This window comes from Mobula birostris, chromosome 22 (genome assembly GCF_030028105.1).
Source record: "Mobula birostris isolate sMobBir1 chromosome 22, sMobBir1.hap1, whole genome shotgun sequence".
NCBI classification, from domain to species: Eukaryota; Metazoa; Chordata; class Chondrichthyes; order Myliobatiformes; family Myliobatidae; genus Mobula; species Mobula birostris.
Genome location: NC_092391.1, coordinates 28,742,003 through 28,886,181, shown reverse-complemented (window position 1 = coordinate 28,886,181; position 144,179 = coordinate 28,742,003). Strand labels below are relative to the sequence as shown.

At 47.1% G+C, this 144,179-nt stretch overlaps 3 protein-coding genes across 11 annotated transcripts in view; 1 reads left to right on the top strand and 2 right to left on the bottom strand.

The window, feature by feature from the left end:
• dbh (dopamine beta-hydroxylase (dopamine beta-monooxygenase)) overlaps window positions 1-9,680 on the top strand; it is an 18,872-nt gene extending 9,192 nt beyond the window's left edge. The window contains exons 5-12 of the mRNA XM_072240695.1: window positions 346-448; window positions 1,193-1,359; window positions 1,914-2,057; window positions 3,183-3,221; window positions 3,508-3,567; window positions 4,669-4,796; window positions 8,940-9,099; window positions 9,543-9,680. Coding sequence (XP_072096796.1) covers window positions 346-448; window positions 1,193-1,359; window positions 1,914-2,057; window positions 3,183-3,221; window positions 3,508-3,567; window positions 4,669-4,796; window positions 8,940-9,099; window positions 9,543-9,680 — 939 coding nt within the window. The remainder of the gene's footprint in view (window positions 1-345; window positions 449-1,192; window positions 1,360-1,913; window positions 2,058-3,182; window positions 3,222-3,507; window positions 3,568-4,668; window positions 4,797-8,939; window positions 9,100-9,542) is intronic.
• Window positions 9,681-43,789: 34,109 nt separating this feature from the next.
• Window positions 43,790-103,654, bottom strand: sardh (sarcosine dehydrogenase). Of its 8 annotated transcripts, none has more exons than XM_072240486.1 (22): window positions 103,012-103,255; window positions 98,367-98,459; window positions 86,157-86,490; window positions 83,475-83,653; window positions 74,948-75,127; window positions 69,583-69,706; window positions 67,090-67,190; window positions 66,453-66,557; window positions 64,470-64,599; window positions 62,900-62,986; window positions 60,958-61,048; window positions 59,705-59,846; window positions 54,192-54,275; window positions 52,514-52,627; window positions 51,795-51,933; window positions 51,198-51,311; window positions 49,710-49,857; window positions 49,040-49,133; window positions 48,069-48,231; window positions 47,020-47,188; window positions 45,977-46,112; window positions 43,790-44,941 (listed from the first exon to the last, which is right to left on the bottom strand). In XM_072240486.1, exons 3-22 carry the CDS (start codon window positions 86,482-86,484, stop codon window positions 44,816-44,818), a joined length of 2,754 nt encoding a protein of 917 aa, XP_072096587.1. In that variant the 5' UTR covers window positions 86,485-86,490; window positions 98,367-98,459; window positions 103,012-103,255; the 3' UTR covers window positions 43,790-44,815. The 8 variants fall into 8 exon arrangements, with proteins under 8 accessions (XP_072096587.1, XP_072096588.1, XP_072096585.1 ...); XM_072240487.1 differs by lacking the exon at window positions 103,012-103,255 and adding an exon at window positions 102,547-102,721; XM_072240484.1 differs by lacking the exon at window positions 103,012-103,255 and adding an exon at window positions 99,684-99,715 and having other exon boundaries at window positions 98,367-98,453.
• Window positions 103,655-109,819: 6,165 nt separating this feature from the next.
• Window positions 109,820-144,179, bottom strand: part of vav2 (vav 2 guanine nucleotide exchange factor) — a 213,427-nt gene continuing 179,067 nt past the window's right edge. The window contains exons 15-28 of one of the 2 annotated variants that reach the window (XM_072240493.1): window positions 137,771-137,880; window positions 132,842-132,943; window positions 129,504-129,592; window positions 127,258-127,277; window positions 123,257-123,281; window positions 122,108-122,238; window positions 119,928-120,002; window positions 118,824-118,873; window positions 118,427-118,546; window positions 118,157-118,244; window positions 116,508-116,631; window positions 114,147-114,236; window positions 113,121-113,275; window positions 109,820-110,613 (exon numbers count right to left, since the gene is read on the bottom strand). In XM_072240493.1, the coding sequence (XP_072096594.1) occupies window positions 110,566-110,613; window positions 113,121-113,275; window positions 114,147-114,236; window positions 116,508-116,631; window positions 118,157-118,244; window positions 118,427-118,546; window positions 118,824-118,873; window positions 119,928-120,002; window positions 122,108-122,238; window positions 123,257-123,281; window positions 127,258-127,277; window positions 129,504-129,592; window positions 132,842-132,943; window positions 137,771-137,880 (1,227 nt within the window). In that variant the 3' untranslated portion in view covers window positions 109,820-110,565. The remainder of the gene's footprint in view (window positions 110,614-113,120; window positions 113,276-114,146; window positions 114,237-116,507; window positions 116,632-118,156; window positions 118,245-118,426; window positions 118,547-118,823; window positions 118,874-119,927; window positions 120,003-122,107; window positions 122,239-123,256; window positions 123,282-127,257; window positions 127,278-129,503; window positions 129,593-132,841; window positions 132,944-137,770; window positions 137,881-144,179) is intronic. The other variant, XM_072240492.1, reaches the window with a different exon arrangement.

The following is a 144,179-nucleotide window of genomic DNA, read 5'->3' as shown; positions in this document are numbered from 1 at the left end:
GAGCAGGAAAATGGTGTTAAGGTAGAATGATGGAGCTAGGTCAAAGGGCTGAATTACCTCCTCCTGGTCTACCTTCTATCTTCTTATAACCCCTTATTCAGAGAATATGCCCCTAGTCTAAACCACATTATGAAAGGAAACCGCCCCTCAAATCTTGTATGCCTGAATTTCCCCCAAAGAATGCCTACTGTACTTCTCTGAATCTCCTATGCAGAATTTTTTAAAGTGTTAAAATGTGTTGCTCAGGATCTCAGCGCAATAGCTGTTTGTTAAATTTCCTTTTTGTAATTTTAGATGAAAGGTCATCTTCCAAGCTGTAAAATCCAGGTCTCTGTGTCATTGCAGGCATTCTATTACCCAAAAGATGCTGGACTTCTCATTGGTGGAGAAAACTCCTCAAAGTATTTGCGACTGGAAGTGCATTACCATAATCCTCTGAAACTCTCTGGTGTGTTTGGAGTTAACTCACTACTCTCTGCCTCACAATTCACACTAGTGAATCTGAGCATGAATGTTATCACAGATATGAGTGTAATTGTGTATGTCTAATGCTCACATAATACGCATATGTGTTGTGTGTAATTGTGAATCTGCACTTCAGGGATACGGCAGGGTAAATTGATTAACATTAACTTAAGTCATAATATTTTAAGAACCTCTGAAAGTTGAGTGGATTCACCATGTTAATGGAGATAATTGTGAACTAACGATTCATTGGGGATTAGAATATACGAAGTTTGAAGTTTGATCTGGTCTGCATGGGTGACACAGTAGCATGGCGGTTAGCACAATCATTTTACAGCACTAGCTATCACCGATCTGGAATCCCTACCACTCTCTGTAAGGAGTTTGTTATGTTCTCCCAGTGACCACATAGGTTTCCTCCAGGAGCTCTGGTTTCCTCCCACATTCCAAAGACCTGCAGGTAGGGATGGTGAGTTGTGAGTACGCTATGATGGTGCCGGAAGTGTGGTGACACTTGCAAACTGTTCTACACAATTCTCACTAATTTTATTTGATGCATACAATGCATTTCACTGTATGTTTCAATGTACATGTGACAAATAAAGGTAATCGTTATTTTTTATGGTTTAAGCCCAAATTTACCTAGTATAGCCTAGTCAGCAAAAACATGTAACTGATATCTTCCATTTGTAAAAGCATTGTTAACTTAAACTTTTCCCATCTAAAGGGCGATTGGACCGGTCTGGGATTCGTCTGTTCTATACACCCACCTTGAGGAAGTTCAATGCAGGAATCATGGAACTGGGTCTGGTGTACACCCCCATCATGGCAATCCCTCCAGGCGAGACGAGCTTTGTGCTCAGTGGATATTGTACGGCAAAGTGTACTGAACATGTGAGCAACTTCATTGCTAAATGGGCCAGTCAAACAGCAACAAGGCCTTGGAATGACCAGAGATGAGGACAGGGAAGCAGGGCTGGAGGTGCGGTAAGGGCATTGGGGTGGGAACTGCTAAAATTGGCTTGATACAAGGACAGAGATGAGCTTGGGCTGAGGCAGAGTCAGGACAGGTGAGTGCTGGGCAGCGGGAGCGTTAAGCCTGAGGACCAGGACTAGAAATGGATGTGAAGATCAGTGGGGCAAGAAGTTAGGAACAAGGATACATCTGTCCTCCCCTTGCTTTATCAGTGAGCAGTTTCCATTGTTGAAGTGTCAGTCAGGAATCAGTGTGGTGTCACCATCTTCTTCAATACAGGGCACTCTCTTACAGCTCAGAGGTTGGTCCCTGATGTCACCCCATTGTAGGTCAGCATGATGTCACTATTGCATGGCACGTCAAGTACGGTGTGGTAAGGATCCATGGTATTGTGGTCAAACATTGGTAGGGTGCTGGAATATTGTATATAGATCAAAAATTAATACTGAGTTCAATGCTTTTCTGATCCTAGACACTGCCTAAGTCTGGCATCCGGATCTTTGCCTCACAACTCCACACTCACCTTACTGGCACAAAGGTGAGAACTGTCCTTGTCCAGGATGGGGTTGAGGTGAACATTGTGAATGCTGATGGACATTACAGCACTCACTTTCAGGTATGGCTCCTTGTGAAGTTCAAGCATACTCTCACTAATAACCTCACATAAGTGCTTTATATATTTACCAACTACACACAAAACCAGTTGGAGGCCATTCATCCCATTGAATCTATTATGCTCTTTAAATGAACAGTTTCTGATTCGTTTACTTCTTGGTGCCATAACTTTTACCTGCCTTATCTAAGAAAATATATATCAGCCTCTGTCTTGAAAGCTTCAATTAACCAACTATTCAATCACTAGGAAAGGCACTCCCTGATATCCTCTAACATTCATGTGAAGAAATGTTTCCCCTAATAGCACTCTTGCTTCTACCTCTGAATTTTAAGGTTATGTCCAATTATCCTGCTCTTGCACTCCATTTGAAATAGGTTTTCCCATTCTCCCCATCAACTTACTTAACCAATTCATGCCCTTCTTTAAGAACACCCTGTCATACTCTATCATTAATCTTGATCCATCCTTCTTGGGTCCAAAGTGGATGATGTTCCCCACTTTAACAGGTTAACTGAGTGAGAAAAAATCTGAGACAAATTTAAGTTAGTGTTCCTCTGCAATATGCTGATTCCACAATGCCTGCTTACTGTGCCTCCAATCTGAGTATTAACAGGATTGTTGGATTTACAGCAACTAATTCCTTTGTCTAGGTAGGGAATAACTGCCTTACAGATCCATAAAAAGTACCAAATGTTAACTTCTACCAAAGAATATTCCCTGTATCCCAAATCTCCATCTTCTACCTCCCAGCCTACATCCAATGGTTACCTCACATTATATGCACTTTTTTTTGCCAATAATCTCTTGCACAGGACCATACTGAAAATGTCCTGCAAGCTGGTCAATGTTTAGGAAAGGTTATCCCACAGTTATTCACTGCCTTTGCTTAAACACATCTACATCAATGGAAATTGGAGAAAGACTCAGCTTACTACAGTATAAATGAAACAATTAAATAAACTCAGACCCATTTTGACAGGCACTGTAAATTGTAGCAACAAATGGTAGGTAGAGTGAGTCACCCTTAAGTACTCACCCCTCTTAACACTTCATTTTTGTGATTTTAATGCAATATTTCTCATAGAAAAGAATAAATACTGAGGTGGCTTTTTTTGGTCTTTATAGGAAATTCGTATGTTGCAGAAAGAGGTCACAGTGTTACCCGTAAGTATCCCATTCATCATGTGGATTAATTACACTGCAGCAACTAATGTGTTCCAAAAATACAAGCCTGATCTTTACTTTATCCAACTGCTAACGTGGTGCTTTACGCAAGCATCAAACCAGCTTACCAAATTCCAAACATGTACTCTGCAGAGTAACATAGTGATTGCACAAACACCAGTCGTTCTTGGTACTTTTAACAAACAATAATCTAACGCTTTGAAGAATTATTTTGACTTTGTCATTTGTTTACAAGATGGGCTCATTGATATGATTTTCTGAATAGGGGGATGTTCTGATAACTTCCTGCACGTACAATACGGAGGACAGGAATCATGTGACCGTGGTAGGTATTTGAATCCCACAACATGAGCTGGTTGCTTTTACTGAATTGCCCCTCCTCTCAGTGCAGTAAAAAAAACAGTACAGAAATGACTAACTCAATCAAGGGAGTGCAGTTATGTAAGAACAGCAGGGAATGTTGGAGATTTAATTTGTTCAAAATATCATTGGTTTTGACAGTATAAATAAAGAGAAACTATAGACCTGAGGAAAGAAAATGCTTTAAGAAAAACCATGTGGCCACAAAAGGTTGAATAACCTCCTTCTGTGCCCCATTCCATGAAGCCAGGCTACGTATGAATTCTAAGAACAATCCGTTCACACACCAATGTTGAAGGTCGCTTTGGAAATTACATTTGTACATCGTTATCACCTCCGGATCCAGGTTCTGTTTCTGATCTGCCTTGGATATTAGACTTCCTCTGTCTGATTTCCCTTTCTCACTCTTATCACTCCATAATAAATATCTGGCACAGATCAATCCCACTCCTCAGCCAGTCCTGGTTTACATCTATTTGGTCCATGTTGCCAGCAATCTCCTTCCCACACTCAGTTTTACCAAACAATATATGTTTGGGTACAATCAGTCCTCTGACTCTATCACTGCATCCCACGTAGCAAGTCTTCTTCATAGCATGCCCCAACTAGGCACCGATTCCCCACTTTTTCTGCTTATTTTCTATAGGCCAAGAGGCTGATGTTGTGGGTATCAAGAGAGCAATGTAAACCCAAGACTACTGACAACCCACCCCACCCCTCCAAAACAGTGACTAGTTACGGACTAGGAGAAGGATCTCTGCCTCTGGACCTGCCAGTCTTCTTGGTTGCTCTGAAGAGTGAGGTGGGGTAAAAATCACTTGGATAGAATATCTCTCACTTCTGAGTAAACCCTGATCCAGAATTTCGATATATGGTAGGAAGTCAGAGTCCATGAGGATCCCAAGATTTTCAGGTCTGTGTAGCATGCACGGGACAATAAGGCAGCATGCTGGATCCTGTTAGAGGGGAAACAGGTGGAGAGGTCAGAGAATGGAGAATTGATTGTGCAGTGAGTTGGAATTCTGACATTCTCCAATGTGATCGTTATCGGATTCTGTGTGTACAGGGAGGATTTGGAATCAACGAAGAAATGTGTGTGAACTACGTGCACTATTACCCCCAGACACAACTGGAGCTGTGTAAGAGTGCTGTGGACCTGAGTTACCTGCAGAAGTATTTCAACTTCATCAACAGGTAATGGTAATCCACAGTTATTTAAGCAAATCTTCAAGACACATAACCAGGATCAGAACCAGACCAGAAGTGATACCCAACCAAGAAGAATATGCTACAAAAGGTCATCTATACTTGATCAGAAGGCTGGGTCTTAAGTACTTTGTTGAATGTGAAAGAGATTATTAAAAAATGGTACAACTTTCAAAAGCATAGGTTAGGACATACAGTAGTTAGAATATTGTGCACAGTTCTGGACATGGCATTGTCTGTAATGGAGAGGGTACAGGAAGGATTCAGCAGCTATTGCCTGGATTGGAAGATTTTGGTTGTACGGAGACAGGAGTGGCTGGGTTTGTATTCCATGAAGGAGAAGGAGCTGAAAAGGGGTAACCTAATAGAATTGTACAAATTGTAAGAAACTTTACCTCATGGCTGTTTAACAAGAGGCCATAGTCAGAAAGTGATGAGAAAGATTTCAAAATAAATCTGAGGAAGAATTTTTCCACCCAACAGTGATTGCCTGAGTGAGTGGTGGAGAGAGACTCTCACATTTTGGAAGCATCTGGACAAATACTTGCGTTACCAAAGCATAGAAGGCTGTGGACCAAGCGCTAGTGAATAGGATTAGACTATATAGGCATTGATACTGCCCTCACCTGCATCTCCTCCATTTCCTACATATCTGCCGTCTTCCCATCCTCCCACTGTCTTAGCAGGGATATGGTTCCCCTTGTCCTTACCTACCACCCCACAAGTGTATCCAGCACATCATTCTCCAAAGTTCCACCATCTCCAACAGGATACTACCACTAATCATAGCTATCCCTCCATCACACACCTGCGCCCATCCCTACCTCCTGCTTTTCACGGTGACTGGTTTCCGCACTGAAAACCAGTGGTCCCTCCCCACTGAACTCTCTCCTGGCATTTAGCTCTACAAGTGCTGCAGTCACCCCTATGCACCTTCCCTTAGCACAATTCAGGGGCCCAAACAATCATTCCAGGTGAGGTGACACTTCAGCTGCCAGTGTACTGTATCTGCTGCTCCCTCCTCTACATAGGTGAGACCCAAAACAGATTGAGAAACCACACTGAGCATATTTGCTCTGACCTCCTCAAAAGGCAGGATCTCCTGGTGGCCACCCAATTCAACTTCCCATTCCTATTTTGACATGTCTATCTATAGCCTCCTCTGCTACCACGATGAGGTTAAACTCAGGTTGGAGGAGCAACATCTCATATTCCATCCAGGTAGAATCCAACCTGGTGGCATGAATGTTGCTTTCCCCAACTTCTGATAATTTCTCCTCCCTTCCTCCTTTTTTCCATTCCCCACCTTTCACCTGCCTATTACCTCTCTCTGTTCTCCTTCTTTCCTTACCTCCATGGTCCACTGTCCTCTCCTGTTAGATTTCTTCATCTCCATTCCTTTACTTCTTCCATCAATTCCCTCCCACATCCCACCTCCCCCACACTCCACCTTCCTCCTGGCCTGGTCTTGCCAATCAACTGCCAGCTTGTACTCTTTCCTCTTTTTGTGGCTTCTGCCCCCTTCCTTTCCAGTCTTGATGAAGGATCTTGACCCAAAACATCAACTGCTTATTCTCCTCCATAGATGCTGCCTGACTTGGTGAGTTCTTCTAGCACTTGTGAGTGTGCTGCTCTAGTATACATGAGTACTTGATGGTCAGCATAAATATGGTGGCCTGAAGAGCCTGTGGGGCCTTTTTCTTTACTGTATGACTCAGAAGTAAGGAAGGGAAATCAGGCGCTAACTGTCCAGGCATGGATGCCTGAGGAGTTAGGAAATGAGACACTCAACATACTGTAGATCAGGGGTCCCCAATCTTTTTTGCACCACGGACCGGTTCAATATTGACAATATTCTTGCGGACTGGCCGACCGGAGGCGGGGTGTTCAAATAGGATTAAACTCACCTCAACATGTCTTTTCTCTCTCTCCTTTTTCTCCCTCTGTCCCTCTCACTATACCCCTTGCCCATCCTCTGGGTTTTCCCCCCTCCCCCTTTTCTTTCTCCCTAGGCCTCCTGTCCCATAACCCTCTTATATCCCTTTTGCCAATCAACTGTCCAGCTCTTGGCTCCATCCCTCCCCCTCCTGTCTTCTCCTATCATTTCGGATCTCCCCCTCCCCCTCCCACTTTCAAATCTCTTACTAGCTCTTCTTTCAGTTAGTCCTGTCGAAGGGTCTCGGCTTGAAACGTCGACTGTACCTCTTCCTAGAGATGCTGCCTGGCCTGCTGCATTCACCAGCAACTTTGATGTGTGTTGCTTGAATTTCCAGCATCTGCAGATTTCCTCGTGTCAACATGTCTTTTACAGTTAGGGTTGCCAACTTTCTCACTCCCAAGTAAGGGACAAAAGTACCAGTCAAATCCTGGGACACTTTACCCCAAAAAGACTACCATGACCATGAAGCCTCGCGCGGGCACCTGTGTGAGCATGCGTGTACGTGCTGATTTTTTTCCCCACAAATTGGTTTTGCCTTCATCTTCCCAACTATACTGTACATACATTATTTCTACTTTATATAGGCTGTGTATTTATCATATCATTCCTGCTTTTACTATATGTTAGTGTTATTTATTTTTGGTTTTATGTGTTATTTGATATGATTTGTTAGGTTATCTTTTGGGTCTGGGAATACAAAAATTTTTAATTAATGGTAATTGTTTCTTCGCTTCACGCCATTTCAGCACGAAAGGTTTCATAGGAACGCTCTACCTTAGCAGGGGAAATACGGGACAAACCAATTTAGCCCAATATACAGGATGTCCCACCATAGGCAACCCTCTGTTCAAGTTCAACAGAGCGTGACAGGGAATGGGGAAAGGTGCAGCTGACTCATATCGTTTCCTCACGGCCCGGTAGCACATGCTTTGCGGCCTGGTTGTTGGGGACCGCTGCTAGATTGCCGGTTCTTCTGAAGCCCTCTGTTGGTTGGGATTGACCATGGATATTGTGTCCTAGCAGTCCAAGTCAATACACAAGCCAGTAAGCAAGCTAGGGCAGTGTGATATGGAGAACAGGCCCACGCAGCAGGCTCCCTCTGTCCACACAGTAGACTAATCCAAAGGAATGGCGGAGACTAATACATTTCGGTGCCAGCAGTGTCACAGGAGTTCCCATTCAGTGTTGAACTCAATGTAGGATTGCCTTAGGGGCTCCAGCTCCAGATTCTTCCTCTAGGTTTACTCCCAAACCTTCCCCACAAGTGGGTATAGAAACAAGATCTCCTTTTCCTAGGTGAAATGCCAACATGGCTGACGAGCCCCATCTGCCCAAAGCCACTGGTTTTAAGATGCCAGTAACCCACCTTTGCCCCTTCTCCTGTCAGTAGAAATGGTTCCACCAGGCTTAGTAGGTAAGACACATGTGAAGGCCAGGAGCTGGACTTGTTTGTCAGATGTTATTTGAGACACATGCCATTAGGAGAATTTAATAGGTAGCATGAGTTAATCCCCATTACCACCCCCGGATATAACAGCCTTAAGGAACGTGTTCTTGTAAGCAGAGTATTTATGTGGCTGGTTCTGATCGACTTCTGGTCTGACCACTAGCATTGCTAATGGGGAACTGAGCGACGGCAATGCACTAAATGTTGGACGCTGGTCAGCTTCTCTCTGTTGGAGACTGTCACAAACACGCACTGGTGTGCTACAATTATTGATTCCCCACGACTTGTTTCACTCCAGCATCCAATTTCTCTCATAAAAACATGTTATCTTTAATTGTCACATGTCACACGTACATCCATACAGTGAAATGTGTCTTTTGCCTGAAATCAAATCAGTGAGGATTACGCCAGGAAGACCACAAATGTCACCACACTTCAAGCACCAACATAGCATGCCCACAACGTACTATCTCTGACCCCTAGCCATACAGCTTTAGAATGTGGGAGGAAGCTGGTGCACTCAGAAGAGGCCCACATGGTCACGGGGAGAACATACAAACTCCTTACATACAGCAGCAGGCTGATGCTGTAAAGTGATGCACTAACTGCTACACCACCAACTTGGTGGAAGTCAACCCCCACGCACTCCCAGCAGTTTTGGTATTAGGGAAGGGTGCAAAATGCTCTGAGGGGGAAAGGATGAGAAGGGTGTGCAGTCATTTATAATACTTTGCTGTCATTACAGGATAGAAGATGACGGGATCTGTACCTGCCCCCAAGTACCTGTAACACAGCAGTTCAATGCCGTGACCTGGAGCCCTTTCAGTCGCCAAGTACTGAGGGCTTTGTATGATTCTGCTCCCATCTCTATGCATTGCAACAAGTCTTCTGCTGTGCGTTTCCCGGTGAGTACAGAGACTGTGTTCTAATTGACAGAGTACACTCCAAGTGAATGCAAGACCTTGCTTCCAGTAACAGTGTTGTGCTACAATCCCTGGGTACTGGTAAACTCTGCAGACTTTTAAGGTGCTTGTACTCATTAATGCATGTTTCTGACAATGTTAAAGTTGCCTATTGGTGCCAGTCTTTGAGAAAGCAGAGGTGAGTCACCAACCTGAACACGGCAGTCTTTCTGGCAGTTATTTCCACAATGCAGGTGGATAGCTTAACCTTGAGACTATGGACAAGCAACTATAGTTACAATCTAAGATAGTCTGTAGCAGGAATATGAACCAGCACATGGGGGTTGGGGCATTTTGAGCGAAACCTCTTCACTGAAGCATTACCTGGCCTGCCAAGTTCCTCCAGCATTTTGTGTGTGTTTCACTGAAACATCTTCTAACCACAGGGTGACTGGGAAAAGCAACCTCTCCCAGAAGTTACCAAGGTGCTGCCAGAAACTCCAGATCACTGTCAGAGGATGAGCGTCTTGGAGCCAGGAGAACCCACCGTCGTTGATTTCAGCTCCGGGAAACCAGGACAGTGATGTGAGGCTCAGCTGTTCATTGGTAGTTCACATCAGCGATCGATCGGGAGCAGAATTAGGTGAAAGGTATTCCTAACAGCCACACAAAACAGATAATTCCTCTCTAATGTCTCAGCTGCCAGGGTCTTGTTTGTGACTGTAACCTGTGGCCTGTGGCCTCTGTACGCTGCCTGTTGAATGAACCAGATTATATATCTCTTCCAATTAAACTGCAAACTGTTTTCAATCAGCATCTGTGAGATTTTATGTGTGATGAAGATTCAAATCCTCTGTGAATTATGCACAGAAAGGCACAATAGCTGCTCTGAAGTCCAACACCCCTATCCACAGTTGCCCAGAAGTTTCACACAGCATCTAAACATCCATAATGTGGGAGGTGGTCACTACTTCCAATGTTTACACCGGGCTTCTGCATAGCTCTGAGGCTCTCATTGCCATCCAGAATAATCCCCCTCCATTATGTTTACTCGCAAGCCAGGCATTCATGTGAGCCAATAAGGGCGTTATATTCTTCCAAAGAGACCTGAGTATATTCTCGAAGACTCTAGCCTCCAAATGAAGAATAATAATAATAATTTTAAAAAAGACAGCAAAAGCTTCGATATAGAAAGTTACAGAGTGGCAAAGATGAGAGTGGAATACTCAGGGGATGAGAGTGGGGAATTAATAATATAAGCAAGGCTATTGCAGATAAGTTAAGCCAACACTTTTCATTAGTCTTCACAGTGAAGGATACTGTAAATATCCCAAAGACATCAGATATGATCTAGTTTCTAACACCATAGAAAAATTTGTAACAACTCCCATCATGAGAGACAAGATACTGGAAAAACTAATGGGAGTAAAAGCAGCCAAGAAACACATAACGGTTTTAAAGAGAGGTTGCAAAAATAATGGAGACATTGAAGATTTTTATCTTAATTCTTGCTTCTAGAAGAGTACCAGCAGACTAAATAAACACAAACGTGATTGTTTTGTTCAAGAAGGACTACAAAAAGCAGGTAACAATAGGCATGTTAGGTTCACATCTGTTGTTAGTAGGATAGGGAGGTCTATAATTAAGGAAGAAATTACTAGTCATTTAGAGAAGCTTAATGTAATCAAACCAAGTCAACATGCATTACAAAAGACAAATCACGTCTGACAAATTTGCTGTAATTCTCTGTGGGTGTAACAAGCAGAGTTGATAAGAGTTGAATCTGTTGATTTGATGCATTTGGATTTCCAGAGGCATTTGACAAGGTGCCACATAAGACACTCCTGTTCCGACATGTTAATCCATGGTCTCCTCTTGTGCCAAGATAAGGTCACCCTCAGAATGGGGGAGCAACACTTTATATTCCCTAAACACAAAATAATCTGCAGGTGCTGGGGTCAAAGCAACACTCACAACATGCTGGAGGAACTCAGCAGGTCGGGCAGCATCCGTGGGAAAGATCAGTCGATGTTTCGGGCTGGAACCCTTCATCAGGACTGTAGGGGGAAGGGGCAGAGGCCCTATAAAGAAGGTGTGGGGAGGGTGGGAAGGAGAAGGCTAGTAGGTTCCAGGTGAAAAACCAGTAAAGGGAAAGATAAAGGGGTGGGGGAAGGGACGCAGGGAGATGATGGGCAGGAAAGGTGAAGAAAGAACAGGGGAAAACACAATGGGTAGTAGAAGGAGGTGGAACCATGAGGGAGGTGATAGGCAGCTGGGGGAGGGGGCAGAGTGACATAGGGATAGGGGAAGGGAGAGGGAAGGACTTACCGGAAGTTGGAGAATTCTATGTTCATACCAAGGGGCTGGAGACTACCTAGACGGTATACGAGGTGTTGCTCCTCCAACCTAAGTTTAGCCTCATCATGGCAGTAGAGGAGGCCATGTATGGACATGTCTGAATGGGAGTGGGAAGCAGAGTTGAAGTGGGTGGCTACTGGGAGATCCTGTCTGTTTTGGCGGACGGAGTGGAGGTGCGGCCTCCTCTACATCGGTGATCCCTGATGCAGATTGGGGGACCGCTTCGTCGAGCACCTCCGCTCCTTCCGCCAAAACAGAAAGGATCTCCCAGTAGCCACCCACTTCAACTCTGCTTCCCACTCCCATTCAGATATGTCCATACATGGCCTCCTCTACTGCCATGATGAGGCTAAACTTAGGTTGGAGGAGCAACACCTCGTATACCGTCTAGGTAGTCTCCAGCCCCTTGGTATGAACATAGAATTCTCCAACTTCCGGTAATTCCCTCCCCCTCCCTTCCTCTATCCCTATGTCACTCTGCCCCCTCCCCCAGCTGCCTATCACCTCCCTCATGGTTCCGCCTCCTTCTACTACCCATTGTGTTTTCCCCTATTCTTTCTTCACCTTTCCTGCCCATCTCCTCCCTGCCACCCCTTTATCTTTCCCCTTACTGGTTTTTCACCTGGAACCTACCAGCCTTCTCCTTCCCACCCTCCCCCCACCTTCTTTATAGGGCCTCTGCCCCTTCCCTCTACAGCCCTGACGAAGGGTTCCGGCCCGAAACCTCGACCGATCTTTTCCACGGATGCTGCTCAACCTGCTGAGTTCCTCCAGCGTGTTGTGAGTGTTACCTTATATTCCCTCCAACCTGATGGCATGAATATCGATTTCTCCTGGTGAACAAAATTCTAGCCCCCCCTCCAATCTTTTACTACTTCTCACCTGCCTATTACATCCCCCTGGGTCCCCTCCTCCTCCTTTTTCTCCTATGGTCAACTCTCCTCCCCCATCACATTCTTTCTTCCCCAGCCCTTGACCTTTCCCACCCACCTGGCTTCACCTATCACCTTCCAGCTAGCCTCTTTCCCCTCACACCACCCTTTAATTTGGGCATCTCACCCGATCCCTCTCAGTCCCTGAAGAAGTGTCTTGGTCTGAAACGTTGGTTTTTATTCATTTCCACAGATGCTGTTTGGCCTGCTGAGTCCTCCGGCATTTTGACTGTATTGCTTTAAATTTCTAGCATCTGCAAATTTTCTCCTGTTTGCACAAAATAAGAGTTTGTGGTATTACTGGACATTTGTTAGCATGGATTGAAGGCAAGTTATCAAAGAGAAGATAAATACTGTGGTAGGAATAAACTGGCCTTTATCATGCTGAAAGAATGCAACTAGTGAAGTTCATCATTAAATCCCTGAAGAGAGGGATAGGATATAATATATCTAACTTTGCTATTGACGTGAAAATAGATAGGCAGATATTTAGAGTTTGCAACAAAATAAAGATAGAATGAGCAAGTGGGCGAAAACTTGGCAAATGGAGCTTCATGTGGGAAAGCATGAGGTAATGCACTCCAGACAAGGAATGTACAGGCAGACTATTACCTTAATGGAGAAACAACCCAGATGAGTGAAGCACAGAAGGATTTAGATATTCTTTTAAAAGAATCACAAAAGGTTTGTAGGTAGTTGCGTCAGGTGTTTAAAAAGGCAAATAACATGCTAGTCTTTGTTGTAAGAGAATTATGGTTTAGAAATAGAGCACTATTTTTACAATTGTACAAGATATTAGTGAGACCATGCTTGCAGTATTGTGCACAGATTTGGTTTCCTTATCTAAGAAAAGATATACCAGTATTGGAGGCAGCGAAAAAGAGACACAATAGGTTAATTACTGGGATAAGAGGTGTGCCCAATTACAAGGTGGTGAAGAAATAAAAAGTTCCTTTTCTGAGGGAGTGCAATATTGTCACCGGACCATTGCCGAGGGGTTTAACACTGTCATTGGACCAGTGCCGAGGGGTTTAATACTGTCACTGGACCAGTGCTGAGGGAGTGCAGCACTGTCACTGGACCAGTGCCGAAGGGAGTGCAGCACGGTCACCGGACCGGCGCTGAGGGAGTGCAGCACCGTCACTGGATCAGTGCCGAGGGAGTGCAGCACTGTCACCGGACCAACGCCGACGGAGTGCCGCGTTGTCACCGGACCAACGCCGAGGGAGTGCCGCGTTGTCACCGGACCAACGCCGAGGGAGTGCAGCACTGTCACCGGACCAACGCCGAGGGAGTGCCGCGTTGTCACCGGACCAACGCCGAGGGAGTGCAGCACTGTCACTGGACCAACGCTGAGGGAGTGCAGCACTGTCACCGGACCGGCGCCGAGGGAGTGCAGCACTGTCACCGGACCAGTGCTGAGGGAGTGCCACATTGTCACCGGACTAACGCTGAGGGAACAACACTCTTTGTCTTTCTTGAACAAGGAATCATTTGTACTTCTGCTGGAACTTAGTGAATTTTGAAAATAACTCCAAACATTTGCTCCATTATCACTCAGCCTTTCGGGTGCAGATCACCATCTTTTGAAAGATCAAGGGCTTGAAGCTGTGGGACACTGGCACAGAAGCCTATGGTAGATCAGCCATGATCAAATGGAATGATGGGACATGAGTAGATGACTCTTACTTAAGTCCTCTGTGATGCCCTTCTGGGAAGCTTTTGCCATGGTGAAACGGGCAGCAGTATTCTAATCATGGGACTTCAGGGTTTACTGAAGCTGGCAGGGTGTAAATAGAAGCTCAGTGCTAAACATAAAGACATGGGAGAGTATTGGTTCACTTTCCTTTCCCAATGGGTCTGCAGGGATGTGTGGCAGTCCCTCAGTATTGTCCTTTTTTACTTTTCAAAACTATAAAAGTTTATTTACAACACATAGACACAAGACAATCTGTTTTTAAAAGACAGTAGCCACACTCAAATTACTATACAATTACTACCGTCTGTAAAAGTCTATATTACGGGGGGGACCACGCTCACGAAATCTCCCTGTGTGCCCACTGCAACCGCATGTTCCCTCTTCAAGGACAGCCAGGCACTGATGTATCCTCTGAAAAGGGGCAGACAGTCGGCCCAGGCAGAACCCTCCACCTAGACCAGTGGATGGCCATCTTGGCCAGGCCCACCAGGAGATCTTCCTCTCATCCAGCCCCTTCCAAACTGGGTGCCCGTAGGTAAGGAGCGCAGGACTAAAGTGCAGCCAGAACTGTAGCAGCAGCTCTCTGGGGAACTCAGAGCAGCTGCAACCTCTAGCATTCGGTGTAGGTGTGGTATACCAACTCCTCCCGCCCATAGAATGAACAGCTGGATGGGGTGTCAGTGAACCTGTTGTACGAGACTGCCTGACGCAACCCCTTCCACCCCAGGTCCCCAATGTACAGGGGAAGCACCCCTGTGTAAAGGGTCTTCCACAGGGGACCTCCTCCACTGCCAGATGGCAACACGGACCACTAAAGCGAGTCCAGTCGGCAGATGAAGGCAAGTTCTGGGACTCATGTTTTCGTGATTTTTATTAACCACCTGGATGTGGGGGTAGAAGGGTGGGTTGGCAAGTTTGCAGATGACACAAAGGTTGGTGGTGGTGTAGATAGTGTACAGGATTGTCGAAGATTGCAGAGAGACATTGATAGGATGCAGAAGTGGGCTGAGGAGTGGCAAATGGAGTTCAATCCGGAGAAGTGTGAGGTGGCACACTTTAGAAGGACAGAGTACAAAGTAAATGGCAGGATACTTGGTAGTGTGGAAGAGCAGAGAGATCTGGGGATACATGTCCACAGATACCTGAAAGTTGCCTCACAGGTGGATAGGGTATTTAAGAAAGCTTATGGGGTGTTAGCATTCATAAATCAAGGGATAGAGTTTAACAGTCGCGAAGTAATGATGCAGCTCTACAAACTCTGGTTAGGCCACACTTGGAGTACTGTGTCCAGTTCTGGTCGCCTCACTATAGGAAGGATGTGGAAGCATTGGAAAGGGTACAGAGGAGATTTACCAAGATGCTGCCTGGTTTAGAGAGTATGTATTATGATCAGAGATTAAGGGAGCCAGGGCTTTACTCTTTGGAGAGAAGGAGGATGAGAGGAGACATAACAAAGGTGTACAAGGTATCAAGAGGAATAGATAGAGTGCATAGCCAACGCCTCTCCCCAGGGCACCACTGCTCAGTACAAGAGGACATGGCTTTAAGGTAAGGGGTGGGAAGTTCAAGGGGGATATTAGAGGAAGGTTTTTTACTCTATGAGACTGTTTGGTGTGTGGAATACACTGCCTTAGTCAGTAGTGGAGGCAGATACACTAGTGAAATTTAAGAGCCTACTAGACAGGTATATGGAGGAATTTAAGATGGGGGGTTATATGGGAGGCAGAGTTTGAGGGTCAGCACAACAATGTGGGCCGAAGGGCCTGTATTGTGCTGTACTATTCTATGCCTGACGAATCTCATAGAATTTTTTGAGGATGTAACTAGTAGAGTGGATAGGGGAGAACCAGTGGATGTGGTATATTTGGATTTTCAAAAGGCTTTTGACAAGGTCCCACACAGGAGATTAGTGTGCAAACGTAAAGCACACGGTATTGGGGGTAAGGTATTGATGTGGATAGAGAATTGGTTAGCAGACAGAAAGCAAAAAGTGGGAATAAACGGGACCTTTTCAGAATGGCAGGCGGTGACTAGTGGGGTACCGCAAGGCTCAGTGCTGGGACCCCAGTTGTATACAATATATATATTAATGACTTGGATGAGAGAATTAAATGCAGCATCTCCAAGTTTGCGGATGACACGAAGCTGGGCGGCAGTGTTAGCTGTGAGGAGGATGCTAAGAGGATGCAGGGTGACTTGGATAGGCTGGGTGAGTGGGCAAATTCATGGCAGATGCAATTTAATGTGGATAAATGTGAAGTTATCCACTTTGGTGGCAAAAATAGGAAAACAGATTATTATCTGAATGGTGGCCGATTAGGAAAAGGGGAGGTGCAACGAGACCTGGGTGTCATTATACACCAGTCATTGAAAGTGGGCATGTAGGTACAGCAGGTGGTGAAAAAGCCGAATGGTATGCTGGCATTTATAGCGAGAAGATTCGAGTACAGGAGCAGGGAGGTACTACTGCAGTTGTACAAGGCCTTGGTGAGACCACACCTGGAGTATTGTGTGCAGTTTTGGTCCCCTAATCTGAGGAAAGACATCCTTGCCATAGAGGGAGTACAAAGAAGGTTCACCAGATTGATTCCTGGGATGGCAGGACTTTCATATGAAGAAAGACTGGATGAACTGGGCTTGTACTCGTTGGAATTTAGAAGATTGAGGGGGGATCTGATTGAAACGTATAAAATCCTAAAGGGATTGGACAGGCTAGATGCAGGAAGATTGTTCCCGATGTTGGGGAAGTCCAGAACGAGGGGTCACAGTTTGAGGATAAAGGGGAAGCCTTTTAGGACCGAGATTAGGAAAAACTTCTTCACACAGAGAGTAGTGAATCTGTAGAATTCTCTGCCACAGGAAACAGTTGAGGCCAGTTCATTGGCTATATTTAAGAGGGAGTTAGATATCGCCCTTGTGGCTACGGGGATCAGGGGGTATGGAGGGAAGGCTGGTGCAGGGTTCTGAGTTGGATGATCAGCCATGATCATAATAAATGGCGGTGCAGGCTCGAAGGGCCGAATGGCCTACTCCTGCACCTATTTTCTATGTTTCTATGTTCTATGAAAGTGGAAGGTGTGCAGGCGCAGCCCGTACAAAGAGAGCCTCGGAGCGTCGTGGAACGGCACGGTGGGAACCCCGTGAGGTGGCTCACGGTGTGCAGGACCCTCTCCCACGTCGTCTCCCGAGGCCTGGTCTCAGGACGCGCACGACAGGTGGCGGTACAGCCGGAACCCCTCCATTATCCTGCGACCTTTTGACACCCACCGTACCAGGATCAGGACAGAGCACCCTGCCCGACCCCATATCCTCCACAGCTCCCGATAGAAGCGGGTTAGATCCGTCAGATGCAGTCCACCGGGATCCGCGGTGGGTACGTCTGGGTACTGAACACGATCGCCGTGGGTGGGATCCATGCAGCCAGCCAGTATCACACCATGGAGGCGACAAGCTGATTGATCACTAAAGCCCTCTCCCGGTACCAGATCGCAGAAGAAGATCCGACCAGTGCCCAGGCCGGACAGAGATCTTCGTCTCCAACTCCCGCCAGTTCCCTCAGTATGGCAGTCCCTCTGACAGTGTGACACTCCCTCGGTACCATCCCTCCGACAGTGTGACACTCCCTCAGCACTGTCCCTCTGACAGTGTGACACTCCCTCAGCACTGTCCCTCAGTGTGACACTCCCTCAGCACTGTCCCTCAGACAGTGTGACACTCCCTCACTACTGACTCTCCGACAGTGTGACTCTCCCTCAGCACTGTCCCTCTGACAGTGTGACACTCCCTCAGTACTGTCCCTCTGACAGTGTGACACTCCCTCAGTACTGCCCCTCTGACAGTGTGACACTCCCTCAGTACTGTCCCTCTGACAGTGTGACTCTCCCTCAGTACTGTCCCTCAGACAGTGTGACACTCCCTCACTACTGACTCTCCGACACTGTGACTCTCCCTCAGCACTGTCCCTCTGACAGTGTGACACTCCCTCAGTACTGACCCTCTGACAGTGTGACACTCCCTCAGTACTGTCCCTCTGACAGTGTGACACTCCCTCAGCACTGTCCCTCTGACAGTGTGACACTCCCTCAGTACCGTCCCTCTGACAGTGTGACTCTCCCTCAGTACTGCCCCTCTGACAGTGTGACACTTCCTCAGCACTGTCCCTCTGACAGTGTGACTCTCCCTCAGTACCGTCCCTCTGACAGTGCGACACTCCCTCAGTACTGTCCCTCTGACAGTGTGACACTCCCTCAGTACTGTCCCTCTGACACTGCGACACTCCCTCAGCACTGCCTCTCTGACAGTGTGACTCTCCCTCAGTACCGCCCCTCTGACAGTGTGACACTCCCTCAGTACCGCCCCTCTGACAGTGTGACATTCCCTCAGTACTGTCTCTCTGACAGTGTGACATTCCCTCAGTACAGCCCCTCTGACAGTGTGACACTCCCTCGGCACCATCCCTCTGACAGTATGACACTCCCTCAGTACTGTCCCTCTGACAGTGTGACACTGCCTCAGTACTGTCCGACAGTGTGACACTCCCTCAGTACTGTCCCTCTGACAGTGTGACATTCCCTCAGTACTGCCCCTCTGACAGTATGACACTCCCTCAGTACTGCCCCTCCGACAGTGTAACACTCCCTCAGTACCGTCCCTCTGACAGTGTGACTCTCCCTCAGTACTGTCCCTCTGACAGTGTGACACTCCCTCAATACCGTTCATCTGACAGTGCGACACTCCCTCAGTACAGCCCCTCTGACAGTGTGATTCTCCCTCAGTACCGCCCCTCTGACAGTGTGACATTCCCTCAGTACTGTCTCTCTGACAGTGTGACATTCCCTCAGTACAGCCCCTCTGACAGTGTGACACTCCCTCGGCACCATCCCTCTGACAGTATGACACTCCCTCAGTACTGTCCCTCTGACAGTGTGACACTGCCTCAGTACTGTCCGACAGTGTGACACTCCCTCAGTACTGTCCCTCTGACAGTGTGACATTCCCTCAGTACTGCCCCTCTGACAGTGTGACACTCCCTCAGTACTGCCCCTCCGACAGTGTGACACTCCCTCAGTACTGTCCCTCTGACAGTGACACTCCCTCACTACTGACTCTCCGACAGTGTGACTCTCCCTCAGTACCGTCCCTCTGACAGTGTGACTCTCCCTCAGCACTGCCCCTTTGACAGTGTGACACTCCCTCAGTATTCCCCTCCGACAGTGTGACACTTCCTCAGTACTGCTCCTCTGACAGTGTGACTCTCCCTCAGTACTGCCCCTCCGACAGTGTGACACGCCCTCAGTTCTGCCCCTCTGACAGTGTGACACTCCCTCAGTACTGTCCCTCTGACAGTGTGACACTCCCTCAGTACCGTCCCTCTGACAGTGTGACACTCCCTCAGTACTGTCCCTCTGACAGTGTGACATTCCCTCAGTACTGTCCCTCTGACAGTGTGACACTCCCTCAGTACTGCCCCTCTGATAGTGCGACAGACCCTCAGCACTGCCCGTCTGACAGAGTGACTCTCCCTCAGTACTGTCCCTCTGACAGTGTGACACTCCCTCAATACCGTCCATCTGACAGTGTGACACTCCCTCAGCACCGCCCCTGACAGTGTGACTCTCCCTCAGTACCGCCCCTCTGACAGTGTGACACTCCCTCAGTACCGCCCCTCTGACAGTGTGACATTCCCTCAGTACTGTCCCTCTGACAGTGTGACACTGCCTCAGTACTGTTCGACAGTGTGACACTCCCTCAGTACTGCCCCTCTGACAGTGTGACACTCCCTCGGTAACATCCCTCTGACAGTGTGACACTCCCTCAGTACTGTCCCTCTGACAGTGTGACACTGCCTCAGTACTGTCCGACAGTGTGACACTCCCTCAGTACTGCCCCTCTGACAGTGTGACACTCCCTCAGTACTGCCCCTCCGACAGTGTGACACTCCCTCAGTACTGCCCCTCTGACAGTGTGCCACTCCCACGGTACTGTCCCTCTGACAGTGTGACACTCCCTCACTACTGACTCTCCGACAGTGTGACTCTCCCTCAGTACCGTCCCTCTGACAGTGTGACTCTCCCTCAGTACTGTCCCTCTGACAGTGTGACACTCCCTCAATACCGTCCATCTGACAGTGTGACACTCCCTCAGCACCGCCCCTGACAGTGTGACTCTCCCTCAGTACCGCCCCTCTGACAGTGTGACACTCCCTCAGTACCGCCCCTCTGACAGTATGACATTCCCTCAGTACTGTCCCTCTGACAGTGTGACACTGCCTCAGTACTGTTCGACAGTGTGACACTCCCTCAGTACTGCCCCTCTGACAGTGTGACACTCCCTCGGTAACATCCCTCTGACAGTGTGACACTCCCTCACTACTGTCCCACTGACAGTGTGACACTCCCTCAGTACTGTCCCTCTGACAGTGTGACATTCCCTCAGTACTGCCCCTCTGACAGTGTGACACTCCCTCAGTACTGCCCCTCCGACAGTGTGACACTCCCTCAGTACTGTCCCTCTGACAGTGTGACACTCCCTCACTACTGACTCTCCGACAGTGTGACTCTCCCTCAGTACCGTCCCTCTGACAGTGTGACTCTCCCCCAGCACTGCCCCTTTGACAGTGTGACACTCCCTCAGTATTCCCCTCCGACAGTGTGACACTTCCTCAGTACTGCTCCTCTGACAGTGTGACTCTCCCTCAGTACTGCCCCTCCGACAGTGTGACACTCCCTCAGTTCTGCCCCTCTGACAGTGTGACACTCCCTCAGTACTGTCCCTCTGACAGTGTGACACTCCCTCAGTACCGTCCCTCTGACAGTGTGACACTCCCTCAGTACTGTCCCTCTGACAGTGTGACATTCCCTCAGTACTGTCCCTCTGACAGTGTGACACTCCCTCAGTACCGTCCCTCTGACAGTGTGACTCTCCCTCAGTACTGTCCCTCTGACAGTGTGACACTCCCTCAATACCGTCCATCTGACAGTGTGACACTCCCTCAGCACCGCCCGACAGTGTGACTCTCCCTCAGTACCACCCCTCTGACAGTGTGACACTCCCTCAGTACCGCCCCTCTGACAGTGTGACATTCCCTCAGTACTGTCCCTCTGACAGTGTGACACTGCCTCAGTACTGTTCGACAGTGTGACACTCCCTCAGTACTGCCCCTCTGACAGTGTGACACTCCCTCAGTAACATCCCTCTGACAGTGTGACACTCCCTCAGTACTGTCCCTCTGACAGTGTGACACTGCCTCAGTACTGTCCGACAGTGTGACACTCCCTCAGTACTGCCCCTCTGACAGTGTGACACTCCCTCAGTACTGCCCCTCCGACAGTGTGACACTCCCTCAGTACTGCCCCTCTGACAGTGTGCCACTCCCACGGTACTGTCCCTCTGACAGTGTGACATTCCCTCGGTACTGTCCCTCTGACAGTGTGACATTCCCTCTGTACCGTCCCTCTGACAGTGGGACACTCCTTCAGTACCGTCCCTCTGACAGTGTGACTCTCCCTCAGTACTGTCCCTCTGACAGTGTGACACTCCCTCAATACCGTTCATCTGACAGTGCGACACTCCCTCAGTACTGCCCCACTGACAGTGTGATTCTCCCTCAGTACCGCCCCTCTGACAGTGTGACATTCCCTCAGTACTGTCTCTCTGACAGTGTGACATTCCCTCAGTACAGCCCCTCCGACAGTGTGACTCTCCCTCAGTACCGTCCCTCTGACAGTGTGACTCTCCCTGAGCACTGCCCCTTTGACAGTGTGACACTCCCTCAGTATTCCCCTCTAACAGTGTGACACTTCCTCAGTACTGCTCCTCTGACAGTGTGACTCTCCCTCAGTACTGTCCCTCTCACAGTGTGACACTCCCTCAATACCGTCCATCTGACAGTGTGACACTCCCTCAGCACCGCCCGACAGTGTGACTCTCCCTCAGTACCACCCCTCTGACAGTGTGACACTCCCTCAGTACCGCCCCTCTGACAGTGTGACATTCCCTCAGTACTGTCCCTCTGACAGTGTGACACTGCCTCAGTACTGTTCGACAGTGTGACACTCCCTCAGTACTGCCCCTCTGACAGTGTGACACTCCCTCGGTAACATCCCTCTGACAGTGTGACACTCCCTCAGTACTGTCCCTCTGACAGTGTGACACTGCCTCAGTACTGTCCGACAGTGTGACACTCCCTCAGTACTGCCCCTCTGACAGTGTGACACTCCCTCAGTACTGCCCCTCCGACAGTGTGACACTCCCTCAGTACTGCCCCTCTGACAGTGTGCCACTCCCACGGTACTGTCCCTCTGACAGTGTGACATTCCCTCGGTACTGTCCCTCTGACAGTGTGACATTCCCTCTGTACCGTCCCTCTGACAGTGGGACACTCCTTCAGTACCGTCCCTCTGACAGTGTGACTCTCCCTCAGTACTGTCCCTCTGACAGTGTGACACTCCCTCAATACCGTTCATCTGACAGTGCGACACTCCCTCAGTACTGCCCCTCTGACAGTGTGATTCTCCCTCAGTACCGCCCCTCTGACAGTGTGACATTCCCTCAGTACTGTCTCTCTGACAGTGTGACATTCCCTCAGTACAGCCCCTCCGACAGTGTGACTCTCCCTCAGTACCGTCCCTCTGACAGTGTGACATTCCCTCAGTACTGTCCCTCTGACAGTGTGACACTGCCTCAGTACTGTCCGACAGTGTGACACTCCCTCAGTACTGCCCCTCTGACAGTGTGACACTCCCTCAGTACTGCCCCTCCGACAGTGTGACACTCCCTCAGTACTGCCCCTCTGACAGTGTGCCACTCCCACGGTACTGTCCCTCTGACAGTGTGACACTCCCTCACTACTGACTCTCCGACAGTGTGACTCTCCCTCAGTACCGTCCCTCTGACAGTGTGACTCTCCCTCAGTACTGTCCCTCTGACAGTGTGACACTCCCTCAATACCGTCCATCTGACAGTGTGACACTCCCTCAGCACCGCCCCTGACAGTGTGACTCTCCCTCAGTACCGCCCCTCTGACAGTGTGACACTCCCTCAGTACCGCCCCTCTGACAGTGTGACATTCCCTCAGTACTGTCCCTCTGACAGTGTGACACTGCCTCAGTACTGTTCGACAGTGTGACACTCCCTCAGTACTGCCCCTCTGACAGTGTGACACTCCCTCGGTAACATCCCTCTGACAGTGTGACACTCCCTCACTACTGTCCCACTGACAGTGTGACACTCCCTCAGTACTGTCCCTCTGACAGTGTGACATTCCCTCAGTACTGCCCCTCTGACAGTGTGACACTCCCTCAGTACTGCCCCTCCGACAGTGTGACACTCCCTCAGTACTGTCCCTCTGACAGTGTGACACTCCCTCACTACTGACTCTCCGACAGTGTGACTCTCCCTCAGTACCGTCCCTCTGACAGTGTGACTCTCCCCCAGCACTGCCCCTTTGACAGTGTGACACTCCCTCAGTATTCCCCTCCGACAGTGTGACACTTCCTCAGTACTGCTCCTCTGACAGTGTGACTCTCCCTCAGTACTGCCCCTCCGACAGTGTGACACTCCCTCAGTTCTGCCCCTCTGACAGTGTGACACTCCCTCAGTACTGTCCCTCTGACAGTGTGACACTCCCTCAGTACCGTCCCTCTGACAGTGTGACACTCCCTCAGTACTGTCCCTCTGACAGTGTGACATTCCCTCAGTACTGTCCCTCTGACAGTGTGACACTCCCTCAGTACCGTCCCTCTGACAGTGTGACTCTCCCTCAGTACTGTCCCTCTGACAGTGTGACACTCCCTCAATACCGTCCATCTGACAGTGTGACACTCCCTCAGCACCGCCCGACAGTGTGACTCTCCCTCAGTACCACCCCTCTGACAGTGTGACACTCCCTCAGTACCGCCCCTCTGACAGTGTGACATTCCCTCAGTACTGTCCCTCTGACAGTGTGACACTGCCTCAGTACTGTTCGACAGTGTGACACTCCCTCAGTACTGCCCCTCTGACAGTGTGACACTCCCTCAGTACTGCCCCTCCGACAGTGTGACACTCCCTCAGTACTGCCCCTCTGACAGTGTGCCACTCCCACGGTACTGTCCCTCTGACAGTGTGACATTCCCTCGGTACTGTCCCTCTGACAGTGTGACATTCCCTCTGTACCGTCCCTCTGACAGTGGGACACTCCTTCAGTACCGTCCCTCTGACAGTGTGACTCTCCCTCAGTACTGTCCCTCTGACAGTGTGACACTCCCTCAATACCGTTCATCTGACAGTGCGACACTCCCTCAGTACTGCCCCACTCACAGTGTGATTCTCCCTCAGTACCGCCCCTCTGACAGTGTGACATTCCCTCAGTACTGTCTCTCTGACAGTGTGACATTCCCTCAGTACAGCCCCTCCGACAGTGTGACTCTCCCTCAGTACCGTCCCTCTGACAGTGTGACTCTCCCTGAGCACTGCCCCTTTGACAGTGTGACACTCCCTCAGTATTCCCCTCTGACAGTGTGACACTTCCTCAGTACTGCTCCTCTGACAGTGTGACTCTCCCTCAGTACTGTCCCTCTCACAGTGTGACACTCCCTCAATACCGTCCATCTGACAGTGTGACACTCCCTCAGCACCGCCCGACAGTGTGACTCTCCCTCAGTACCACCCCTCTGACAGTGTGACACTCCCTCAGTACCGCCCCTCTGACAGTGTGACATTCCCTCAGTACTGTCCCTCTGACAGTGTGACACTGCCTCAGTACTGTTCGACAGTGTGACACTCCCTCAGTACTGCCCCTCTGACAGTGTGACACTCCCTCGGTAACATCCCTCTGACAGTGTGACACTCCCTCAGTACTGTCCCTCTGACAGTGTGACACTGCCTCAGTACTGTCCGACAGTGTGACACTCCCTCAGTACTGCCCCTCTGACAGTGTGACACTCCCTCAGTACTGCCCCTCCGACAGTGTGACACTCCCTCAGTACTGCCCCTCTGACAGTGTGCCACTCCCACGGTACTGTCCCTCTGACAGTGTGACATTCCCTCGGTACTGTCCCTCTGACAGTGTGACATTCCCTCTGTACCGTCCCTCTGACAGTGGGACACTCCTTCAGTACCGTCCCTCTGACAGTGTGACTCTCCCTCAGTACTGTCCCTCTGACAGTGTGACACTCCCTCAATACCGTTCATCTGACAGTGCGACACTCCCTCAGTACTGCCCCTCTGACAGTGTGATTCTCCCTCAGTACCGCCCCTCTGACAGTGTGACATTCCCTCAGTACTGTCTCTCTGACAGTGTGACATTCCCTCAGTACAGCCCCTCCGACAGTGTGACTCTCCCTCAGTACCGTCCCTCTGACAGTGTGACTCTCCCTCAGCACTGCCCCTTTGACAGTGTGACACTCCCTCAGTATTCCCCTCTGACAGTGTGACACTTCCTCAGTACTGCTCCTCTGACAGTGTGACTCTCCCTCAGTACTGCCCCTCCGACAGTGTGACACTCCCTCAGTTCTGCCCCTCTGACAGTGTGACACTCCCTCAGTGCCGTCCCTCTGACAGTGTGACACTCCCTCAGTACTGTCCCTCTGACAGTGTGACATTCCCTCAGTACTGTCCCTCTGACAGTGTGACACTCCCTCAGTACCGTCCCTCTGACAGTGTGACTCTCCCTCAGTACTGTCCCTCTGACAGTGTGACACTCCCTCAATACCGTCCATCTGACAGTGTGACACTCCCTCAGCACCGCCCCTGACAGTGTGACTCTCCCTCAGTACCGCCCCTCTGACAGTGTGACACTCCCTCAGTACCGCCCCTCTGACAGTGTGACATTCCCTCAGTACTGTCCCTCTGACAGTGTGACACTGCCTCAGTACTGTTCGACAGTGTGACACTCCCTCAGTACTGCCCCTCTGACAGTGTGACACTCCCTCGGTAACATCCCTTTGACAGTGTGACACTCCCTCAGTACTGTCCCTCTCACAGTGTGACACTGCCTCAGTACTGTCCGACAGTGTGACACTCCCTCAGTACTGCCCCTCTGACAGTGTGACACTCCCTCAGTACTGCCCCTCCGACAGTGTGACACTCCCTCAGTACTGCCCCTCTGACAGTGTGCCACTCCCACGGTACTGTCCCTCTGACAGTGTGACATTCCCTCGGTACTGTCCCTCTGACAGTGTGACATTCCCTCTGTACCGTCCCTCTGACAGTGGGACACTCCTTCAGTACCGTCCCTCTGACAGTGTGACTCTCCCTCAGTACTGTCCCTCTGACAGTGTGACACTCCCTCAATACCGTTCATCTGACAGTGCGACACTCCCTCAGTACTGCCCCTCTGACAGTGTGATTCTCCCTCAGTACCGCCCCTCTGACAGTGAGACATTCCCTCAGTACTGTCTCTCTGACAGTGTGACATTCCCTCAGTACAGCCCCTCCGACAGTGTGACTCTCCCTCAGTACCGTCCCTCTGACAGTGTGACTCTCCCTCAGCACTGCCCCTTTGACAGTGTGACACGCCCTCAGTATTCCCCTCCGACAGTGTGACACTTCCTCAGTACTGCTCCTCTGACAGTGTGACTCTCCCTCAGTACTGCCCCTCCGACAGTGTGACACTCCCTCAGTTCTGCCCCTCTGACAGTGTGACACTCCCTCAGTACTGTCCCTCTGACAGTGTGACACTCCCTCAGTACCGTCCCTCTGACAGTGCGACACTCCCTCAGTACTGTCCCTCTGACAGTGTGATATTCCCTCAGTACTGTCCCTCTGACAGTGTGACACTCCCTCAGTACTGCCCCTCTGATAGTGCGACAGACCCTCAGCACTGCCCGTCTGACAGAGTGACTCTCCCTCAGTACTGTCCCTCTGACAGCGTGACACTCCCTCAGTACTGTCCCTCTGACAGTGTGACACTCCCTCAGTACTGTCCCTCTGACAGTGCGACACTCCCTCAGTACTGCCCCTCTGACAGTGTGACTCTCCCTCAGTACCGTCCCTCTGACAGTGTGACATTCCCTCAGTACTGTCCCTCTGACAGTGTGACACTGCCTCAGTACTGTCCGACAGTGTGACACTCCCTCAGTACTGCCCCTCTGACAGTGTGACACTCCCTCAGTACTGCCCCTCCGACAGTGTGACACTCCCTCAGTACTGCCCCTCTGACAGTGTGACACTCCCACGGTACTGTCCCTCTGACAGTGTGACACTCCCTCACTACTGACTCTCCGACAGTGTGACTCTCCCTCAGTACCGTCCCTCTGACAGTGTGACTCTCCCTCAGTACTGTCCCTCTGACAGTGTGACACTCCCTCAATACCGTCCATCTGACAGTGTGACACTCCCTCAGCACCGCCCCTGACAGTGTGACTCTCCCTCAGTACCGCCCCTCTGACAGTGTGACACTCCCTCAGTACCGCCCCTCTGACAGTGTGACATTCCCTCAGTACTGTCCCTCTGACAGTGTGACACTGCCTCAGTACTGTTCGACAGTGTGACACTCCCTCAGTACTGCCCCTCTGACAGTGTGACACTCCCTCGGTAACATCCCTCTGACAGTGTGACACTCCCTCACTACTGTCCCACTGACAGTGTGACACTCCCTCAGTACTGTCCCTCTGACAGTGTGACATTCCCTCAGTACTGCCCCTCTGACAGTGTGACACTCCCTCAGTACTGCCCCTCCGACAGTGTGACACTCCCTCAGTACTGTCCCTCTGACAGTGTGACACTCCCTCACTACTGACTCTCCGACAGTGTGACTCTCCCTCAGTACCGTCCCTCTGACAGTGTGACTCTCCCCCAGCACTGCCCCTTTGACAGTGTGACACTCCCTCAGTATTCCCCTCCGACAGTGTGACACTTCCTCAGTACTGCTCCTCTGACAGTGTGACTCTCCCTCAGTACTGCCCCTCCGACAGTGTGACACTCCCTCAGTTCTGCCCCTCTGACAGTGTGACACTCCCTCAGTACTGTCCCTCTGACAGTGTGACACTCCCTCAGTACCGTCCCTCTGACAGTGTGACACTCCCTCAGTACTGTCCCTCTGACAGTGTGACATTCCCTCAGTACTGTCCCTCTGACAGTGTGACACTCCCTCAGTACCGTCCCTCTGACAGTGTGACTCTCCCTCAGTACTGTCCCTCTGACAGTGTGACACTCCCTCAATACCGTCCATCTGACAGTGTGAAACTCCCTCAGCACCGCCCGACAGTGTGACTCTCCCTCAGTACCACCCCTCTGACAGTGTGACACTCCCTCAGTACCGCCCCTCTGACAGTGTGACATTCCCTCAGTACTGTCCCTCTGACAGTGTGACACTGCCTCAGTACTGTTCGACAGTGTGACACTCCCTCAGTACTGCCCCTCTGACAGTGTGACACTCCCTCAGTAACATCCCTCTGACAGTGTGACACTCCCTCAGTACTGTCCCTCTGACAGTGTGACACTGCCTCAGTACTGTCCGACAGTGTGACACTCCCTCAGTACTGCCCCTCTGACAGTGTGACACTCCCTCAGTACTGCCCCTCCGACAGTGTGACACTCCCTCAGTACTGCCCCTCTGACAGTGTGCCACTCCCACGGTACTGTCCCTCTGACAGTGTGACATTCCCTCGGTACTGTCCCTCTGACAGTGTGACATTCCCTCTGTACCGTCCCTCTGACAGTGGGACACTCCTTCAGTACCGTCCCTCTGACAGTGTGACTCTCCCTCAGTACTGTCCCTCTGACAGTGTGACACTCCCTCAATACCGTTCATCTGACAGTGCGACACTCCCTCAGTACTGCCCCACTGACAGTGTGATTCTCCCTCAGTACCGCCCCTCTGACAGTGTGACATTCCCTCAGTACTGTCTCTCTGACAGTGTGACATTCCCTCAGTACAGCCCCTCCGACAGTGTGACTCTCCCTCAGTACCGTCCCTCTGACAGTGTGACTCTCCCTGAGCACTGCCCCTTTGACAGTGTGACACTCCCTCAGTATTCCCCTCTGACAGTGTGACACTTCCTCAGTACTGCTCCTCTGACAGTGTGACTCTCCCTCAGTACTGTCCCTCTCACAGTGTGACACTCCCTCAATACCGTCCATCTGACAGTGTGACACTCCCTCAGCACCGCCCGACAGTGTGACTCTCCCTCAGTACCACCCCTCTGACAGTGTGACACTCCCTCAGTACCGCCCCTCTGACAGTGTGACATTCCCTCAGTACTGTCCCTCTGACAGTGTGACACTGCCTCAGTACTGTTCGACAGTGTGACACTCCCTCAGTACTGCCCCTCTGACAGTGTGACACTCCCTCGGTAACATCCCTCTGACAGTGTGACACTCCCTCAGTACTGTCCCTCTGACAGTGTGACACTGCCTCAGTACTGTCCGACAGTGTGACACTCCCTCAGTACTGCCCCTCTGACAGTGTGACACTCCCTCAGTACTGCCCCTCCGACAGTGTGACACTCCCTCAGTACTGCCCCTCTGACAGTGTGCCACTCCCACGGTACTGTCCCTCTGACAGTGTGACATTCCCTCGGTACTGTCCCTCTGACAGTGTGACATTCCCTCTGTACCGTCCCTCTGACAGTGGGACACTCCTTCAGTACCGTCCCTCTGACAGTGTGACTCTCCCTCAGTACTGTCCCTCTGACAGTGTGACACTCCCTCAATACCGTTCATCTGACAGTGCGACACTCCCTCAGTACTGCCCCTCTGACAGTGTGATTCTCCCTCAGTACCGCCCCTCTGACAGTGTGACATTCCCTCAGTACTGTCTCTCTGACAGTGTGACATTCCCTCAGTACAGCCCCTCCGACAGTGTGACTCTCCCTCAGTACCGTCCCTCTGACAGTGTGACTCTCCCTCAGCACTGCCCCTTTGACAGTGTGACACTCCCTCAGTATTCCCCTCTGACAGTGTGACACTTCCTCAGTACTGCTCCTCTGACAGTGTGACTCTCCCTCAGTACTGCCCCTCCGACAGTGTGACACTCCCTCAGTTCTGCCCCTCTGACAGTGTGACACTCCCTCAGTGCCGTCCCTCTGACAGTGTGACACTCCCTCAGTACTGTCCCTCTGACAGTGTGACATTCCCTCAGTACTGTCCCTCTGACAGTGTGACACTCCCTCAGTACCGTCCCTCTGACAGTGTGACTCTCCCTCAGTACTGTCCCTCTGACAGTGTGACACTCCCTCAATACCGTCCATCTGACAGTGTGACACTCCCTCAGCACCGCCCCTGACAGTGTGACTCTCCCTCAGTACCGCCCCTCTGACAGTGTGACACTCCCTCAGTACCGCCCCTCTGACAGTGTGACATTCCCTCAGTACTGTCCCTCTGACAGTGTGACACTGCCTCAGTACTGTTCGACAGTGTGACACTCCCTCAGTACTGCCCCTCTGACAGTGTGACACTCCCTCGGTAACATCCCTCTGACAGTGTGACACTCCCTCAGTACTGTCCCTCTCACAGTGTGACACTGCCTCAGTACTGTCCGACAGTGTGACACTCCCTCAGTACTGCCCCTCTGACAGTGTGACACTCCCTCAGTACTGCCCCTCCGACAGTGTGACACTCCCTCAGTACTGCCCCTCTGACAGTGTGCCACTCCCACGGTACTGTCCCTCTGACAGTGTGACATTCCCTCGGTACTGTCCCTCTGACAGTGTGACATTCCCTCTGTACCGTCCCTCTGACAGTGGGACACTCCTTCAGTACCGTCCCTCTGACAGTGTGACTCTCCCTCAGTACTGTCCCTCTGACAGTGTGACACTCCCTCAATACCGTTCATCTGACAGTGCGACACTCCCTCAGTACTGCCCCTCTGACAGTGTGATTCTCCCTCAGTACCGCCCCTCTGACAGTGTGACATTCCCTCAGTACAGCCCCTCCGACAGTGTGACTCTCCCTCAGTACCGTCCCTCTGACAGTGTGACTCTCCCTCAGCACTGCCCCTTTGACAGTGTGACACGCCCTCAGTATTCCCCTCCGACAGTGTGACACTTCCTCAGTACTGCTCCTCTGACAGTGTGACTCTCCCTCAGTACTGCCCCTCCGACAGTGTGACACTCCCTCAGTTCTGCCCCTCTGACAGTGTGACACTCCCTCAGTACTGTCCCTCTGACAGTGTGACACTCCCTCAGTACCGTCCCTCTGACAGTGCGACACTCCCTCAGTACTGTCCCTCTGACAGTGTGATATTCCCTCAGTACTGTCCCTCTGACAGTGTGACACTCCCTCAGTACTGCCCCTCTGATAGTGCGACAGACCCTCAGCACTGCCCGTCTGACAGAGTGACTCTCCCTCAGTACTGTCCCTCTGACAGCGTGACACTCCCTCAGTACTGTCCCTCTGACAGTGTGACACTCCCTCAGTACTGTCCCTCTGACAGTGCGACACTCCCTCAGTACTGCCCCTCTGACAGTGCGACACTCCCTCAGTACTGTCCCTCTGACAGTGCGACACTCCCTCAGTACCGTCCCTCTGACAGTGTGACACTCCCTAGCACTGACAGTGTGACACTCCCTCAGTACCGTCCCTCTGACAGTGTGACACTCCCTCAGTACCGTCCCTCTGACAGTGTGACACTCCCTCAGTACCGTCCCTCTGGCAGTGTGACACTCCCTCAGTACGGCCCCTCTGACAGTGTGACACTCCTTCAGTACTGCCCCTCCGACAGTGTGACACTCCCTCAGTACTGTCCCTCTGACAGTGTGACACTCCCTCAGTACTGTCCCTCTGACAGTGCGACACTCCCTCAGTACTGCCCCTCTGATAGTGCGACAGACCCTCAGTACTGTCCCTCTGACAGTGTGACACTCCCTCAATACCGTCCATCTGACAGTGTGACACTCCCTCAGCACCGCCCCTCTGACAGTGTGACTCTCCCTCAGTACTGCCCCTCTGACAGTGTGACTCTCCCTCAGTACCGCCCCTCTGACAGTGTGACACTCCCTCAGTACCGCCCCTCTGACAGTGTGACATTCCCTCAGTACTGTCCCTCTGACAGTGTGACACTGCCTCAGTACTGTTCGACAGTGTGACACTCCCTCAGTACTGCCCCTCTGACAGTGTGACACTCCCTCGGTAACATCCCTCTGACAGTGTGACACTCCCTCAGTACTGTCCTTCTGACAGTGTGACACTCCCTCAGTATTCCCCTCTGACAGTGTGACACTTCCTCAGTACTGCTCCTCTGACAGTGTGACTCTCCCTCAGTACTGTCCCTCTGACAGTGTGACACTCCCTCAATACCGTCCATCTGACAGTGTGACACTCCCTCAGCACCGCCCGACAGTGTGACTCTCCCTCAGTACCACCCCTCTGACAGTGTGACACTCCCTCAGTACCGCCCCTCTGACAGTGTGACATTCCCTCAGTACTGTCCCTCTGACAGTGTGACACTGCCTCAGTACTGTTCGACAGTGTGACACTCCCTCAGTACTGCCCCTCTGACAGTGTGACACTCCCTCGGTAACATCCCTCTGACAGTGTGACACTCCCTCAGTACTGTCCCTCTGACAGTGTGACACTGCCTCAGTACTGTCCGACAGTGTGACACTCCCTCAGTACTGCCCCTCTGACAGTGTGACACTCCCTCAGTACTGCCCCTCCGACAGTGTGACACTCCCTCAGTACTGCCCCTCTGACAGTGTGCCACTCCCACGGTACTGTCCCTCTGACAGTGTGACATTCCCTCGGTACTGTCCCTCTGACAGTGGGACACTCCTTAAGTACCGTCCCTCTGACAGTGTGACTCTCCCTCAGTACTGTCCCTCTGACAGTGTGACACTCCCTCAAAACCGTTCATCTGACAGTGCGACACTCCCTCAGTACTGCCCCTCTGACAGTGTGATTCTCCCTCAGTACCGCCCCTCTGACAGTGTGACATTCCTTCAGTACTGTCTCTCTGACAGTGTGACATTCCCTCAGTACAGCCCATCCGACAGTGTGACTCTCCCTCAGTACCGTCCCTCTGACAGTGTGACCCTCCCTCAGCACTGCCCCTTTGACAGTGTGACACTCCCTCAGTATTCCCCTCTGACAGTGTGACACTTCCTCAGTACTGCTCCTCTGACAGTGTGACTCTCCCTCAGTACTGCCCCTCCGACAGTGTGACACTCCCTCAGTTCTGCCCCTCTGACAGTGTGACACTCCCTCAGTACCGTCCCTCTGACAGTGTGACACTCCCTCAGTACTGTCCCTCTGACAGTGTGACATTCCCTCAGTACTGTCCCTCTGACAGTGTGACACTCCCTCAGTACCGTCCCTCTGACAGTGTGACTCTCCCTCAGTACTGTCCCTCTGACAGTGTGACACTCCCTCAATACCGTCCATCTGACAGTGTGACACTCCCTCAGCACCGCCCCTCACAGTGTGACTCTCCCTCAGTACCGCCCCTCTGACAGTGTGACACTCCCTCAGTACCGCCCCTCTGACAGTGTGACATTCCCTCAGTACTGTCCCTCTGACAGTGTGACACTGCCTCAGTACTGTTCGACAGTGTGACACTCCCTCAGTACTGCCCCTCTGACAGTGTGACATTCCCTCGGTACTGTCCCTCTGACAGTGTGACATTCCCTCTGTACCGTCCCTCTGACAGTGGGACACTCCTTCAGTACCGTCCCTCTGACAGTGTGACTCTCCCTCAGTACTGTCCCTCTGACAGTGTGACACTCCCTCAATACCGTTCATCTGACAGTGCGACACTCCCTCAGTACTGCCCCTCTGACAGTGTGATTCTCCCTCAGTACCGTCCCTCTGACAGTGTGACACTCCCTCAATACCGTCCATCTGACAGCGTGACACTCCCTCAGTACTGCCCCTCTGACAGTGTGATGCTCCCTCAGTACTGTCCCTCTGACAGTGCGACGAACGCCCCTCTGACAGTGTGACTCTCCCTCAGTACCGCCCCTCTGACAGTGTGACACTCCCTCAGTACCGTCCCTCTGACAGTGTGACACTCCCTCAGTATTCCCCTCCGACAGTGTGACACTTCCTCAGTACTGCTCCTCTGACAGTGTGACTCTCCCTCAGTACTGCCCCTCCGACAGTGTGACACTCCCTCAGTTCTGCCCCTCTGACAGTGTGACACTCCCTCAGTACTGCCCCTCTGACAGTGTGCCACTCCCTCGGTACTGTCCCTCTGACTGTGTGACATTCCCTCGGTACTGTCCCTCTGACAGTGTGACAGTCCCTCGGTACCGTCCCTCTGACAGTGTGACACTCCCTCCGTACCGTCCCTCTGACAGTGTGACACTCCCTCAGTACTGTCCCTCTGACAGTGCGACACTCCCTCAGTACTGCCCCTCTGATAGTGCGACAGACCCTCAGTACTGTCCCTCTGACAGTGTGACACTCCCTCAATACCGTCCATCTGACAGTGTGACACTCCCTCAGCACCGCCCCTCTGACAGTGTGACTCTCCCTCAGTACTGCCCCTCTGACAGTGTGACTCTCCCTCAGTACCGCCCCTCTGACAGTGTGACACTCCCTCAGTACCGCCCCTCTGACAGTGTGACATTCCCTCAGTACTGTCCCTCTGACAGTGTGACACTGCCTCAGTACTGTTCGACAGTGTGACACTCCCTCAGTACTGCCCCTCTGACAGTGTGACACTCCCTCGGTAACATCCCTCTGACAGTGTGACACTCCCTCAGTACTGTCCCTCTGACAGTGTGACACTGCCTTAGTACTGTCCGACAGTGTGACACTCCCTCAGTGCTGCCCCTCTGACAGTGTGACTCTCCCTCAGTACCGTCCCTCTGACAGTGTGACACTCCCTCAATACCGTCCATCTGACAGTGCGACACTCCCTCAGTACTGTCCCTCTGACAGTGTGACATTCCCTCAGTACTGTCCCTCTGACAGTGTGACACTCCCTCAGTACTGCCCCTCTGATAGTGCGACAGACCCTCAGCACTGCCCGTCTGACAGAGTGACTCTCCCTCAGTACTGTCCCTCTGACAGCGTGACACTCCCTCAATACCGTCCATCTGACAGTGTGACACTCCCTCAGCACCGCCCCTGACAGTGTGACTCTCCCTCAGTACCGCCCCTCTGACAGTGTGACACTCCCTCAGTACCGCCCCTCTGACAGTGTGACATTCCCTCAGTACTGTCCCTCTGACAGTGTGACACTGCCTCAGTACTGTTCGACAGTGTGACACTCCCTCAGTACTGCCCCTCTGACAGTGTGACACTCCCTCGGTAACATCCCTCTGACAGTGTGACACTCCCTCAGTACTGTCCCTCTGACAGTGTGACACTGCCTCAGTACTGTCCGACAGTGTGACACTCCCTCAGTACTGCCCCTCTGACAGTGTGACACTCCCTCAGTACTGCCCCTCCGACAGTGTGACACTCCCTCAGTACTGCCCCTCTGACAGTGTGCCACTCCCACGGTACTGTCCCTCTGACAGTGTGACATTCCCTCTGTACCGTCCCTCTGACAGTGGGACACTCCTTCAGTACCGTCCCTCTGACAGTGTGACTCTCCCTCAGTACTGTCCCTCTGACAGTGTGACACTCCCTCAATACCGTTCATCTGACAGTGCGACACTCCCTCAGTACTGCCCCTCTGACAGTGTGATTCTCCCTCAGTACCGTCCCTCTGACAGTGTGACACTCCCTCAATACCGTCCATCTGACAGCGTGACACTCCCTCAGTACTGCCCCTCTGACAGTGTGATGCTCCCTCAGTACTGTCCCTCTGACAGTGCGACGAACGCCCCTCTGACAGTGTGACTCTCCCTCAGTACCGCCCCTCTGACAGTGTGACACTCCCTCAGTACCGTCCCTCTGACAGTGTGACACTCCCTCAGTATTCCCCTCCGACAGTGTGACACTTCCTCAGTACTGCTCCTCTGACAGTGTGACTCTCCCTCAGTACTGCCCCTCCGACAGTGTGACACTCCCTCAGTTCTGCCCCTCTGACAGTGTGACACTCCCTCAGTACTGCCCCTCTGACAGTGTGCCACTCCCTCGGTACTGTCCCTCTGACTGTGTGACATTCCCTCGGTACTGTCCCTCTGACAGTGTGACAGTCCCTCGGTACCGTCCCTCTGACAGTGTGACACTCCCTCCGTACCGTCCCTCTGACAGTGTGACACTCCCTCAGTACTGTCCCTCTGACAGTGCGACACTCCCTCAGTACTGCCCCTCTGATAGTGCGACAGACCCTCAGTACTGTCCCTCTGACAGTGTGACACTCCCTCAATACCGTCCATCTGACAGTGTGACACTCCCTCAGCACCGCCCCTCTGACAGTGTGACTCTCCCTCAGTACTGCCCCTCTGACAGTGTGACTCTCCCTCAGTACCGCCCCTCTGACAGTGTGACACTCCCTCAGTACCGCCCCTCTGACAGTGTGACATTCCCTCAGTACTGTCCCTCTGACAGTGTGACACTGCCTCAGTACTGTTCGACAGTGTGACACTCCCTCAGTACTGCCCCTCTGACAGTGTGACACTCCCTCGGTAACATCCCTCTGACAGTGTGACACTCCCTCAGTACTGTCCCTCTGACAGTGTGACACTGCCTTAGTACTGTCCGACAGTGTGACACTCCCTCAGTGCTGCCCCTCTGACAGTGTGACTCTCCCTCAGTACTGTCCCTCTGACAGTGTGACATTCCCTCAGTACTGTCCCTCTGACAGTGTGACTCTCCCTCAGTACCGCCCCTCTGACAGTGTGACACTCCCTCAGTACCGCCCCTCTGACAGTGTGACATTCCCTCAGTACTGTCCCTCTGACAGTGTGACACTGCCTCAGTACTGTTCGACAGTGTGACACTCCCTCAGTACTGCCCCTCTGACAGTGTGACACTCCCTCGGTAACATCCCTCTGACAGTGTGACACTCCCTCAGTGCTGCCCCTCTGACAGTGTGACTCTCCCTCAGTACCGTCCCTCTGACAGTGTGACACTCCCTCAATACCGTCCATCTGACAGTGCGACACTCCCTCAGTACTGTCCCTCTGACAGTGTGACATTCCCTCAGTACTGTCCCTCTGACAGTGTGACACTCCCTCAGTACTGCCCCTCTGATAGTGCGACAGACCCTCAGCACTGCCCGTCTGACAGAGTGACTCTCCCTCAGTACTGTCCCTCTGACAGCGTGACACTCCCTCAATACCGTCCATCTGACAGTGTGACACTCCCTCAGCACCGCCCCTGACAGTGTGACTCTCCCTCAGTACCGCCCCTCTGACAGTGTGACACTCCCTCAGTACCGCCCCTCTGACAGTGTGACATTCCCTCAGTACTGTCCCTCTGACAGTGTGACACTGCCTCAGTACTGTTCGACAGTGTGACACTCCCTCAGTACTGCCCCTCTGACAGTGTGACACTCCCTCGGTAACATCCCTCTGACAGTGTGACACTCCCTCAGTACTGTCCCTCTGACAGTGTGACACTGCCTCAGTACTGTCCGACAGTGTGACACTCCCTCAGTACTTCCCCTCTGACAGTGTGACACTCCCTCAGTACTGCCCCTCCGACAGTGTGACACTCCCTCAGTACTGCCCCTCTGACAGTGTGCCACTCCCACGGTACTGTCCCTCTGACAGTGTGACATTCCCTCGGTACTGTCCCTCTGACAGTGTGACATTCCCTCTGTACCGTCCCTCTGACAGTGGGACACTCCTTCAGTACCGTCCCTCTGACAGTGTGACTCTCCCTCAGTACTGTCCCTCTGACAGTGTGACACTCCCTCAATACCGTTCATCTGACAGTGCGACACTCCCTCAGTACTGCCCCTCTGACAGTGTGATTCTCCCTCAGTACCGTCCCTCTGACAGTGTGACACTCCCTCAATACCGTCCATCTGACAGCGTGACACTCCCTCAGTACTGCCCCTCTGACAGTGTGATGCTCCCTCAGTACTGTCCCTCTGACAGTGCGACGAACGCCCCTCTGACAGTGTGACTCTCCCTCAGTACCGCCCCTCTGACAGTGTGACACTCCCTCAGTACCGTCCCTCTGACAGTGTGACACTCCCTCAGTATTCCCCTCCGACAGTGTGACACTTCCTCAGTACTGCTCCTCTGACAGTGTGACTCTCCCTCAGTACTGCCCCTCCGACAGTGTGACACTCCCTCAGTTCTGCCCCTCTGACAGTGTGACACTCCCTCAGTACTGCCCCTCTGACAGTGTGCCACTCCCTCGGTACTGTCCCTCTGACTGTGTGACATTCCCTCGGTACTGTCCCTCTGACAGTGTGACAGTCCCTCGGTACCGTCCCTCTGACAGTGTGACACTCCCTCCGTACCGTCCCTCTGACAGTGTGACACTCCCTCAGTACTGTCCCTCTGACAGTGCGACACTCCCTCAGTACTGCCCCTCTGATAGTGCGACAGACCCTCAGTACTGTCCCTCTGACAGTGTGACACTCCCTCAATACCGTCCATCTGACAGTGTGACACCCCCTCAGCACCGCCCCTCTGACAGTGTGACTCTCCCTCAGTACTGCCCCTCTGACAGTGTGACTCTCCCTCAGTACCGCCCCTCTGACAGTGTGACACTCCCTCAGTACCGCCCCTCTGACAGTGTGACATTCCCTCAGTACTGTCCCTCTGACAGTGTGACACTGCCTCAGTACTGTTCGACAGTGTGACACTCCCTCAGTACTGCCCCTCTGACAGTGTGACACTCCCTCGGTAACATCCCTCTGACAGTGTGACACTCCCTCAGTACTGTCCCTCTGACAGTGTGACACTGCCTTAGTACTGTCCGACAGTGTGACACTCCCTCAGTGCTGCCCCTCTGACAGTGTGACTCTCCCTCAGTACCGTCCCTCTGACAGTGTGACACTCCCTCAATACCGTCCATCTGACAGTGCGACACTCCCTCAGTACTGTCCCTCTGACAGTGCGACACTCCCTCAGTACTGTCCCTGTGACAGTGTGACACTCCCTCAGTACTGCCCCTCTGATAGTGCGACAGACCCTCAGCACTGCCCCTCTGACAGTGTGACACTCCCTCAATACCGTCCATCTGACAGTGTGACACTCCCTCAGTACTGCTCCTCTGACAGTGTGACACTCCCTCAGTACTGCCCCTCCGACAGTGTGACAGTCCCTCAGTACTGCCCCTCTGACAGTGTGACACTCCCTCAGTATCGTCCCTCTGACAGTGTGACACTCCCTCAGTACTGTCCCTCTGACAGTGTGACACTGCCTCAGTACTGTTCGACAGTGTGACACTCCCTCAGTACTGCCCCTCTGACAGTGTGACACTCCCTCGGTAACATCCCTCTGACAGTGTGACACTCCCTCAGTACTGTCCCTCTGACAGTGTGACACTGCCTCAGTACTGTCCGACAGTGTGACACTCCCTCAGTACTGCCCCTCTGACAGTGTGACACTCCCTCAGTACTGCCCCTCCGACAGTGTGACACTCCCTCAGTACTGCCCCTCTGACAGTGTGGAACTCCCACGGTACTGTCCCTCTGACAGTGTGACATTCCCTCGGTACTGTCCCTCTGACAGTGTGACATTCCCTCTGTACCGTCCCTCTGACAGTGGCACACTCCTTCAGTACCGTCCCTCTGACAGTGTGACTCTCCCTCAGTACTGTCCCTCTGACAGTGTGACACTCCCTCAATACCGTTCATCTGACAGTGCGACACTCCCTCAGTACTGCCCCTCTGACAGTGTGATTCTCCCTCAGTACCGTCCCTCTGACAGTGTGACACTCCCTCAATACCGTCCATCTGACAGCGTGACACTCCCTCAGTACTGCCCCTCTGACAGTGTGATGCTCCCTCAGTACTGTCCCTCTGACAGTGCGACGAACGCCCCTCTGACAGTGTGACTCTCCCTCAGTACCGCCCCTCTGACAGTGTGACACTCCCTCAGTACCGTCCCTCTGACAGTGTGACACTCCCTCAGTATTCCCCTCCGACAGTGTGACACTTCCTCAGTACTGCTCCTCTGACAGTGTGACTCTCCCTCAGTACTGCCCCTCCAACAGTGTGACACTCCCTCAGTTCTGCCCCTCTGACAGTGTGACACTCCCTCAGTACTGCCCCTCTGACAGTGTGCCACTCCCTCGGTACTGTCCCTCTGACTGTGTGACATTCCCTCGGTACTGTCCCTCTGACAGTGTGACACTCCCTCAATACCGTTCATCTGACAGTGCGACACTCCCTCAGTACCGTCCCTCTGACAGTGTGACTCTCCCTCAGTACTGTCCCTCTGACAGTGTGACACTCCCTCAATACCGTTCATCTGACAGTGCGACACTCCCTCAGTACTGCCCCTCTGACAGTGTGATTCTCCCTCAGTACCGTCCCTCTGACAGTGTGACACTCCCTCAATACCGTCCATCTGACAGCGTGACACTCCCTCAGTACTGCCCCTCTGACAGTGTGATGCTCCCTCAGTACTGTCCCTCTGACAGTGCGACGAACGCCCCTCTGACAGTGTGACTCTCCCTCAGTACCGCCCCTCTGACAGTGTGACACTCCCTCAGTACCGTCCCTCTGACAGTGTGACACTCCCTCAGTATTCCCCTCCGACAGTGTGACACTTCCTCAGTACTGCTCCTCTGACAGTGTGACTCTCCCTCAGTACTGCCCCTCCGACAGTGTGACACTCCCTCAGTTCTGCCCCTCTGACAGTGTGACACTCCCTCAGTACTGCCCCTCTGACAGTGTGCCACTCCCTCGGTACTGTCCCTCTGACTGTGTGACATTCCCTCGGTACTGTCCCTCTGACAGTGTGACAGTCCCTCGGTACCGTCCCTCTGACAGTGTGACACTCCCTCCGTACCGTCCCTCTGACAGTGTGACACTCCCTCAGTACTGTCCCTCTGACAGTGCGACACTCCCTCAGTACTGCCCCTCTGATAGTGCGACAGACCCTCAGTACTGTCCCTCTGACAGTGTGACACTCCCTCAATACCGTCCATCTGACAGTGTGACACTCCCTCAGCACCGCCCCTCTGACAGTGTGACTCTCCCTCAGTACTGCCCCTCTGACAGTGACTCTCCCTCAGTACCGCCCCTCTGACAGTGTGACACTCCCTCAGTACCGCCCCTCTGACAGTGTGACATTCCCTCAGTACTGTCCCTCTGACAGTGTGACACTGCCTCAGTACTGTTCGACAGTGTGACACTCCCTCAGTACTGCCCCTCTGACAGTGTGACACTCCCTCGGTAACATCCCTCTGACAGTGTGACACTCCCTCAGTACTGTCCCTCTGACAGTGTGACACTGCCTTAGTACTGTCCGACAGTGTGACACTCCCTCAGTGCTGCCCCTCTGACAGTGTGACTCTCCCTCAGTACCGACCCTCTGACAGTGTGACACTCCCTCAATACCGTCCATCTGACAGTGCGACACTCCCTCAGTACTGTCCCTCTGACAGTGCGACACTCCCTCAGTACTGTCCCTGTGACAGTGTGACACTCCCTCAGTACTGCCCCTCTGATAGTGCGACAGACCCTCAGCACTGCCCCTCTGACAGTGTGACACTCCCTCAATACCGTCCATCTGACAGTGTGACACTCCCTCAGTACTGCTCCTCTGACAGTGTGACACTCCCTCAGTACTGCCCCTCCGACACTGTGACAGTCCCTCAGTACTGCCCCTCTGACAGTGTGACACTCCCTCAGTATCGTCCCTCTGACAGTGTGACACTCCCTCAGTACTGTCCCTCTGACAGTGTGACACTCCCTCAGTACTGTCCCTCTGACAGTGCGACACTCCCTCAGTACTGCCCCTATGACAGTGCGACACTCCCTCAGTACTGTCCCTCTGACAGTGCGACACTCCCTCAGTACCGTCCCTCTGACAGTGTGACACTCCCTAGTACTGACAGTGTGACACTCCCTCAGTACTGCCCCTCTGACAGTGTGACACTCCCTCAGTACCGTCCCTCTGATAGTGTGACACTCCCTCAGTACCGTCCCTCTGGCAGTGTGACACTCCCTCAGTACTGCTCCTCTGACAGTGTGACACTCCCTCAGTACTGCCCCTCCGACAGTGTGACACTCCCTCAGTACTGTCCCTCTGACAGTGCGACACTCCCTCAGTACTGCCCCTCTGATAGTGCGACAGACCCTCAGTACTGTCCCTCTGACAGTGTGACACTGCCTCAGTACTGTTCGACAGTGTGACACTCCCTCAGTACTGCCCCTCTGACAGTGTGACACTCCCTCGGTAACATCCCTCTGACAGTGTGACACTCCCTCAGTACTGTCCCTCTGACAGTGTGACACTGCCTTAGTACTGTCCGACAGTGTGACACTCCCTCAGTACTGCCCCTCTGACAGTGTGACTCTCCCTCAGTACCGTCTCTCTGACAGTGTGACACTCCCTCAATACCGTCCATCTGACAGTGCGACACTCCCTCAGTACTGTCCCTCTGACAGTGCGACACTCCCTCAGTACTGTCCCTGTGACAGTGTGACACTCCCTCAGTACTGCCCCTCTGATAGTGCGACAGACCCTCAGCACTGCCCCTCTGACAGTGTGACACTCCCTCAATACCGTCCATCTGACAGTGTGACACTCCCTCAGTACTGCTCCTCTGACAGTGTGACACTCCCTCAGTACTGCCCCTCCGACAGTGTGACAGTCCCTCAGTACTGCCCCTCTGACAGTGTGACACTCCCTCAGTATCGTCCCTCTGACAGTGTGACACTCCCTCAGTACTGTCCCTCTGACAGTGTGACACTCCCTCAGTACTGTCCCTCTGACAGTGCGACACTCCCTCAGTACTGCCCCTCTGACAGTGCGACACTCCCTCAGTACTGTCCCTCTGACAGTGCGACACTCCCTCAGTACCGTCCCTCTGACAGTGTGACACTCCCTGGTACTGACAGTGTGACACTCCCTCAGTACTGCCCCTCTGACAGTGTGACACTCCCTCAGTACCGTCCCTCTGACAGTGTGACACTCCCTCAGTACTGTCCCTCTGACAGTGTGACACTCCCTCAGTACCGTCCCTCTGGCAGTGTGACACTCCCTCAATACCGTCCCTCTGACAGTGTGACTCTCCCTCAGTACTGTCCCTCTGACAGTGTGACACTCCCTCAGTACTGCCCCTCTGATAGTGCGACAGACCCTCAGCACTGCCCCTCTGACAGTGTGACACTCCCTCAATACCGTCCATCTGACAGTGTGACACTCCCTCAGTACTGCTCCTCTGACAGTGTGACACTCCCTCAGTACCTCCCCTCCGACAGTGTGACACTCCCTCAGTACTGTCCCTCTGACAGTGTGACACTCCCTCAGTACCGTCCCTCTGACAGTGTGACACTCCCTCAGTACTGTCCCTCTGACAGTGTGACACTCCCTCAGCACTGTCCCTCTGACAGTGTGACACTCCCTCAGTACTGTCCCTCTGACAGTGTGACACTCCCTCAGTACTGCCCCTCTGACAGTGTGACACTCCCTCAGTACTGTCCCTCTGACAGTGTGACACTCCCTCAGTACCGTCCCTCTGACAGTGTGACACTCCCTCAGTACTGTCCCTCTGACAGTGTGACACTCCCTCAGTACCGTCCCTCTGACAGTGTGACACTCCCTCAGTACAATAATGCAAGTGTCAGGCTGGACTATGGGTAAAAGTCAGTGGACTGGGGTTCAAGCCCCGAACTTCTGTTCATTAGGCCAGTGGATAACCGAGGCTGGGGCTGACGTTTCTGTTGCAAGGGATGGGCAAGGAAGAGTGTCATCACTGAACCGCTGTTCTGCAAATAAGGTGGCACATGAATGTGATACCGTACCTGTAATCCAGCCCACAATTGCAATTTGTTTATTAAATTGGTTGTGAAAAAGCACAGAGATTATCCATCCATTATTTATCACTCCATACAAACCAGCAATTATTTCAAGCAGGACTTAGGTCAGTTTCGTCACAGGACAGTGGACTTTTACTGAACCAGTGAACAGAACAGGCAGGATTCAGAATGTGGGCTCTGTTGCCACTGATGTTATGGAACTGGATCAAGGGTAGAACAGAATCCTCCTATTCACTGAGAGATTGATTTAACATTTACTGGACAATGAACACGAACAGACCCTTTGACCCAGCATATTAATTCCAATCATGATCCCATCTGCCTGGCAAGGTACAAGCGCATATCCCTCCATTCCCTGCCTGTTTAACTACCTGTCTAAATGCCTCTTAATCATTAAAATCATAGCTGTTTCCACCACCTCCCCCGGCAGCATGTTCCAGGCACCTGTGTTTAAAATAAAACTTGCCTTGAAAATAGAAATAACAAGCCTGGAACATGCTGATGGAAGCAGATTTGATAGCAACACTTAGAAGCTTTTGGACATTTATCAAGCTTCCAGAAGGTGGTGGAAGCTGATAATAGATTTCTGAAAAGGGTGTAAAAGCCACTGCAGGGCCTATAGACACCTGCAACACACAGCTCCTGACATTCTATGGGATTCCCAATTGACAGGAGGAGGGTCTGTGTTGTACCTCTCCCAATTCACTCACTGTATCCCCCCCACCACATCCTTGGGTCTCAGCTTCAGCTAACATACTTACAGTATTCATGTGAGGATCAATTAGCAAAATCTTGATTGTCAATAATTATAAAGACTTTAAAATTGCTCTTGACTTAGTAAAGTTTCAAAAACACTACATAACTCCAGAGAAGAGATTTGGCCGATAAATTAGATATTCCACTGCTCCGTAGAAGGTCCCTCAGCTGAAACTTGATGACAATTGCAGCAAATTTGTGGTTGCGTTTTTCTCGCTGCCAAATCCACAGGTAACGGCAACTTCTGGCGCTGGCTCTTTGCTAATAAATCCCCTTTACTCGTTTGTTGCTTGGGTCAAAAGGTGATTTGAGGTGGACCTTGGCTGGGTAAGAGACACCCATCCTCTCCAGCGAGTACTCACCATGCTTCATAAAGTCCGTTGTCACCTAGAGAGAGACACAAAGACTAAGGAAACATATGCATCATGCCAAAAAACCTGGAAATGTGTATTCAATCATTTTGACATCTGAAAGCGAGGGCAAAAGTAATTGAACAATGCAAGAGGGCAAAACTAGAGGAGCATGGAGTTTGCAGGAGACCAGAAGGAAATTGCAGAGATTGCAACTTGCCGGGTCCTAAATAAGAAAACTGATGCACACTTTTTAATTTTGGGGTGTTTCTTGATCAGGAGCTGATGCTGGACAGTGTGCCTTAGGCAATGGAACTTCGTACAGTCTTAGTCAAGATGCCCTGAAGAATTATGGATGACCCAAAGTTTATGGAGAATGAGAGGTGAGAGGTTTGCCGTGAATAGTTGAGCAGAGATGTAATAAAGTTTCAACAGCAGTTAAAGTAAAGCAAGATTAATTGAAGATAATTGATCTGGATGATGGAGCAATCAAAACTCATCTCAATTCCAAATGTGGCACAAGGCTGCACATGGTTGGGTGGAGGGAAGCAGTTCATAGGGATTGAGCTTGTAGGTGGCACAGAGAACAATGGTGTGAGTCTTAATAATAGATCTACTCAGCAATAATGGTCATCAGTTGTTGAAGTAAAAGGAGGCAGAGTGCAAAAAAAAACGAGAGAGGGGTCCAAGAGGGAGAAATTAAAAGGAATGGCAAAGAGAATTGGATAAATTCTCATAAACATAATATTTCCAGGGCTTTTCGAAAAGCCTAGTGGAACTAACTAAACAGCTCTTTCAGGGATTCAGCATGGCAGATGAGACAGATCATCTCCTTCTATAGCAGTCAGAATGAGCACAAAGTATAGCAAAGAGGTGTTCTGTCAGACTCTCCCACACCATAGCAACACACAAAATGCTGGAGGAGCTCAGTAGATCGGGCAGCATCTATGGAGGGAAACAGTTGATGTTTTGGGCCAAGACCCTTCATTAGTATTGGAAAGGAAAGAGGAAGAAGCCAGAATCCTCACAGTCTCACTAAGTACACCTAGGCGGTAATCTGACTTCTACTCACCGCACACCCCTCAGGATCCCTCATGTAACCATAAGCTATTGACTTATTGAGCGCAAAAGCAAAATCTGCCCTCCGGATAAGTCCGACCACCTTCCCGTTCCTCCAGATAGCTTCCAGGCCAAAAATGGGAACCTTCCTGCAGGATAACAATCACCTGTTATATCAGCAACTGAGAGAGACTGCATGAGGAAAAACACATTCTGAGCTTTACATCCATAAACGTACAGGAAACATCACCTGGTCAAGAATGGAAATCTGGTCTGCAATAGTCACAATAGGCATTAAAGCATGACGTGTTTCCAGGCCCAACCTGAAGAAGTGGGAGACAAATGCAAAGCAGAAGCCAAGGACTGAAACTCAATGTAATCAGGAGAAGTGATTACAGGAGGTCTGGGATTTGAGTAGGATTGATTATTGGAGGAGATCAGGGGCTAGGACCAAACCCAAACAGGTGGAGGCAGCCAGGTATTCCCTCAGACTTTGGGCACATCTTGCACTGGGTGTCTTGGACAGGAGAGATAGGCTAGAAGAAAGAGGTCCAAGAGGAGGAAATATAAAAAGGGCAAAGAGAATTGGATAAATACTTATAAACTTAAATTTCCCAGGACTATTCATAAAGTCTAATAGAACTAATCAAACAGCTCCTTTAAGGACCCAACACAGGACAGCTGAGACAAATCATCTTCCTCTGTGGTAGTAAAATGTTCATAAAGCAGAAGAGAGAGAGGTTTTCTGTCAAGCATTCCCACACCATAGTCCCAGAAAACATACCCATCAGGAATCTATATGACTTCTGTTCACCACGCTTCACTCAAATTTCTCATTGTAAACTAGTCGTTATGAAATACTCTGCTTTCTGAGTATTTCTTGTCCACTGATCCACTCCCTTCAGTAGAGCTTAAGAATAGTTATGCAGCATTTAAATTGGCTTAGATGCCTTTCAGAGATTCTTGAAAGAATGCTTTCCTATACACTGAAGCACTGACAATGGAAATTGGTTCAACATTAAGCAAGTGTGAGCGAGAACTAGGTCAGAAACTCACTCTTCGATGGTGAAACACGCCAGGCGCTTAAACAGCCCCTGAGTCTTTTGCAGCTCCAGCACCTCTCGGCCAAGAAATGGAATCTTTGACTTCAGTTTGCAAGTGAAAGCGAGCCCAGCTTCAAGAGGAGTGTCATCGGATCGTATGTCAGCGTGCCAGTGTCTGTACCCTGCAACAGGAGCATGGCGACAGCCTGAGTTATCTGCATCTCACAGTTCCACAAAGCTTGGACAGATAGGCAATGCACACACAGGATCTATCAGAGTAACTGACTGAGCCCAGAATATGTGCCACTTAAATCCAATCAGAAGCATGGCGACAGATCAGGCCAGACTTCAATATTCAAGCTCCTCCAGCACTGCCACATTTTCTCAGTACCATTCCTTCCTTGGTGCCACACTCTTTCAGGGTGGGTTAGTGTTGAATGATATCCTCAGGTTTTAGCCAGGCAATGGAAACAACCTTCCTCAGTTTGAATGCTCCTTGACCTACTCCTTGGAAGGGAATTAACACAGGAAATGGTTGGAGTGAACGTGCTTTTGTCATTTGATAGAAGGTTGTTGGAACATGAAATTGGTGATTGATAAATCAAAAGCAGCTGCTACTCTCACATTCACATATTCTCTTATAACATGGGCCATTTGGCCCATCAATGATAATGCTGGTTCTTAGACTATTCCCATCAGTCCCATTGCTCCACTTATTCCCCTGTAACCTTTTCTCTGTCATGTGTATATCTGTTTTCCCTGCCATTAGGGGTATTTACAGTAACTAATTAATCAGAAATAAAGAGATTAGCTTTATTTGTCACATGTACATCAAAACATTCAGTGAGATGCGTCATCTTGCGTCAATGACCAACACAGTCTGAGGATTGTGCTGGAGACAGCACGCAAGTGTCTAACTATATGTCTTTGCAATGTGGGAGGAAACCAGAGCACCCAGAGGAAACCCAGGCAGTCATGGGGGGAACATACTCATTTCAGACAGCAGTAGGAACTGAACCCGTCGGTGGTTACTGGCATTGTAATGTGCTGCAGTGCTTTTACCTTTCTCAATGCTGAGTGAATCAATGGCCCTGTAACCAGCATTCACGATTCCAAACTTGGCACCAGCCTGCATCACAGCACGGTGAACGGGCACACAGGACTCCCTTGGCACGTGGAGTTCCCAGCCCATCTCACCCACAAACGACAGCCTCATAGCCCGCACCTTCCGAAAAAGAACGTTGGATTATTAGGAATTCTCAGGCTCTTGTCAGCAGCAGCTAGAAGCTTATGTAATTATAGGTCTTCGTGGCAATTTGGGCCATTATGCCTGTGCCAGACCTTTGTTAAGAGGTATCCAATTTTCTCTATTCTCCTTGCTCTTGCAAGTACTTCAAGTTTTTATCCAAGTCCTTCCTGAAAGAGGTGATCAAATCTGATTCTACTGATTAGAACTTGTAGCCAATTACAAAACTGTACCCTTGGGAACTGATTCTCTTGGCACAGTGAACTGTTTTCTCCCTATGAATTCCACCAAAATTATTCATAAGTGAGAACAGTCCCAGTTCTTCACAAGCTGCCGTGGGATGAAACTTCTGATATAGAAGTTGTCCCAGTAATGTTCCAGGAAAGAAAAGGTGTAAGGGATAAAATACTTCAATTCATCAACAGTGGAGTGGAGGTAAGAATTCAGATTGACCCGAGTAATGGGAAATTTCACAATGCAACTTTTAGTCACTTGTCGTCTGGGTATCAAGGACCAAAGTGTGTCCAGTGTTCAGTTTGTTTCTATCAGGAATATGAATTTTTCTCTTTGCTGTACTGCATAAAGTCCAGGCATACTGCCGTAACTTTACAGAACCCTCCACTCTCAGTGTGCCAACAACATTAATGTGGAACTTGGAACTGGGGCTCCAGCAAGTGAGAATTATGCACATCACCAGGTGGGCCAGATGCTGAACCATGGAATTTCCAAGTTGACAACGGATTATCAGAGTTTTGCTGCAGCCCCCAGTAGTAAAGGAGTGACTTACCAAATGCCCAGCGGCCTTCACCACCTGGTGTGTGGAGAAGGGAAAGGCCTCATTACTGAGGTCCACGTCGAGAACTTCCTGCAGCACCGTGCGACTGTAGAGCAACAGAGAGAAGGTCACAGCGTGACCTGAAATCCAGTGAGACCATCTCACAACTCCTGCCCCACCTCCCCCATCACATCTACCCCTCCCCCCACTGCCCCAGACCTGGAATTCCAAACACCCTCAGCACAACACTTTGCCCTTTCTGGCCTCTGCCTGAGCCCTCCCAACACAGCTTCAGCCCCTCCTCCAGTTCTGCCACCAACCCTCACTTCATCACTCTGTTTGGTTCCCAGAAGCTCCCACCCAGTCCTTCACTTCCCCAACATCACCAGCCAATAACCCCAGATGCCAATCCTTCGTACTATATTTCCCTCCACCTGGCCCCTCCTAATACTCTTTCAGACCTACCCACTTGTCTCTTACAAGCCCAACTAGCTCAAGACAAGCCACCAAGCCTTTGCGACTCCCACAGTCTCCTTCCTCTACTCACCCCCTCAACCTCACTCATACTTTTTCTACGCGTTCAACTCTGCCATTTCCTCTCCTCTGCCCAGGGCAGCACCCTGCGTCCCTCTGCTCCGCACCACCTTCCCCCCATTGAGACAGCTGCGGCTGATCTCCTCACCTCAGGGGTCCCTGCACACTGATCATCCCCAGCTCCTCCGAGCAGTCAAGCAACTGGCAGTTCAGCCTCTGATCCTGAAGCATGGTGATGATGTGGGAATAATTGTGCTGTGCCACTCCACCTCCAACAGCCAGGTAGTACCCATCACCTGCATGGGAGCACAGCACCGGTCAGATGCCCAGCCACCAAGTATCCAGCCCGAGCAGACAGCAGGAGGTGAGCAATACTCATGCTGAAACAGGGCCTGAAGCCAGACCTGGTTCTAACCTAATTACAGCACCACTCTGATCAAACACACTTCAGCTCCAATGTCACTGCAATTGAATTATTCTTGCTAGTGGCTCTTTAAAAAGATAAAATCTCACAAGAAGCATGAGGAAAGGCACAGCCCTCAAGGCTGGAGCTCTTCAATTGAGTTACTGCTACAGAAACAGACTATTCATGGTGAAAGAAAATTTAATTCTGTTGATCACCCGAAAGCCCCAAGTAAAGAAAACATTTTGTTCATATACAATTGTCTGACCTGCAGTCACTGTCTCAATATTAATGATCAGTCCACAGACCACGACTGTGAGCAGAATCCTTTATCAGCTTGCTGGGTAATAATTACTACAAGGAATCTTCCCTCTGTATCCAACACCAACCATCCCTGCCCCAGAAAGGTTTGGTGGATGAACATCTACTCTGCACATAACCAGTACTATCCATGTGTGTTAGGGCAGGTGGAGATTTTCTCTGACGATCAGTGCTGCATTTTCCCTAGGAAGCTTTGTTGGAAAAGTGTGTAGGGAAATCATCTGAGATCTCTCCTCCTTCCAGTACATTCCCATTTTTTCCAACACAGCAGTAGGAGACCGACAACACTCTCAGACAACCGCAGAGCCCGCAAATGGAGTTTTGTCCTTACCAACACTGAATGAAGTTACAGCTATGAGCAAATACTAGCTCTGAACAGGTATAAACTTACACCGGAGGCACAAGTTACCAAGTTCAAATCCCACTCGAGATACACCAGAATGAAAGCTAACAATCAAATGTTGAATTGTTGGAGGTCATAATATTGAATTAAATATTTAGCCTGAAATCCCTTCTGCTCTCTCAAGAATGGACCTCAAGCTCAATGCTCCATGGCACTATGTTGAAGTGGGACATGGGAACACATCCAGGAGTCCTCATAAATGTTTAACTTTTACAAAAACAGATCACTTGGCAATCAGCAATGCATCATTTGCTGGAGCTTGTTAAAAACAAACTCAGCTTTGTGGCATTTAGGAGGTACATGAGCATACAGAGAATGGGTGGATATGGATTATGTGTAGGCAAAAGAGATTTAGTATAATTTGGCACTGCATTCAGCACAGACATCAGCCTGTTCGTGTGCTGCAGGACTGCCATATTTCCAGCATATTGATAATGTACACCATTCGAAAGTGTACACTGGCCCTATCTCACTACATTCTGGCTCATTTGTTGGGATTCAGTAATTACCTTCAAAGGTAGGAGTGAGTGAAGATCCTTGTGGAGAGGACTCAATGCGACTAACTGTCAGGTCACTCTCTGTCCCACCTCGACTGTTCAGCATACAGGTGTAGACTGTTTTACCTGAAAGTACACCAACAGTCACAGATAACAGATACCTGTACACCACGCCGACTCTGGGACAAAAGGCTGGTGGTCATACTGAAGGAAACATTGTAATGGGAGCTCAGGATAGGTCCATAACCGGGAGGCTGGGTAAAAGGGAGAATGATACACTGGACAAATAAACTGAGAGTTACAGTTGGGAGTCTTTCACTGATGGTGGGAAATAGCCCAACCATGTTACTTTGAGAGCGAGGTAAATGAAGCTAGCAGCTGGGACACACCAACAGAGGCAACTGAGAAGGACATAAAGAAAGGGGTAGCGACAAAGAGCAGAGGAAATGTGGGCATCAGGAATGACAGTGATGAGGAAAGGGAGGATGGGAACAATGTGAGTAACTGAGAGGGAGGGATACAGATTGTGGCAGAGAGGCAATGAGTATATAACATAAAGGAGAGGGTGCATGATGAAACAGCATGTAAAGAAATCACAGCCATTATTACCTATGGATGAGCTGACATCAGCAGTGAACAGCCAATCCGCTGCCTTTTTAGCATCTGGACCCACCAGGTAAAATTTGCCAAAATACGACATGTCAAAAACTGCGACTGCATTCCGGCAGGTCATACATTCCAACTTAATCTGCAACAATACGCAATAGTATCAGCTGGTCCCCTGATGCACCACGGCCCAGGGGCAATGTTGAGACCCCTCCTCATGCTCACTGTTTCAGCCTGGGTTCCGTAAACCCAACAATGTTCGGGAGGGTGCATTTGGACCCTGGGTGGTACAGGGAATTTTTGCCATTTTGGGAACATAACCGTGCCTTCTGTGTTGGTTAAAGGGCAATCAAACGTCACAAGTATGCCACCTGCCACATGGGAAATCCTCAAAGGATGATGAGAGGGCCCTGTGGATGGGAAGTTTGGGAGGTTACAGCGAAGGGGACTTGTTTTATGCCCTTGGCATCAGTGTTGCATTCCTCAATCTCTGTTGTGTTCACATACCCCCCCCACACACACACCTGCATGTACACGGACCCTCTCCTCTCACAAATACAGAATTATTAAGTGACAGTTACTCCACAGGCTCATCTGATTTATTCTGGGCTCTGCAGTCCCTGTTTATTTCATTGGGTTACTGTGGAGACACATTTCTGCTGCTTTAAAAATAGCAAAGTTCTCTGGAAGTGGGTGGCAGTGAAGAGGGAACAGATTCCTACCTGATCGTGGTGCGAGGGAAAATCAAAGGTGTAATCTCCCCACAGCAGCTGGTTGTACTTATAACCCTCATGCCGCTTGTTGTCATAAAATCCATAATAATCATAATCCAGAACCTAGAGGCACAGAAAGAGTGAACAGGACAGAAAGGTAAATAATCTTGATATCTTTTTCTTCCACACTACTTAGTTATTTTTGTAACTTATAATAACTTTATATCTTTGCACTGTACTCCTGCTGCAAAATGACGAATTTCACATTATATAAGTCAGTGACAGTAAATATATTCATGCTGATTCCAATTTATCCCGTTCACAGCAACCTGCAACCCCACCTTCCACATTATCCCACTGGATCTTTCAAACCTCCTGACCCATTGGATTCATCGAGTCAATCTTGCTATTGATCTTGACTCTGCCCCCTTCCACATCACATGATCCTGCCAGTTGCCTCCATCCCACCACGTTGCTTGACCACCAGATTCAACTGGCTGACCACAGTTCAACAGATCTTACACTCCCACCCAATCCCTCCCAACCCCTCACTCAATCTGTCCAACTCTGAACCCTCACCCACTCTCTCTAACCTCGACTCCCTCAACCTATCCCTCCAACTCTGACCCTCTCACCTACTCCAACCACGACCATCTCACCCAATCCTCCCAACACCCTTACCCAATCTCTCCAACCCCAACCCCCACTCAATCCCTCCAACCCCAACTCCTCATCCAATCCCTCTGACCCCAACCCCTCACCCAACCCCTCCAACTCCAATCCCCTCACCCAATCCTTTCAACCTCCTCCCCTCACCCGATCCCCTCACCCAATCCTTTCAACCTCCTCCCCTCACCTAATTCCTCCAACCTCATCTCTCCCCCTCACCCAATCCCTCCAACCCCAACCCCTCACCCAATCCCTCCAACCCCAATCCCCTCACCCAATCCTTTCAACCTCCTCCCCCCCACCTAATCCCTCCAACCTCATTTCTACCCCCCACCCAATCCCTCCAACCCTAACCCAACCCCTCCAACCAAACCTCTCGCCCAATCCCTACAAACTCAACCCCATCACCCAATCCTTCCAACCCTAATCCCTTCAACCAATGCTCCCAACCTCATTCCCCACATCCAATTCCTCCATCCTCAAACATCTCATCCAATCCCTCCAACCCCTATCCCTCACCCAATCCCTCCAACCCTGATCCCTCACCCAATCCCTCCAACCCCCTCACCCAATCCCTCCAATCCCCTTACCCAAATCCTCCAACTCCGACCTCCTCATCCCATGCCTCCAACCACGACCGACTCACCCAACCCCTCCAACCTCATCTCTCTTACCCAAACCCTCCCATCCTAATCTCCCTACCCAATCTCTCCAACCAAGCCTCTCACCCACTCAGTCCAAACTCAGCCCCCTCACCCAATTTTTCCAGCCCCAATCTCTTTTCCAATCCTTCCAATGCAACCTTCTCACCCAAGCTCATTAAACATTTCTGTGGAGAATCTCTCTGTCAGATAAAAAATTCCCTGAAGTTTGAAATTTTAATGTCATTCTGCCCAAAGTCCTTTCAAACCAATTCATACTTCCCCAAAATAATAAACTTTTGTTTCCCAGATCTGCTCTTTGTTCCCTATCTAGTCAAGATTGTTTGTCTTTAGAAATTGCCAATGGAGCTACTCACCGGAGCAGGACCCGTGGGAGTGAACCACCCTGGTCTCTCCCATCCATGTCGCTCTTGGAATACGCACCCCTGCTGAAGGAGCTCCTACCAACACAGGAATGGTGAACACCAGTGTAACTGGAAACTCATTGATTAAAGGAATCTCACTGGAAGCTTCTGTGGAATTACACTCTGGAAAATATCTATCAGGTTTGGAAATTAACCTGGAATTTACCAAAACTGCAGCAACTCTGTACTGCAGGTCCACACCTCATAATGCTACTTCAACGCACCACGCCTTGATTTGTGAGGTGGATGCAGGGATTATAAACAGGGTAGGTGAATGAACATACCTAAGAAAGAATGTGTTAGCATCGGAGAAGGTCCAAAGGAAGATTACAAGAATGATCCCAGAAATCAAAGGGTTAATGTATGAAGGAAGTTTGATGTTTCTAGGCAGGTTCTCGCTGCAGTTCAGAAGAATTTACGGGCATCTCATTGAAACCTGCTGAATAACAGTACTGAAAGGCCTGGATAGAATGAATTTGCAAAGAATGTTTCTAATAGTGGGAGGAGCTCAGGACCAGAGTGCACAGCCTCAGACAGAAGAATGTCCCTTTAGAACAATATTAAGGAGGAATTCCTTTAGCCAGAGAGTGTGAATCTCTGGAATTCATTGCCACAAATGGTTGTGGAGGCCAAGTCATTGGTACCGTTTGTATATTTAAAGCAGAGGTTGATTCCTAAGGACATCAAGGGCTATAGGGGAAGGCAAGGGAATGGCATTGAGATGGAAAATAAATTAGCCATGATCAAATAATGGAGCAGACGATGAGCTGACTGGCCTAATTTTGCTCCTAAGTCTTATGATCTTATGATTGGCACCTAGAATGTGAGTGCTGCAATGCCATAGAGTTGGTGTTGCTGCCACACACAGTTTCATACTGAGCTTTGGTACTACGTGTGTGGAGTTCGCACTTTCTCCCTGTGACCACATGGGTTTCCTCCAAATGGTCCAATTTCTCACCCTCTCATCCTTGGAGGAGTGAGCTCGGGTGGCATTTGATAATGAGGGCAGATAGGTGTTTGGTATCAAAATTCAACATCTATGAACAACTCTATTCATACTCTATTCCATTCTCTCTCCTTCCAATTGACTTCAACCCTCTCATGCACAGTTCTTTCCAATCCAATCTCCCCACAGACTCCCTATCTCCCAGTTTCTTTTCCATCTCCCACCCACTCCACCTGCCCATCATCCACACACTCTTCCCACTGGGTCCCCTCTCCCCACTGTTCCCATCTGCCCACTATACCTCCCTCATTTGGTTCCACTTCTCGTTGCTTAGTTCTTCTATAAGCTGCAGACCTCTCTTGCCTCCACTGATCACCGCCCAGCCTCTGTCACTACCTCCGCTCTACCACCTTGACTCCAGCTACCGATCTACTCCTCCTCAAATGGATTCACCTATCACGAAACAGCTCTCACCCTCACCTCTTTATGCTGGCTATCTCCCCTCTACTCTTTCAGTACAGATGAGGGCGATGACTGTCCATTTCCCTCTGTGGATGCTGCCTGGCCTGCAGAGATCCTCCAGCAGACCAATTTTTACTCACTCCATTCATTCTCACCTAATACCTGATCAGAAGATTTTTTTAATAGAAATCCAGGAAAGAGGGCATAAAATTCCAAATCTATGATATGTTGAAGTGCTTGGGAGAAGGGAGAGAAGTCTGAAATGAAGTAGTAGCTTGCAGGGAAAAAAAAGGAGCCAAGGTGTTTTTTCTTTACAAACTGAGTGAGTCATGATAAAGCACTTCTATATGAAGCATTGTCACAGGAAAGCAGCATCCATCATCAGGAACCTCCACCACCCAGGACAAGCTCTCTTCTTGCTGTTGACATCAGGGAAGTGGTACAGGAGCCTCAAAACTCACACCACCAGGTTCAGAAACAGTTCCTATCCCTCAACCGTCAGGCTCTTGAACCAAAGGGGATAACGTCACTCAACTTCACTCACCCCATCACTGAGGTGTTCCCACAACCTAGGAACTCACTTTCAAGGACTCTTCATCTCACGTTCTCAATAATTATTGCTTATTTATTCATTGTTATTATTCCTTCCTCATTGTATTTGTACAGTTTGTTGACCTTAGCACACTGGTTGAATGCCCAAGCTGGTGCGGTCTTTCATTGATCCTATTATGGTCGTTATTCTATTAAGGATTTATTGAGTACGCCCTCAAGAAAATGAATATGGTGACACCTGTACTTTGATAATAAATTTACTTTGAATCTTAAATGGGTTTTGAAGGGAATTTTACCTCAACAAAGTTCAGAAGTTCTAAGTACATTTATTCTGAAAGTATGCATACAGTATACAATTTTGAGATTCATCTCCTTACGAGCAAACACAAGACAAAGAAACCCCAAAAGAACCATTAAAAAAGACCGTCAAACACCAAATGTGCAGAAAGAAAATAAAATGTAAGCAAATAGCATTCAAAACAGAAGGTATTTGGAAGACACGAAACCAGTCATCTCTGCAAGTGGAGCAGGCCACAGCATCAGTTCATCATAGAGCTGAGTAAACGATGTGGGACCACAGATGCAAGGCCAAGCATCACGGCAGCCAGAGCAGGGCACAGCATCATTTCAGCACAGAGCCAAGTAAACGTTGCAGAGCACCAGGCAGAACCGGCCCATCCCTTGCCTCCAGTCTCAACACCCTGACCTTTTAAGCACCTGGCACTTAAATGGTCCAAACATCAGGTCGTTCCTCCCTTTCGGACAGCTCTGAGGCCTGGACCCTGCCATACCCGGTCTTTCCAATTCGGCTCAGCTCTTACTGGTGGATTAAGAAACAGATGCAGAAATTGGCCATTCAGCCCTTCATGCTTGATCTACTCTTCAGTGATATCATGACGGATTGTCTACCTCAGTACCACTCCCATCACTAACCCCATATTCCTCAATATCTAAAGCTCTGTGCCTTCCCTCATGGTCAGAGAATCCCAAAGATTCATTGTCCTCTGGTGAAGATCTTTCACATCTCTGTCCTACATGGACAATCACTAATGTTTAAGACAATATCTCCCGGATCTGGACAACCCACCTGAGGGAAACATCACCCTTCCATTCAAGCTTTGCAAGAGCCTCATTTGTCTCAATGAAATTACCACTTATTCTTCCAAACTCTGGATAGTGGAGGGACAGTCTGCTTACCCTCTGTCATACATCAAACCCATTGCTCCGAAGATCAATCTGGTGAACCTTGGCTAGGTTAGAAAGACTAGACCTGTCCCATACACAATATTCTGGATGCCATCTCCTCAGGCCTCAATAGGAGGCAGACATCTTTATTCTTCTACCCGAACCTGCTCGCAAAGAACGTGCTCTTAATCACTGGAAATACCTTCCTGTTAACTTTTGATGAACCATGAAGAAGTTCCTCTGAAAGCCAATGTCTTTCAATGTATCACCACTTAAAAACAAAATTCCACCTATTATGTACCCCTAGGGTTCATAATTTCTGTGGACTGTCACTTTAAAACGTCGGGAGATTGAGACACTGTTTGAGCTGCTCCAGAGAGAGAGGTGGAGTTATTTGACGGACAATCGATGTTATGGTTTCTCTGCAGCTTGTTTTGAATATACAAGGACACACAGACACACACAGTTAGAGTCAAGATGGATTCGGTCAATGGAAGACACCAGTGAGTCGGTCGCTGGTTTAAACTTTCAGTAGCCCAAATGGGGTGAGTTTAGATCGATTCTGATTATTGATAAATGACCCTCACAAGTTTTCTGCAACTAGAACAAGTTTGCAGGAAGACAAGAGAGGAGAGATAGGTTTGAAACAGAAGAAACCTAGTGACAAAGAGATCACTGTTTGGGCTCTCTCTCTAAGTAGCCCTTGAGGGTGAGTTTGTTTCTATTCGACTACGGAAGTGTGATTGTCACTTAGTTAATCCACAGGAGTGGGCTCTCTGGTGAGGAGAAAACCTTTGTGAATACCACATGTGTATTTACCCTTTGACTGGGTGTGGTAGTTCACTGAAGAAAGGCATCCCTGTGGCAAATCACTGTTGAAGTTATTTTGTATGTCGATGAACTGGGTAAGTGGCTATCACGTTGTGTGTTTGGGGTAACCTTGTGGAATCTACCGGTGTGTTGACCCTTGCCTGGGTGGTGGTTCCCTTGAAGAGGGTCCCCATTGTGATCAGCTACTGTTGGTGATAATCCATACGTGGATTCTGTTGGAGTATCCTGTGGCCACCACTTTGAGATGACCCGTAGCTGAATTTGGGTGTGGTACCACTTGTGTTGAAAGGATATTCGTTGAAGATCACTGTTGGCGTTATTTTGTGTGTGGAGTGGAACAACTTCAGAGATAAAACCTATGACTATTGTTATTTTGTATTGCTGTCGTGGAATCTGGAATATCAACGTAATTGCCTTCTCACAACATTCGCCTTTGGATTATAAACATCTTGCATTAATTAACCTGTGCATCTGAACTGAACTTTCCTTACATACCATCGTAAGACCATATCAATTACCACCTGGGGTTTTATATTTACACACCCATATATGCATAAACTCTGCTAACCTGTTTGATTTATCTAGTATTATATTACTGTATTGTGTAGTTACTAATAAAAATAGTGTTAATAAACTGCAAAAACAGACTCCAGATGTGTTCCATTTCTGCTGGTTCTTTAACCCGTTACAGGGTATGTAACACACCTTTCTATTTTTTCTACTATTAGTAGATGATCTCACATCTTTCCACATTAGAACATAGAACGGTACAGGCCCTTCAGCCCACAAAGTTGTGCCAACCTCTTAACCTACTCCATGATCAATCTAACCCTTCCCTCCCACACTGCCCTCCATTTTTCATTCCTCCATGTGCCTTTTAAACAGTCTCTTAAATGTCCCTAATGTACCAGCCTCTACCCTAATGCATTCCAGGTACCTACACTTAGTCTACAAAACCTACTTCTGACATCACCCCTATACTTTCCTCTAAATCACCTTAAAAATATGTCCTCTTATATTAGTCATTACTGCCCTGGAAAGAAGGCACTGTGTGTTCACTCTATCTCTATTGCCTATCATCTTATACATCTCCATCAAGTTGCCTCTCATCATCTTTAGCTCCAAAGGGATAAGACTGAGCTTGCTCAAACGTTCCTTTTAAGACATTTTCTCCAATCCAGGCAGCAACCTGCACCTTCTCTAAAGCTTCCAAGATCATATTCCATCTGCCATGCCCTTAGCCATTCATTTAATCTGCCTCTAATTCTTGGAGTCTTTCTTCAACTTTCTCCTAGTCAACACTACCCCCGAACCATAACTCCGCTATTATATAATCTAGAAGATCATCACACACTTAAGTGGTGTTTCCTGGTAATGAAGTAGACAAAATAATTGGATTATGGCGCCCCAGGTTGTGCTGTCTGAGACACATACCCTTGCCACCCCACTCCTCCACACATTTGTCCCTCCAAGGATGGTCGAAACTGACCTGATGCAGTGGATCGAGCCTCATGTTCCTCCCAGCGAGAGGTTCATCGTGGGGGAAAACCACAGCGTAATTCTTAGCATAGGATTCATGGCTTCGCTCACGGATCCAACGATTGTCATTGGTCATTGAGTGATGGAAACGGCTGTGCCAGCAAAGAAGCGTAAACACATCACCATTCCCCAGTCTAAGCCCTGTTATTCAACAGATGATCACTGCACACCACTGGAGCCCAGGTGACAACATTGCACATAAACGCTTAAACAGCCTCGGGCCTTAATTCCTGCCGATTGCATGGGTTTACATAGATATGAGGACTTTGGTCAGATTGAATTAGAACATGAAAATGTCCCACACACACTGACCCTCGCTGAGGGAGGGGTCCCACAGACACTGACCTTCACTGGGGGACGGGCCCCACACACACTGACCCTCACTGGGAGACGGGCCCCACACACTCTGACCCTCACTGGGGGGACGGGTTCCACACACACTGACCCTCACTGAGGGATGGGACCCACACACACTGACCCTCACTGGGGGAGGGGTCCCACAGACACTGACCCTCACTGGGGTCGGGTCCCACACACACTGACCCTCACTGGGAGACGGGTCCCACACACACTGACCCTCACTGGGGGACGGGTCCCACAGACACTGACCCTCACTGGGGGACGGGCCCCACACACACTGACCCTCACTGGGGGACGGGTCCCACACACACACTGACCCTCACTGGGGGAGGGGTCACACGCACTCTGACCCTCACTGGGGGGACGGGTTCCACACACACTGACCCTCACTGAGGGATGGGACCCACACACACTGACCCTCACTGAGGGAGGGGTCCCACAGACACTGACCCTCACTGGGGGAGGGGTCCCACAGACACTGACCCTCACTGGGGGACGGGCCCCACACACACTGACCCTCACTGGGAGACGGGTCCCACACACACTGACCCTCACTGGGGGATGGTCCCACACACACTGACCCTCACTGGGGGATGGTCCCACACACACTGATCCAGACTGGCGGAAGGGTCCTTAACCGGAATTCGATGCACCACGGAGCGGGGAAGTGGATGAATGGATCTCTGTGTGTGGGACAGGACAGTCAACAAGGGAGTGATTATGGAGATGACGAATTCTCTGAACACTGTTCAGCATGGAAGTTGAGGGACTTTATCTGCAAATCACAGGGGTAAGGAAGACAGACTGGGTAAAATGCATTCTGTCTGTTTACTGTCCACTTACCGGATGTCATAACCATACATGTCCTTCTCTGGATGACCGTGAGTGACCCAGTTAGCGAGCTCCTTCCCACAACCGCCCCCTAACATCATACCTGTGCAGGGGAAACCAACAGCTTCACTTATCTCACGAACAAAAGGCTGGTCAGCACAGTTTAATCTTGCAGTCTCACTGCGCGTTTGCTTCGACATGAGCAGCGGAGAGGGTGAGCAGTTGCTCGTTCCTGAGCGCCAGCGTCCATCTCGGACCATCTCTCCTGGGCCCAACACCTTGATGCAATGGCAAAGAAGGCACGCCAGCGGCTCTACTTCATTGGGCGTTTGAGGAGATTCGGTATATCACCACTGACCCCAGCCAATTCCTACCGACGTGACGCAGAGCGCACTCTCAGGGGTTGCACCAGTGTACGGGATCAGAAAAAGCTTCAGAGGTTTGCAAGCACAGCTGGCTCTATCACGGGCACCGGCCTCCCCAGAAAGGGAGCCTCAGTCAGGCAGCATCCATCACGAGGGATCCTCACCATCCCAGGACATTACTCCTATCATGGAGGAGGTACAGGAGCCTGAAGACACACACTCAATGATTTTGGAACAGCTTCTTTCCCTCCACCATCAGATTTCTGAATGGCCCACGAACGCTACCTCATAATTTTGTTCTCCTTTTCGCACTGTCCATTTAGTCCTTAGGTATATTTGTTATCGCTTTTGAACATTTTTACGTATTGGACTTCACCGCTGCCGCACGATGACAAATTTCACAGCATATGTCAGTGATAATAAAGCAGATTGGGATTCTGACATTGAGACATCGCTGGGGTTAAAGGGAAGCGATGGTAGTTTAAGCACAGGCTCTAATTCAAGAGGCAGCAAACCAGACTGAGTCAAAAGGTGCTGGGTATATGTCCCACCCCACAGGATTCAGCCCATTAGCCCATAAGCCCACTCAAAGCAGCATGCTGAACTGGCGTCGCCTGTGGGACATTGGTACCTGAGGATCTCCTACAACAAAGGGTAGTGACGAGCAACCGATAGCACTGCCTCAGTACTGACGCAGCGCTGCACCGCGGGAGCGCCAGGTGGACAGCCGGTAGGGCTGCTAACACACAGCTCGGGTGATGGAAATTCAACCCTGACCTTTGGTGCTGTGCCTTGCGCAGCTTTCACGTTCTCCCTCTTCCTGGATCAAGTCAACCAAATCCTCCGCCTTCCTTCCACATCCCAAAGACATGTGGGTTTGGGGGTTCATTGGCCCCTATGCACTTCCCTAGTGAGTAGGAGAGAAGTAGAAACTGCAGGGAACTGATGAGAATGCGGGGAGAATTAAAGTGGGACTTGAGTAGCAGTAGATCAAAAGGGTGCCCGACACTTTGAATCTAAAGCAACTGTTTCCACAATCTGTGAGAGTACCGACGGGGTGTCACACTGTCAGAGGGACAGTGCTGAGGGAGCGTCACAGTGACAGTACTGAGGGAGTGTCACACTGTCGGAGTGACAGTACTGAGGGAGTGTCACACTGTCGGAGGGACAGTACTGAGGGAGTGTCACACTGCCCAAGGGACAGTATTGAGGGAGTGTCACACTGTCCGAGGGACAGTACTGAGGGAGTGTCACACTGTCCGAGGGACAGTACTGAGGGAGTGTCACGCTGTTGAAGGATCTCTACTGGCAGAGTACTGTGCTCTCAGAGAAGAGCTAAGAGAGTGCCTCAGTGTTTATAGCAAGACTGCTGCACATGGTGGGACAGTGCTGTACTGTGGAAGGTACATCTGCCGTTATGGGAGCTCTTTGAAAGAAAGCCAGCACATAGGTGTTTAAGCTGGGGCTCAGATCCCATCCACACAGGGATAGCAGCAACTCAGAGTAGGTGTGCAGAGGTTCTGCTTGATGGAATCTCAATGCCGCAGTGGAAGGAACTGGAGAAAAGCTGCACTACCCAGCGCACTCACCAGCACTATTGAATCCACATCCCAGGAAGAAGCCTCTGAGTTCCGGAGCCTCACCCATCAGTGGCTTGTGGTCGGCGGTGAAGGATTCTGCACAGATAAGACAGCATATCAAAAGATTCTGTGTGTTTGCACAAGAAATGCAAAGTACATCCGACATATAGCAGTGCCCACTGGTCCCCAATCCACCACCAGCTCCCTGCCCCTTCACTGCCGCATTCACATCCCTCAAAGTTGGACAGCACTGAGAATCGTGGCTGGGACAGAAACCTCCGAAACAGCCACGGTCCCAATCTCCTCTGCATGCAATAGCTCCATCTAATGGTCAGTAATTGCAAAGAAAGAAAATAATTTCAAAATCCAGCTTTGACCATACAATCCGAATAAACTGCAAGAATACTCGTAAACAGGTCCAGTTATCCCACTGTACAGCAACGCACCCCGTGATGGTGGATAAGCAGACAGCCAGGATCTCATTACTAACAAACACATGTGACTGTCCTCTGACAGTGTGACACTCCCTCAGTACTGTCCCTCTGACAGTCTGACACTCCCTCAGTACTGTCTCTCTGACAGCGTGACACTCCGTCAGTACTGTCCCTCTGACAGCGTGACACTCCCTCAGTACTGTCCCTCTGACAGTGTGACGCTCCCTCAGTACTGTCCCTCTGACAGCGTGACACTCCCTCAGTACTGTCCCTCTCACAGTGCGACACTCCCTCAGTAATGTCCCTCTGACAGTGTGACACTCCCTCAGTAATGTCCCTCTGACAGTGCGACACTCCCTCAGTAATGTCCCTCTGACAGCGTGACACTCCCTCAGTACCGTCCCTCCGACCGTGCGACACTCCCTCAGTACTGTCCTTCTGACAGTGCGACACTCCCTCGGTACTGTCCCTCTGACAGTGTGACACTCCCTCAGTACTGTCCCTCTGACAGTCTGACACTCCCTCAGTACTGTCCCTCTGACAGTGCGACACTCCTCAGTACCGTCCCTCTGACAGTGTGACACTCCCTCAGCACTGTCCCTCTGACAGTGCGATACTCCCTCAGTACCGTCCCTCTGACAGTGTGACACTCCCTCAGCACTGTCCCTCTGACAGTGCGATACTCCCTCAGTACCGTCCTTCTGACAGTGCGACACTCCCTCGGTACTGTCCCTCTGACAGTGTGACACTCCCTCAGTACCGTCCCTCTGACAGTGCAACACTCCCTCAGCACTGTCCCTCTGACAGTGCGATACTCCCTCAGTACCGTCCTTCTGACAGTGCGACACTCCCTCGGTACTGTCCCTCTGACAGTGTGACACTCCCTCAGTACTGCCCCTCTCACAGTGCGGCACTCCCTCAGGATTGTGTCAACCAAGTGGAAAACATGTAAATGAGAAACATGCCCCATGTTATCTACTGTTGGCCAAAGTCTTACTGGGCCTTAATCGGCCCATGGAAGAAAGGGAACTGAGATCAGCAAGCGTTACTGTTGACGATTCAACACTTGAGGAATGAGGAAGCATAAGACCCTGACTCTCACTCTGTCAAGTCCTCAGTCTGGCTACTGAAGATTAGCTTCATACCTGGGCCACACACAGTTGATTTCACCCCGGTCGTTTCCAGTACAGGGATGCGATTGATAGCTCCCTCAATCAACTGAGTAAAGACTTCCCAATCCAGGTCAAACAGGCTGAAGGCAAACTTATCCACGACCTGTATTGAGAAACTATGATACTCAACGGGTCCACAGCAACAAAGCCATTCAGTTCATTTCACCTTTTGACAGATCGTGTACCTGCTCCTCCTGCAGTTAAACTATCTCACTCATTTATTCACCTCCCACACCTCATGTGTACTTCCACTGTTAGCCCAGTCTCCATGTTGCAGGGTAGTTAAAGCTTAAAAAGAGGACATTTGATATAAACTCATCCTTTCGGGTGTTTCTGCTCTGTTTGCCTCTCCTCCTGGCCCCCTTCATTTGACAACTTCAATATTCCAGGAGTTTTCCATTCCTCTCTCCCACGAAAACATCCAACTCATCCTTCAGAACATCTTGGCCAAATACTCCTTTGAGTATTAAGTTTCACATACGCCACATTATCTGGACATAGATTATTTTTCCTTTAACTCTTGACTTATCAATAGCTATGTTATGGTCCCAAACTCCCATTTCATCAGTGAAGGAAAATACCTTCACTACATTTACTGCATTTAACTCTTTAATTATCTTAAAGACCACTAGCCAGTCATTTGGAGATTTTTTTCCCATAGGGAAGAGGTTCACATCTACTCATTTCCTCATGGAATACTCTCCCCATTCTGATATAAATTCCCACAAATCCTTTAAGCCTCTTTAAGCAGCAGATAACAAGAGTCCTGCACAGCACTCGCAATGCATTGTACTGAGTTCCTATTCAGGTCACTGACTTCTGACCCCAAAACAGACAGTCATGTTCGATCTCTGTCATGGGAAGAGGAGACATTGTGAACAGAGGAAAAGATTCAAGACTCTCTGGATCATGATCACTCAAAGCAGAGGGTTATTCAGGATGATACTGAAGACCTCGGGTCCACATGCCAAGGACACAAAAAAACCCAGTGTAAATGATGGCAGGAGGGCATCACTTTCCCAATTAGTTACCCCTCTGTCCTGTCAGCCACCTCTTGTCCGGCTTGTGAAAAGTCTGCAGATCCCACATGCACCCCAACAAGCACTTCAGGAATTCACGGAATGGGAATAGAATCAAGTCACCTTTGTTCCCAGGGGACTGAGAAGGAGGAAGTAAAGGTCTAACATAACCGCCCTATCCCTGGGTAAGCATCTCAGTAGTCTAAGCACAAGAGATTCTGCAATGCTGGAAATCCAGAGTTACATGCACAAAATGCTGGAGGAGACACTGTCCTGAAGAGACATTAACTCTTTATTCCTTTCCGTAGATGCTGCCTGACCTGCTGAGTTCCTCCAGCATTTTTGTGTGTGTTACCTCAGCATTCTTTTGCTTTTTTGCAGCCTTATTTATCTCATGTTGCCACATTTAGCATGGGAACATGTATCAGCAGGCTCAGGGACAGCATCAATCCTGCTGCAATTAGACTCCTAAACGGACCTCTTGTACGACAAAATCAATCTCTTGAGCTTTCAATGCCTTCACCGTGACTCTTGCACTTTGTCTACCTAGAGTGCACTTTCCCTGTAACTGTAACACCATTTTCAGCATTCAGTTTTGTTTTCCTTCCATACTAACTCAATCCAGTTATGTACGGAATGATCAGTCTCGATGGACTGCGAACAAACCTTTGCAGGATATCTCACTGTACTTGTGACAACAATAAGCCAATATCAATTACCAGTTGCTGTAAATTCAGTCTCAAATCTATTCTCCTCCTGTTTTTAGTGATCTCCCTGCCTCTTCTCCCATTACTGTACCAGGAGAAAGGTGATTATCCCATTATCAATCAAATAACTTCCAGACCAGATAAAGAGGAGTTTGATGCCTGTTAGTCTTTCTCCCAAAGCACCCCATCTCACAGTTTTTCTGGTTAAAATTCACAAAGAGAATTCTTACCTCTTCCCAGAAGTTTGGATTTGGTTCATATCCACCGACAGACAGGGCATCGCCTTGGAGACGGAGATACACTGAGGCATCGTGATCCCGAACATTCGGCATGTTCTGGGAGCAGAAAGAATACACACCAAAAGTTGGCTTGGGATACAGGTTACCCACACACAGACTAATGTTCCTTCCATAGTCTAGAGCAGAGTCAGGTAAATCTCCTAGCCTTCCTCTCCAGCAGAAACCAATCCCACCAGATTTCAGTGGGACATGCGACACTGTATTGAGTCTCAGTGAGGTGCAGTAATCAGTAACTCCACTGCCCACTAAGGGAACGGGTAACCAGTCAGTGAGAGAGCAGCTGCGGATAACCACAACACCCTCACTCTTATCCAGAGTCATTGGAAGTTCGGCGAAGCTAGGATCTAACAGTAGTAAAGAGCCCATTGATGCTTTTAGATTGCCCCGGCAATGAATGATCTGATACCAGCACAGCCCTAAACCCTGGGAAGCAAGCTAAAACTAACTCCCTGTTTAAAGGAATTAGTCAGACTGTATGGCACCTAAACATACTCAGACTGTCTTGTCACAATCACATTAGTGTCAATATGGAACCAAGGGAGCAGAGCCCCTGGACTCCAGCAAGTACCTGGATTCCTTCGATCCGCTCTGTGACCACATATGCATGGCGCATGGCGATAAGTGGAACGTTAACCCCAGCCATTGCCCCCAGCTTCCGAGCCCATACACCTGTTACCAAACAGAGCAAGTTAGCTTTGCCCAGCTCACAGCCATCCTAGCAAAGCCTGCCCTCTGCTGGTCAGACCGCAGTGGCGCTGCTCCAGCAAATCTCTCAGGTCTGAGAGGGCAATCAAGGGAAGCTCAGTGCAGTTGGGGGTGGGGGGAGCATCAAGGAGAGATTGAGGGACAAATATGACATGAGGGAGAAATATGACACAGTCATTCTGAAATATTAAAGCGCTATCCATCACATCTCAGACTTATCCACAACACAAAATATCACATTTGATTATATATCATATTTACCCAGCTGTCTCATCTCATGACAACCCCCTTTTCCATGATCCGAGCACTATAGCTAACCTCATTGTTGATGATGGCCGAGGACTCTCTGGAATCTGGCACGTCAAAATGGAGCCCTCGCTCTAAACAAAATCAGGTGAATGGCCTGGAGCAAAAAGACCATAAAATACAGGCAACACACATCAAAGTTGCTGGTGAACGCAGCAGGCCAGGCAGCATCTCTCGGAAGAGGTACAGTCGATGTTTCGGGCCGAGACCCTTCGTCAGGACTAACTGAAGGAAGAGTTAGTAAGAGATTTGAAAGTTGGAGGGGGAGGGGGAGATCCAAAATGATAGGAGAAGACAGGAGGGGGAGGGATGGAGCCAAGAGCTGGATAGGTGATTGGCAAAGGGGATATCAGAGGATCATGGGACAGGAGGCCCAGGGAGAAAGACAAGGTGGGGGGGGGGAACCCAGAGGATGGGCAAGGAGTATAGTCAGAAGGACAGAGGGAGAAAAAGGAGAGAGAGAGAGAGAAAGAATGTGTGTATAAAAATAAATAACAGATGGGGTATGAGGGGGAGGTGGGGCATTAGCGGAAGTTAGAGAAGTTAATGTTCATGCCATCAGGTTGAAGGAGTCAATATGGGAGCAGAATTAAAGCCTTTCAGTCCATCACATCTGCCCTGCCATTCAATAGTGGCTGTTTTTTCACTTCCCCTACCTTCTTCCCAAAACCCCTGGTGAACCTGTGAAATTCTTTACCACGGAGGGCCAAGTCACCAGGCCCTCCGTGGTAAAGAATTTCACAGGTTCCCCACCTTCAGGCTGAAGGCATTCCTCCTTATCTCAGTTCTAAAGGGCCACCCCTTCGTCCGCAGGCTGTGACCTCGGATCTAGACTCCCTTACTGATCGGAACATTCTTGGGTAGGCTGGAATACACCACTGGACGGGACAGTACTAAGCAGGAGCTTCAAGCCACAAGGGGTGGCACTGAGGAAGTGTGCAACTCACCTGTGTTGATGGAGGGAGAGGGAGAATACTAGATCAGATACTAACCACACCCCCTGGCAACAATTGTGACGCAAGATGCCCGATCCCTGCCACAATACCTGGTACTCCTTCGAGTTCTGACGCAAGTCTCAGGATCCAGAGTGCCCTCTGACCTCGGCACCATCCATCACAAGCAAAAATCCTGTCTGACCCCTGATACGACCGAAGACCCGCAAGTGACACCGACGTAAAAATGCAAGGCACTTTCCAACCCTGATTCACCTATAACGCACTTGCCTGTTGGCATCTGGGAGAGGGACTTGCCTTGGGGCAGTCCCAATATTTGGGGCTCCTGGAGGCAGCAATGAATTTTAACATCACATGCACTTGCTCACTTTATCCCAAATTCCCTTTGTGACTTAAAACCTACAGCATTAACCCCAGTCTCAAATATACTCAGCATCAAAAAGTCTGTTGGATGAAAACGTCCTAATATTCGCATTCTCCAGGATTAAATTTCTTTTCATGGAGTCTTGCACTGAGAAGGTCTCCTTAATTCCAGGCTCTCAATGTCCACCAGCCTGGTCCACTGAGAGATTTCTACTTTCAAAGGGATTGCTCCTTATCTCAGTGGCAGGGGATCTTGTTGAGCAGAAATTCCCCACTTTACTATGTTAACCAGAATTCAGAAGGACTTTTTTGTCTATGAAACTCTCTGAAGGGCACCACGGCGCGTGGTGGTTAGTGACACTATTACAGCTCGGGGCGATCCAGAGTTTGGAGTTCAATTCCAGCACCGTACTGTAAGGAGTCTGTATGGCCTCCCCGTGGAATGTGTGTGTTTTCCCTGGGCGCTCCGCTTTCCTCCCACAGTACAAAGATGCACCGAGTAGTTTAACTGGTCATTGTAATTAGGTTAAGGTTAATCGGGTTTGTCGGGGTTTTTTTGGGACGGTGTGTTTTGAAGGGACAGAAGGGCCTACTCCGCACTGTATTGCTAAATAAAAATAATGGGAGATACTGGACTATTTTTTTCCACGTGAATCCATTGTGCATCAATGGCTAGAAACTGTTTTCCAGGTTAGCGAAACCAGCCTTTCCCTCGCTCTCTCACTGCGTCTCACCTGCACAGTTAATCACACATGTCGTTTGGATTGTTCCATAGTCCGTGTCCACACCGCTGACCCGCCGAATTCCAAAATCGTCCACTTTCACTTGGATCCCCGTCACCGGACAGTTCTCGATCACCTCGAGAGAGATGAAGCAACCATAAAGTTGTCACAGTGTACAGACCTTATCCCTGAACCAAGGGCCCCGACGTGCAACTCCACACCTCAAATCCCCTACAACACAATTCAATACCCCAGCAGCACAACACAACAACTGCTTCCAAACTGAGACGAAACTCAGGAACACCCACCACCCCTCAAACCCAGAAACAGGACACGAGAAACCTGAAGCAAGTTTTGACACCACTAAAACGATGCAAGACCACAATCTTGGAAGACAAGACCCCTAACACAAACAAAATGTGAATATAAAGTCCCCAATTCTTGGTATAATTCAAGAACTACCATCAACCATCAGGCTCGTAAATAAAAGGGGATAACGACACTCTCTTGTCCCATCATTGAAATGCTCCTGCAACATATGATCTCACTTTAAGGACTCACTATCTCATGTTCTCATTGTTCATTGCTATTTATTTATACTTGTGCAGTTTGTTGTCTTCTGCACTCTGGATGATCTTTCATTAATCCTGTTATAGTTACAACTCTATAGATTTGCTGAGTATGCCCGGTAGGATGGATGGAGATATCTCTCTCTTTCTCTCCCCACCCCCCTGTCTCTCACTCTTCCTCCCTCCTCCCTCCTCCCTCTCCCCCTCCCTCCCTTCCTCTCTCCCTCAGTCTCTCTCTCTCCCTCCCTATCTCCCCCTTCCCCTCTCTCTTTCTCCCTCTCTCAATCTCTCTCCCCCTCTCTCTTTCTCCCTCTCCCCATCTCTCCCTCCCTCCTCCTTCTCCATCTCCCCCTCCCTCCTTTCCTCTCTCCCTCAGTCTCTCTCTCTCTCCCTCCTTCCCTATCTCCCCCCTCCCTTCCTCTCTCCCTCAGTCTCTCTCTCTCCCTCCCTCCCTATCTCCCCCCTCCCTTCCTCTCTCCCTCAGTGTGGTAAACCATGTATATATGTTGTAACTCAGTTGCCTGTCTGGACACACCGCTCTGCTGACTGCCCCTGTGGCTCCTCCCACAGAGTCCTGTATAAAGGTGTTCGCCTTGCCCCTCCCCCTCAGTCTGGGGGCAGACACTCACTGTGGAGGTCGTATTGTACAGCGAATAAAAGCCTTTCAGTATTTTACCAAACCTCAGTCTTTTGGAGTAATTGAAGGTGTTTCACTCAGTCTCTCTCTCTCCCTCCCTATCTCCCCCCTCCCTTCCTCTCTCCCTGTCTTTCTCTCTCTCTCCCCCTCCCTTCCTCTCTCCCTCAGTCTCTCTCCCTCCCTCCCTCTCTCCCTCAGTCTCTCTCCCCCTCCCTTCCTCTCTCCCTCAGTCTCTCTCCCCTCTCTCTCTTTCTCCCTCTCCCCATCTCTCCCTCCCTCCTCCTTCGCCCTCTCCCCCTCCCTCCCTTCCTCTCTCCCTCAGTCTCTCTCTCCCTCCCTTCCTCTCCCCCTCTCTCCCTCAGTCTCTCCCTCCCTCCCTCCCTCTGTCTCTCTCTCCCTCCCTCCCTCTCTCCCTCAGTCTCTCCCTCCCTCTCTCCCTCCCTCTCTCCCTCGGTCTCTCTCTCCCTCCCTCCCTCTCTCCCTCAGTCTCTCTCTCTCAGAATAAACAGCGATGCAGCAGATTGCAACAGTGTAACAGCAACTGTTAGTCTCCTCTTTTAGCGTGAAAATAGGTGATGTCTCTCAATCCCTTGAGGGAGGGAGGGGGAGAGAGAGAGGGAGAGAATGTCGAACTGTCGGGTCAACACTAGGTTTTGTTGGCTGCAGATCATGGTCTCTCTGCGAGTGCTTTGCTGTTGCTTGGCGAGCGGCGGCCGCTGACGCTTTTAGCTGAAACGGGTGTGGGGGGAGGTTGAAGCTTGCTGCTGCTTACATGAGGGGAGGGGGAGGGGAGCTCTGGGTTCTGATGTTTTTCTGTTCATTCTTTTGCGGTTCTATTTCTCGCAGACATCTGCGAAGACAAGTATTTCAGGTATACATTGTCTGATAATAAATGGAATGATTTGAACCATGTATACTTTGATAATAAATCTATTTGAACTTTAAACATTCAGCACAGGGACCTACAATATTGGAGCTCTTGACTTCAGATCATTTATGCAACCGGGCAATTAAATGGAAATCTTTGATTCAGCAAGAAGAGGGGTGACAGTGTCAAGTAGAAAGGAAACTTGCTCTTTGGTCCATCACATCAGTACTTCCCATCAAGTACCTGTCTCTTCTAAAGCATCTCCCTGCATGCAGCTCATAGCCTTGGAAGTGTAACAACAAATAACACGACGTATGCCAGTGGTATTAAACCTGAATCTGATTCGAAAGGGTATTTGGGGGAAGAAACAGGAGACCAGAATCAGGGCAGTGCGCATGGGACAGCTCTCACAGCCTCATGGCTCCAGTGGCCCCTGATCACCAGTGCTGGCTATGTGGAGTTTGCACTGTCCCCTCTGTGAACAGGTGCATGGCTTCTGGGTGGAGGGGGGGGCTCTGGTTTCCTCCCACGTCCCAAAGACACACTGATTGGCAGGTTAATTTGTAAACTGCCCCCAGTACATTGATGAGTGGTTGAATCTGGGGGCATTGATGGGATGTGGAGAGAATTAAAATGGGCTCGAGTAGAATTAGTATAAAAATGTGTATTGGATGGTTAGCTCCAAGCTGGGCTGAAGGACCTCACTCCATTGTGTAACTTTATGATAATTATGGAACATTATGGAAAAAAGAGGTGCCGGCTGGTGACGTAGTGGCATCAGCGCTGGACTTCAGAGCGAAGTTCGCGAGTTCGAATCCAGCCGGCTCCCGTGCACACTTTCCATCCATGCTGGGTTCAGCATCAAGCTAGCAACTTGGCATCATAAAAATAAAATTGCCTGCTACGGAAACATCAACAGCAAAAGTTGATGGCCTATGCTCTCTCGTGAGTTTAAAAGCAATTTCTCTTTCTCTTTCTTATGGAACAAAGAGAGAACCATTCATTTCCATATACTGGGTTTTGTCTGACAGAACATCAACTTCTGGCCCACAACATTATACCAACCTATATAACTACTCTACGCTCAATCTCCCCCTTCCCTTTAATACAGCCAACAACCCTCCATTTTTCTTACATCCATGTGCCTATCTAAGTCTTTTAAGAATCCATATTGTATCAGCTTTAACAATCCTCAATCACCCTCTGATATTCCTCAACCTTATTCAACAAAACCTGTCCCTCAGTCTCCTTGTCCTCATTCACCAGGCGAGGGCTGGTGGCTCCCCCAGGCTCAGTGGGTTGCCGGTGGGTTCTGGAGTAGGAATTACATGCGGGCAGGAGAAATGAGGTCTGATGAGCCCCCCCACCCCGCCCAGGTTCGCAAATCGGTGGGACCAGAGTTCGAAGTCTAGTGTTCATAATCCCATCGTCGGTGGGTCTGGAGTTCAAGGCCAAGTGGTCACTGATCAGCGGCTCTTTGGGATTGATGCCAAAGATCGAGGCCCGAGGGTCAAGTCAGAAATGCGGCAATCAAGGGTTGTTGGCCAGAGCTCCGTCAGGGAAGCTCTGCGAGTCCGCGGTGGAGGTCAAATCCAAATGCCTGCAAGCCTGAGTCCGAATCCGCTGGACGCCAGTGGCTGAAGAAGACAGCCTGTCCCAGGATCAGAGCACTGTGCAGGGACGTGGGAGGGAGAAATGAGGCCTGTCTGGCTGTTGTTGTTTCGTCACTTGTTGTGTTCTGTGTTGTTCTGCCAAGCCTTGTGGGCATACTACATAGGCACCGTAATGTGTGACAACACTTGTGGGCTGCTCCCGCACACTCTTGTGTGCATTGGTTGTTGACACAAACAACGCATTTCACTGTACATTTTGATGTTCACGTGATAAATAAACTTGAATTTTGAATCTTGAATTCTCCAGTGACTATGTTCAATCCCACCGTCCTGTTAAAGACCTCAGTTAGACCCGAACTAACCTTGTCCACTTTCCAGCTCCTCAAACCTCCGCAAGTGCGAATGGGAAAAGACAGGCTCAGCTTCAGCCCCTTCTGCTGCCCAAGAAACACTCGCTCCCCACCAATTAACCAACTATCTACACAAGCTGCCACGCTTCCTTGTCGACTAAATGCCCAAATAACTTTAACAAGCTGCTTGAAGAGACAACTCAGTGAGTGCCTTCAAAGATGGGTGCATTGAGGCAGATGCTCATTCCTGCTCTGGCTCCGAGTCCTTACGCTCTGGCGCATTACCCCGGAAATTCCACCCACGTTACAGGGACTACATAAATGCATGTTGATTGTGATGACAGGAACTATTGAGATTTCAAGGGCTGCAGCAGGCAAAGCTGATGTTTACCTGCTTATAAGCACCATTCATGAAGTTAACTGCTGCTGATTGTGTTCAAGTGATTTCAGGCAACTTCCTTACAAACAGCACTAAAAGATCATGGAAAATGAACTTTGGTCGATATGGGACAGGGGATAGATGGGAGCAGATGGGAAGGTGTCTCCTTGATTTACTCTGAATTAGTTCAATCAACCCTTGTTCACACGGCCCAGAACTGAAGGTGCAGCTGTTCTTGTGCAGACCCATCTCTCTTCATTTCGATGGATACGTCAGCCAGTTAAGCCAGAAATTATATCAGAGTGTAGGTGCCATGGGCTCATTGTAATTGCAGGTTGGCAGAAGTGGGGGCAAGATTTGCCATGACTAACCAGAGAGAGGAATCAGGAACAAGAGAAAATCTGCAGATGCTGGGAATCCAGAGCAACACACACAGAATGCTGGGGGAACTCAGCAGGTCAGGCAGCATCTGTGGAAAAGAGTAAACGGTCGATGCTTCAGGCCTTCATCAGGAGTGGAGAAAAACGGCGAGAAGTCAGAGTGGGAAGGTGGGGGGAGGGGAGGAAGAAGTACAAGTTAGCAGGTGATAGGTGAAACCAGGAGAGGGGAACGGGGTGAAGTAAAGAGCTGGGAAGTAGATGGGGAAAGAGATAAGGACTGGAGAAGAGAGAATCTGATAGGGGAGGTCAGAAGGCCATAGAAGAAAGGAAAGGGAGAGGAGCACCAGAGGAGAGTGATGGGCAGGTAAGGAGATAAGACGAGAGAGGGGAATGGGGAATGGTGAAAAAGGGAGGTGGCTATCAGATCCAGTAAACAAAAGTCAAAAACTTCCTCAGCGCAACCAGTCATGGAGCCTGATGGTTGTGCTGCCCGATAACAAGGGCACACATCCAAGTACACATACACAAGCAACTGGGGAAAGGTGAATCCAAGGCTGTACAGGAAGGAACCAGTAACCTACCATTGCCCCACGAGCGGTTGCAGCCCGTGCCAAGGTGCTGCAGGTTCCAGCGGGGTCCATGGTGCCGTCAGTGGGAACATACAGAGTGCCGTACAGGTCACTCACGTTCATCAGCGGGTAAAGGGCTTTTGTCTCGGAAGGCGACAGCACATGTGACTCAATCCCATAGACTTTCCCCAGCTATAATTGGGAGAAAACAAAAACAATATTAGCTAAAAGAATAATTTAACCTGCTGCATATGGTGGGATGTGGATTCGCCAGGACTGATATTTCATTAGGTACTGGTTCACAAGCACTTATCTTTACCAGAGAGGACACACGCTGACCCTCACTGGGAGACGGGTCCCACACACACTGACCCTCACTGGGGGACGGGTCCCACACACACTGACCCTCATTGGGGGACGGGTCCCACACATACAGACCCTCACTGGGGGACGGGTCCCACACACAGACCCTCACTGGGAGATGGGTCCCACACACACCGACCCTCACTGGGATGGGTCCCACACACACTGACCCTCACTGGGATGGGTCCCACACACACTAACCCTCACTGGGAGATGGGTCCCACACACACTGACCCTCACTGGGGGACGGGTCCCACACATACAGACCCTCACTGGGGGACGGGTCCCACACACAGACCCTCACTGGGAGATGGGTCCCACACACACCGACCCTCACTGGGATCGGTCCCACACACACTGACCCTCACTGGGATGGGTCCCACACACACTGACCCTCACTGGGAGATGGGTCCCACACACACTGACCCTCACTGGGGGACGGGTCCCACACACACTGACCCTCACTGGGAGATGGGTCCCACACACACTGACCCTCACTGGGGGACGGGTCCCACACACACTGACCCTCACTGGGGGATGGGTCCCACACACACTGACACTCACCGGGGGACGGGTCCCACACACACTGACCCTCACTGGGAGACGGGTCCCACACACAGACCCTCACTGGAAGACGGGTCCCACGCACAGACCCTCACTGGGGGACGGGTCCCACACACACTGACCCTCACTGGGGGGACGGGTCCCACACACACTGACCCTCACTGGGGGATGGATCCCACACACACACTGACCCTCACTTTGGGATGGTCCCACACACACACTGACCTTCACTGGGGGATGGATCCCAAACACACACTGACCCTCACTGGGAGACGGGACCCACACACACTGACCCTCACTGGGGATGGGTCCCACACACACTGACCCTCACTGGGGAATGGGTCCCACACACACTGACCCTCCCTGGGGGACGGGTCCCACACATACTGACCCTCACTGGAGATACTTTAGGGATATTAAGAATCTTGACAGGAACATGACCAGTCTTGTGGAGAGAGCTATAATTTTCCAGTTTGGTGCTGGGAGTGGGCAACACAGATTATAACCACCTAGAAAATGGGTTAACAATCACATAGCTGGAAATGGGCCTCTTGTGTGTTGACAGGGTGCAGAATAAGCAGCTGGGCTTCTGCTTGTGACTGCATCCTGAACAAGGCACCATTAATTTTACTGTCAGTACTTCATCAAACAGGGAATCCAGAAATGCTTTTGTGGGGACGGTGATGAGAATACACAACTCGTGGCCATGGGGGGAGGTTGGGTGAACATCAGTTGTACTTAAGAAAGAAAACACAGCGGGTTTTTCAGTTAGGTCACTGACACACCAGCTACTTGTCCATTCTGAGGCTGGGAGGAGTCACTGTATCACATTTATATGGAGTGTGAGAGACTGCAGCCCCTATTCGAATATCTGAGGGGTCCTCTGATGTTGGTTGCATTCCAGTCCCACGCTCCTGACTTATAGGCACCCAGTATGGGGGGTGGGGGGTGGGGGGTGGGGAGGGAGCGGATCGTTCAGAGGATCTACACGTGGGCTTGCTCCAGGCCTGGCCACGATGGCTATTTGCGGGTCCAGGCAGCAGGCACTCGAGGGCCGTCCCTCTTCCAGGGGATACATTCATGCCCCTGTGTACTTGGAGAGGGAGCATGCAGTCACAATGGGTACACTGGGGGATTTTTGGGAATGGTGCCCCCCCCCGGGAACTGACTCATTATAGGTGGTAATAATCATTTAAATTTGTGCACTATCTTGTAAATACTTGACATTTGTATTTTGCGTATTTCGTGTGAATAAACTTTTGTAGTTTTATTAAAAGAAATAAAACACAAGAAAGGAAAGGTATAGGAGGGTATTGTGATCAGTGAAACACAAAGGGACATAGAGCAAGGAGTAGGCATAGCTTCGTGCAGATAATTGACCGCCGTCTTTGTTGTATGCCTGATCTAATTTGTGATCAATTACTCTCAGGAACACAGGGATACATTCGGCAGTCTCAAATGCGGCAAGCACCATATGCTTCAAACCATAAACAAATTTCAAACCCTTTTCTGAGAATCACTTCCAATGAACACCTCACTCATCATTTGGGCATTGCCTTTCTGCGACTCCACTCCACCTCTTCAAAACTTATTGCAAAACGAAGAGAGCAAAGGGAAAGATTTAACAAATAAAATATTCAATTCCTGCTTTCTCCCCCTCCACAAGAAAAAAAGCAATATAAACGGATTTATATTCCTTAAACTTTGATAATTCCTCACATTCAGCACTTGGAAGCCCTGCCCCAGGCACTGCTTACTCACACTCACAGTTCCTCACCGCGAGTGACATCAAACCCGGGATTAGGCGACGTTGTTTTTGCTCGTTTAGGTGCACTGACCTTGTTGATTGTGTAAGAGTTTATTTAGTGATTGATTTAAACACTCCTGCAAATATGAAAAATGATTAATTATTACTTTCAGCCTCTGGTTGCAGAGTGTGGCTGTATTTAACTTTGCACATTTTTGCTGTGCTCATTAACTCAAACCTTTAAAATGAATTTTGTGAAAACAAAATGTGTCTCACTAAGTGAGACATTACACAATCATTGCAGACAGGATCAAATTGAGATGTGTGTAAAATAGAACAAGGGGAAGACTGTTGGCTTGTGGACAAGTAGGAGGGTGGGACTGATTGAATAGTTGTTCCAAAGAATGCTTTGTTCTGTGCTGTGTCATCCATCCTTAACTCCAAGCTGTGTGTGTGTGTGTGTGTGTGTGTGTGTGTGTGTGCGCGCGCGCGCGCGCTTCTCTGTGTATCTGTCCATGCCCCTGTGAGTGTGCATGCGTGCCTGTGCATCTGTGCCTATGTGCGCACCAGTGTATGCCTGTGCATGCTTCTGTGTGTGTGTCTGTGTCTGTCTGTCTGTGTGTTAGTCTATGCCTCTGTGTGTGTGTACCTGTCTGTCTGTCTATCTATCTGTGTGTCAGTCTATGCCTCTGTGTGTGCTTGACTGGAGTTGCAAACAGGCCCAGATCAAATGAGGCCAATTTTCTTCTCTGAAGAACATTCTGAACCAGTTAATGACAATACCAGCTAGTGGAGTGGTGCCGCAGCAACAACCTGGCACTCAATGTCAGTAAGACCAAAGAGCTGATTGTGGACTTCAGGAAGGGTAAGACGAGGGAACACAAACCAATCCTCATAGAGGGATCAGAAGTGGAGAGAGTGAGCAATTTCCTGGTGTCAAGCTCTCCGAGGATCTAACCTGGTCTTAACATAACGATGCAGCTGTAAAGAAGGCAAGGCAGTGGCTATATTTCATTAGGAGTTTGAGGAGATTTAGTTTGTCATCTAAAACACTTAAAAACTTCTACAGATGTACTGAGGAGAGCATTCTGACAGCTGCATCACTGTCTGATATTGCGGGGCCACTTCACAGGATTGAAATAAACTACAGAAAGTTGTAAAATTAGTCAGTTCCATCTTGGGTACCAGCCTCCATAGTATCCAAGACACCTTTAAGGAGAGGAGCCTCAGAAAGACAGCGTCCAATATTAAGGACCCTCACCACCCAGGGCATGGTTACCATCTCATTGTTACCATCAGGAAGGAGGTACAGAAGCCTGAAGGCACACATTCAGCAATTTAGAAACAGCTTCTTCCCCTCTGCCATCTGATTCCTAGATGGACATTGAACCCGTAAACACTACCTCACTTTTTTTTTGTTTTTTTACTTCTTATTTCTTTTTTTGCTCCATTTTTAATTTAACTATTTAATATACATATATACTTGCTGTGATTCATTTACTTGTTTCTCTACATTATCATGTATTGCATTGTACTGCAGACGCTAAATTAACAAATTTTATAACACATGCCAGAGATATTAAACCTGATTCTGATTCTGAATCAGATGCCTTCAAGGCCGCTTTTATCTATCCCAATTGTACTTCCAAATTTCTAAGCAAAAACAATTCAAGTTCGCAAACCGTCTATACTGTTGCTGGGGTTTTTAAGCAAGCAACAGCATATGATGTCAACTAAACCACAGAGCATTTCTTGAGGGCTGATGGTGGCCTCAGTGGATTTTGTCACCATTGTAACATAGGGAATGCAGCTGCCAATTTGTCCACTGCAAGATCCCAGAAACAGGGATGAAATTTTACTGTGCCATGGTCTGTACTTATCAAATTACGGGATTGCTTTGCACTGTTGTAACTATATGTTATAATTATGTGGATTTTGTTAGTTTTTAAGTCAGTTTGTCATGTGCTTTTCATGATATTCTGGAAAAACATTTTATCATTTCTTAATGCATGCATTACTAAATGACAATAAAAGGGGACTGTGTGTCCTCATAATCATAATAATTTGTGATCCAATAATTCACTCCACTCTGAATGGCAGAAACTAGGGAGAACATTCCTGTTCAGCTTAGAACAGCATTCTGGGACCTTTTATGTTCAACTCAGGGAAACAGAGGTACTAGCTTAAGGCAAGGGTTCCCAACCTCTTTTATGAATTGAATTGACTTTATTTCTTACATCTTCACATGCATAAGGAGTAAAAATCTTCACGTTACATCTCTGTCTGAATGTGCAATGTGCAGATTATAGTAATTTGTAATAACTGGTATGTACAGTAAGATATACAACAGAACAGTCAATATATGCCATGGATCCCTACTGTTAACTGGAGGGGGTGGGGGGGTCTGTGGAGCCCAGGTTGGGAACACCTGGTTGGAAGCTTCATTTGATAGACAGCACTTTGCTCAGTACCGCAGTGAGGGGTCACAATCTGCAGAGAAGGAGGAAAGACTGGCGGAATTGAATTTAGGGCTCCCGCCTCACAGCCCGAGGGACATGGGTACAATCCTGACAATGGGTGCTGTCTACATGGAGTTTGCAACTCCTTGCTGGGTGCCTAGTTTCTTCCAACATCAAGTTCATTGGCTAAGTCCCCCTTCCAGAAGGTCAGTGTCAAAAGAATCAAGAAGGCCAAGTGAGAGAAAACATGTTTGGTTTTCAGGATATAAAGAGAGGAAGTGGGCCTGAAAGGTATGGTTTGCTCCAGCAGAGACACATCACATTGTTTGTGATATATATAGATTACTCGGATGAGAATGTAGATGAGCGGGCTAGTAAGTTTGCAGAGGACACAAAAATTGGTGTCCTCTGCAAACTGTGTGGATTGCTGTCAAAAGACATGAGAGAAAATGGATCAGGGTGCAGGTTTCACCAGAGAAACAGCAGATGGAGCTTAATCAAGCGTGATGTGTTGCTCTTTAGGAGGTCTTGTTTGCATTTTGTAAAGGGAATGTACTCAGTTAATAGCAGGACTCTTAAAAACATTGATGTACAGAGGGATCTTGGGTTCCAAGTACATAGCTTACCGAGAGTAGGTAGGGTTGTGAAGGAGGTGTTTGTCATGCTCATCTTCACTGGTTGGGGCACTGAGCACATTTGTAAGAAACTCATGTTGTATCTATATTGCTTAGGCCACACTGGAGTATCCTGTGCAGTTCTGGTGGCCCCATTACAGGAAGGGTGTAGGACTTTGGAAAGCATGCAGAAAAGGTTCACCAGCATGCTGTCTGGATTAAAGCATATGAGCTACAAGGAGAGATTGGACAATTTTCTCTGGAGCATCAAAAGGCTGAGAGGACACCTGACAGAAGTTTATAAAAATATGAGGCAGATAGTAAGACTCTTTTTCCCCAGGATGGAAATGTCAACTACCAAAGGACATGTATTTAAGGTGGAGGTGTGGAGTTTAAAGGAGATGTGCCGGACAACATTTTTATTTACACAGAGAATGGAAGGTGCACGGAATGTGCTGCCAGAGGCAGAGTATCAGAGGCTGTTAGATTGGCACAAGGGAATGGAGAGATATGGATCATGTGCAGGCAGGAGATGTTTAGTTCAACTCAGCTTTGATTTCAGCAGTGACATCATGGGATGAAAGTCCTGCTCCTGTTCTGAGTTTTATGACGCAAATGATGAAGTGACCTTTTTCTGGGTCTAAATGTGTGTTATGGGCTCCACTTTCTGAAACAGGGTTTGATCCTTCAAAAACTGTCCTGGATTTGAGAATGCAACATGCTGGGCTGAAGTTGACACCTGAAGGGTAAGGACAGTGTGTTCTGTGTGATCAGAATTATCTCTGAGTTCTCATCCTAACCACACTATCCCAGCTTCCCTCGTTGTTATCAAGTCATATTCATAGAGTACTGTATACAACCCAAGAAACTCCGCCACGCACGGCCCCAAGCCCAGTAGCAAAAGGAAAAGCGTTGAGCTTGGGGCTAACAACCCATCCTGTAAAAATTAGGTGCTACAGAAACGCCTACAGGAGTTCCAAAGACCTCATCCCTGGGAGAGGGAGGATGAAGATGGGCTACACCTGGGGACAACTTGAAAGACAGGCCCCAGGACAAAGGTCTCTGGCAATCTGCTGTCGGTGGCCTATGCCCCAGTCGGAGTAAAGGGCTTTCTTAAGAATATAACCCAAGAGCCTGCAGAAGCACTTTCACCACAACCATGATAATCACTAAAGCTGAAGTTGCTTCACAAAAGACGTTAGGGAATGGTACTAAACGCCAACCTTTCTAGTTACGCCCTCATCCCGAGAACACATAATGGACTCGCTTGCTTAACATGTCTAAGCTGAGGGTGAAAGAGAAGGTTCTGCCAATTAAGATAATCAGCCTCAAACTGAAAAGAACTGGCCAGGAGCATGAGCGACAAGTTAATGTTTGAGCAGTGAAAACTTTCAAATGTGAGTAAGAGGGAGACCCAGTGAGGGGAGAAGCAAAGAGCCTCACGTAAATCGAGGAATATACAAAGGACGGTAATGAGGCAGAGAGATGTGAGCAAATGGGGAACATGTCCAAATACCAGTAGATGTCATGAAGGCAATCTAAACTAGTCATAGCCATAGAGTCATAGAAAAGTACAGCACAGAAACAGGCCCTTCAGCCCATCTAGTCCATGCCAAACCATTTAAATTGCTGAAACCCCCCTGGTTTGCTTGGCTGAGTAAGTCTGGGGAAGACACACTCTGGTCCCACCAAACCTGTGAGATTGAGACGGCTCTCACACCCCAAACGCCGGTTTGTGTGGACGCTGTGTAATCTGCTACCGTTACCAATTAGTGTCATGAAATACAGACAGTACACTGCATACGATTAAAGAATAATACTTATGAATCTGAACTAAAGGGTTGGTAAAGAAAATGAAAAGGGCCCATTTTAATTAAACAGTCAAATGTGCACAAATTGGAGCTCAACCCTTCACGAATATTCACCGATCCTCAATCGATCTCCGCACCTGGCTCCATCGAATCACAGTCCCGCACTGGGTTGAATTCTCTCCAACATATTCTTTCTTCATCTCCCACCAAACAAAAGCCCCAAACCAACTTAGTGTCCCTCACCAAAAACCTCTCCCCTCCCCAGTTCCACCATCCTAATTGGATGGCACACATTCATCATCCCTTATCTTCAACAGTAACCCAAACAGACTGCTCTCACAGAACTGCTGAATGAAATACCTGCAGCATAACAGTAAAAATGTGAACCAAGGTGTTACACTGCCTGTTTCTATTGACCTGCACAGGAACAATAGGCCTCCATACCCCTACCATCCATGTACCTGTTCAGACTTTGAAATCAAGCTCATGTGCACCTTGTGTGGTGGCAGCTCGTTCCACACTCTCACGGCCCTTAGAGTGAAGAAGCTCGTGTATTTAAAGGGATAATCACAGAAAGTGCTAGACTACGGACAAAGGAGAATACAGCTATAATTAAGATCCTGAATTACAAACGTTTGTAATTTGATTCTGTTTTCATGAACTAAGATTGGAACAAGACTACACATTTCCAGAGGAGGAAATGGAATGGAATTTGGATTTGGGGGAGAAATTCAGATCCGGCATTGAAGGAGCTAAAGGCAGCAAACAGCAACCAAGAGAAGGCACAACAGATGTTGGAAACAGAGAAGACCATTCAGTTAATGACAGCCACTTAACTTCAGCTTGCGGTCAGTCAAAACGTACCCAACTGAACCAGAGGGAGACCGAACCCTGACATGCCCATTGATTTAAATATCGACTCATCTCACATGAAGTGCATTCTGGTGCTTTTTGAAATCTGCATGCTGCCGTGAATCTTACCGACATGAGGCGCTTGTACTCATCCAGACGCTGCTTGTTGGAGGCTATGAAGAGGCCACCGTTCTCAATCCAACCCGAGTGTAACCCGGTCTCCTGCTCCAAATCTTTACTCACAACCTGTCGCGTGTATTTCAGGAGCTCAACCTCAATGTCACTGGGTCGCAACTGCCACAAGAGACCTGTGGAAGGGGAAGGGGACTGGAATGAGGAAAGTCACAGCCCTGGGGACCACAGCACCCATAAGTACACTGGCGCCGAAATGGAAGCATTGACAAAATGGACTCATGGCAATGATATCAGGAAATCAAACATTAAGTTATTAGAGCAGGCTACATGGGCTTGTATTCCTTTTGAATATAATGTGCATAATTCTATGGTTCATTAAGGTCATTGAGACAGGTCCTTCAGCCCATCAACTACCACACTCATAGCCCTCACCAGAAAGGCTAGAGGAACTCAGCAGGACAGGCAGCATCTACAGAGAGGAATAAACAATCAACCTCTCAGGCCGAGGCCTTTCATTAAGTGCCCCAATAAAGGGTCTAGGCTGAAAACATCACCTGTTTATTCTTCTCTAAAGATGCTGCCTGACCTGCTGACAGCCTCCAGCTTTTGTGCGTGTTACTCTGGATGTGCAGCCTCTGCAGAATGTTTATTATTCTCCCTGTGTTCCCGTCATCATGACCCCCCCCCCACCACCCCACCTCCGACCCCACATCTGCCCTAGGTTCTCCTTAACACCAGGGGCCAAATCACCTACCATCCCACATAACATCAGGATGTGGAGGAAACCACAGTATTGAGAGGAAACCCACGTGATCACAAGGAGAACATGCAAACTCCACACAGACAGCCCCTGAAGTCACAGTTGAATGTGGATCACTGGAGCTGTAAGACATCAGCACTGACTGCTGTGCCACTCTGCCTTGCTGAGTAAGCTATTGCTGGAAGCATGATTCAGCGACTCTACTAACTGTTTAAGACAACCAAATAAATTGATTTCCTCTCGTGGAATGTTGCAAAGTCAATAAGACAAGCTGGATTTTAGAACCAGAAGAATTTATCACCAGGAGAGTTAATGAAAACACAGAACTCTCCTATTCTTCTCCCCTCACCCACACACAATTAAATTTTTTGAAGCATTGAGTCACGAATGTGAATAAAGTAAGAATGAGGGATGTTTGCGGAGGGCAATAAAGTAGGGAAAGAAAACACAGATCAGCATAGATCTGATTAAATGATAGAACAGGCTTAAGAGGCTGAATGGCCCAATCTCACCCAAGGAAAATGTCTGTGTTGCCTTTGCCTGGGCACAACTTAACATTACAACATAACAAATGAGAGCAAGAGTAGGAAATCTGGTGCATCAAACCTGCTCTACCATTCAATAAGATCATGGTTTATCTGGCATGGGACCCAGCTCCACTTACCTGTCCTTCCCCATAACCCTTAATTCCCCTGCAATGCAAAACTCTATCTCAGTGCGTCTTAAATATATTTAATGAGGTAGCCTCTACTGCTTCACTGGGCAGAATATTCCACAGATTTACTACTTCCTGGGAAAAGCAGATACCTCTCACCTCGGTCTTCTGTCGGTGATCTCTCGTCTCGAATCTTGAAGCCATGACCCCTGGTTCTGGTCTCACTTATCAGTGGAAACAATTTTCCACCTCTATCTTATCTATCCCTTTTATCACTTTATATTTTTATATAAGATCCCCTCTTATTCTTCTAAATTCCAGTGACTATAGTCCCAGGCACTCTATCTCTCCTCATAGGCTACCACCCTCCTCTCCAAAATCAACCTGGTAAACTTCCTTTGTACAGTCTCCAAAGCCAGTATACCTTTCCTCAAGGATGAAGATCAGAACTGCATGCAGTACTCAGGTGTGGTCTCACCTGTACCTGTACAGCATAATCTCCTGCTCTTAAATTTAATCCCTCTAGCAATGAAGGCCATTTGCCTTCTTAATAATTTGTTGGACCTGCAAATCGACCTTTTGTGATTCATGCACAAGCACTCGCAATTCCCTCTGCACAGCAGCCTACTGCAATCTTTCAGCATGGAAATAATAATCTGATCTTCTATTTTCCTTTCAAAGTGGAGGACCTTGCATCTACCAACGTATTCCATCTGCCCGACCACTGCTACCCACTTAACCTATCTACATCTCTCTTCAGACTCTCCACATCTTTTTCACAATTTGTCTTTCCATGCAATTTAGTGCTCTCAGCAAAAATGGCACACAGTCTACTCTTCCAACTCATTAATGTAAATCATGAAGGGCTGCCAGTCCAGCATTAGCGTCTGCCCTCACCACTGATACCAACCAGAAAAATACCCATTTATCACAACTCTCTGCCATCTATCAGTTAACCAATAATGTATCAGCCATGCTAATACATTACCTCCAACTCCACGCAAACTTACCATATGGTTAAGTCTTTCATGTGGCACCTTATCAAACTCCCTTTGGACATCCAGGTATACAACATCCACCTATTCCCTTCTATCCACTGCACTCACTATGATTCTCAGAGAGTGTCAAATTCCTCCACAGTTTCCTTCTCACCCCAACTGAGCAGCATTTGGCTTTCACTCTATTCACTTTGTATTTGCAAATGTAGTCTCTGGCACTCTGACCTCACCCTTGCCCACCCTAAGCCAACCCTCATCCTTACCAGCTGTGTGCCAAGTAGTGCCAGCCGTCAGCTGGTCGCGCTCCAGCAGGACCACGTTGGTCATCCCCATTTTTGTCAAATGGTACAGCGTTTGACAGCCCACACTGCCACCACCCATCACCACCACATCGGCGCATTCTGGCAATGATTTTGTTGGACCTTTCCCGTCTAGTTTCTCCTGTTTGAGGGATTTACTGCCGGGCACGTTCCCTTCCGGTGTCAAGCTCCGTGAAGCTGAACTGAAATACTGTAGACCAGATTTTGTCAGGAAATTCTGGGAGTTCCTGCAGAAAGTTGCTATTCGGAGAGTAGAGGCGGTGGAGCTCATGGTCAACTGTAAAGCAAAAAAATAAGACTTAGGTTAGTGACTCCTGGTCCACTCAAAAGTCCTCATCCTTGTTTTTAAATCCTTCCACATTAGATTATGAGGACACGCAGTCCTCTTTTATTGTCATTTAGTAATGCATGCATTAAGAAATGATACAATGTTCCTCCAGGATGCTATCACAGAAACACAAGACAAACCAAGACTGAAAAACTGACAAAAACCACATAATTATAACATATAGTTACAACAGTGCAAAGCAATACCGTAATTTGATAAAAAAAAGACCATGGGCACGGTAAAAAAAAGTCTCAAAGTCCCATCATCTCACGCAGACAGTAGAAGGAAGAAAAACTCTCCCTGCCACGAGCTTCCAGCGCTGCAAGCTTGCCGATGCAGCACCCTGGAAGCACCCGACCACAGCTGACTCTTGACTTGAGTCCGTCCGAAAACTTCGAGCCTCCAACCAGCCCTCCAACACCGAGCACTGAGCACCATCTCTGCTGAGCGCTTCGACCCCGGTCCCGGCAACAGGCAATAGGCAAAGCTGAGGATTTGGGGCCTTCCCCTCCGGAGATTCTCGATCGCACAGTAGCAGCGGCAGCGAAGCAGGCATTTCAGAAGTTTCTCCAGATGTTCCTCCGTGCTTCTCACGTCTGTCTCCATCAAATCAGGATTGTGCACGGTACCTACTTACAAATACGATATCATTTCGGAGCGGCCATGTGCACTGCATCGCGTCACCATCTTCTCCTCCCCTCCTTTCCATTGCTTCATTCCCCCCTGCAACCATTTTTATCATTAGTACTGATGGGTTTCATTATTCCCACTTAAAACTCTGGACTTCTCTTCTTAAACTTCCCTTCTTCTCTCAGTTTCTAACATGTTTCTAACACCTACCTAGCTCTTTGACCAAGTTCAAAGTAAATTTATTATCAAAGTATGTATATGTCATCAAATACTGCCCTGAGATTCATGGTTTCTGCAGGCAAAAACAATAGAATCAACAAAAAACTACATACAAAGACTGACAAGCAACCAATGTGCAAAAGAAGACAAAATGCAAATACAAAAGTAATAATAATAATAATAATAAGTAAAGAAATAATATTGAGAACATAAGTGGTAAAGTCCTTGTAAGAGAGTTCATAGGTTGTGGAATCAGTTCAGAGTTGTTGTGAGTGAAGTTATCCATGCTGCCTGATGGTTGAAGGGTAACGGCTGTTCCTAAACCTGGTGGTGTGGGACCTAAAGCTCTTGTACCCCTTTCCCGATGGTAACGGTGAGAATAGAGCATGGCCTGGATGGTGGGGCCCCCTGATCTTTCTTGTGCCAGTGCTCTCTGTAGTTCTTTGCACCCATCGTAACACCTCATGTGGCTTGATGTCAATTTTTGACTGACGATGTCTGAATCATACCAAAAGATGCTATATAATTGCATGTCATCTGTAAAAGTTATCTAATCTCCTTATTAAAGGTGAAAGACACCCTTGACACAAGTGAGGTTCTAGACTGTCATCACAATTGTGCTGTTGAGCAGTAAAATCTCTTGCTCCGATGAAGAATAATGTTCTCCTTTTGTCCCCTCCTTGTACAGCGCCGACATCTTTTCAAACCTGAAATTAGCCAGACAAGCATCCCCCAGAAAGACTACTTTAAAGCAGAAACTGTCAATTTGGTCCATTATGTGAGATAAAATGGGGCAGAGTTGGCTACAGTAATATAGCTTTTTGTACAAATATATTACATACAACTCTGGTTATTAAATGTGCCCCTACACATGTCACTAACTGGCACTTGTTGTATAGTCTTATCTCGCCTGTCCTTTCAAACAAATAATAGATGTATCACAGGCATTGCCAAATTTGTAAGAGGTTAGGCAGTTACAGGAGGGGAGTGTCTATGCTGATAAAGGAATACAATAAGTGCAGCTTCATAGTGGAAATGAACAAAGATCAGAAAATTCTGAAAATACTCAGGACAGGCAGTACTTCAGAAAAAAACATAAATAAGTATTTGAAGGGCAACAAACACAAAATGCTGGAGGAACTCAGCAGGTCAAGAAACATCTGAAGACAAATAAACGGCCAAAGTTTCAGGCCAAGACCATACATTAGGACTGAAAAGGAAAGGGGAAGATGGTTGAGGGAAGGGAAGGAGTACAAGCTAGGGGTGTTAGGTGAAGCCAGGTGAGGGGGAAAGCAGGTGGGTGGGGGAGGGGTGAAGTGAGAAGCTGGGAGGTGATGGGTGGATGAGTTACGAGGCTGGAAGGTGATAGGAGAGGAGTGTAGACCATGGGTGAAAGGGAAGGAAGAGGGGCAACAGAGGATGGTGATGGGCAGGTGATGAGGAGGGGCAAGAGGAGAACCATTAGGGGGAATAATTATTTCAGGTCTGTCCTCTTGCATTGAAATACAGCTCTAACAGGCTCAAAGGTATTGCAGAGGACATTGGAGTGGCGAAGGGAAAAAGAAGAAAGTATGTATATGATATTATGGAATGCGTGTTAAAATTAACTTTAATAGGTATTATAGAGGGTAAAAATGGGACAGCTAAAGGAAGAAATGATGGTTAAGGTACCCTTTCTTTTCCTATTCCCCTCTCTTTTGGTGCCTTAATCCTGCAACCCTCCTGTCGTTTAACTTTTTTTCTGCCTTCAACCTTGCTACCTCCTGCTCCTAGTTAACAGGCTAATAAGACAACTCCTGTATCTATGTAACATTCAAAACGACTGAACGGTCTCCTCCTCATCTCAGGTAAGAGGCTCAGAGGCTTGAATAGCTTGTTCTGGTTGCTTTGCCCATGATTGCAAAGACGCCCCGTAATTAATTTGCTGAAGTGCACGCACTGTTAGCCAAGGTCAAAGTCACATTCACTGTCATATGCACCGGTACATGCATGCACAGCCACAATATAAAACTAGCCACATGGAACTGTGATATTGCAGCAGTTACAAAAAGCTTAAACTGGAAGGGAGCATACTGGAAACTCTCAGATCAGGCAACTTCTGAGGAAAGAGAAACATTAGTTTCTCACGGTGGTGTCTGAAAAGAAGATGCTGCCTAAGTTGCATGCCATCTTGGTCAATGTCTCCCATCCACTACATAATGTACTGGGTGGGCACAGGAGTACATTCAGCCAGAGACTCATTCGACCGAGATGCAACACAGAGCGCCATAGGGAAGTCATTCCTGTCTGTGGTCATCAAACTTCACAACTCCTCCCTTGGAGGGTCAGATACCCTGAGCCAATAGGCTGGTCCTGGACTTATTTCATAGTTTACTGGCATAATTTACATATTACTATTTAACTATTTATGGTTCTATTACTTTTTATTATTTATGGAGCAACTGTAATGAAAACCAATTTCCCCCGGGATTAATAAAGTATGACTATGACTATGACTATGTTTGACGGAAAGTCCCAGACCTGAAACATTAGCTCTGTACAGATGCCACCTGACCTGCTGAGTGCTTCCAATATTTTCTGCTTTTATTTCATATTTCCAGCATCTGCAGATATTTATTATTTTCTAAAACAAGAATGGGAACTTAATATTCTCTCTACACTGTGTTCATGGCCCAACACATTGGTGCAATTACGAAGAAGGCACGCCAGCAGATATACTTCATTAGGAGTTTGAGGAGATTTGGTTTGTCACCGAATGCCCGAGCAATTTCTTCAGATGTACCATGGAGAATATTTTGACTGTTGTGTCACCATCTGGTATAGACATGGCAATGCACAGGATTGGTAAAACAAAAAGCTGCAGAAGGTTGTAAACTTACCCATCTCCATCATGGGCACTGGCCTCCGCACCACTGAGGACATCTACAATAAGAAATGCCTCAAGAAGGCAGCATTCATTATCAGCCAGGATATGCCCTCTTCTCATTAGTAGATAGACAGATAGATACTTTATTGATCCCAAAGGAAATTACAGTGCCACAGTAGCATTACAAGTGCACAGATATACAAATATTAGAAGAAAGCTACGAAAGGATTTTTAAAAAAAATTACCTCAAACAGTCTAACAGAAGGGGCTCATCACTTTCCCAGTTACAGGTTGACTCATTATAGAACCTAATGGCTGAAGGTAAGAATGACCTCATATAGTGTTCTTTAGATCAGCGTAGTTGCCTTAGTCTATTACTAAAAGTGCTCCTCTGTTCAGCCAAGGAGGCACGCAGAGGGTAAGCAACATTGTCCAGAATTGCCAGGATTTTAATTAGGGTCCTTTGTTCTACCACAGCCTTCGGTGTGCCCAGTTTAACTCCTATAACAGAGCCAGTCTTTCTAATCAGTTTATTGAGCCTGTCGGTATCACCCGTGTTGATGCCACTGCCCCAGCACACCACTGCACTGAAGATTGTACTGATAGAACATGTGAAGGAGAGGCCTGCATACTCCAAAGAACCTCAGGAAGTAAAGGCGACTCTGGCTCTACTTGTACACAGCCTCTGTGTTGGTGCTCTACTCATCTGTCATCCAGGTGCCCCCCTAGGTACTTGCAGGTCCTCACCATCAATCGTAACAGGGAGCAGTGCAGGCTTAGCCTTCCTAAAATCTATCACCATCTCCTTTGTCTAACTGATGTTGAGCTGCAGATGATTCAGCTTGCACTGTTTGACAAAGTCCTCCACCAGGACCCTATGTTCATCCTCCTGCCCTCCCTTTATATACCCAACCACTGCAGTCATCAGAGAATTTCTGCAGATGACATGCCTCAGTGTTGTATCTAAAGTCCAAGGTATACAGGGTAAACAAGAAAGGAGCCAATATAGTGGGTACAGAACCATGACGACACACACTCAACATTTTAGGAATAGCTTCTTCCCCTCTGCCATTAGATTTCTGAACGGTCCATGAAACCATGAGCCCTACCTTACTAATTTGCTCTCTGCACAACATATTTTTCATATTTCTTATTGTACCTTACATTCATTTTTCATGTATTGCACTGTATTGCTGCCCCAAAGTAACAATTTTCACAACATAGTGGCCACTTTATTAGATATAGCTATACACCTGCTCCGTAATGCAAATATCTGATCAGCCAATCATGGCAGAAACTCAATACATAAGAGCATACAGACATGGTCAAAAGGCTCAATTGCTGTTCAGACCAAACATCAGAATGGGGAAGAAATATGATCTAAGTGACTTTAACCATGGCATCCTGATGGTGCCAGATGGGGTGGTTTGAGTATGTCAAAAACTGCCAATTTCTTGAGATTTTCACGCACAACAGTCTCTAGAGTTTACAGAGAATGGTGTGAACAACAAAAAAATCATCCAGCAAGTAAGAGTTCAGTGGGGAAAAATGTCTTGTTAATGAAAGAGGTCAAAGGAGAATGGCCAGACTGGTTCAAGCTGACAAGAAGGTGACAGTATCTCAACTGTGTTACAACAGCGGTGTGCAGAGGACAGCTGAGTGTTAGAGCTGAAGATGGGCAGTTGGTATACAAGCAGAGGTAGTGTGTAGTGAGATTGTCAGGAACGACAGGCAAAATTGCAGTCAGTGGATGAGCTGCAGTGTAACAGTGGGACGAAATCGAACAGGGTGAAGAATACAGGTGTTATATTTGAATGTACAGAGTATATGGAACAAGGTAGATAATCTTGTAGTGCAATTAGAGATTGGCAGGTATGACGTTATGGGCATCACTAAATTGAGGCAGAAAGAAGATTATAGTTGGGAGTTTAACATCCAAGGATACATATTGTATGGAAAGGATAGACAGGTAGGCAGAAAGAGGTGTCATAGGATCAGAAGATGTAGAGTTGTTGTGGGCAGGGTTAGGGAACTGCAAGGTTAGAAAAACCTGATGAGAGTTATATACAGGCCTCTGAACAGTAGCCAAGATGTGAGCTACAAATTACAATGGGACATAGAAAAGGTATGTCAAAAGGACAATGTTACAATACTCATGGGGAATTTCAATATGCAGGTAGATTGGGAAAAATCAGGTTGGTGCTGATTTTGAATCCCAAGAGAATGCATTTGTAGAATGCCTATGGGATGACCTTTTACAGCAGCTTGTGGTTGAGCCCATTAGGGGATCAGCTATTCTGGAATGGGTGCTGTGTAATGGGCCGGATTTGATTAGGGAGTTAAGGTAAAGGACTCCTTAGGAGGCAGTGATCATTATATGATAGGATTCACCCTGCTGTTTGAGAGGGAGAAGCTAAAGTCAAATGTATCAGTATTACAGTCTTAGTAAATGGAATTACAGAGGCATGAGAGAGGAGCTGACCAAAGTTGATTAGAAGGGGACACTGGAGGGATGATGGTAGAGCAGCAATGGCTGGAGTTCCTAGGAGCTATTCGGAAGGTGCAGGATAGATATACCACAAAAACAAAGTGGCACTCTAAAGGCAGGGTGACACAACCAAGGCTGAAAAGTGAAGTCAAAGCAAATATAAAAGCAAAAGAGACGGCATATAATAGAGCAAAAACCTATGGGAAATTAGAGGACTGGGAAGCTTATAAAAAGCAACAGAATGCAACTAAAAAGCCATAAGGGGCAGAAAGATGAAATATGAAGGTAAGCTACCCAGTAATATAAAAAAGGATGCATATGTTTTTTTTCCAAAAATGTGAAGAGTAAAGAAGAGGCAAGAATGGATTTCAAACCACTGGAAAACGATGCTGGAGAGGTAGTAATGGTGGACAAGGAAATGGCAGATGAACTGGGTGTATTTTGCATCAGTCTTCACTGTGGAAGACAGTGGCAGTATGCCAGAAGTCCAAGAGTGTCAGGGGGCAGAAGTGAGTGCAGTTGCTATTATCGGGGGATGATGCTTGGGAAGCTGAAAGGCCTGAAGGTAGGTAAGTCACCTGGATCAGATGGACTACACCTGATGGTTCTGAAAGAGATAACTGAAGAGATTGTAGAGGCATTAGTAATGAGCTTTCAAGAATCATTATATTCTGCATGGTTCCAGAGGGCTGGAAAATTGCAAATGTCACTCCATTCTTTAAGGGAGGGGGGCAGAAGAAAGGAAATTATAGGCCAGTTAACCTGACCTCAGTGGCTGGGAAGATGTTGGAGTCAATTGCTAAGAATGAGATTTTCAGGTACTTGAGGGCACCTGATAAAATGGTCCAAAGTCAGCATGGTTTCCTTAAGATAAAATCTTGCCTGACAAATGTGTTGGAAGTCTTTGAGGAAATAACAAGCAGGATAGACAAAGGAGAATCAAGGGAAGTTGTGCACTTGGATTTTCAAAAGGCCTTTGACAAGGTGCCACACACGAGGCTGCTTAGCAAGATTAAAGTCCATGGTATTACAGGAAAGATACTAGCATGGATAGAGCATTGGCTGATTGGAGGGAGACAAAGAGTGGGAATAAAGGGAGCCTTCTCTGATTGCCAGTGATTTGTGGTGTTCCACAGGGGTCTGTGTAGGAACCGATTCTTCTTACATTATATGTCAATGATTTGGATGATGGAATTGATGGCTTTGTGGCCAAATTTGTGGATGATACAAAGATAAATAGAGGGTTAGGTAGTTTTAGGAAGGCTGCAGGAGGACTTAGATAGATTAGGAGAATGGGCAAAGAAGAGGCATATGGAATACAGTGCCAGGAAGAGTATGGTCATGCACTATGGTAGAGGAATAAGAGTGTAGACTACTTGTTAAACAGGGAGAAAATTCAGAAATCCAAGGTGTAAAGGGTTCGGGAGTCCTGTGCAGGATTTCCTAAAGGTTAGTTTGTAGGTTGAGTCTGTTGCAAAGAAGGCAAATGCAATATTAGCATTCATTTCAAGGGGACTAGAATATTAAACAAGCAAGGAGGTAATGCTGAGGCCTTTTAAGGCAATGCTGAGGCCTCACTTAGAGTATTGAGAGAACTTTTTTGGCCCCTTATCTAAAAAAGGATATGCTTCAAAGGAAGTTCATGAAAATGATTCCAGGAATGAAAGGCTTGTCATATGAAGAGTGTTTGATGGCTCTGGGCCTGCACTGCAATTCAGAAGAATGAGGGAATACTTCATTGAGACCTATCGAATATTGAAAAGCCTATATAGAGTGGATGTGGAGAAGATGTTTCTTATAGTGGGGAAGTCTAAGACCAGAGGGCACAGCCTTAGACTAGGGTACCATCCATTTAGAACAGAGATGAGGAGGAATTTGTTTAGCCAGAGGCTGGTGAATCTGTGGAATTCACTGCCACAGGCAGCTGTGGAGACCAGGTCAATTAGGTTGCTAGATTCTTGATACCTTGGCATGAAAGGTTATGGGAAGAAAGCAGGAGAAAGGGGTTGAGAGGGAAATGGATATGATCAAATGGCAGAGCAGACTCAGTGGGCTGAACAACGGCCTAAATCTGCTCCAATGTCTCATGGTCTAAAGTCATGAAGACCCTACGTGGACAGAAACTTCCCACTGTGGGGAAGATCAAAAACTAGAGGACATCGATTGAAGGTGTCAGGCAAAACAGTGTAAAGTGATGTGAAGATAAAACTTTTCAGGCATTATGAGTGGCTAGGGTCTGGAATACTGGGATTATCAGTGGTTGCAGTTTCAACTGCAGATTCAAACGGGATAAGTACCTGAAAGGCAAGAATTTGCAGGGCTCCTTTGATTGGTTCAATGGACATAAAAGTCTCCCTTCCTGCCATGACTTTTCTGTGACTCTGAATTGTGCATCAGAACTCTGTTCATCAGCTATCAGGTAAATGAACAACAATTGTTTAGTACAAAGTCCCTGGATCAACATGTGCACAATTATGTAAATCAATGAATACACAGATTCTGGGCTTCCAATATTCAAGATTCACTTTGACCAATACTTAACCCTAATACCTATGACATCCATTGAGAAAGTATAAAAAGGTCTCCTCCCACAAATATGGCCAGAAACTCGGAGTCATTCTGACTCACTCAGTGTCATAACAGGTCCGGCTTCTAGATGTGCGAATGAGAAATGAACAAGTTAACAGTTTCCCTAATAAAGGAGGGTCTGCAAGAATAGGGGCCTCTAATGGTGTCTCATATGGACTCCAAAGCTGGGTGGGGTGGGAGCAAAGAAATGGTAGGAATCTCCGGACATAATGAAACTTGGTAGGAGTGGATCTCAGACATACAGAGGAGGTGGGAGGAAGGAGAGAGTGAGGAAAAGGGAGGAAAGGGAAGGGAAGCAAATGAAGGGAGTGGAGTGAATGGAAGATGGGGTAGATGAGGGTCATCTGGGTAAGGGAGATAGAGGGAGTGAGGATGATCGGGGGGAGTGAGGAAAATCGAGGGAGGTGTGTAGTATGGGAAATTGAGGGAGTAAGGAAGTTTGAGGGGCATTGTTCCATCTAAACTGCGCTGTAACTGAAATATAGTAATGGCCACTCAGTAACTAAAATGCTCCCGTGGACATAGCCTGTTACCATGCATAGACATCCCAATTCACCCAGAAGTTCCGGGAGTCTCCCGCATATTGATAGCAACTCCCTGATGCCCGCAAATTATATACAATATCCTGCAAATCGATTTTTTTGAGAGCGAGCGAGAGGGAGAGAGAGAGAGAGACAGAGAGAGCGAGTGACAGATGCAGTGAGAGAGTGACAGAGAGAACATCCTGATTGGTCTCTCTTGTGCTAAGTAGACCTATCAGTTTTCTCTGCGGGCGGGCTTTACAGTCAACCTCTCTCTCTCTCTTTCATTGTCCACCAGTTCAGTTTAGTGTCCTGCAGTGCCATGGCAGAGTGTTCCAAAAATAGAAAATATATAACATGTCAGTCAGTCAGTCAGTGGGTGCCGTCCCGAATCCAGAGTTGGTGGCTATGCACCCCCATCTTCTTTGATCTTGTGCTCTTTTTCTGGCCTCAGCATAACTTAACCCAGTCCACTGCCTCACATTATCATACCTGCCTTCCTCGTTCCCTCTTTCCTTCTGTCATCCCTTCCAATAACAATTTCTGCAGTCCACCATTTCTTAACAAGTGCCCGGCATATTCCAGCTTCTTTTTCTGCACATTCCTCAGCAACCCCTTTTCTCTCCTCGCTCTCTTCAACACTTCCATATTACTGACTTTCATCACCCATCTAATTTTCTGCATTCTCCTTAAACACCACATTTCAAATGCCTTCAGTCGTCATTGCGCTTCCTTGCACAAGGTCCATGGTTCGACTCCATGCAACAGACTGCTCCAGACGTAGCATTTCCAAATTCTACAACGCAGCCCAAAGTCCAACCTCTTGCCACACAGCACGTCACTCGGGCTCCAGAACGTTGATCTTGCAATCTCAATTTTTCATCTAATTTCTGTATCACATTTCCCATCCTCTATGACCATCCCTCCCAAGTACATAAACTTCCGTCATCCATCATCTTTGCTACCATCATCTTTGTCTTTGCAGTATTTATTTTCATTCCAAATCGTTCCCCTTCAGCATTTATCTTATCTACTATTCTGAGCAACTCGTCCTCAGTCTCAGCAAACAACACTGAATCATCTGCATACCCCAAGTTGTTCACTGTCACTCCTCCAATTTGGACACCAGCTTCATCGTCAGCACCCTGAAGATTACCTCTGAGTAAATGTTAAATAATAAAGGGGAGATAATGTAGCCCCGGCGAACCCCTTTTTGGATCTCAACGTCCGGTGAATTCCAACCATTAATTCTTATTACTGCCTTTTGATGCCAGTACAGACTCGCAATCAGTCGAACATCTTTCTCATCCAGCCCCAATGAGCCCCAATGACAAAGGGCGATGATCTCCTTATGAGCCAACGGCCACCTTCTATGGAAGAGAATAAAGCCTCACCACATATCTCTCTCTTACAAATCGTATGCTATGCACTTAGTTAGAAGAGACGTGCGTTGTGCAGTTGAACCTGGGCCCCTTGCGAGCGATTCTGCTGTACATAGCCACAAAGAAGAAGATAACGACCTTGGGAATTGTAGGTCTGTTGGGAATTAAGGTGGCACACCAAATCCGAAAGGACGTGTGGCACTGGCTAATGATAGACTGAAAACTAGGGGAAGTACCTTATGGATAGGGACATGGAATGTTCAAACAATGTATCAAGTGGGGAAGCTTGATAATGCAATTCTTGAGATATCTTGAATGAAGCTGGATATTATGGGAGAAAGCGAAGTCCGTTGGACAGAGGCTGGAACAGTTGACAAGAATGATTTTGCGATGATATACTCTGGAGGAGAGAGCCATGCCAATGGCATTGGAATTATTATGAAGAAGAAAATCTACAATGCACTGGATGGGTTTTGGTCCATATCTGATAGAGTCATAATGGTAAAATTAAAAGGAAAGCCTTTCGACGTTACGGTAGTCCAAGTGTATGCACCAACAGGTGAGCATGAGGATGAAGAGGTGGAACGGTTTTATGAGGATGTAGAATCTGCTTTAAAAAATGCAAAGAGCTCTGATGTACTTTTCGTTATGGGAGATCTGAATGCTAGAGTAGGCAACGTGAAATACAAGGATATCATTAGTCAGTATGGCTTAGGTGAGAGAAATGAAAGGGGGGGAAGATTTATACAATTTTGCGAACAGTGTGAGCTGATGGTAGCAAACACATGGTTCAAATTACCCAAACGAGAATTATACATTTGGAAGAAGCTGGGGATACCAGAAGGAGACAAATTGACTATATTGCAGTGAGGAAACGCTTCAGGGGAAGTATTAGGATGGCCAAGACTTATCCGGGTACCGATATAGGCTTGGATCACAACCCGGTGGTTGTTAGGGTGAAGATTGCACTAATGACTAAGATTAAGGCTGCAACCAAGAAAGCCAGGCTGGATATGGACTTACTGAAGAAGAGCGAGTATAGTGAAAGATTTTCTGCAGCGGTACAAAATAGGTTTAAAGGACTGAGCGTAGAAGACATGGAGCAGACACCAGATAACATGTGGTCAAACCTGAAGGGCTGTATGCAAATGGCAGCTGAAGAATGTCTCCCCAAAAGAAGGCGCGTAGCTAAACAAGCCTGGATGACGGATCACGTTCTGAAGCTCATGGAAGAGAGAAGGAAACACAAGAAGGACACATCTAAGTACAAGGAATTGGACCAACAAATAAGAGCAGAATGTGCAAAAGCTAAAGAACAATGGTTTATCAAACATTGTGAAAAGATAAGAGACCATGGACATGTTGCATCATTCAAGGGATATGCACAGGGAGATTACAGAGATGACCAACAGGAACGGGAAACAATCAAGGACTGGCATTATTCAAGACAAGGATGGGAACATACTCTTTGAGAATGACAAGGTGGAAAGTAGATGGATGGAATACATTAGGGAATTGTACTACGATGCTAGAAATGATCAAGTGAGTGAGAAGAACATGGACGGAAGGTCCGGAAATTTTGGTAGTGGAAGTAAGAGCAGCCACTGGAAAGTTTAAAAACTGGTAAAGCTTGTGGTGTAGATGGTATTACAGCCGAAATGTTGAAATGCCTTGGCGACCCAGAGGTTGAGGAGGTCACGAGGCTTTGCAATACAATCTACTCAACAGGAAAGTGGCCAACAGATTTTGTGGTGTCAGAGTTTGTCATGATCATAAAGAAAAGTAAGAGCACGAAATGCTCAGACTTTAGAACTTATAAGTCATGCCTCCAAGATCTTGCTAGTAATACCTCTAAGCAGAATAAAAAGGACAGTTCTTAATGAAATTAATGAGTGCCATAGCAGATTTATACCGGGTAACGGTACCCGTGAAGGGATTTTCAATTTGTGACTGATTGTGGAATGAGGTCTAGTCTAGAAAGAAAAAAGACATTTACATGTGCTTCCTGGATTACTAAAAAGCTTTTGACCGAGTCAGTCATGAACAGCTGGTCAATTGCCTGAACGAAGTTTACCCCTGCCTAATAGGGGTCAAAAATAATGACAGTTTTGCTTGCTGCACTGTTTGCAACAGTGACTTTTCTATTGCCCATGGTGGGTTAAACGACTGTAAAAGACATGCTGAGGTGAGTTTAACAGGTGTCATTCGTTCATTGGCATAGTTAACATTATTTAAATTAGCTGGCTAAGTATTACATAAGACAATATAATAAGGATACACCTTATGCTTTTATTTCTTTTAGGGACCACAACATATTAGGGAGGGTAAGCGCAGAGAAGGCTGCTCAAATATTTCACAGTTCTTTTCAGCAGAAAACCAAAGTCTGACAGTGAAGATCACTAGAGCTGAGGTGTACTTTACATCTTTCATTGTTGAGCACAACCTACCATTCCAGGTGTGTAAGCACAGAGGCAAGCTGTTCAGGAAAATGTTTCCTGATTCAGAAATAGAAAATAACTCATCAACCAAAACCTGTTCATCAACCAAGACAGCAGCTATTGTCACATCACAGTACAAGGAAAGTTTGCAAAATAGAAAAGCTATTTGCATTAGCATTTAGCTATTAGCATTGAGACTGCCAACAAAATACTCAACAAGGAACACACATCAAAGTTGCTGGTGAACGCAGCAGGCCAGGCAGCATCTCTAGGAAGTGGTACAGTCGACGTTTCGGGCTGAGACCCTTCGTCAGGACTAACTGAAGGAAGAGCTAGTAAGAGATTTGAAAGTGGGAGGGGGAGGGAGCCTGAAACGTCAACTGTACCTCTTCCTAGAGATGCTGCCTGGCCTGCTGCGTTCACCAGCAACTTTGATGTGTGTTGCTTGAATTTCCAGCATCTGCAGAATTCCTCGTGTTTACCTTTTTAAACTCAACAAGGAATATATATTTATATATGTGTGTATGTAAATAGTTTCAATATGTGATCAAATAAATTGTTGTGTTCTTTCATAATCAAATGTCCTGTATTCATACACCCTTGGAGGTCGCCCGGGGGCGGCGGATATCGAGTTGCGGGGGGGGGGGGGCGGCGGTGGTGGTGCTACCTCCCTGAAATTAGCTTTTGCAGGGTGGGATGTCTGCAAGCAGCAGGAATGAAAACAGACAAGAAAACGTTTACTAAACGTGAAAGATTTCCTTTGTTGTATTATATTTAATTACACCCTCCAATTAACAAACAAAAAAAGTGTGTGATTTTTCAATTTTCATTCTAAATATTCATTGTCCTTCCAGTAGGATGGCAGCGCGGACGGACACCGCGTCCCCTCGGGGGCCAACCAAAGGTGTTTTTTTTATAATTTGGTAATTTTTAAAAATTTATTTGATAAGACGCTTCTGGACTCCGAAAACTTTGGGTACAGCAGGCCTACCGTGTCAGTGCGCTGCTCGTTGATCGGAGTAGCCGGCTGGGGTGTCAAAGCAGCCGGCCTGTGTGCCAGAGGAGCTGGACTAGATTCGATGGAGCTGACCCAAGTATAGATCGTGTTGTTGCCCGCTACTCAAAGGCACCGTAGCTGGTGCGCAAAAGCAGCGTGCAGTGTAGCCGTGGGAGACTGTCTTGGATATTTCCCTTGCGATCGTAGGACACTGATAATGTAAAATGCGGAGCTGCAGTAGCCTGGCATTCGTGCTTAGTTGGGGGGGGGGGAGCGAGCTGGCCTTTCCCGTCGATGCTGTTCTCCAGTGTTCAATCGGTGGAATAACAGGCTGGGTTGCCGGGATCTGCACCATCAATTTGCCGGACATGTCGCGTAGGCTCTTGGACTATCTATGCATGTTTTTTTGCGTAACTGTGAGTTCTCTCTGCTTGCTATTTTGAGTGTGCCCGTGTGTCTTGCACCTTGACCCTAGAGAGGAACGTTGTTTTGTTCAGCTGTAGCCTTGTATGATTGATAAGTAAACGATTCGATTTGTATGCATATTACAAAACAAAACATTTAAGGTGCCGTGCAGTTTTCGGACCATATGAAAATTTCCTGCTCAAAGCAATCGTTGACCCATGCAGCTGTAAAAAATAAAGCGAACGTTGTGGGCTAGGCAGATCCGGGGCGGGGGGGGGACGGGGTTGAGGGAGATCTAGGAGGGTTAGGAAGATCAAAAGGCGAGGATAATGGGGGTTGGGGGTTTAGAGAGATCGAGGAGTTTTAAGGGAGATCTGCAGGGGGTTGTTAGAGAGAATGAGGAGTGGGATGCTGAGGTTGCGGGAATTAGAGGGAGGTGAGGGGTTAGGGAGATCGGCAGGGTAGGAAGATTGAGAGGGCTAGAGGAAGATACGCAGAGGGCTATGGAGATCGAGGGTTGGGGTGGTGAGAGCGATCGATGGGTGGGGGTAATTGGGTGAGAGGAAGATCAGAGATGGGGAGAGGGAGAAAGGTTTGTGCGAGGGGAAAGGGAGATTGGGAGTGTGATTGATGGACGGGGTGAACGGCAGTAAGTTGCAGGAATGGGTCAGAAGATCGAGGGCAGTGGCGGTCTCAGAAACCGTGTGATTTGAGGTGGGAGAGAATGTCTGTATCAGGAACCAGAGAGTATGTGATGGCGCGGTCCCTGAACTAGCAAGGCTGTATCCGGGCGGGAGGGGGTGAAGTATGCAGGGTCTGGTCCCCGCTTCCATTCTCAGTGGGGACGAGCAGTCTCAACCTTGAGGTTCGTCTGCTCACGGGCAGCCACAGAGCAAGAACCCCGAAAGAAACAAGAGAAAATCTGCAGGTTCTGGAAATCCAAGTAACACACACAAAATGCCTGAGGAACTCAGCAGGCCAGGCTGCACCTATGGAAAAGAGTACATACAGTAGACGTTTTGGGCCGAGACCCTTCAGCAGGTTAATTATCCCTCCCCTCCCCCCGCCCTTTTAGTCCGACCCGTATCTTTTTCTCCCGTCCTGCTGAAGGGTCTCGGCCCGAAACGTCGACGGTACTCTTTTTCCATCGATGCTGCCTGTCCTGCTGAGTTCCTCCAGCATTTTGTGTGTGAAACCCGAAAGAACTCAACTTTAAAAGAAGACCGACAGCCAATGTGCAGAGAGAGAGCGAAAACACCACACAAATCGTGCAAACAATGAAAGAAAGCAACAGCATTCTGGAGTAAAGTTAGTCTATAGCCCCGAAACCCCTTAGCAGTCTTGCGTTCTCTCCCACACCGAGTGCCATCAGGCCCTGCGAGGCGACACGAACTGCGGCGACCGCAGGGCACAGCTGTCCGGTCCCACTGCCAAAGCTTCCCTCCTTTCTCCCGGCCACCCTCTCCTCACCTGCTTTCCAACCAGCACCGGGACTTAACCCCGCCCCGTACCCGAGGTCCGCGTCAGCGACTGCCCGCAGCTGGGGAAGGGAGGGGGTCGCGCTGGCTGAGGATCAGTGGAGACCTTTGGACCTTTTCAACGTCAATCGCCAGGGTCAGCCCAATCCAGAGGTTACTCAACCCGCACTCTACGCAAAGCTTTCCCGAGGGGTTACACCCATTCTCCGGCCTGACTTCTCAAAGCTGGGATTGGTCAACAAGCCAAACACCAACAGTCTTCGATTTATTAAACGCCACATCAGCAAGTTTCCAATCGCGCGAACTAAAAAAAACGCACGCCACTGCAACCAAGCCAAAGTCGAACGCACAGCCGCGGACTGAAAAAAAAATCATTCAAAAGAAAGAACCTAAACACAGGAGTGTGTAGGGTGTCCAGAGAGGGGTGGCATCTCTGGTAAAGGGGCAGCTCACTCACCTTTGGTGCGGTACACCCCGGTAAGATAGGGACATGCCTGAACTAGCATGCCAGGTCGGCTCCCACCGCATATCCAGCCGCCAGGAAGGCGGGCCCGCAACGCTCGGTGGAGAGTGAAGGGCATGACAAGACACAAGACGTCATGGTCATCCACTGCCTCCGAGGAAGACCCCCGTTTGTATTGCTGGTTCGAACCGCTGGACCGCGACTCCCGAGGTCGGGAGAGTGGGACTGCCCCAGCGGAATGGCTTTTCCAATTCAAAATCTCTCCCGCACGGGTTTCCTGTCATCGTCGGACAAGACGAACCACCACCGCAAAGCACGGGAGATAACCCCAGCCAGCGGGATGGAGTAGTGTTAAATGCCGAATTAAAAATTGTTCTAAACGGCCGGCTGTCACGTCCCAGGATTGAGATTTGACTGGAATTGGAAACGGGGTCTGGGAAGTTAATGGAGCGAAACCCGCGCTTTCGGGGGACTTCCATCCACTTGCCCATGCCTCTGATCCCCTCAGTTACACCGTCCCGTTGGCGCTCCAGAAGCCCCAGTACCTCTTTCCTGTCTGGATGTTGGCTATTGCAACCACAATCCGAACGCGAGTCGCCACATTAATTGTTAATTCTGTTATCTCCCCACGATCGCTGCTTGATCTGCTGAATCTTGTTCCCGAGCCACGTTTTCAGTATCTGAATAATCTTGTTCTTCTACCTCAAAGTTAGGCCACTCCCATCGAATGTTTTAATACTCTGGATGTTCCTGGCTGGGCTAGTATTTTTTGGGGGGGGGGGGAAATAAATGCAGTTCTTTCCAGTATTGCTTATAATAGGCCAAAATATTAGAATAAAATCTACAGATAAATAGATAGATAGACATACTTTATTGATCCCGAGGGAAATTGGGTTTCGTTACAGCTGCACCAACCAAGAATAGAGTATAAATATAGCAATACAAAACCACAAACAATCAAACAATATGCAAACTATGCCAGATGGCAATACGTCCAGGACCAGCCTATTGGCTCAGGGTGTCTGACCCTCCACGGGAGGAGCTTCAAAGTTCGATGGCCTATACTGAATCAAATTATTCCCATCAACCAAGAATCCAAATATGGCAAAATATATTTTCAATTTAATAATTGCCAATGCTTATAAGAACTGCTTATTGTTTTTGCTTGTGCTGTGGAGCATTGTGGGTATGCTATGTTGGCGCCGGAATGTGTGGAGAAAGTTGTAGGCTGCTGACAGCCTAGGTCTGCTGGTCGTTAGCACAGACGATTCATTTCACTCCATGTGATAACTAAATCTGAATATGAACTCCATGCACTTTAAACACGGTGTTTTCTTCTGTGGATGCACAGTAGAGAGTGTTCTAACCGGTATGGAAACATCAATGCCCAGGTGACAGAGAAGGTTACAGAAACCAGTGGATAGAGCTCAGTGCAACGTCGGCAAAGCCCTCCCCTACCATTACCTTTACAGGGGAGCGATGAGAAAAAAAAGCGCCCATCATCGAAGAAACCCACCACCTAGGCTATGCTTTTTGTTGCAACTGCTGCCGGGCAGGAGGTACAGAAGCCTTACATCCCATATGGCATGTTTAGGCACCAGTATTAATTACTGACAACCATCAGGCTCCAGAACCAGCATAGATAACTTAATTCGTCACTATTCTGAGCTGATTCAAAACCTACAGACTCAATTTCAAGGACTCTTTACAACTCATGTTCTCAGTATTTTTGTTTGCACATTGGTTGGTTGTCAGTCTTTGTTTAGGTATAATTTTTCATAAAATTCTACTGTATTTTCTCTGTAAATGCCTGCAAGGAAATGAGTCTCAGGGTTCATCATCTGATACGAACTTCGAACTTTTTCACTTATTTGTATATAGTATATACTTTTTCACTAAAGCTTGAGATCAATACCTCTCGTTATCTTATACACCTCTATCAGGTCACCTCTCATCCTCCGCCGCTCCAAGGAGAAAAGGCCGAGTTCACTCAACCTACTCTCATAAGGCATGCTCCCCAATCCAGGCAACATCCTTGTAAATCTCCTCTGCACCCTTTCTATAGTTTCCACATCCTTCCTGTAGTGAGGTGACCAGAACTGAGCACAGTACTCCAAGTGGGGTCTGACCAGGCTCCTATATAGCTATAACATTACCTCTCAGCTCTTAAACTCAATCTCACAGTTGATGAAGGCCAATGCACCGTATGCCTTTTTAACAACAGAGTCAACCTGCGCAGCAGCTTTGAGTGTCCTATGGACTCGGCCCCCAAGATCCCTCTGCTCCTCCACACTGCCAAGAGTCTTACCATTAATACTATATTCTGCCATCATATTTGACCTACCAAAATGAACCACCTCACACTTATCTGGGTTGAACTCCATCTGCCACTTCTCAACCCAGATTTGCATCCTATTGATGTCCCGCTGTAACCTATCCACAACACCCCCAATCTTTGTGTCATCAGCAAATTTACTAACCCATCCCTCCACTTCTTCATTCAGGTCATTTATAAAAATCAGGAGAGTAGGGGTCCCAGAACAGATCCCTGAGGCACACCACTGGTCACCAAACTCCATGCAGAATATGACCCATCTACAACCACCCTCTGCCTTCCGTGGGCAAGCCAGTTCTGGATCCACAAAGCAAGGTCCCCTAGAATCCCATGCCTCCTTACTTCCTCAATAAGCCTCGCATGGGGTACCTTATCAAATGCCTTGCTGAAATCCATATACACTACATCTACTACTCTACCTTCATCAACATGTTTAGTCACATCCTCAAAAAATTCAATCAGGCTCATAAGGCACGACCTGCCTTTGACAAAGACATGCTGACTATTCCTAATCATATTATGCTTCTCCAAATGTTCCTAAATCCTGCCTCTCAGGATCTTTTCCATCAACTTACCAACCACTGAAGTAAGACTCACTGGTCTATAATTTCCTGGGCTATCTCTACTCCCTTTCTTGAATAAGGGAACAACATCTGCAACCCTCCAATCCATCAGAACCTCTCCCGTCTCCATTGATGATGCAAAGATCATCGCCAGAGGTTCAGCAATCTCTTCCCTCGCCTCCCATAGTAGCCTGGAGTACATCTCCTCCAGTACTGGTGACTTTTCCAACTTGATGCTTTCCAAAAGCTCCAGCACATCCTCTTTCTTAATATCTATATGCTCAAACTTTCCAGTCCACTATAAGTCATCCCGACAATCGCCAAGATTCTTTTCCGTAGTGAATACTGAAGCAAAGTATTCATTAAGTACCTCTGCTATCTCCTCCGGTTCCATACACAATTTTCCACTGTCACACTATTCTCTCATGTCTTATCCTCTTGTTCTTCACATACTTGTAGAATGCTTTGGGGTTTTCTTTAATCCTGCTTGCCAAGGCCTTTTCGTGGCCCCTTCTGGCTCTCCTGATTTCATTCTTAAGCTCCTTCCTGCTAGCTTTATAATTTTCTAGATCTCTATCATTACTAGTTTTTTGAACCTTTCGTAGACTTTTCTTGACTTGACTAGATTTTCAACTGCCTTTGTACACCACAGTTCCTGTGCCCTACCATCCTTTCCCTGTCTCACTGGAATGTACCTGTGCCATGCAAATATCCCCCCAACATTTGCCACATTTCTGCCGTACATTTCCTTGAGAACATCTGTTCCCAATTTATGCTTCCGAGTTCCTGTCTGATAGCCTCATATTTCCCCTTACTCCAATTAAACATTTCCCTAACTTGTCTGTTCCTATCCCTCTCCAATGCTATGGTAAATGAGAGAGAATTGTGATCACTATCTCCAAAATGCTCTCCCACTGAGAGACCTGACACCTGACCCAGTTCATTTCCTCTTGTAGGCTTATCTACATATTGGCTTTGTACATGCAAAATCATGTTGCTTAAATCTATTAGTTTTATGTAATCTATTAGTGCTACATGGGAGGGTTTAAACAAGATTGGCAAAGGGGTGAGACTCTGAGCAGGAGAAAGTCATGGGATAAAGCAGTAACCAGAGAGAGCAAGTTAAGTAATCAGAACGGTCATAGGCATAGTATTGAGAGGGGAAAGAATACTCAGTGAAACTGCATGTATAGGGCTTAACACAGGTAAGGCAAATGAACTCAGAGTGTGGGTTGGCTTTGGGTGCTGAGATGTTATAGCCATAACAGAAACGTGACTGAGAGTAGGACAAGATTGACACCTGTGTCCCAAAATAGACATTTTTCAGGTGTGAGAGGGTTGTAATAGGGATGGGTTAGTAGAAGATTTTAATTTCCCTGATAATAATTGGGCCACCCAGAGTGTTAATGGTCTGAATAGGGTAGAATTTGGTCAATGTGTCCAAGAAGCCTTCCTGAGTCAATATATAGCAGGCCCTTCTCAAAAGGACTTCATCTTGAAGCAGGGCAAGTATCTGAAATGACAATAGTGAGCACTTAGCTCTAGTGACCATAACTCTATTAGGTTTAAGATAGTGATGGAAAAGGAGCTTTCTAGTCAGAGATCTATTAACCTTCGCTTTAAATATACCCAATGACTTGGCCTTGCACAGCAATCCATGTCAATGCATTCCACAGATTCACCACACTCTGGCTAAAAAATTACTCTGTTCTATAGGGACATCCTTTTATTCCAAGGCTGTCCCCTCCTAGAATGTAAACATTCTCTCCACATCCACCGTATCCAAGCCTTTCAATATTCTGCAGATTTCAATGAGATCTTCCCTAATCCTATATTTTGGTGACTACAGGCCCAGAACCATTAAACTCTCCTTTCCTCCCTGGGATCATTGACATAAATCTCCTCTTGACCCTCCAATGCTAGCACTTCCTTCTTTAGATATGGGGCCCAAAATTGCTCACAATACTCCAGACATGGTTTGACCAATGTCTTGGGAAGCCTCTCCATTAACCTTGCTTTTTCATTCGAGTTCTTTTGAAATGAAGGGTAATTTACATTTGCCTTCCTTACTATCAACTCAACCTGCAAGTTAACCTTTAGGAAATCCTGCACTAGGACTCCCAAGTAGCTTTGCATCTCCAGGTTCTGAATTCACTCTGCTTAGAATATATTCCTTTATTTCTTCTATCAAAGTATCGAAGTGCGTGTCTATAAACTTCGGCACACTGTATTTCATCTGCCACATCTTTATTCTTTCACACAATCTCTTCAAGTCCTTCTGCAGACTCCCTGCTTCAACACTGCCTGTTCCTCCTCCATGAACTTAGCCACAAAACCACCAATCCATCATCCAGATCATTAACATATGACGTAAGAAGTAGCAGATCCAGCAGGACCCCTAAGTAGCAACAACAGTCACCAGCAGTCGACCAGAAAAGGTCCCCTGTATTCCCACTCTTTGCCTTTAGCCAGTCAGCCAATCTTCTATGAATGCCAGTTCCTTTCCTGTAAATACCATGGGCTCCTGTATTGCTTAGCAGCCTCATGTGCAGTCCCTCCTCAAAAGACTTCTGAAAATCCAAATAAACAACGTTTACTGACCATCTATTCGGCCTATCTTCGACCTATTTTATCACGTACTTCCAAATATCCTGACACCTCATCTTTAATACTGGACTCTAAAATCTTACTAACCACACGGAAGTCAGGCTAACCAACATATGATTTCCTTTCTTTTGCTAACCTCCCTCCCTTCTTAAGATCGGAGTGACATTAGAAATTTTTCAGTCTCTAGAACCATCCCTAAGATGTGAGGCATTCTGTTGCAGTCATTAATGATGTTGCACTTGAAGTACTTGATACAGTTTTGGTTGCTCTATTATAGAAAAGATATGGTTATACTGGAAAAAATGCAGAGAAGATTTATGCAGATATTGCCAGGACTGAAAGGCCCAGGTTACAAGGAGAGGTTGGCCAGGACAAGTCTTTATTTCTTGGAATGTAGGGAACTGATAGCTGGCCTTATATAAATGTGAAAAATTATGAGAGGCATTGATAAGGTGGATGATAACAGTCTGTTCCTCAAGGTGGAAAGTCCAAAACTAGGGAACATAGATTTAGGGTGAAAAGGGAAAGATGTAAAACAGACTTCAGGAATACATTTTTCACACAGAGAGTGTTGAGTATTATGGAACAAGCTGTCAGAAGAAGTGGTTGGATAGGTTCCTAGAGGGGCGAAACTTGGAGGACTATGGGCCAAACGTAGGAAATTGTGAATAGCTGGGTGGGCAACCAGGCTGGCATTGACTCGTTGGGCCAAAGGGCCTCTATGCATGCTGTATTGCTGTAAGACTCCATGAACACAAACTGACTCTCCAACGTGTCGATCCATGGACTCCTCTCGTGCTAAGATGAGGCCACCCTCAGGGTGAAGGAACAAAAACCTTTATTCTGTCTGGGTACTCGCCAACCTGATGGCATAAATATTGATTTCTCCTTTCAGTGAACAAATTTCTCCCCCCACCCCTTCCTCCATTCCCCACTCTGACCTTGCACTTCTTCTCACCTGCCTATCTCTTCTTCCTGGGTCCCCTTTCCTCTCCAGCCCTCGACCTTCCCCACCTACTCTGGCTTCACCTTCTACCTATATTCCTTCCCCTCCCCTCACCTTTTTATTCAGACATCTTCCCCCTTCCTTTCCAGTCCTGCAACGTCGACTATTTATATGCTGCCTGACCTGCTGAGTTCCTCCAGCATTTTGTGTGTGTTGCTTTGGATTTCCAGCATCTGCAGAATTTCTTGTGTATATCATAAACTGACTTTTGCAACTTACCTCACTTCTGATTAGAACTCAAGTGTTCGGGTTTTAAATGCTGGATCGTGCATGACACACATCACGAGAAAATTGAAAATTAAAAGAAACAATTGCTTTTATTTGTTGTTTTAAGTTTACATTTACAGTCTGAGTTGTAATCTCTGTCCAGTCATCTTCTCTGCCCCAAACTCCAGTGACTTGCACTGAAATCCATGCCCTGGTTCTTTCCTACAAGCAGCATACCAGGAATCCGATTATCCCAGTTTCTCTCCAAACCAGCTGCATTATCTAGGTTAACAGTGCAAAAAAAATTGTACCAATTTACATTTTCAATTCATTCCTAAACAAATTCAGTGATAATTTTAACTAGAATTGCATTCAACCCACAATGAACCCAAATATATACATTGGCAACAGCCTAAAAATGTCCCTTAAAATATTCACATACATTGTGGCATTGGTAAAATAAGTACAATGATTTTAAAAAGGATTCTCACAATAAAAGGCACACATCAATAATACCCCATACATCCTAAAAACTCTCATGTCACATGCAACCCTTTCTCCCAGGAATGCACACAAACACACACACATTTCCACACAAAGTACACTCATGCCTCTGCACACACTACTGAAAATTACTTCTGTTCTTTTTCTGTAAAAGGAACTTATATACAACAATTGGATACTATTGGCTATCAGTCTGAAAGTTAGGAAAGGTATCAACAGAAAAAGTAGTAAGGGTCATGAAAAACTTTGCCATCAGCACTCTCTGGGTTTGGACATCAGATGTGCATGCCGTGTTCTTCTGGAATGGGCGATATTGCATCCACCAATCATGGCATTCCTTCCTCATCAACATACGTTGAGGGAAACCAACCAATCTGTCATTGAGAAAGAAAAGTCAAGTCAAAAAATGCAACCACTAAATACAAACACGAAAAAAAAAAGGGTCTCTGCCCGGAATGATGACTGTTTACTCTTTTCCACAGAGGCTGCCTGGCCCTGCTAAGCTCCTCCAGCATTTTGTGTGTGTAACTAAGTACAAAACGGAGAAGCCAATTACTTCCCGGGCTCTAGATGTATCAATGTCAAAGGACTGTAGGGCCCTGATTATTTCTTTACTCTTCAACAAAAAAGTTTGTTTCTTTATTAGCAGTAAGGTTCTAGGGACCATCATACAAGGACAAGATCAGAACAATATACATTAGAATGTGTTTACGAGCATACCCTCAGCATTAATCTGTGTGCGTTTAAGGAGGAACTGTTAGTTTCACCCTACAATGATAGCAGGTAATCATAATCTGGCAAGTCGTTTGAAAGTTGCAAGAATGGCTGAGGAGATGTTGGTATATATAAGAAGAAGAGGGTTACATAGAAGTTCAGTCCAGTCCTGCTGAAGGGTTTCGGCCCAGAACGTCAACTGTACTATTTTCCATAGGGCTGCCTGACCTGCTGAGCTCCTCCAGCATTTTGTGTGTGTTGCTCGGATTTTCTCTTGCTTGTTACATGGAAGGAAGTGAGAGTGTAGGATGATGTCAGCTCGGTGGACAGAACAGCCTTCTTTCGGATTGCAAGGAAACATAAATGTGTGAGAAAAATGGGAATTTACTGAACACTCAAAGAAAGAATTTAATCAAGTCAGATACAAGATTGGTGATTCAGAACCCAAGAATAACATAATGTGCTTTCTCCATTAAAAAACCTGCTAAGTGTTCAAGGGCTTTTGCTGGCACACAAAATTAATACAATCTGCTCACCAGGACAGAGGTGGACGGAGTAAAGGTTAGGAACGAAGTGAGATACAAGACCCAACAAGTGTCTGTATGAGTGTCACTTATTTAGAATTTGCAGAAATTACTTCAAATGTGGAATTTAAGATCGTGGGCCCAAAACTGGTTGAAAGAAAAATTTCAGAGGATGTATGCAAATTGGTAAAAAATGTGCAGGTTATGAAGAAGAGGCAGTTCAATGCTGTGAAGTAATAGTTATTGGAAGAATGAATTGGAAAAAAAAGCCTTTAGGGCTGAGACTTTAAATTGATTTACATGGGGATAAGAGGATAAGGTAAGCAGAGTCCTTGGTTTTGAATCTATAGGCACAGAATGCCAAGGCAAAGCAATAATGCCGAACTTATCCTATGCTGCAACTGACATACCTTTGATATCTTTGTTTGTTCATCATGGGATGAAATGAAGCCAATTAAGATTCAAGATACAGTTATAATCAAATACGCATGCAGGTACACAACCCTGAGATTCCTCCTCCCACAGATAGGCAGGAAGCAAGAAAAACCATGGAACCAGTTCAAAGAAAAACATCAACCCTGTGACCCCCCCCACCCCAAACAGAGAAAAAAAACAAATCACGCAAATGGCAAAAAAAAAATGAGAGAAAGACAGAATAACACAAAATCGAATGAGTCCAGTCATATTCAGTACAGGTCTCTGGTTCAAACTAGCTCTGTGTCGTTTGTTGTCCACATGCCGCCCCGATCAAAATCGCCCAAAATAACAACCAGAAACCAGAAATAGATCATACCATGAACTACAGAGTCCAGTCCACAAACCGCTTGGAAGTTTTCTGCAGTTTCACTGGGTGTTAACTGGGACAAGTGGCCAGAATTAAGAAAGGCTTGAGTTGTGGAGGTTTGGACCAAGATCTTGAATCTCTGTGTTTATTTGATTTCAGCAAACAAAACGCATGGAGGAAATCAATGGGTCGGGCAGCACTTGTGGAGGAAAATGGACAGTCGATGTTTTGGACTGAGCCCTTCAACTGGACTGTAAGATAGAGAGAAGAAACCCAGTTTAAAAAAAAAAGGTGAAAGGAAACTTTTATACTAGCCATCTCTTCTCTATCTTTCAGTCCAGATGAAAAGTCTTGGCCTGAAATCATCTTCTTCATTGCCCATTACACTGGTGGCATTTAGGGGAGCAATGAAGGTTCTCCATCTCTGATGGTGTTTGGGGAGTCCTTCATTCTGTCAGTAGATTCCTCTCAGTTTTCACTACTGTCAACCATGCCAAGTCCCAGGTGGAGACACAGTAATACTATGGAATTCAAATGTAGAAGGACTTTTTATTTGCTCAATCTGGATGTTGCTTCTGAGAACAGCATTCGTTGCTGTACAAGCTTCTAAACGAGTAAATAGATATTTGCTCTTATTTCCAATGATTATGAGATGGCAAGTTAACAACAGGAGGGAAAAAGCACTTGAATACGTTTAGAACGAGAAGAATTTTTTAAAGTCTAGAAAGTGAGCAGGGGGGCATTAATAAAGAAAAGATATACAATACATCAGGAGTAAGGAGGGAATGGGTTATGGTTTGGTGAATTACATGAAGGCCCATTAATACCCTGGAATGGGTCCAGTTCCACTGACATTTACCTTGCCATTTGCTTCACCTTTCCACCATCCCTGGTCACCTCCAATCTTGCTGTAGATCTTCACTGTGTCTCCTTCTCGCAGCGAGAGCTCTCGCATGTCACGGGCTGCAAACTTATACCGTGCTATTGCCATACCAATGGGTCGAGGACTGAACACTGCCCGGAGACACAAACTAAGCTTCAGCAAGGGTTATCAAGGAGCTAGGCAAACTAGCAAGCAACCAAAATGCAATCCTCGTCACTGGGATCTTCAAGCTATTTGTCATAGAGCCTTAGAAAAATACAGCACAGAAGCCAGCCCTTTGGCCCATCTAATCCATGCTAAACTGCACCCGGACCATAACCCTCCATACTCCTACCATCCATGCACCTATCCAAACTTCTCTTAAATGTTGAAATCAAGCTCGCACGCATCATTTACACTGGCAGCTCGTTCCACACTCTCAAGACCCTCTGAGTGAAGAAGTTTCCCCTCATGTTCCCCTTAAACATTTCACCTTTCACCCTTAACCCATGGCCTCCGGTTGTAGTCCCACACAACCTCTGTGAAAAGGAGCAAGAACTTATTTTCTCATGCGGGAATTTATTGTTCCTGGCAACTACTGTTGTTGAGTTCAGCCAAGGTTCACCAAGGAACAGACTGACAGCACATCACAGTCGCTAATTAAAGCGCTTTTTGAGAAGCATGCTGTTCACTGAATTGCACTCTCCTTGTTACTGTAAGAGTGACTACATATAGTACTTTTGGATAATTTAAGATTATGTATAAGTACTTTACAATGGATATGTCTCTTTATTGCTCAGGCAATATTGACATTGCTTGAGAACTGATCTCACACATGGAACTAATTTGCTGTCAAACCTGAAGAGTAAATTTTGGTTAGTGCAGAGGGAGCTTTCCCCTCTGATCTGACATTGGCTCAAGGTTTCTGGCTTTGCCAGTGATAGTGATACGTTAACGCAGACACGTGTTCTTGTCTCACGGGTTTTGGCAGTGAGTCAGAGATGTTAGTAAAGGGAGCTGTACCTGACCAGAAAGGAGTAGAATTCTGAGAACCAACACTGAAGCCCTGAGGACTAAGGAAAGCAAAGTTGTGGGAAGAGGAGGAGGAAGAGGCTGTAGAAGGTTAGAAAGAGAGGATCAGTCAGTACATGAACAAGAAACAGAAGAATCATTTATTACAGCTTCCTGAACAAAAATTTTTAAAAAAACAATTTTTAGAAATTAAACCTTCTCTAAAGTAGCACCTGGATTTGATTAAATTGGCTGCAATATTTGCTGCTGAACTTCAGCAAATTCACTGCCTCACCATGAAGAAAGACAAAGGCTCTTTGAAGAAACACAGAGGGAAACAAGCTTATCATGCAAAAGAGAAGACCAGGCTTCTGTTAGTTCTGACAGAAAATTATCTTCTTTAGGGTTCCTGGACTGACTCCAGCTAACAACAAAGTCATAGAGCATTCCAGCACAGGCAGGCCCTTCAGCCCATCTGGCCCATGCCAAGAGTGTAGCATAAAATGGGTAAAACTATTACAACACTCTACTGAAATACAGTGCCGTGTAGAAGTACTCAGCCCTCAACCCTTTGTTCACATAAATGAGCATTACAACCAGGGATTTTGATCACTTCCAACTGAGAGTTTTTATTTGTGAATCACATGCTCCTTTTTCACATCAGAGACCAGGGAAAATTGTAAAACATGAAAAACTAAACAAAACAAAAACTGATACGTTAGCAGTTCAGAAGTATTCATCCCCCTTTGCTTAGTTCTTAGTTGAACCACCTCTCGCAGCTATTACAGCTGGTAATCTTTTTGGACAAGTCTCTATTCACTTTGCACAATGTGATGGAGCAGATTTGCACATTCCTCCCTGCAGAATTGCTCAAGCTGTGCCAGGCTAGTTGGGGAGCGGCAGTGGACAGCAATATTGAGGTCTCACCAGAGATGTTCAATCAGGTTAAGGTCAGGACTCTGACTGGGCCACTTGAGGACCTCGACTTTCTTCATTTGAAGCCACTCCATGGTTGCTCTGACAGTGTGCTTTGGGTTGTTGTCCTGCTGAAAGATGAAATTCCTCCCCAGTTTAACCTTTCTGGCAGAGGCTAGCAGGTTTTTATCCAGGGTCTCTCTGTATTTAGCAGCATTCATCTTCTCATCAGTCCTGACCAGATTTTCAGTCCCTGCTGCTGAAAGGCATCCCCATAGCATGATGCTCCCTCACCATACTTTACAGTTGGGATGGTGTTACCTGGCTGATGAGCAGTATTAGACTTATACCATACAAACCACATAGTGTTGAGGCCAAAACGTTCCACTTTGTCTTATCTGATCGCAAGTCCTTCTTCCACATCTTTACATTATCTTTGCAAAGTCGTTACAGACAAGGATATGCTTATTCTTAGCCAGGGCTTCTTCCTCTTCCATAAATACCTTTTTTGTGTGAGGCCTTAGAGATTGTGGAGCCATGAAATTCATCTCCGGTTGTAGCCACTGACTTCTGCAGCTCACTCAGAGTGACTGTTGGAGTCTCAGTACGCTCTCTTACAAGTATCATTCTTCTCTGGCAACTAAGTTTAAGAGGCAGTTTGGCTATGGTTTCATATTTTTTTCCATTTTTTCCACGATGGACTGTACTGAGCTCCGAGGTCTGTTCAGTGCCTTTGAGATAGTCTTGTACCCTTCCCCACATTTGTGCTTCTCTATTATCATTTCCCTGACTTGCCTAGAATGCTCTTTTGTCTTCATTTTGGTTTGATCTGTTGAAAATCTACCATACTGTTGGACCTTACAGAGAGAGAAGGTATTTATTCTTATGAATATATTGAAAACAATTGAACCTCCAATTTTCTACATCAACAAATTGGGTGTGTCTATAAGGTACTATATTACAGTTAGTGTAATAATTACAAAGGGGATGAACACTTTTTCAGCCTCACAATTTTGGCTTTTAATTTTTAGTAAATTGGTGAGATGGGCATTTTTTCTTTTGATTTGACATGATGCACAATGTTCTGTTGATTAACTCAAAAATCCTACTTTAAATATATTTTAAATTTAGAAAATGAGACCGTAAAATGTGAAAATAGTTGTGGGGGCTAAATACTTTTTCAAGGCACAGTAGATTTTCACTTAATTAGTACGCAATCTAATATTCAAAATCACTGACTCACTGCTGTCCCTGTCCCTTACCTGCCCTGTTGATATCTAATACTTGTATTGTGTGACACTTATTACCCTAACCAATTACATATCTATCCCCTCTTATATTTACATAATACCTCATGTAATTCACTCCCTCCCATCATTTAGTGAAACTCATAGGTAATTTATAATTTTAGAGAACTAACTGACAGATTAATTCATTTCCCACCAATCATCTAGTTACCATGTGTCCGTGAGTTTGAACGCTGAACGGTCTTATCCCGTTGTTTGTATGGAAAGCGTAATGCCGTATCCAGCTGCTTGAAGCTCTCTTTCAGTGAGTGTGTCTGGTAATATTCTACCAGCTCCTGCAATTAGATAATTTGCACACTTTACTATTCAATAACCTGACTCTTCAAGGACAGCTTACAGTAACACTATCTCTCCCAGTGCCCAATTCCTTTCTCGTGTCCCCTGGTGCTCTTTACCCCACTCTACATGGTTTGCTTAGCACCATCCCTAAATCATGACAGGGTAACAGAACACAGTGAGAATCAGAAAACCACTGTGTTGCAGATCGAAAGCCAATTAATGAAGAATTACATGAAGATAAGAACAGAGATGGGCTCTTTGGCATCTCTGGCCTGTTTCAATGGAATCACATTGATCAGTGACTGTATATGTTTTCTCCATATCCCTTAATATCTTACCTTACTCAAAAACAAATGTACCAATCAATTACCACTTAGAGAAGAGAGATCCAAATTTATTTTATTAATTTGGAATATCTCCTCTCCCAGTTTAATTCCAGAACCATCCCCTAAATCCAGGGGTCCCCAACCTTTTTTGCACCATGGACTGGTTTAATATTGACAATATTCTTGCGGACCGGCCGACCCGGGTGGGGAGGGTGGTGTTCAAGTAGGGTTAAACTCACCTCAACATAACTTTACAGTTAGGGTTGCCAACTTTCTCACTCCCAAATCAGGGACAAAAGTAGCAGTCAAATCCCAGAACACTTTACCCCAGGAAAGACTACCATGACCATGAAGCCTTGCGCAGGCACCTATGTGATTTTTTTCTCCCCACAAATCGGTTTTGCCTTCATCTTCCCGACTATACTGTACATACATTATTTCTACTTTATATAGGCTGTGTATCTATCATATCATTCCTGCTTTTACTATATGTTAGTGTTATTTATTTTCAATTTTCTGTGTTATTTGGTATGATTTGTTAGGTTATTTTTTGGGTCTGGGAATGCTCAAAAATTTTACCCATATAAATTAATGGCTTCTTCGCTTTATGCCATTTCGGCACGAGAGGTTTCATAGGAACGCTCTACCTTAGCAGAGAAAATACGGGACAAACCAATATACGGGATGTCCTGGCAAATACGGGACAGTTGGCAACCCTATGTTGAAGTTCAACAGAGCGTGACGGAATGAGGAAAGGTGCAGCTGACTCATATCATTTCCTCACGGCCCAGTAGCACATGCTTTGTGGCCCGGTACCGGTCCGCGGCTCGGTGGTTGGGGACCATTGCCCTAATCTATACAATAAGACCCCAAACTTCACCTGAGAACCATCGGAGCTACATTAGCACCTTGGAACCCTTTCCCAATAATAGGAAAAATGTTCATTAAGACTCATATATCAGTCCCTCTTGAGGTACCGTCTAGTCCTGTATGGAACTGAATGTGGAAAATAAAGATTCAAAACTCTTAAGTAATGGCAGTAGCAGGAACCCTATATAATGTGAGGCTCAGCTGTGTTCATTCCAGTGAAGTTTATGTGAGAAGACTGGGTCTCACTGTTTAAGACAGCCTGGTACTGTTCGGTAATACATTAAGGTCTGAGTAATACAGGAGTGAAGGGGGACAGGGAACATACCAGGAGACTTTCAAACTTCTTGGCCTCAGTGATGTGGATCCAATTGTCCTTCTCTACAACTTTAATGTGTTTCACCTCGTCATTAAACCTAAGGAGAGAAGCAGTAATTGTCCGGTATCACAACAAGCAACAGACCACAACAAGGAAAAAAAATCTGCAAATCAACATACATCACATTGACACCAGCTAAGATTAGGCCAGTTAATCTTTGGTACATATCCTTCACATGTCAAGCCCTTGCAAACAAAGAAAAGTATGTTCATTACCAACCTGATACTAATTGCAAACCTCTCGGCCTCCGCTGCTGTCCGCTCACGAATAAGATATGTGCCACTAACATGTGATTTTAGGAGGTTATCGGCCTGACCTCGCTCAAGGTTACCTGCAAACCTAGAGAAAAAGAAGAAAGTCTGAAGACTGTAACTCATTAAAGAGTTCCTCAAATGTACATTGGCACAATTCCCTGTCAGCCTGGATTAACCCAAGAGAGTCAGAAGGACTATTTAGAGTGAAGCTGGTATCTCACTCGTGCTATAACACTTCTGGAGTTGTTCAATGGTGCAGTGCTGAGAAAACTTTACTCTGTATCCAGTATTAACTCAGTTCTAACCCACACCATATTTGACATGGGTGTGTTTAATGGGTCAGTGCACTATCAGTGACTTACCAAGGGTATGTGCTGTAGTCAAGGTCTTTTGAAGGTGCTTTAATAACATGCTGAAAGGCAAAATAGGCATCAATTGTTTTTCTTTATTAGTTTACTTAGAAATACAGCACAGTTACAGATCCTTCACTGAATGAGCCTATGTTGCTCAGTTACACCCATGTGACCGATTAACCTAACAACTCTTTGGAATATGGAGGAAACTAGAGCACCTGGAGGAAACCCATATAGCCACAAAGTGAACCCAGAAACTCCAGTGGTGGATTTGAATGCCAGTCTCAGGTGGTGCGCTAACCACTATGCTATTGTGCACCCCCCCCCACCCCCCGCCAATTCTATCTGACATTTGATTAAATGAGAAAACTTTTCACAACTGCACAGTGGCCGAGTTTGGGAACCTACCACAAAAACCTCATCACATTTACAGCACAAGAAGTCATTGACTTTGGTGCACTTGCACAATATTGGGTCAAGCTTTCTGTTCCTAACACCAGAGAGCAATTGCAAGTCATGAAAGAGGTTAGTGATCCAATGCGGTACAAAATCTCACAGAGAGGGTTAATCTTTCCAGTGAGATCTCAGCTCCACAAAGCTGTAACAATCCTCTCAGCAATATTAATTAACCTCACAAAGTAGCAGCAACTTAGCAGTGTCAACTTTTCCAGTGTGATTCTGACCACCGAATCAGAGTATCTCAATTTCATCCAAGTTTTCCTACTTTATCTGAACCAGTCAATCAAGACATCTTCTTTACAATACTTTAAATCTTGCTGCTTTCTATAATTAATTGCCTATGTCACAATCCACCCACGAGCAAATAGTGTGCATATTCGGTATCTATAACCCCTTGCTGACACTATTCCTTATTTCCTTCCTTTGAAGTTTTCTATCAACCATTCATGTGACAAGTTTGCATCCATTGCATCCAGCTGTTCAACATGGATGAAAGACTGGGAAGGGGAGATGCTCAAAGTTTGAGAGCATGACTGACCCAGTCATAGAAAAGTACAGCACAGAAACAGGCCCTTTGGCCCATTGAGTCTGTCCCGCACCATCCAGAAGACAAGACATGTTTCATGTATCCGATGCTTCTTTTTTAATACTTACTCGGCAGTCAACTGGACAAGGCTTCACAGATGAGCTTGGAAAATAACCAGATCGTTTGGTCTGTAATACCCTCCCCTAGAACAGACACAGAATGTTATATTGTAGGTCTTTAATATTGGTGATTCACAGTGAAAAGGACAATACAGCAGAGGTACCGCAGCTAGACAAGCACCATTATATAAACCAAATGCCACCCATTCATCCCAGCACACCACCCTTTCCTAACATGGCACACAGTGCCCATTCCAGCCCCATCCTAACCTGGCACACTAATCATCCAATCCTTCCCCATCTTCTGTACCAGAGCATTGTCCTTAAGCATGCCCACCCTCAAGCTAGACAAAAGAGAACTGACACAGCCCCCACCCCCTCGTCCCAATCCAACCTGACATATTAACCCCTTCCTCTTGAACCCTGGCACCTTGCCCATCTACTCCTCCCCCATGCTCCTGGGCACAGGAACAAAGGGCATTTAGATCCTCAAGCCTCATACCCCCTGAATGAACTAGACAATTAAATCAACTTGACTCTGCATATATAGGTTAAGATAGAAGTGAAGCCTAGACAATCAACACAATGTGAAATGAGTACGGCAGCTGTAGTAAATAAAGTGGTAGCAAATATATGACACGAGTGACTCAATAAAACGGTCTGCAAACTGAAGGGTGGGAATACACAGTGGCCACATTATTAGATACAGGAGTGGAACCCAGTGTGATCTTCTGCTGCTGTAGCCCATCCACTTCAAGGTTTGACGTGTTGTGCATTCAGAGAAGCTCTTCTGCACACCGCTACAGTAATGCACGGTTATCTGAGTTACTGTCGCCTTCCAGTCAGCTTGAACCACTCTGGCCATTCCCCTCTGGCCCCTCTCATTGTTTTTGCCCACAGAACTGCCATTCATTGAATGCCTTTTGCTTCTCGCTCAGTTCTCCGTAAACTCCGGAGACTGTTGTGCGTGAAAAGGAAATGGAATATATTTCGGTTTAACACTACCTTCCATCACGACTATCATTGACCTGAAACCAGTCAGGATCTCCACCACTGACTTACTCAGTACTTCCAGCTCTTTTGTTTCATTTCAGGAAACAAGATTGTGAAGAGTGAGATGGGACCTTGAAGGAGGAGACTGTCAATTCATAAATAAAGGTGGCAGTGTTTCCTGTTGGCATTCACTGCTGAGAAGACTATGATGAGAAGTCCTGAAGGAATTTCGGTTTAGTTATTGATGCAAAACAGGTGGATAGTACAATCCTCTAGAATTGGTTTCCTCCCTTCCTTGATTATTAGCTCGGTCTTAACCCTAGTGTAGACAAGGGCATTTGATAGGCATCTTAACTCTGTTTCAGGACACTCTGGGTGGGACAAAATACCAGTGACCTTCAGCCTCTGACTCTTGAACTGAGCCAGCTAGGGTCAGAAAACAGGCGAGTTTCAATGAATCACTAATTGGTCAGTCTTGCCTGACAGTGACTGAGCAGGCAGAGAATGTGGAGCTCCGAGCTCTTGCACGGTGGGGCGGGGGACAGTATTTGGACTGTACTTGCATCCAGCCTGTGAGGAAAGAGGGGTGGGAGGGGATGGAGAAGGGGGTAGGAGGGACAGGAAAGGGGTGAGTGGTCCTCTCCACTGAAGCTGGAACTGGAATCCTGTGCAATTGGGAATCAGGCAGCATGGAAGCAGAACATCCACACTGACTGGTGAGCACCCATCCACCTGCAGATATTCTGCCGATTCTCCACCTCAGCACAACCCCAACATTAAATGGATACGTCAGGGTCTGGCTGAGGTTTTACTCCACTGAGCAAGGCTAGACAGCTTTTGGGTTTGACGAGACCTACTTTCCAAACTGCAGTTGTCTGATGTCACTATTTTTGATCAAGGAATACACTGGTCCTACTGCAGCCCTTTAACACACCTCCACTCCGTGGAACTCTAGTTCAGATTTCTACACTTCGACCACCTTCTCTTCATCTCCCTGCAGCCCCACAACATGGTGACCTGTCTTCTTTAGTCCAATAACTCCCTGTTCCGCAGCACAATATAACTCATCCAGCTTTCTGCACATTGTATTATGCTCTGGGTTAAAACAGAGACTGCTTGCTAGCCTCGGCACAGGCATTTTGGTGTGCGCTTTGCTCTATCCTGCTTGGTTCAGTTCTTCCTCAATCGGGTCTCACCTCCCACCACGTTGACTCTGGATCTCCCTTGAGTAGCTCAATGACTTCCCCCGTCTGAAAACTGAGGACTGGTTTTCCAATGGGTGGAGGGGGGCTGCCTTGGTAGGAACGGATTGCAAGCATTCTAGGACCTGAAGGAAAAAAAAAAGCACAAGAGATCCGTTTCCATCACATTCCCAAACCCTAGCAAAAGAGGTGAGAGTGTTGGTATAATAGCAATTGAATAAGTAGCTACAATCTGCATCACAGACTCAGAAACATTACACAGTGGCCACTAAATATAGTGTGCATAATGAATTTTTACTCATAGATGTTAACATTCTGAACCTTGTTTTATTGACTTTAACTTGCGCTTTGAGCAAACACTCGTATCAGCAGGTTCCATTCCTACCAAGGTTTTAAGTCATTAGCAAGCTGCTAATGAAAGAAATTGTATCAGCTGGGGCTAAATCCACACCCATATCAAAGGCTGTGATCTCTGCTCCCAAGATACAAGCCCACTGTCCAGACCCAGAGGGAAAAAGGGGAGGGCTGGCAGAGAAGGGTTCAAGGATGTTTAGTTGGCAGAGAGAAAGTGCCAAGGAAGAGAGGGTTCTGTGGAGAATGAAATGTCAAGATGTGGGAGGGGAAGCTAAGAAAAAATGCCGAGGTGTGGGAGGGGCAGAAGTTGAGGAGTTGGAAGGGAGGTGTTGCAGAGGCTGAGGAGAGGGAGGGGTGGTGTTGCAGACATTGAGGTGGGGGGGGAGGGTTGTGTTACAGAGACTGAGGGGGGGCAGTTGGGAAAGATCATTCAGGAACAGGCAGAGGATGGTGAACATATTGAGAGCGGCAGCACTGTGTGCTGCTCTGTCAGAAACGTGATGGATGGTTAGGGCGTGTTGCTTCACTGCAGATGCTGCGTGTTCGGCTGATATAGACGATCACAGCTCATTGTCCACATGAGGGCTGAACATCCCTTCCCACTTCTTATCTCACAACATTACCAAAACAGATTAACTGTTCACTTTTGCCACAGCTTGTTCTATGGTGTTTGACTGCTGCACTTTCCACCTTGTAACAGTAACAGCGGATCACCTGGGCTGAATGTTTTGAAGTTAGGTGTTTAAATTTGCATTGAAATTGTCTCACCCATGGGCTGACACTACTTACCTGCAGATGGCTGTTGCCCTCCATCCTGTAGAAATGAGAAAAAAAGGCTTTGAATATCTTGAAGCCTGGGGAAAATACGCACACAGGACAACAAACACTTTTTGGGGTCTTAAATTCCTTTATCTGTTTTAGATGTCTTATTTGCAGAAGGAGAAGAGAAGAAGAAGAAAGCCCTTCACTCCGAGTGGAGTCATCGGGACGCCATCATGACGGTGTTTTTTTAGCAGGCTTTCTTATTTTTATGAGGCTAGCTCAACGCTCAACCCAGCATGGATGGAAAGTGTGCAAGGGAGCCGGCTGGATTCGAACTCAGGAGCCTTCGCTCCAAAGCCCAGCGCTGATGCCACTATGCCACCAGCCAGCTATTGCAGAAAGAGAGTATTAAAATAAAAATGACAAAATAAAGTTAATAAAATAGTTCCTGCTATTACAAACACGAGGAAATCTGCAGATGCCGGGATTTCAAGCAACACACATAAAAATTGCTGGTGAACGCAGCAGGCCAGGCAGCATCTATAGGAAGAGATACAGTCGACGTTTCGGGCTGAGACCCTTCATCAGGACAAACTGACAGCAATTTTTATGTGTGTTCCCGCTATTACAATCCCTATTACAATCCCAGTTTAACTTCGGACCACACCCTTGTGTATGCAGTATGAAAATAACTAAAACAAACTATACAAACCAAAATGGTAGTGGCAATTATTTGGCACACATGTGCTTAACTTCCAAACACACATAGGCTAGACCTTGAAATGAGTTCTCCTCGCTCACACTATTAGGCCGATTAAGGAACTTCGCAATCACGCAATCCAGCGCTGATCAATTTACTCGCAAAAATCAAACCGGGAAAAGTATTTGAACGTAGTCCTTTCTAGAACATGGCAACTCTTTGTTCTACTCCACCCATGCAAAATGACATCACAATTTTCTCTTAAAGGCACAGGCAGCTATTTTAGCATTACCAAGGTGAATGCATAAGTGCACTTTAACAGTAAAAAAAAATGATATTCAATGGTCACCTGGTTACAAATAAATTTAGTTGCTAAGTTTCTCTTTATTCTGTGAGCCTGTGTTGTAGCTGGTCTGTGCTGTGCAACAGGCCAAGACAAGAGCTTCAGCCACCTCCAGTGGCCCCTCAAATCACTGGGTATGATGATCCCTCCATTCAATGAGTCTCAGTCTAGTTACTGATACAAAGTAGCTGGACGGCAAGACAATACCCGTAAAAGCTGGAAGAACTCAGCGAGTCAGGCAGCATTTACAGAAGTGAATAAACAATCAATATATTGGACTGAGACCCTTTTTCAGGTCTGAAAAGGAAGGAGGAAGACACCAGCATGAAAAGATGGAGGGAGGGGAAGGAGGATAGGTAAAAGGTGATAGGTGATAGGTGAAACCAGGTGGATGGGAAAGGTAAATGGCTGGAGAAGGAATCTGATAGGAGAGGAGAGTGGACCATGGGAGAAAGCAAATAAGATGAGCACCAGGGGGAAGTGATAGGCAGGTGAGGAGAAGTGTTAAGAGGCCAGAGTGGGGAATAGGAGGAGCAAGAAACAAAATTACCAGAAGGAATATCAATGTTCAGGTTGGAATATGTCTGAATATGTGGTGATGTTCCTCTACCCTGAGAGTAACCTCATTACAGCAAAACAAGAGGCCATGGACTGACATGTTGGAACAGTAATGGGGAACAGAGATAGGAATTAAACTGGTTGGCCACTGGAAAATCCTGCTTTTGGCAGATGGAGCAGAGGTGCTCAACAAAGCTTTCCCCCAATTTACGTCAGGTCTCAACAATGTAGAGGAGGCCGCATCGGGATCACCGGATACAATAGATGACCCCAACAGGTTCTCGTGTGAAGTGTTGCCTCACCTAGAAAGACTAGCTGGGGCCTCACTTCAAGTATTGTGAGCAGGTTTGGGCCCTTTATCTTAGAAAGAATGTGCTGAAACCGGAGAGGGTTCAAAGGAGCTTCACAAAAATGATTCCCGGATTGAATGAAGAGCGTTTGACGGCTCTGGGTCTATATTCACTAGAAATCAGAAGAATAAGCAGTGACCAACTTGAAACCTATTGGATGTTGAAAGGCCTCGACAGGGTGGTTGTGGAGAGGGCGTTTCCTATGGTGGGAGAGTCTAGGACCAGAGGACACAGCCTCAGAATAAAGGGGCGTCCTTTTAGAATGGAGATGAGGAGGAATTTCTTTATCCAGAGGACAGTGAATCTGTGAAATTCATTACCACAGGAATCTGTGGAGGCTAAGTCATTGTGCATATTTAAAGCAGAGGTTGATAGATACTTGAATGGTCAGGGCATGAAGGGATTTTCTCCTGCCGGGGAGAAGGCAGGAGACTGGGGCAGAGAGGAAAAATGCTGAAATGGCAGAGCAGACTCGATGGGCCAAATGGCCTAATTCTGCTTCTATATCTTATGGCATAGATGCGGCGGAAACAATGTAACTGAGAAAATGGGATAGCATTTTTACAGGAGACTGGGTGGGAGAGGTATAGTTAAGGTAGCCGTGGGAACTGGTAGGTTTACAAAAGATGTCAGTAGACAGCTTACTTCCAAAGAAGGAGACAGAGAGATTGAGAAAGAGGAGAGAGGTGTCAGAAATGGGCCAAGTGAACTTAAGGGCAGGGTGGAAGTTAGAAGCAAAGTTGATGATATTGACGAGCTGAGCATGGCTACATGAAGCAGCACCAATGCAGGAAGGATGAAGTTGATGAGCTCTGACTGTGCCTAGATGGCAAGTCACTGTTTCTTACATACGTTTTAATTTTTTTTCACACAGAATGGTAGGTGCCTAGGACACACTGTCGGGGTTGGTGGTGGAAGCATTTCAAAAGCTCTTAGACACATGAAAACATAGGGAATGTAAGGTTATAGATCATATACAGGCAGAAAGGTTTACTTTAATTCAGCATCATGCCAAAGTGTCTGTTCTTGAGCTGCACCGTTAGATGTTTTATACTGCTGCAACCCTCCAGAACTGATCTCTTCCTTTCCTCAAGTGACACTTCAGTCCAAACTTCAATTTAGACAAGACAAGCTAATTTGTATTAATTTTAATCTAAGTTGAAATATTTGTATCTGTCTATTTCAAGAAACCATGTTTAGGCCAAAATGGCACCAACCTGATCCCTAACATGACTTTCAGCTTCTACCATGGCCTAAGCCAGACAGACAGATGAATGGGAGTGAATCTGGAGTCATGGACACTGAGAAGTGTTCGGGAAAGAGTTATATAAGTTTAGAGGGAGCATGCAGGGAGTACAACATCAGTGAATTACTGATATATTGTCTGGCTGCATCACAGCCTGGTATGAAAACAACAATGCCATGGTATGGAAAATCCTACAAAATGTAGTGGATTCAGCCCAGTACATCACAGGTAAAGCCCTCCCAACCATTGAGCATATCTACATGAAACGCTGTCGTAGGAAAGCAGCATTCATCGTCAGGGATCTCCACCACCCAGGTTATGCTCTTTTCTCGCTGTTGCCATCAGGTAGAAGGTACAAGAGCCTCAGGACCTGCACCACCAGGTTCAAGAACTGTTACTACTCCTCAACCATCAGGCTCTTAAACAAAAGGGGCTAACTTCACTCAACTCCACTTGCCTCATCATTGAAATATTCCCACAACCAATGAACTCAGTTTCAAGGACTCTTTATCTCATTGTCTCATGTTCTCTCTATTTATTGCTATTTATTTATATTTGCACTTGCACAGTTTGTTGTCTTCTGCACTCCAGTTGATCTTTCATTGATCCTGTTATAGTTATTCCAAAGATTTGTTGAGAATCTCAGGGTTGTATATAGTGACATATATGTACTTTGATAATAAAATTTACTTTGAACTTTAATACTCAGAAGCCATGCTCTAGTGAGATCAATGCCTGGGAAGCCTTCACCCCAGGATGGGTATCAGCAAAGTAATGAGGAAAAACCTGGCAAAAAAGTCACTGGTGTCTCTTCATTTCATTATAACTTACCAGATCATCAACTGGTGTGTCTGTAAGAGGAGACAGAAAGAAAGATTTTTAACCTTCTAAGAATTGGTACCTTATCCACCATTTCCATTCATGCCTTCATCTCTTGTGGCCTCCCCCCACCCCCACCATCCCATAACCTCCCTTGGCATACCACATACTCCCACTAGCATACACCCCCTGCACTCTCCACTGATCCCTCCAGCCAGTTTCCCCAGGTGAAGTCACATTGGAGAGATGGTCATGGGGAATGGATGAGTGGAATCGAGAGTCTCTGTTATGAAATTCAGCTCTACGCAACACATCACCTGGTGCCATTGCACTTTATAAAATGCCGATGGGAAAATTCAGGAGTTTGAATGAATCAGGTCATCAGGAGTCAAAGGCCATTGTACGGACAATGACCTGAGCAAGAATGTAAACATTACACCTCACACTGCAGATCTCCATATTGCTGGTAAGAACTAAATCAAGAATCAGGTCTATTATCAATGACATATGTCATAATGTTTGTTGTTTCAGTGGCAGCAGTGCAATGCAAGACATCAAAAATACTCATAGAAGTTACAATTAAAATAAGCAAATAAATTAGTGCAAAAAAAAAGGGAAATAGTGAGGTAGTGTCTATGGGTTCATGAGCCATTCAGAAATCTGATGGCACAGGGAAAGAATCTGTTCCTGAAATACTGCATATAGGTCTCTGAAGAGTGCCTATGCCTTCAGCACCCAAATACACCAAAAACACATCCCAGTGTCACATTCCCCATCTCAAAATCAGCAGTTGTTGCTGTTTTCCAAAAAAAAACTAAATGCTCGTATCAAAAGATACAATTGGAGCCTCATGGGGTGAACATGGGCATTGTGAATCCAGCTTTTAATCCATGTTCAGGGAGGGTTTAATAGGACGAATTCAAGGGAGCTTCACATAGTATCCATTTTGTGTTGTGCTTGCTCTGAGAGTAAGGAAGTTTGGAGCTTCATCTCAGGGAGAGTGGAATTCTCCCAGAAGATTGAAGAGCTGTGGAAATCATCGCCCCTAATGAAGGATGCAAGTTCATATGCTCAGTTTGCAGCTTCCCAAAGATTCATTCTATTTCATCAACCAAATTGCAATCACAGATTCCTTTGTGATGAATCTTGCAGTAGTCAATTGAGAAAGATCTACACTCAGCGTCAGCAAGACCAAAGACCTGATTGTGGACTTCAGAAAGTGTAAAATGAGGGAACACAAACCAATCCTCATAGAGGGATCAGAAGAGAAAGAGTGAGCAATTTCAAGTTCCTGGTGTCAACATCTCTGAGGATCTATCCTGGACCCAACGTATCGACACAGTTACAAAGAAGGGACGACAGTGGCTATATTTCATTAGGAGTTTGATGAAACTTGCTATATCACCAAAGAGGCTCACAAATTTCTACAGATGTAGAACATTTTAACGGGCTACATCACTATCTGGTATGGGGGGTTGGAGAGGGCTGAAATAAGCTGCAGAGAGTTGTAAACCCAGTTAGCGCCATCACGAGCATTAGCCTCCGCAGTATTAGAGGCATCTTCAAGGAGTGATGCCTCAAAAAGTTGGCGCCCATCATTAAGGATCCCTATCACCCCAAGTCATGCCTTGCTCTCACTGCTACCATCATCAGGAAGGAGGTACAGAAGCCTGAAGCACACACTCAGTGATTCAGGAACAGTTTCTTTCCCTCTGCCATCCAATTTCTGAATGGACATTGAACCTATGAACTCTACATCACTACTTTTTTTATTTCTATTTTTGCAATACTTATTTAACTATTTATATATATATATATATATACACACACACACACACACTTACTGTAATTCAATTTTTTCTCTATTGTTATGTATTGCATTGTACTGCTGCTGCAAAGACAACAAATTTCACAACATATGTCAGTGACATTAAACCTGATTCTAATTCTGATTTATTCCGCCCACTTCACGGTCTCCAGATTGTTCAAAGTGCTTTAGAGGCAAATGTGTGTTTTTAAAGTGTAGTCATGGGGTTAACGTTGGAAGCATGATAGACGATTTATACAAAGCAACCTCCTATAAAAAATTGTAAAACTAGCCAGAAACTCTGTTTTAGTGATGTTGATTGATGAATAAGCATAGGAATGGAATAAAATGTAATTTTCACAAGAGTTCCTCAGCAATGCCTGACAATAGCACAAACTTCACAGCAAGGACCTTTGGCACAACCAATAACCACAGGCAATGGGTTACGTACTTAACTTGCATTGTGCTGCTGTCTCCAGACATTCTTTGTGAGCTCCAGCCCCACATTTGGAACAAGTGTACCCCTGGTAAAAGATCCCTCTGCAAGAAAGGGACGGAACAAAGAAACGAGATTTGCAAATGGACTAAACCAACAAATGGAAATCGCTGATGATTTATCAGTTGTAGTAAAGAGATAACTGATCTGAGTGCACCCAATCCAACTATTCAGCCTCACACTCAGTCAGCTTTTACTGCTGAAACACTGATGCATTGTTTTGTGTATCGGGACCTCTTCCTCCATCTCAATTACAATCCTTGGGACATTATTTCACCAGATGTTTAACCTAGAGCCTACGTGCTTAATTGGGTAAAGGTCAAGGACCAAGTATTTCAGTATTTCGTGTTTTTTTTTAATTGCTGCAGGTTTCAGCATTTACAGTCTCTTATGTCTCCAGCCTGAATAATGAGGTTTCAATTTCATGGTAAGAATAATCTTTCAGGTCTCTTTTTCAAATAGTTACCACCAAGCCAAGGTAGAATTTAAAAAAAAGTAATGCTGGAGGAACTCAACAGGTCAGGCAACATCAGGAGAGGGAAATGGGCAGGCAACGTTTTGGGTCACAATCCTTCATCTAGACTGTCAGCATCTGCAGTCCCTTGTGTTGCCGAAGTAGAATTACCCACTTACTTTACATGGTGGATTCCTGACCTTCATTAGTAGCCAAGATGTGGGGTTAAGATTTCAAAGGGAGCTGGAAAAGGCATGTAATAAGAATAATGACACAATTATAATTGGGCACTTCAATATGCAAGGGGATTGGGAAAATCAGGTGGGCTAGATCAGATCACTAGAGAGGAAATTTGTTGAATGCCCACGAGATGGCTTTTTAGAGCAGCTTGTACTTGAGCCCACTCGGGGCTATCTTAGATTGGGCGTTGTGTAATAACCCAGATCTTATTAGGGAGCTTAATGTAAAGGAACCCTTAGGAAGCAGTGATCATAATATGATTGAATTCATACTGCAATTTGAGAGAGAGAAGCATAACTCACGTGTATCAATTTCACAATGGAATAAAGGGAATTACAGAGGCATGAGAGAGGAGCTTTCTCAGGTGGATTAGAGGAGAATATTGGTGTTGATGACGGAACAGCAGAGATGGCTGGGGTTTCTGGGAATAGTTCACAGTGGATAGATATGTCCCACAGAGGAAGAAGTTCTCAAATGGCAGCAGTAGGCAACCGTGGCTGACAAAGGAAGTTAAGGACTACATAAGAGCCAAGGAAAGGGAATATAAGGTAGCAAAGGTGAGTGGAAAGATGGATGATTGGGAAGCTTTTAAAATCCAACAAAGGGCAACTAAAAAAGCTACAAGAAGGGAAAAGATGAAATATGAGGGCAGAGTAGCCAATTATATAAAGCAGGATACTAAAACTTTTTTCAGTTATGTAAAGAGTAAAAGGGAGGTTAGAGTTGATATTGGACCACTGGAAAATGATGCTGGTGAGGCAGTAATGGGGGACAAAGAAAAGCCAGATGAACTTAATGGGCACTTTGCATCAGTCTTCATTGTGGAAGTGACTAGCAGTGTGCCAGAGGTCCATGAGTGCCATTGCTATCACAAAGGAAAAAAATGCAAGGAATACTCAAAGTTCTTAAGGTGGATAAGTCACATAGACCAGGTGGACTACATCCCAGAGTCCTGAGAGAGGTTGCTGAAGAGATAACAGATGCATTGGTCATGGACTTTCAAGAATCACTTGATTCTGGTATGGTCCCGGAGGACTGTAAGATTGCAATTATCACTCTGCTCTTTAAGAAGGGAGGAAGGCAAAAGAAAAGAAATTATAAGCCAATTAACTTAAACTCAATGGTTGGGAAAGTGTTGCAGTCTATTCTTAAGGATGAGGTTTCAAGGTACTTGGAGACTAACGATAAAAATAGTCAACGTCAGCATAGTTTCTGTAAAGGGAAGCCTTGCCTGATAAATCTATTAAGAGTTGTTCGAGGAAGTAACAAATAGGGTGGACAAAAGAGAGGCGGTGGATGTCCTTTACCTTAGATTTTTAGAAGGCATTTGTTAAGGTACCACACATGAGGCTGTTTAACAAGATAAAATGGCATTACAGGAAAGGTACTGGCATGGATAACAGAATGGCTGACAGGCAGGAGGCAGTGAGTGAGAATAAAGAGGGTCTTTTCTGGTTGGCTGCCAGTGACTAATGGTTAATTTACAGCTCGAGTCTGTGGTAAAGAAAGCAAATGCAATGTTGGCATTTATTTCAAGGGGAACAGAATATAAAAGCAAGGAGATAATGCTAGTCAGGCCACGCTTGGAGTATTGTAGTATTGTGAACAGTTTTGGGCCCCATATCTCAGAAAGGATGTGCTCACATTGGAGAGAGTCCAGAGGAGGTTCACGAGGATGATTCTGGGAATGAAGTGGTTAACATATGAGGAGCATTTCGCAGCTTTGGGTCTGTACTCACTGGAATTTAGAAGAATGCGGAAGGGGATCTCACTGAAACCTACTGAATGTTGAAAGGTCTAGATAAGGTGGACGTGGAGGGGATGTTTCCTCTGGTGGGGGTATCCAGAACTAGAAGACACAGCCTCAAAATTGAGGGGGCGACCTTTCAGAACAGAGGTAAGGAGGAATCTCTTTAGCCAGAGAGCAGTAAATCTGTGGAATGCTCTGTCACAGACTGCGGTGGGGCCAAGTCTGTGTGTACATTTAAGGCGGAAGTTGATCGGTCAGGGCATCAAAGGATATGGCAAGAAGGCAGGTGTATGGGATTGAGTGGGATCTGGGATCAGCCATGATGCAATGGCAGAGCAGACTCAATGGGCTGAATGGCCTAATTCTGCTCCTATGTCTAATGATCTTAAGGTCTTACTAGACAGTTACCAGGAAACCATCCGATCAGCACCGCTGTACTTTGGAGTATTTAATAGCACCAAGAGGTAACACTATCAGTTACACTCTGGACAAAAGAGATACCTTACATTTAATATTCTTAACCAGTCGTCATTATATCTCCAGTCCAGCTCTGAGATATTGAGCATGGGCCATAACACCTATTCATGGTGGTGTCAAACCATGTGGGATGCACCATTTCAGCAAATGATTCCACCATTGACTGCTCCTCAGTACCACCCAGCGGTTGCTAATTAATTAATAATATAGTAATCATTGATTAATTATTGTTAACTATGTCTTCATTTAAAAAACTACTTAATGCAGAATAGGACCATCACCCCAGCGCATTCTGAAACCCTGCCCCCATAGGATCACTGTACACCTCCCATCCCCCTATCTTAGGGCCACACAGCTTGCTTTCTGTTTTACCTTAACAACATCTTGCAGGCTTTACAGTTTGTGAATTTGTCAAACGTCGTCATTTGGAAATTATGATAATTTGCTGTTGCTTTCTCAGGTTTAATATTTGATCTGAAAAGGAAATTAATTTGAGAAAAAAAACATCAGCAGGCACTTCTTTTAACTATCTAATTAAAGCCTTTTAATTTTATTCATCCCCCAATCTGAGAAGCAGCTGCTTCTATGATGCACTCAGGTGAGAAGAATTGAATGCACGGTTGATGTATACTGTGGTACACCTGGGAACAGGAGGAAATCATCTACATCCTCAGGACTATCCTGCTGTTCAGTAAAATCATGGCTTATTAGCATCTTAACTCCACTGACATACTTTAATTCTGTAATCCTAAACAACATAATTCAACAAAAATATACCTTATTTCAAATGGTCCATTTTAATACCAGAAAATGTATACAGTATACAACCTGAAATTCTTACTTTTCACAGATATCCATGAAACTGAAGAAAAACCCCAAAGAATGAATGACAGAAAATGCTAGAACCCCAAAGCACCCTCCTATGCACAGGTAGCAGCAAAAACGTCAACACTCTCCCATCCCCCCACTTGCTCCGGCAAAATCCTCAACCCCCCCCACCACCACCACCCACCATGCAAGCAATAGCAAAGCCCCCAAAGAGACCGTGATCTACAGTCCAGCAAAAACTACTGTCCATCCCAACACTTTGACATCTCAAGACAAGTTCTCTCTCACTAGCGAGGAGGAAGAGAGATCTTTCCTACAACAAGAGGGGAGACCAGCAGCTCTCTGTTCCGATGTTACAATTTTCCGCGTCACTTCTCCGAACCCCCGACTCGAGGACCAACAGACTCTCACACATCATCAAGACAGAGTGTTCTGGAGTTTTGAATTAATCTCTTCTTTTGTGGGGAGCAGGCCAGATTTCCATTACATTTTGAGTTTACCACATTTCCTTGCAAACCCCTGAGCCTCAAGTTATGGCTAAGCCCAATTATTTGGGTCACCCTACCACATTTCCTCCAATTACCCTATCAAATCAAATCATTCATTCATTCAACGAAACACCTCAAAGAGGTTCCAATCTCCAGGCTTAATCTATGAAAGCCTTGTAAGTTAACTGTCTTTGTGGAGGAATCATTTTAGCAAATCTGCACTACATCATGCATGCTGTATCTTTTTTGAGTCTCATTTGATCTTTCATTTCTGGGTTTGGTATCTCAGACAGGAAATAGCGTAAGTCAGGGATGCTGAACCTTTTTTGAGAGCGGGTGCCCAAATGGGCGATAATCTTCTAAGAATTCTCTGGCATGCCATGCAACATACATAAAAGTTGCTGGTGAACGCAGCAGGCCAGGCAGCATCTCTAGGAAGAGATGCAGTCGACAGTACCTTTTCCTAGAGATGCTGCCTGGCCTGCTGCGTTCACCAGCAACTTTTATGTGTGTTGCTTGAAATTCCAGCATCTGCAGATTTCCTCGTGTCTGGCATGCCATGGTAACTTTGAGCATAGTTGATCACTGATTAATAAATTAGTAACAATTTTGATGGGAAAAGTATGTCCTTTGCTTACTTATGTGGATTTATTATTTTACTATTAATAAAAGTATAACAGAGACAGATTGAAATAAACTATATTAGAAAACCTGTTCAAAAATCATTAATATTAATCTTTTAAAAAGACAATAATGCCATTACTAAATAGTTTTGTTATTCTAACTTTTTTACTATCAAAATATTGATGTATACACCAGGTCTGTGAGGATTTCAAAATGGATCATTCAGCATCATATGTTCTTGCAATCATCTAGCTGGCTCCAAGCCAGCATGAGACATTTCCAGTGGTGAAATCTCACTGCTCTGAGATGGTAAAAATAACATCACTCACTGCTTCATTTGGCAGCAAAGATAATTATTATGCATCCTTTTATTGTGGGCGGGGTTTAAAGAATTGAGGGACAGCACTGCACGTCACATGCCGACAAAACATTAGTGCGTGATATCTTGGGAATGGGTGCCTAGTTTCACTGCCCCTGCCATAGATGATATAGGTAAAAAGGTAAAGCTCCTCCCTGCGCCTTGTTTGGCGTTATCGGGTGGCAACCTTGCTATTTGTTTAGCATTGGTCTGTTTTACTAGCTCAACACTCAACAGAGCATGGATAGAAAGTGTGCATGGAGTCGGCTGGATTAGAACTGGGGACCTGTTGTTCTGCAGTCCGGTGCAGATCCCACTACACCATTGGCACAGACCATAGTGACATAGTGCAGATTCATTAGAATGATGCCTTAAGGTTACAGTCTTTTTAAGCCATTCCAGTTGAACAAATTATTTGATTTGACAGGATAATCCAAGGGAATCTAGGTCTTCTGATAAGAAGATCAAAACTAGCGACAGGCTGTAAGAGATTACAGATACTGATCACAGAGCTCTCCCACTGTAAACCTCCTGGAATAAGTGGGAACACATCTCATTCTGCTTCATCGAGCAGATGCTGAGCCAGGAGAGAAACACGAGGAATGCAGTGAGGCTCACAGTCTCTTTGTCACTTGAAGGCACTCATCATCCCACCCCCACTGACTGCAGCAGGAGCTTCGTCAGTGCACAGACAACGACCTTCTGACAGTTGCTGAGATGTGGCAAAGCTGCCATCATACAAAATCTGGCCAACAGGTATCCCAAGGTGTAAGAAATTGTACAACGCTTTTAACAATGCAATATTTAAGTCCACCACATTGCAAGTATGTGGTCTAAAGTCACAGCAAAACAGCTGAGTTACACATTGACCCTTGTAAACTGCTCACAAAATCCACAAAGTGAGTGGTGTTACTGGCAGAAGACCCGATCAGTTCTCAGTTGGAGTGATCTCTTCATCCTGCCTTATGTCTTCTCAGTATCCCTTTACTGGAGTGCTTCACACTCTGCGTGGTATCCTGATATCCGGGAACTGGGGGGGGGGCATTAGGTATGTTCTTCCATGACACTGGTTCCTGTATCAACCTACCCTGAAGCACGCAGGCAGTATCACCAACTTACCTCACCTTCTGCTGACTTTTTGAAAGCAGAAGTGTGGTCCACTCGTCCAAACACTCCAGGCATCTGCAATGCCTTGAACCCTGACACCACTGGGTCTACAATACTTTGTCTCCCCTGATTGACTCGGCCTTGCTCTCAGGTTCAGAAGTTCCTTGGATTTCTCCTCCATGCTGCCCTGTTACTCTACATCCACATTGTCATGCCAAGTGAAGGAAGGTGGAGGTTAGAATTCCAGCCTCTGGAGCGACCACGTTTCCTCCCGTCACTCTCATACCATTACCCGGCCCTGCCTGTGCCTGTGAACTGATGGTGTCCTGCCTCCCTACACATACTGGACTGGTCTTTAGGCGCCCCCCAGTTTTCTTCCCAGAAACATCAAAGTATCCATAACCAAATAAAAAATCAAGGAAGGTGAGCATATCTTCGGATCAAAAGACACAACTCGAGCAAGACAATCTTTGTAAGGGTTGCTCATGCATTTGCCTCAGAGGACTTAACCTGGAGTCCCATGTCTGTCACAACCACGTCTCTTGATCAATCCCTCCCCTGCCAATTTACTGCCCAACCTACAGAGAAGTGTGCACAATCAGGATCAACATCAGGAACTCCTTTATAGCCTTCTACCAACCCTCTTCCAGGCAAGGAACAAAGTGGAACTTTTAAGAGTAGTTACCGAGTCAACGAGAGAAGCAGACCTTTCAGCCCAGCATATACATGCTGGTATCCAAACAGCCACTGGCATTACTCATACATTAATCCCATCTTTTATACTCCCCGCATTCTTATCTACTCCTCTCAGGTTTCCCTGCTCTCACTAGGGGCAATTTACAAAGGCCATTTAACCTCCCAGTCCATGTCTTTGAGATGGCAAAGGAAACTTGAACACCCAGTCATGTGATGCAAAATTGCAAGCTCTGCACAGATAACACCAGAGATCACAGGAAGCATGAAGCAATGTTCCTACTATCCAAGTCACCCAAGTAATTTAGGTTATCCTTAAGCAGCGCATGTCTTACCATATTAGGTATGCGCCTAAGTTTAAGATGCTCACAGCCACAAAGAAGTGCTAAGTACTTTGTCAGCTGTGGACACTTATTCTGGTTGCACGTGTTCTTCACTAATATATTTATATCATGTTTACCATCCAGACCACCTGGCAGTACAATCATTTAGTGATAAATGAACCTCAGCGACTTTCAGAAGACAGAATTTCCCAAAAAATTGTAACAAGCCCTCAGCCCGGGATGTACACCGCATACATTCTCTGATATTAAATTGAACCATTGAATTAATCAGAAAAAAACAAAAATATGAAGCACCTGCCAGAATAAACATTTGAAGAAGACTTGAGAGGAAAATAAAATAGCTTTGACTAAACATGAAACTGGAGCCTAATCACTTTGCTCTGTGTATTAGCAAGGCATTCAGAGAAAGTCGAGCACAAAAAAGCTCCACTCATCAACGTTGCAAGGACCCGCCCTCTTTTGAAATGGCATGTTTCCCATTTAATCACCTTCCCTCCTTCCTTCAATTATCCAGCTCTCCTTGGTTTTAAAACCCCAAATTCCCCAGTCTTCTTCAATATGCTTTGTAAGTGTACGTTGGCTTTCAATAACTTCTGTACTTGGACCTCCTGAATCACATTTCAAAATGCCTTACCTGCCACAGTTTCTCCTGCTTGTTTCAGACATCAGTGAATGGGGGAGAAGAGAGAATTCTGGATTCCATTTCTCATAATCAAGACATACATGATTGTCACTCCAGACCGATTTCATAAGTTAAATTTCAGTCCAAAATAACCAGTACACCGAGTTTTGAAAAGCAGCTCATTATAACATCTCACGGGGCTTACTGCATCAGCCAAGAGGTTGCTAAGAGACTTACAATGCCATTTCAAACTGCTCCATCCACTTCCTCTTCATTTCCTCTGTTTTGCAGAACAGCTGGAACCCCTGCTTGCCCTGGAGGTGAATTAAATAAAATGCGTAGGACCACTGAAAAACAGAAAAGCAAAGCCTCTCAGTTAGAAACACAGGAAAACAATGTCACCCACTTGACCCCTCAAATTCAGCCCTGCTGAAGGCCAGATACCCAACGAGGGGCAACTACTGAGGAATAAAGTCACATTATTTCTATTTTGTTTCATGTATTTAGTTTGGGGTTTGGGCATTATCAGCAAGGTCACCAATTTTGACCCACTCCTGATTGCCCTTGAGATGGTGCAGACCTTATGAAGATTGGGTTGTCTTTTTCAGGACCTAAATCCAGCAACAATCAAGGAGCAGTAATACATTTCCAAATCAGGACAGTGAATGACTTATACTTTATACTTTATTGTCGCCAAACAATTGATACTAGAATGTACAATCATCACAGCGATATTTGATTCTGCATTTCGCGCTCCCTGGAGTACAAATCTATAGTAAATATTAAAAATTTAAATTATAAATCAAAAATAGAAAATAGAAAAGGGAAAGTAAGGTAGTGCAAAAAAACTGAGAGGCAGGTCCGGATAGTTGGAGGGTACGGTCCAGATCCGGGTCAGGATCCGTCCAGCTGTCTTATCACAGTTGGAAAGAAGCTGTTCCCAAATCTGGCCGTATGAGTCTTCAAGCTCCTGAGCCTTCTCCCGGAGGGAAGAGGGACGAAAAGTGTGTTGGCTGGGTGGGTTGTGTCCTTGACTATCCTGGCAGCACTGCTCTGACAGCGTGCGGTGTAAAGTGAGTCCACGGACGGAAGATTGGTTTGTGTGATGTGCTGTGCCGTGTTCACGATCTTCTGCAGCTTCTTCCGGTCTTGGACAGGACAACTTCCATACCAGGTTGTGATGCACCCTAGAAGAATGCTTTCTACAGTGCATCTATAAAAATTAGTGAGGGTTTTAGTGGACAGGCCAAATTTCTTTAGCTTTCTCAGCAAGTAAAGGCGCTGGTGGGCCTTCTTGGCAGTGGACTCTGCTTGGTTGGACCAAGTCAGGTCATTTGTGAACTTGACCCGAGGAACTTAAAGCTTTTGACCTGTTCCACTTGCGCACCACCGATGTAAATTGGGTCATGCGGTCCGCTACTCCTTCTGAAGTCAACAACCAATTCCTTCGTCTTGCTGACGTTGAGGGATAGGTTATTATCTTCGCACCATGCCACCAGGTTAACTTCCTCTCTGTACTCAAACTTATCTTTACCCGAGATAACGGCCTACGATTGTGGTGTCATCAGCAAACTTATATATTGAGTTCAATGGAAACTTGGCTACACAATCACGGGAGCTAAATGGAAACTGCAGACAGAGCTGCTCCTATGCATCCGCTACCCTTGTACTTCCTGACAATAGAAGTTATCACCTTGAGAGCTGGGGTCAGAGGAGCCTATGTGTTCACCAACAATGCGTTAACTAAATGGTAGAAATTAATAAACACAGGGTGGTCAATGGGGTAACAGTCAAGTGGTTTACTTTGGGCTGTGGGGGCGGCACGGTAGCGTAGTGGTTAGCACAACACTTTACACTACCAACGACCTGGGTTCAATTCCCAGCACTGCCTATAGGGAGTTTGTACGTTCCCCCTATGACTGCGTGGGTTTCCTCCGGGTGCTCTGGTTTCCCCCCACAGTCCAAAGGCATACCAGTTGCTAGGTTAATTGGTCATTGCAAATTGTCCTGTGATTAGGCTGGGATTTAATCAGGCGTTGCTGGACAGTGCGGCTTGAAAGGCCAATGTCAATAAATAAATAAATATAGTCCCAAGAGGTATTGTAGCTGCATTCATCCAGACAATTGGAGAATACTTCTTCACTTTCCTAATTTGAGTAAAAGGTGCAGGAAAGGCTTTGAGATGCTTGCTACAGGATTACCTGCCCTGGACTGCTCTTGTAGCCGTGGTATTGATGTGACTGGTCCAATTGAAATTCTGGTCAATGGTGATCCCCAGGTGCTGAAGGTGGGGGACTCAGTGATGGCAATGCCATGGAATGTCAAGGTTTGTAGTTAGACATGTTTTGCTAGAAATGGCACAAATGTCACTTGCCCACGAATACATCTTGTTTCAGACTTGCTGTTTGTCAGCATGGACTTCTTCGTTGACTAATTGGTTGCAAACAGAACTGGTTCAGTCAATAAATGGCCCACTTGTGACTGATGGATAGAAGGTCATTAATGAAGCACTGAGGATGGATTGGTCCAGGACACTCCCCTGAGGCTGGGATGATTGACTTACAAGGGCCACAACTATCTTCCTTTGTCCAAAGCTTGGCTCCAACTAAAGGCGTATTTTGCACTTCGCCACTGATGTCAGTTTTACCAGGACTCGTTGATGCAAAACTTGGTCAAATGCTGCCTTGGCAAGGGTAGTCAATATCAGCTCCATGTTCAGAATTTGGGATCAACTCTGTGACGACGCCTGGAACTTAGTTACTCTCAAGAATCTCTAACCAGGCACTAGTGATCAGGTTACTCATGACAAAGTACTACTTGACAGAACAGTTGATGAAATTTTCCATCACTCTACTGGTAAACTAAGAGTACACCGAATAGACAGTAATTAGCCAGAATCGATTTGTCCTGTAGCTTGTGAACAGGCCATACCTGTGCAACATTCATACTATCCAGTAGATGCCAATGTGTATGAGAACTCAGAGAACCAGAGTCACAGGTCCATAGTTGCCTGGTTGCACAGGTAACCATTACCTTAACCCATTTCTTGATGTCAGGTGAAATATGTTGAATTTGGTGAAGACAAACTTTGATGGTGGGATTTCTGGAGGAAACTAAGGTAGATTATCCACTTGGCAGTTCTGGGCAAAATAATCCTGTAGCTTCAGTTTGGACTTAAGCACTGACAAGCCAGGACCCAAGGCTGTTGAGCATCCTCGTTTTGCTAACTGTTCAATTGTACACCATCCCTAAACGTAGTGGGACAGCCAAGCTCTGGTCTGATCCATTGGTTGTGGGATTATTTAACTATCTACTGCATGTGGTTTTCACTCTTTAGTGTGCTGCAGCTTCTCCAGACTGGCACCTTGGCATTTTCAAGCGCAGTTGACGTTGCTCCTGGTTTTGTGTATTTTATTTAGAGATACAGCACGGTAACAATCCTCTCTGGCCCAACGAGCCCTGCCAGCTAATTACACCATGTGACTAACTAACCTACAAACCCATACGTTTTTGGAAAGTGGGAGGAAATACCAGAGTACCCAGAGGAAAATCATCCAGTCACATGAAGAATGTACAAACTCCTTACAGACAGGGGTGGGAATTGAACCCAGGTCACCGGCACTGCAACAGCATTATCTGAATTACTGTTACTTCGCCCTTCTGCAGCTCTTACTGAACCATACTCGATCCCCTGGCTTGACAGCAGTGTTGGAGCAAGAGGGAGAGCAAGCCAAGAAGTTACAGTTGTGGTGGCTCCGGGCCCCTCATGGATGCCTGTTCCATTTCGCACAAATGGAACGTCCAATCGCAAATGAGAGAAAATCTGCAGATGCTGGAACTCTGAGCAACACACACAAAATGCTGGAGGAACTCAGCAGGCCAGGCAGCATCTAGGAAAAAAGTACAGTCCATATTTCTTTTCCTAGATGCTACCTGGCCTGCTGAGTTCCTCCACCATTTTGTGTATATTACAATGGAGGGTGTCTTCATTAGGTACATTTAAAGTGGAGGTTGGTAGGTTCATGATTAGTAAGGGTGTCAAAGGTTACATGACCAATGCAGGAGGATGGAGTTGAGAGGGAAAATAAATCGAATGGCAGATCGGACTTGATGGGCCAAATGGCCTAATTCTGTTCCTATGCCTTATGGTCTTATGAAAATGGGACATTATGAGCAGAGCTCAGCTCTACTGATGATATCACAGATAAATGTGTTTGCTACAAATAGACTAAAAGAATATGGTCAAGTGCATTTATCTTTTGTGTTGGTTCAGGGACTGGCAGCCTTGCCCATCAGCACCCATCCAAAGTCAAAGCTGAGCTTATTGTCATATGGAAGTGTACACATTTGAATAGATGCAACGAGAAACCTACTTGCAGCAGCATTGCAGGCATTCACTCAGTGGCCACTTTATGAGGTATACCTGCTTGTTAAAGCAAGTATCTGATCAGCCAAACATGTAGCAGCAACTTGATGAATAAAAGCATGAAGATATGGTCACGAGGTTCAGTTTTTGTCCAGACTAAACATCAGAATGGGAAGAAATGTGATCGAGTGACTTTGACCGTAGAATGATTGCAGGTGCCAGACGGGGTGGCTTGAGAATCTCAGAAGCTGCTGACCTCCTGGGATTTTCATGCACAACATCATCTAGAGTGGTCAGAAAGTGGTGCAAAAAACAACACAAAAAAAAACATCCAGTGAGCAGCAGTTCTGTGGGTGGAAACAACTTGCTCATGGGAGAAGTCAGGGGACAATAGCAAGACTGGTTCAAGCTGACAGGAAGGAGGCTGCAACTTAAATAACCACACATTACAACCGTGGGATACAGAAGAGCATCTCTGAATGCACAAAGTGTCGAAACTTGAAGTGGATGGGCTACCGCAGCAGTAGACGACAAGCGTACACTCCGTGAGCACTTTATTAGGTACAGGAAGACGAAGTCAAGTGGCTGGTAGGTGTATAGAATCATATAAATGGTATTCATAAGGGAAACATAAATTAAACATAAATTATACACAATTGTTACAATTAGAACAAAATCAAAGTCCATTTTAGTGCAAAGTGATTAAAGAAGCCATGGTGTTTCTAAACTGCACTGATTACTGCTATCCAATCACAAACAAGAGAAAATATGCAGGTGCTGGAAATCCAAGCAACACGCACAAAACACTGGAGGAACTCAGCAGGCCAGGCAGCATCTATGGAAAAGAGTACAGTCGGCGTTTCGGGCCGAAACCCTAAAGTTGGCTCAAGAATTGAATGGTCGAAGGGAAGGTTGAACCAAGCAGACCTGGTGCTATAGGGCTTCAGGCTTCTGTACCTCCTGCCCAGTGGTGGCTGTGGGAAGATAGCATGGCCTGGACGGTGGGGATCTTTGATGGTGAGATGTCGCCATCTACAGGCAGTGCTTCGCATAGATTTTGCTGATGGTGGGGAGGGAAGTGGCCATGACGTATTGGGCTGAGTTCACTGTTCCCTATAGCTTCTTACGTTCCTGCACATTTAAGTTGCTATCCAGGCCTCGATGCAGCCCAGACAGCCTGGTTAATTCTGGTCCTTTTGGAGAAGAGCAGCGAAGGCCCCCACCCTAAGAACATCCTATGTCCTTACTGCTTTCAGTCCTTCTTTCAAGTGTCATTCAAGAGCAGGCCCTTCCTTAGGCAGCAGTTGAATCTAACCATGACCAACCTCTACTGGGCTGAAGTGCTGTGAGGGGTTGGTCATGGCTCGGATCAACTCCTGCCTAAGAAAGGACCTGGATCCACTGCAATTTGGCAATTGCCACAATAGGTCTTCAGTGGATGCAATCTCACTGACTCTCCACTCTGCCTTGATCCCTGGGACAAAAGCAATATCTACGTCGGACTGCTGATTACTAACTACAGCTCAGCATTCAACACAATCATACCCTTAGTTCTAATCAACAAGCTCCTAAACCTGAGCCTCTGTACCTCCCTCTGCAACTGGATCTTTGGCTTCCTCACCAGGAGACCACAGTCTGTGCAGATGGGAAATAACATCCCCACCTCGCTGACAATCAACACTGGCGCACCTCAAAGATGCGGGCTTAGCCTAGTGCTCTGTTGTCTCTACACCAACAATTGTGGGGCTAGGCACAACTCAAGCACCTTCTATAAACTTGCTGACGACACAACTATTGTTGGCAGAATGTCAGATGGTAATGAGGTGGTGTACAGGAGCAAGATAGATCAGCTGGTTGAGTGCAGTCACAACAACAACTTGCACCCAATGTCAGTAAGACCAAGGAATTGACTGTGGTCTTCAGGAAGAGGAAGTTGAGGGAACACACACTAGTCCATATCAAAGGATCAGAAGTGAAAAGAGTGAGCAATTTTAAGTTTCTGTGTGTCAACATCTCTGAGGATCAATCCTGAGCCCAACGTATTGATGCAATTACAAAGAAGGCACAACAGTGGTTATAATTTATTAGGAATTTGAGGAGAATTGGTATGTCACCAAAGACACTCACAAATTTCTACAGGTGTACCATGGAGGGCATTCTGACTGGTTATATCACCCTCTAGTATGGACGGGCCACTGCACAGAATCAGAAAAAGCTGCAGAAAGTTGTAAACTCAGCCAGCTCCATCATGGGCACTAGACTCCCCAGCATCCAGGAAAT

Excerpts from the sequence above, each read along its gene's own strand:
- sardh (XM_072240484.1), bottom strand. Across the intron at positions 86,491-98,366 it reads ATTTGCATACAGCCCTTCAG|TTGACCATGAGCTCCACCGC; the intron begins GTTTGACCACAT and ends TTTGCTTTACAG. Across the intron at positions 64,600-66,452 it reads ATCCAAACTTCTGGGAAGAG|GTCGTGGATAAGTTTGCCTT; the intron begins GTAAGAATTCTC and ends TTCTCAATACAG.